The sequence below is a fragment of the Zootoca vivipara genome, chromosome 2 (assembly GCF_965207765.1).
Source record: "Zootoca vivipara chromosome 2, rZooViv2.hap1.1, whole genome shotgun sequence".
Taxonomy (NCBI): domain Eukaryota; kingdom Metazoa; phylum Chordata; class Lepidosauria; order Squamata; family Lacertidae; genus Zootoca; species Zootoca vivipara.
Window position 1 is genome coordinate 32,866,669 of NC_142584.1, and position 106,885 is coordinate 32,973,553.

Below are 106,885 nucleotides of genomic sequence, written 5' to 3' on the forward strand. Positions count from 1 at the left end.
TTCTCAACTTAATTGCATTGTAGTGAACATTTGGCTGCTTTGACTTCTGTGTGGAGCCTCTACAGTATATCCGGCTGCATTCAAGTTTATCTCGGTTGTCGGCATTATTGCTTTGGAAGAAGTGGGTTTTTTAAAAAAAAAATAGAAGTTTTTGAGTAGGCTCTGGCCAGAACAAAAACACATTGAAGTGGGTGTTGAGGCATCTTTTTCCATTGTGTGTGTGTGTGTGTGTGTGTGCAAACACACACACACACACACACACACACACTGTTGTGTCACTAAAAGCTGGTGTTACACACTTCCTCTCTGCCATCCTTCCCCTCACTACATGGAGAAGTGAACAGAGGGGCCACACATTGATTTGAATGCAAGATCTGGATATTGAACCCATTTCCTACCAGGATTAGGGCCAGGCCAACACCCAGAAAAACACAAGATCCCTCAGTTCCAGTTTCATGCAAGCAGTGTGAAACTGTCTTGTCTCTCGGGCACACAGAGGTAGGTATGCGCATGTATATAAAGGTGTGGATTTAAGTCCAAATTGTGGTGGATATTTGAATGTGCATTTGTTTGTTTTTACTATGGGGGGTGTCTTCAGCAGCTCAATATATAATGGAAGGTGGGTGGAAAATTATGGGCAAGGAAAGTAGAGTTTAACATCACCTGAGGGATAATTATTAAATATGAGTCGGGGGTTCATCTCTACATTGTGGAATCTTGTCACTACCATTATTGCTTTCAGTTGGGATAGTGTAACCCAAAAGAGCACTGCTATGGATATTTCTGAAGAGAGAGGGAAAGCCTGCTGTCATAAAAAAAGAAGTCTGGGAGACCTTGTTTGCAATGAGAAGAACTTGGTGAAGGAGATCCATTTTGCTTCTCAGTCCCATCTTTTCTTCTACAGCCCAGATTAAAGTCTGCTGTAAGCCCTTCCTTCACACTATTGGCTTTGTTAATAAGTGTACTTTATAAGTGTGAATTTTAACACTTGCTCAAATCTTTCCCCCCTCCCTTTTGTCAACTTGGTGTAAGAACAAAAGTGGGGCTGTCAGCAACACTTCATTGCTAAAGATTTTCCTGCAGGCAGAGGTGTGCTACTGCCACTGTTCTTTAGGCCAGCTTTGCACTATTGGACCACATTGGTGTTGGTGAATTCATTTTAGGCCCTCTTGCACGACTGCCTTCTATTCAGCCAAATAATGTCTGTCATTCTAGTGATCTACCAATGGACCATTTAAAAAAAATCTTCCTTATATTCATTACAGGTAGGTAGCTGTGTTGGTCTGACGCAGTCAAAATAAAAATAAAAAATCCTTCCAGTAGCACCTTAGAGACCAACTAAGTTTGTCATAGGTATGAGCTTACGTGTGCATGCACACCTCTTCAGACAAACTTAGTTGGCCTCTAAGGTGCTACTGGAAGGTTCCTTATATTCAGTGCAGCAGCACCTGTGCCCCTCACGTACCTGATCAGGTATATTAGCAGCCGCTGAGCTCATTCCAAACCAGTAGTCCTCAACTTTTTCTGACCCAGAAGCCCCACCGTCAACCCAAATATACATTGTTGGGCAGGACCTGCTTTGCATATATTTGTAAAGAGTGGTAGTACTGTGTTCGCAACCAGCCTTACACATTTGAGGGACAAAGCCTATAGGCTGAGTTGAGTCAACCATCCTTACCAAGATTGGAGACTGTTTGTTCCATCTTTTCATCTCAGTATTAGGTAAACAAAAATACTCTTTAGTGAGTAAAATACACCATTCTGTTACAGTCGGTAATAGCTGAGCTTTGTTTCTAATAGCATGAGGGCATGGCAGAAGCAGCCTAGAATTCTAACCCCCCCCCCCCAACATGTAGACTATCAAAACAGATAACAGCATACATAGAAAGGAAGTAAAATTCTGGGTAGAAGACTCCTGAATTATGCATACCTTTAAGAGGCTCACTAGCAGGAGGAAGAGGAGTGCGGGGGGGGGGGGAGCGCACCACCCCCTGCAGTGCAATTCCGGTGGGGGGCCATCGTGGCTGCCCCCCCTGCCCGCACTGGGCACCACGCCCACGCAGGCGGCGCAAAATGCCCCTGGGACGTGCACCAGATCTGCCCCCGTCTGCTCTTTGCCCCCCCCCCCGTGCTGGAGCATGAAGCTCTGCCACTGAAGAGGCTATAGGCTTAACATATTATCCAGGCTTTTGTTGGGGGTTGAGCATGCTACTTCTGTCCCTACTTTTTCAGGTTTCTGCATGATGCTGTCCTCTCCCAATTTGTAGCAGGTGATGAGATTCAGGGGGTAGAGGTAGTGCACCTGGCCCCACACTGTCTTCTCCCCTCCCCCTTCCCCAAGCTTGCCCATGTGCTGCTGTATCCGACTTCCTAAATGCCTCTGGGTTGCTTCTCTGTTTAAAAAAACTTCTAGAGGTGCCACTTCTCATGTCCTTGTTGCCATGGAGAATTACAATCTCCCTCTCTGGTTTTAGCCCTTGTGTGGAAATGGCTCTTGATGCTCTTGAATACCTTCTCCAAGAACCCCTCTTTGAGAAATTAGATCCTTACTTTTTCATATGCAGCATAGTTAAGCTACAATTCTTTTGACTCCCTGCGTCCACAAGCACCAAGCTGGTGTTATTTTGGGCTTCTTTGAAGTACACTGGATGGGCTGGATTCTAAAGAACTTGCTTTGTGTGTGTTTGTTTTCAAGCCCCCTAGCTCCGCCTCAAATTTAATGTTGCTACTGGACTTATGCCGATGGCATTGCATTTTCCACAAGCAATGAAAATTGTGGGAGTAGGTGCAGAGTTCTGCAGCTCATCATTCTCAGGGTTTGTTCATACAATTTCTTACATACTGACTTCACAGCAATGAACTCTACAACTAAGAAAAAATCAAACACATCCATAGAATCATAGAGTTGGAAGACACCACAAGGGCCATCCAGTCCAACCCCCTGCCAAGCAGGAAACACCATCAAAGCGTTCCTGACAGATGGCTGTCAAGCCTCCGCTTAAAGACCTCCAAAGAAGGAGACTCCACCACACTCCTTGGCAGCAAATTCCACTGTCGAACAGCTCTTACTGTCAGGAAGTTCTTCCTAATGTTTAGGTGGAATCTTCTTTCTTGTAGCTTGAATCCATTGCTCCGTGTCCGCTTCTCTGGAGCAGCAGAAAACAACCTTTCACCCTCTTGTTCAACCTTCCACAATCTATCCATTTCAAATGAAACGTAACAGTGTAAAGTCAGCAAAAGAGGTGGACCCCATAAAACAAAATACTCTAGCTGCCAAAGTTGGGGCAGGGGAGAGGTGTGTCTTCAGCATATGGGGAAAGCTATACAATGAAGATGCAAGACACACCTATGTGATCAGGGAGTTTTACATCTAAGGGTTGGCACAGAGAGAGCCCTTTCTCAGCCCAAAAATCCCTGCGCTTTTGGAGGCAAGTGGAACTGTCAAGAGAAGGTCAGGAAGGGATGGAGAGGGTCTTTCAGATATTTGGAGCCTAAGTTGTTGAAGGCTTTTTAAACACAAATGTGTGAAAACACCCTGAGCTGGGCCCGGAAAAGAACTGTCAGCCAGTGCAACTGTTTGAAAAAGGGGTTGCATAAATTCTAAATGGAACCCCAGCCAGTAATCTGGCTGCTGCATTTTGAACCAATCGGAAGTTTCTGAGAGATGTCTTTTTCTACTATTGCCTGTGATGAGTTCCCACCAACAACCCGAGCTTGAAATGGGAGGCGAGGGGAGCTGAAAGTTACAGCCTGGCTGGCTTCTGAAAATGTCTTTGCAGCATCTGCTGTCTGTGTGCTTCAAGTGATGTGAGCTTTGGCAGAGAGAAATTTGGTATAACACATGAGGATTTCTTCCTCTGTTTTTCGGTTTTCATCACTACTGTTGTTTTTTAAAAAGCATGTTCGAAGTCTGGCTTGTAGCGAAGCTGCTGTGTGTGCCACATGCCTAGCGTGGCATATAAAATCTGGAATCTGGCTTTAGGCTACAGGGGAAACCATAGCATCATTTCTCTTACTTTAAATGGTCGTGTGTGTAGTCCTCATTGTCAGTATCATTGACCCAAAGGCTTGAATGTTGCAAAGACCCAAAATTGCTATTAGAATGAATTGAGTCAAAAGTAAATTTATAAAAGAGTGGCTTAGATATTGTGTGTGCATAATATGGGTGTGACAGCTGTTGCCTTAGGGGCATTGACACTCATGCAGTAGTTCTGCCAATAGATCAGAATGCTTTGGCCACTGATGGTCTCATTTCTTCAAAGAAGTCCTCTCCCTCCTGTGCTTTAGTCAGGCTGACTCACACTGTGTCCACGTTCAGCTGAGAAATTATAGTGGAGCATTACATATAAAAGAGGTTAAACTCCAGGCAGCTGCTGCTGATGCACTACTTAACTGTTTCCTGAAAGCAGCAAATGAGCAACTTGGCAGCTGTGGGGGAAATTGTTTCAGGAGGGGAATGGAGTCTGCTCTTCTGTTTTGGGAAGTCTTCTGGCCTTTGCCGTTCATCAGACTGCTTTTGTTTAACTCTGGGGTGGGAGTGGGAGAACAGCTTCAATCGAGTCTTAGGTTGCAAAAATGTGGGCAACTAGAGTTATGTATTTTTAAAATTTTTAATAGGGGCATTACAAACGGTGTAGCTACACTTGAAGCTTTGTAAACATAAGAAATATAGAAAACACGGGGCCTACAATGAAATATTGCAGTGTGAAATGCTCCTGCCCCATAATACAAGCCGGCCATTCCCTTTTCCGGGACGCTTCGCTTCATTTCAACATGCTAAAGTCTTCATTGGTTTGTTCTGGGGTTCTCCTTTTAGGTTTTTCCTAACCCTTGTTTTTCATACTTTTGCAAACCTGTCAGGAGAGTTCTTTCCTACTAGGCATGGATGGAGTCCTTTCTAGCTTCCGAAGGAGCCACACTTAAGAGAATGAGTTCGCTATTGACGTATAGGATTTGCTGCGTCAACTTACTGCTGCTACTACACGTGTGCTTCAGTTGCTGTGTGCGAGAGAGAGATCAGGTACAGTGTAGTATAAATATACAGGGAATACTCTTATTAGTCACAGTAATGATCATAGAGAAAGATTTGCTCCGTTTGTTGGAAGCACACCTTGAAACTCTTAAACCATGCCTCTTCAGAAGTATTGGGCTGTTATAAGTCACATTGCTTTTAATGAGACTTATTTCCGGTTAAGTTTATGTTCAATATATGTGAACTCCTACACTGATCTACCACTGAGAGTGTCAAAGGAGCTGGTGTTGTAAAATAGAAGATTGACACGGAACCTGGTGGCTGCCGCTTGATGGTTATATATATTGCCTATATGTAACAAGAGGGAATAAGTTGCCTAGGTAACCGCAGACCTGTTAGTTTAATTTCAGAGGGAAACAAGGCCCGGACCAAACTGTAAAAGCAAGAATTCTAAAGGTGATGGAGTAGATTTTATGTGAGTGTTAGAATGCTTTTGGTAGGTAACGCAATGTAGAATGGATCGGTGCACCCTAATCTGATATATTTTTAAAATTGCTGCTGATTTTCCTTAATTAGGGAAATGTGGACCCAACCACATTCTCTGGATTTCAGTAAATCAAAATTCGGGTTCAGCAATGCGAACATCAGTAGTTGGTCAAATAAAACCTATGTCTCTCTAGTTCAGCAAACCATTGATACGATAAGGGACAGAAAGCTCATATTATCCCCCTTTAACTTAATGTTTTGTGCTGGTATCATGCAGTGGGTAAGGAATTCGTGGCGAGAACAAAGCACTTCCATGCTAGAGATAAGTACCAAGTGGCATTCCTCAAGGGTTAGTCATGGGACCCATGTTAGGAAATACTTTGGGTAGTAACCTGGGTAATGGCAGTAGGAGGGTTTTTAATTAAGTTTGCTGATGGCGCCACAGTCGCAGGCATTGTCAATACAGATAAGGATCAGGCACGTTATGCAGCTTGACCTGGCTGACGTTATAGACTGGCAGGGATAAAGTGTGCAGACATAGTGCTTTGGGTGCCCTAATCAGGATTGATTCTGTATGTTAATTTGAAGTAAAAGTTGTTGGCATCTAGATCTTGCAACACACCAAAAAAGTGCTTCTAGACTTTTAGATTTGTTGACTCATGCTGTAGGAGGAGCACTGTTCGGGCACAGAGAAACGTAGTCCAAAGCTAAGAGGTGGTGCCATGTAGCGGTTAAGCAACTGAGCAGCGAGCCAGGAAGTTCTCTACTCAAATCTATCTGACCCGACCTCAGTAGGTGCCTTGTTGTGCAAGGATGGTGGTGCTATTGACTCACCTTTTTCAAGATTCTTATATAGGGGATTCTGAGAAAATAAGAGAAGTGTTTCTACTTCTAAAGTGCTACAAAGCACACATGTGTTTCGATTGTTGCTTTCATCGTCTGGGACTGGGACAGACCACCAATTTGTGTGGGTTTTTTTGCATGCCACAACTGTGAAAGGGTTGCTTCAGAAGTAGGCTATCGGGGGTTTCCCCCCAGAATGCCTGGCCGTAGTCGCAATTAGCTTGATAGCTTTGTGGTTTGGAGAAAAGCTTGCTGTTTTTCTCCCAGTAGTAACTGAAGCTGCCTTGAATGCTGTAATGCTGTTAAAAAACCTTGGCTGTGTCACACTTACTATAACTCTTGCACAAAGGCAGAGAGAGAAGCTGAACAATAACAAGCCAGTGTCTTGGCTGTGCTTTGGGAACAAATCCGAAAATAGCCTTGCAGAATGTCAACCAATGGGAAGTTGGAGAAGGGTGAAGCAACCAGTGACTTAAGTGATGGAGCTAGTGACACCGTTGACCCTTGTCACCAAAGGACCTCAGAAACCCAGTCCTAGTTGGCTGGGGTAGCTTAGGGATCTAGTGTCATCCCTGCTTGAGAGTTGCTTGGCAGGTGCTGCTGTCTGTGGCCTTTTATGAGTGAGAGTTGCCCTCTTGCGTAAGCCTCCCCACCGGGTTGTGTCTACTCTTCTCTTCTTGCAACACGTGGCAGATTCCTGGAAATCGCATGAATTCGCTTCCTTGCACCAGGCAAAAGGGTTCAGTGCTTCGAGTGTATATCTTATCCTCTATCAGAGATTTAAAGTCAGTAACAATGCTGATTAAAAAAGAGCATTTTAAAAAATCCACACCCATCCCTAATTACATCAAAAATGTCTTATCGATGTACTGTATAGTGTTTCCTTTCTGCAGAAAGATGCTCTAGTGAAGCTCCAGGAGGAACAAACCTCCATGAAGTGGCTTTTAAAAGCTGGGGATTAGACAAATGCAGGAAGGAACCCATAAGAATCAGCCATGGTAACTACCGGTAAATGAAAACTCTGACCAGAGGCAGTATACTAGGGGGAAAGCAAAAGAGGAAGATTCCATGCCCTGTTTGTGAACTCCCCAGGGGCATCTAACTACTAGAAACAAAACGTTGGACTAAACAGACAGTCTTGTCAGGCACGTTTACTGTGCTTTTTAAGTTTGCTGCTACCAGTATCATTAATGCTTTGACTGTACATGCCTGTTTTGCGTTAGTTTGCCTGCTGCTTCTAGTTACGAACATGGACAAAAAGACTATGCTGTGCACAGAATCTTACCCTCCCTGAGCATTGCAAAAGGATTCAGTCTTCCTGCCTGTTTTGTTGTTTTCTTCGCAGTTGTAAGGGCAACCTGTGGCTCTCCAGATGTTGCTGGACTCCAACTCCCATCAGCCCCGGTTAACATGGCCCCAACAAGTTCCCCATTCCTATGTTAGATAGGTGCCGGTTCTTCTAAATCAGGCATCCCCAAACTTCGGCCCCCCAGATGTTTTGGGCTACAATTCCCATCATCCCTGACCACTGGTCCTGTGTATTTTGCACAGTGTGACTCTGAAGGTTTAGAATGCCCAAAGCTCTAAACAATGGTTGTTCCCCTCTGTCTACATTTATGGGAACTACTCATTAGGCTCTAAGCTACAATTGTTGCTTCTTCTCCCTGCCCACCCCCTTGACCCTCCAATCAAATATCTCTCATTAGTATTGGTTCACACGTGCAAGTTTGAAACTTGGCATCTTGCAGGTGTTGAATGAGGCATTTGAAACTAAACACTACAGAGCCTGATTCTCCTCAAACACGATGCCGGGCAATGAAATCCATATACATTCAGCTGCGAGTTATCAGTGAATCAAGTGTACATCTTTCCTTTGATTAACTGAAATCTGAACAAAAAAATTCCTTCAGTAGCACCTTAAATCTGAACAGGCAGATTATCTGAGTACTGAGCTAGATGAACCATGGGTCTAAACTGATATAAGGCCTCTTCCTATGTTCCGCTGTGTACTTTGCATTAGTCAAAACTTGCCATAGTCGGACACACACACACACACACGCACACACACACACACACACCACCTCCAGTTTCATGCAATGGCAGCAGCAAAGCTTTTTGCTCCTTAAATGTCTTAGCATTCTGGCAGTTGGCATGTAAATTGTGCAATAATCCAGTCGCCTGGTATTCTGTTCTGGATTCCCACTTGTAAAATTTCAGGCACACCAGCTATTACTGTAGCAAACTGGGATACATAATGGATGGGACTTGCAACTAACACATGAATCTGAGCAAGCACAAGGGACTGCTCTGTAGAATGTGGTTAAGAATCACGGCCCCATTTATGGGAGGCCCTGTGTCATCTCCAGTACTAACCGCTTTCTTCCTCTTTATGTGCGTGACATAAAGGGTGGTGGTCAACTGTTTTATTCATTAGACCCATTGAAATTAATGGGCCTAACTTAGTCATGATCTCTAATTTCAGTGTGATTGCTGTGAGTAAAGCTTGGATGAATACCACCCCAAGTTGTTGTTTTTTCCTACTGTAGAAGCAGGGTTACATGCATTGGCCCTGGTTCTTACGTCACATTAAACCTAAGTTTTGAAACAAACTATGGTTTAAAGCAGGCACCCCCAAACTGCAGCCCTCCAGATGTTTTGGCCTACAACTCCCATGATCCCTAGCTAACAGGACCAGTGGTTGGAGAGGATGGGAATTGTAGTCCAAAACATCTGGAGGGCTGAAGTTTGGGGATGCCTGGTTTAAAGTGAATTTGCAGCAAGTTCTTGCTCCCCACCCAGAAGCTCTGCTCTTGATATTGTCGCACCACTGGGAAACTAGGTAGAGCCTGGCTTATTGTGGTATCTGTACTCAGGCTTGTGGTTCATTGTTCTTCAAATCAACCACAAGCAGTAACCATGCTTTATTCTTGACTTGCTGCTTGTTGCATGTTTAGCGGAAACAAACCCACAAGCCCGGATTCGAACATCACAACAAAGTAGGCGCCAGCTTGTTTTGTTGACAGCGTAGAAGCAACAGGAGTAGGAGCACACTGCTTGTTCACATTCAACCACATTTCAAAACAAACTCTAGTTTAATACGGCATGCGGACTAGGCCATTCTCTGTACCCACTGGAGCCTGGAAGGACTCCTATTCCTAAGTAGCAACCCCCTTTCCCCATGCATCGACACCTTGCCATCTCACAAACTTTTGCTTTTTTAAGTTTGTGTTTCAGTCTTTTCAAAAGCTGTACTATTTGCCCGCCCACCCTTCCGAAATAGGTTCTCATCTTTCAATAGAGGAGGTCTATTGCATGAATGCTGGAATTTCTTTGGGCGGCGCATGTATTCACTGGTACTTTGGATACGCCCCCAGAATAAACCTAAGATCCTTGGACATGCAGCAGCAGCAGTAGCGTGGATGAACTGCGGCCATTCATCCACATTGCTAAGAAATTATTTTTACAAACGCGCGTATGGAAAGCATTTGCTGCTCTCATCCTAGCAGGGAGGCCCAACAGCTCCAGGCTGCTTGGTTGGCCTTTCATTGGCTAGCATTTGTTTTGACTCCACCAGGCCTATTCTTTTCTCTCGCTTCAGGACTGAATGTGCTCATGTATTTAATGTACCGACACTGTGGGAAATATGGAGAGCTGCAATGAATAGGCTAGTTCACAGGGCTCCTTTGCCCCCTTTCCACCCGCAACATACTGAATGCTTGCTCTGTTCGGGGAGCAATGGAGGCTGACAGCAGGAAGGGCCAGAGCGCTGTGCTCATTCATAAGCGCTGTGTGTGTTGACAACAGATTAACCCATATGCAGTCGACTCCACACCACTCCTCCGCAACGGCCATTTTATTGGGCCTGTCTTGTTCATAGCATTAAGGGGCCTTAGAGCAGGAATGAGGCGTATCTTCGGCCTTGCTGTGCAGTGCAGGTCTTCTTGGATATAAAAGCTGTCTGGGGTGGGTAGCGAAGCTGTACCCCTTTATATTCAATTAGGGTTGATTTATATCACCATTTTTTAGTTGTCCTGTGCAGACCTTTTAGCTAGACTGAGGCTCTCGTGCGACTGCCAACGGGAAATGGCAGTACTTTATATAGACCGAGTTATGTCACTAAAACAAAACGCACACCCCTAGGACTTTTATTCCTTGCTTTCTCTTTAGAGGCTAGTTAGGTCAAATATCATAGGCAGCTACCTATGGTTTGCAACAGGCCCGGCCCTACGTGCAGGCTGGGTGGCGCAGGGCACCATGGCGCCGGCCCACCAGGAGGGCGCCGCGAGCTGCGCCCACCCACTGGCCGCTGGGAAACGGGGTGGGAGGGCGCCGGAACGGGGCGGGAGGGCGCTGAAGGGATCCGGTGGGCACCGGAGGATCCAGCACACCACGGCGCCGGGAGCGCTTAAGACGGCGCTGGTTTGCAATCATACTCCTGAATTAAAGGGAGTTGAAATGGTAATACCTGTAAGAAGCCAAGAATGCCTTCTCTCAGACCACCAGAGGGGGCAGTAGGGTTTACACAGTAATGTAAATTAAAGTACCGGAAAGCTGAATAAAAGGTGTTGCAAAGGGAAGATTGTGCCCACCTCTGGTCTCTCAAAAGAGTCCTGGTACAGTTTATTAAAGATGAATGCATTTTTTTTAATGACTCAAAACTTTCATAGTCTAGAGGCTATCAGATTCATGAAGGGTTACCTTAGTTGGCAGGTATATTAGGTCAGTCAAGCAACTTCTACATTTCATGGCTCTGATGAAGTGAACTCTAGACCACAAAAGCTTATGCTATAATAAATTAGTTTAAGCGGTCCTTAAACGGCAACCAGCTGTTCAGCAGTGGAACAGACTCCCACAAGAGGTGGTGGACTCTCCTTCCTTAGAGGTTTTTAAGCAGAGGTTGGATGGCCACCTGTCATGGATGCTATGAGCTGAGATTCCTGCATGGCAGGGGGTTGGACTAGATGACCCTTGGGTCCCTTTCAAATTTACGATTCTATTTATGAGTTAACTGTCCATTAATAACCCTGCAGTATTCTTTCAGGGTGGTTAAACTGGATCTCCCTGCCTCCACCACGCACACCCTGGCAGTTTTTTGTGCTTCCTCATGGATGACAGGAATTCTGAATTAGTTTTTTTAAGTCTGCTGATATTTCAATCACAAAACCAGGGTGTGCATTAAAGCTGGCTGCGGGGCAAATTGTCTGATTGCTCTGTCAGAGGGCCAGCTCTAAAGCCTTAAGTGAGTTGTATGAGGAAAAGTTCCTCATGACAAATTGAAAATCAATCTAGTCCTGGACGCTGTGGCTCCCTGAACCTGAGGAACACCTGACTTCTCAACTGGTTCAAGCTGCATTTTTGGCATTGCGACCAAGGAAAACGCAGCAAACACCGCAAACTCAACAACACAAAATACTTCAGGGACTCCAAATGCAGGTTTCTCAAGTGCTTCTTCATGTTGTGCATAGGAGCTGTATTTCTCCCCCCCCCCCCTGTCCCCCAATATGCAAGAAAAGCTGTACTTCTTTCCTGTGTGTTCCGGCAGCCAGCCAGGAGCTTTATCTCATATGTTTTTGAACACTGCCTCTTTTATATTGTTGTTGTTGTTGTTAAATTTATTAGCCATCTTTCACAGTGTGGTCCCAGGGTGGGTTTAAACCATTAGAAACAATTTAAAACAACCCACAACCATAAAAAGAAGGCACTTTTAGCTAGGGTTGCCATATTTCAAAAAGTGAAAATCCAGACACAAAAGTTATGTTTTTGGCCAAAGTTGTTGAGCTGCAAAAAAGTTTTTTTTTACCAGCACCTTTTCTTCCTAGAAGAAAAGCACTGGTAGCATTTCACAGTTCTGCGTCCTTTCCCTTCCACCCCTTACAGGTGAAACAGGAGACTGGGTTCCTCGATTAATTCATGGCAAACCAAGGCTGCAAAACAGAGGCTAAAGACTGGTTTTGTTACTGATAACTGTACCCGCTGGCTGCTCAAAACAATTCCTGTTCTAGGAGTGCAAGCGTATTCAGGACTTCCCTTAAAGGCCCCCTATGTATGTATACAAAATCATTCTTTTGCAATCAAAGTGCAAGTACGGTATTGTTCTAAGCAAAAATCTGCTCTTATTCCCTTATGGGGTACACAAGAGCCTTATTGGGTTCTCCATCGGTCGGAGAATATATAACAGAGGCCAACCAGAGAAGTTTGAGAAGCAAAGCCTTTATTTGCTGTTGCAACAGGGTCCTTCCCCTCACGCAGGAGAACAAGGAAGGAACCCAGAACAAAAGAGAACCTCCACTTTTATCAGTTTTCCCATCACCAAGAAACGCCCCCAATACATCATTCCTACATCACAGCTATGTAATCAATACCTCACAAAAAAGGAGGGTTCAAGGTAGAAATCTGAGCACTTTTGACACCTCTCCTAGTCCTCCTATCACCCCTCCCAGGTGTGAATTCCTAAACACAAAGAGAAATTAACATTTTTATAAGAGTTGATCACTGTCTTTTGTTCAGAGGAGTCTTCCATTGTGAATGAGATACCACTGACAGGGAATTATGGCTCCCAAGTTGCTAGTCATGTGGAAATGTGCGCATATGCTGATCCTTAAGCCTTCCTTAAGGCAGGGTTGAGTCCAAGTGGGAGGGGTGAGGGTCTCTGGAGTGGAGCAGAGGCAAAGAAGGTGGTGTTGAGAGAGATTCTGGGTAACTGCAGCTGTCAGGTTCGGTCACCCCTCTCTGTTCATTAGTAATGGTGTTCTGCAACCCCCTTATAATTTTCTATAACAGTATATAAATAGGTACCGCTCCGGCGGGAAGGTAAAAGGTATTTTTTGTGCATTGCTCTGGTTCGCCAGAAGTGGCTTAGTCATGCTGGCCACATGACTCATTCGGCCTATAGAGCGAGATAAGCGCCACAACCCCAGAGTCGTCCGCAACTGGACCTAATGGTCAGTACCTTTACCTTTACAACAGTGAGCTGGCCAGTTGTGATCAAGTTGTGTTTTTAAAAGGTTTCTGAAACATTTCTTTGCCGCGGTAACACCAACTTTACAGTGTGCACAACCGTCCTGCAAACCTTCCTTGAGAGTCTGTGTGGATCATATGTGAAGTGCAAATGACTTTTTTTTGCAATATTATATCAGTTACATTTATGTGCTGATTGTTTTATTGGGCTAGTTTGCTAGCAAAGCGCAACCACATACCTGGGAAATCAGCCTCAAAAACTTTGGGGTTTGTCTAAAAAAGGCTCAACAACTTCCAGGGTGTCCTGGTTTTTACTATTTGAAATATGGCAACCCCAACATGTTGAGCCCACCAAAAGAATTCTAAAAGGTTGGAGAATCAGGACTTGGCAGAAGTCCTTATGACACTTCCTCAGCAAGGCTTGGTCTTCTTAATTCTGGCTTTTATTATGCTTTCCAACATCTTCACTGCATTGTGTTTCTTGACATCGTTTTGCTTGTCTTATCAGCTTATATTTATTTTGTCAGTATCTGCGCTCTTTCATGTTTTATCTCGTTTGGGCAGGACTTCCACTTTTTAAAGGAAGTTGTCTCGTGGTGTTTCCTTTTATAGTTTCTTTGACTCAACTCGTCTACCACGGTGGTGCCTTCTTTGGATTTTGTTGTAACTTTCCAATTTTAAGATAATCTTTCTACTTTCGAGTTCCTGATATAACGGTTTTAACTAACCTTTGAGCATCTTCAATATATCTGACCGTTTTTGAATCTACCTTTGACTCGACAGCAAGTAATCTTATATTACAGAGTTCATTTTTCATTGTTGAATGTATTGAATTTTGGGAACATCTTACCACCCATATAAATGTCTCCCTTACCATTGTACACATTGTCACGGAGGGAGTCGCTGTCCCGAGTCTTCCGTCCAAACTACTAATCAATACTTGCTCACAGGATCACTACTTCATGACACACATTAATAGGTATCTGTGAGTATAAGGGGAAGCAAAACCTTGCCACTGGCACTGCGATTGTTGTTGCATGACCCCCTGGCCTGACAACCACACCCTGCGTGTAGATATTAGGGGCTTGAAAGGCGGAGGCACACAAGGGTGCACCCCTGCTCCACCTTCTCATAAAGTCCTCTTTGTGCACATGACGCGGGTGGCGCAAGGGACACGGGTGGCGCTGTGGGTTAAACCACAGAGCCTAGGACTTACTGATCAGAAGGTCGGCGGTTCAAATCCCTGTGACGGGGTGAGCTCCCGTTGCTTGGTCCCTGCTCCTGCCCACCTAGCAGTTTGAAAGCAAGTCAGAGTGCAAGTAGATAAATAGGTACCGCTACAGCGGGAAGGTAAACGGCATTTCGGTGCGCTGCTCTGGTTCGCCAGAAGCGGCTTTGTCATGCTGGCCACATGACCTGGAAGCTGTACGCCGGCTCCCTCGGCCAATAACGCGAGATGAGCGCCGCAACCCCAGAGTCGGTCACGACTGGCCCTAATGGTCAGGGGTCCTTTTACCTTTACCTTTACCACGTAAAGGAGCAAATAACATGCCCCAGATCTGAGCACCTTCATGATTAAGTCAGGGGTTGCCTCCCCTCTAGTTAGCTTCTCTGGGTCACAGTAATTTATCACATCGGTAAATTTTGTATCCTCAACATGAACACTCAAGTCGATGTGAGAGTAGCTAAAATCGCTTATTGAAACATTTTCTCTTTAGAATGCCGCCTTGATGTCTCTTTCCACCGAAACGTTATCCTCAGAGTGCTAAGTGCAGGAGGGAATAGTGTGCACTCAGTTATTCATCTTTTTCTTAGGCTTAGGGTTTTATACAAACTGGATCAGAGCAGAAAATGGACCAGGTCCCTTTCAATCCAATCTACAGTCTTTTTTAAAGCTACTTTTTTATGCAAGTAGCTCACTACATGCTAGGAAGCTCTTTTGTGTGCGGTATGCAGTACAGTAAGCCCACAACTTACATACATTTAACTTGTGCACATTCAACTTTATGTGCTTTGCAAAAAAAAAAAAAAGATGTAAAAAAATTTAAGGGGCAGAAAGTCCAGGGGGAAAAAATCTGGGCACCATTGCACCCAGTGTGTATGGACTATATGTGGTTTTAGGTGTGATCTCCGGAACGTAACCTCCATTGTAAGCTGGGGGCTTACTGTACAAGGGTACGTGGCTTTTCTTTAGTCCAACGTTAGAAGGTACAGCTGAAGCATCTTCACTGGCTTTCTGTTTTGTGGGAGGCTGGGCAGTTGGCTGGACAGAGAACTGCCGTCACCATGTTCCTCAAACTCGTGTTGCGCATTACACGATGTGATGAAAGATGACGCATCACATGCATTATTATATTGTGTAGTGTAGTTGACCCAGGGAGACCTAGGTTCAAATCCTTGTTGAGCCATGAAGTTCACTGGGGTTGGCCTTAGGTCATTCTCTCTCGAGTCTAGCCTAACTTCCATTCAGAGCTATATTGTGAGGATAGTGAGATAAACCCATGTAGCTTTTCCCTTCTATCTTACATTTTCCATGCAGACACAAGAGCAGGCACCATTTGCACTTTATATTATGGCTCTTTACGCGACAAGACAAAACAACATAATTGAAAACAAGTCCCATTTCCATTTGTAGCCCATATTTATGTATGTTGGCCTGAAGTCCTTGAAAGAAAGATGTATTTCCTAACAACACGGAAAGGGGGAATTTATGGGTCTCTCCCCCCCCAGTTCCAGATGTGGGCCTAGCCTAGGCATCCCCAAACCTCGGCCCTCCAGATGTTTTGGACTACAATTCCCATCTTCCCCGACCACTGGTCCTGTTAGCTAGGGCTCATGGGAGTTGTAGGCCAAAACATCTGGAGGGCCGCAGTTTGGGGATGCCTGGCTCTAGGCCCCTACGCCTCTCTGTGCAGGGTGGTGCAAACATGGGAGTTTCCCCCTTCACAATGTCTAAAAGAAAGCACAAGCTGCTGTTGCAACTTCCTTTTTAATGTGCAAAAAAGAAAAAAGAAAGGTCTCTGTGGTTTCCCCTCAGTGACACGGTGTTCCAGTCTTGAGTGTTGCAACAGCTCCTCAAGAGTTCTTTTGCAATGAGTGGAAGGGGCCGTTGGTGAATGGGAGGCAGCTTGTGAGGGCAAATAAGAGGCGAGGAGGAGGGTATATGGAAGTGAAAGTGTCTCCAGCTCTTGCTGTTCTATCTCCAGTCCCAGAGAACAGACCAAGGAAGGGGTTATGAATGATGCTTCTGCTTCCGGAGACAGAATACCGTATTGTGAAAGGCAGATGACTTTGTAGGCCACATGCCCACAGCTCTGGTCATTCTGAGAAGATAGATAACCCGCTTTTGAAACCAAAGGAGCTTCTGCTTAGAGATGCCACAGTAAGGAGGGAGGAGGATGAGAGAGCTTGTAATTTCTGGCTCCTTAACATGCTGGGCTGGCCCTACTGTTAGACAGGGCGGAGGTGACTGCCTCAGGCAGTAGCTGCTGGGTGGGGGTAACCATTCCTCTCTGTTGGAAGGCAGAGCTCTGTATGCCATACTACTTGTGCGGGATCCCCTAAACCAGGCATGTCAAACCTGCGGCCCTCCAGATGTTTTGGCCTACAACTCCCATGATCCCTAGCTAGCAGGACCAGTGGTTGGGGAAGATGGGAATTGTAGTCCAAAACATCTGGAGGGCCGCAGGTTTGACATGCCTGCCCTAAACTATCATATTACCTCTGGTATGATGGTGGACACTAACACCTCTTCCTTGTCACAGTATTCGTCGTCACACTTTGACCACAATCCTGTACACACCTGGGAGTGGGCCCCACTAAATTCACTGGAAGTGCCTTTTGAGGAGCCAAGCGCAGTAGGAAGTGGTGAAGAAATGCATTTTCCTCCTCCACTTTCATCACATGGAATAAAATAAATAAATGTGGTTATCCACAGCTTGGCTGTTACCTCACTTCGACGATCCAAGCGTGCAAACTACTGGCTTAGGTTCTGCCCACAGTACAAAGAAATGGAGATAGGGTTGCAGTGGGGACATGTTCTGAGTGTAAAGGGTGTGATCCTGGGGTGTGAATAGTGCCCTGGGCATTCTGCCTCACTTGTTGCATTTCTGTCGGACCAGGGTGTAGTTTTAAGCTAGACTGTGCTATGCTAGAAGGGGGTGGATCCCTTTCGTTTGGATGTGGGCATCTGTTCTGTTTGACTTGCGATATGATGGAGCCCAAACTGTGGAGGGAGAATAGAGGGTCCTCATGCCCACCCTTGTGAGAACAGCACATTAAGAAAGAACCATTTGAGAGAGTATAGAGAAAGCAGGCAGGATGCAGCATTGGAGGGAAAGGAAGCCTTATGGTTTTGGTTTGGGGGGGGTGTAGGGAGAAGTGCAGGAGGCATTTTGGGGGGGATGTAGAGATGAGGGGATGTGTGTGCTGCCCGAATGCATGTTAAGGATGGAGAAAGTGCTACAAATAAAAAGGAGCACGCATAAAATACAATAGCCCATGTTTGCTTCTGGGGGGAAATGCATAGTAGACTTTCTCCAGTGAATTTTGAAGGCTATCTTGACCAAATACTAAATCTAGTCTCATACTTGAAGGATCACGTATACCTACAGTTTTTGGATCTCTGACTACTTGATACAAATGGTATTGGCAGGAGCAGTTGAAGTGGGCAGAGTTCTTTGGGCCCAGGAATGTGTCTGGGGAGTAGCAGCATGTTTTTCACCAAATGTAAAAGTTTTCCTGAATCACAAGCACAATAGGATGGACTGCAGCAAAAAAGCTTGAGGACTATTATGTCAAACATTTCTTGGTGTGCATCTCCTACATGCTTCCTGTACATACATGGAAGAAACTTTATTGATACTTTACATAATGTAAACTGTTTAGAGATTTTTCTACAGTCAAGCCACGTATAAATTTTATTAAATAAAATTAAAATAAACTGGCAATGTTTTTGAGACTTTTGTCAAAAGCCTGACCGTTCTGGTTTGGGGAGGATGTACGATGATGGAGCCAAGTACAGGCACTGTGCAGGTCTTGTTGCTTGAACACTAAACCCCTCCCAAGTATGCTGTATGTTAGATGGATTGCTTTGAAACAGCTTGACATTGAGGAATGTTTGTCTCACACTCCTTTCTTTGGTTCGTTGACCGCATCATGGTATTTTAAGTCAGATTCATCCACAGCTTCAGGTGTAGCCTATATTTGACGAGTCCTAATTTCAGCCCTATGGGTGGTTCTTGTGCAAACTAATGTAATTTTGTCACATTTATTCACAAATTCTTAAGTTAAACACCCCCCCCCCACATGATGGTGGGAAAAAGCAGGGGGTAGTAACCATGAGGTTACTAGACTCGAATTATCCTTAGTCAGCATAGCATAGCAAGTGGCCAGGGAAGAAGGGAATTGTATTCCAGCAACATCTGGAGGGTCACAAGTTCCCCACCTCTGGATTAATGATTCTCCCCTCTGTAAGGATTCTACTTCTATTATATTCTGCCCATTTTGAGGGAGCTGGCACATGGGCTGATAACCTACCTGCCATGGTCACCAAGAGTTCCAAGGTGTGACTCTCACAAGCACTCAGCCCCTATGAAGCATTTCCCAGTAATTTACGGGGGGGGGGGGAGACACCTGTGATCTACAGTGGGCAGAAAATATGGTGACATTGCAGGCCTTGGTGTGACTTAAGAGATCAATCCTATCTCCTCCGGGTCCTTCAGGTAACTCTGGAGCAAGGGTAGGTAAAGCCTCTTGCTTTGTGTGGTGTGTTTAGGCAGGAGAGTGGTGGGAAGTTTTTTCTCTCTCACTGCTACTTAAGCTTCTTGAGTGTCCTGCATAAAATAAAAGACAGCAAGAGCATTGATGTAGTGGCTCTGCTACTGTTCTCTCAGCCCTTGCAAATGCCTGACACTTTCATTCTCTGGTGCCAGCCGTGCCGTCAGGGGAAGACTGAATAGGTGCACAGAACTGTTGCTAAAACACAGTTCTTGGTAACTTACCCATGCTGACCTCCAAGAACAATTCGGCCAATATCCCTCTCATTCTACTGTGTGATAGCACCTCCGCGTGAACAGTTCGATATCGCCCTTCTGTTGTCTTAAGAGACAGCCTGTGATATTTTCCCAGTCTGCTTGCATTCTGCATGATGTAACTAGGCACTGAAAGATCCGCAGCCATACTGGGGAACCAAATGTTATGTTTTCCACCCAACGCTTATTTGGCTTGGAAAGCTTTTGGAATTCCAAAGTGATGATTTAAGATTTGCAAGGGGGTGAAAGTTTTGGCCACACAGAAGTGGAATTTAGTTTGCAGCTTGCTCAACTCACTGATCAGTTCAAACCCATACTTGAGACGAGGAAAATAAATGTTCACCTTGTGAAACCCACGTGTATTTCCCCACAGTTCCTCTGCTATTTTTGGGTTGTATGAGGTTTCTATTTTACTTGCCCAGTCATATCACAGGACTAAGATGACCACGGCATGCCAGCCAACAACATAAACCCATTTAAATGTTACATTGGTTGCCAAATAACTGAACACATATCATCTTTTCACACTGCATACATTCCAATGAGCATGGCCTGATTGGTTTAAGAGGTAGACATTTTAGCAGGAACCTGCTGAGCATGTTCAATCCCTAATGAGAACTAGTTTTTTGCTTACAGGTATCCTTACTGGTGTGCATTTCATCAAAACAAACATAAATGGCCATCTAAATTTTGAACAGTAAATAGTTCCACTCTGGAAACAGATCTGAATTACTGACTCTGGTGAAAGCTATGAATTCCATATTTATTAATGAACGTAGGAGTGATAAATTTTGTCATGAGTTAAACGTGCCGAACCCAAAAGCAACTCTATTAACTTCCTAAGATAAAACTGCAACAACTATAAAGAATACATAGCCCGACATGCAGTGCTCCACTCAGCCACTGCAGTCTTGTATCTCCCCCCCCCCACCTTCCCTAAAGTCAACAGGGGCAGCAATTTGCTGGACCCTAAACCGGATTTCTCTTTATGTCACAGCAACCTTTTTTATTTCAGTGGCCAATGTGTGCCTGGCTCTGGAATAAGAAACAACAAGAGGAAAAGGAGGACGTTGAAGATGTTGAGACTTTAAATCAGCTGTCTCTTTTAACTGGTTTGAACAGAATAATTTGTCTTGACGAACCAATTTCCTTGGACAAATAAAATGAATGGCCGCAGACCCAGCAAAACTGGTTTCTACAGAAGGAAATGTTGCTACCCCCCTCCAAACACATTTGGTCCCAAGCCCAGCCCAGCCCAGCCCTTCCCTTGGGAACATCACTGTATGGAAGAACCAAGAGAGACTGCACCTGCTGTAGGCAAAGCACAGCAAGAAGGCTGTGTTCCTGTGGCAGCAGTATGTCTGCATGATCTTCTTCATATTTTGTTCACTCTTTATTGTCTTGCTTTCATCTGTAAGAACCATGCTTTCATTGGGGCACAAGGCTGGTGGGTCTGTGCTTATGTTGACTGCTCATCCGAGTGTCTTGAGGGAACCGTCATTCGTACCTCAATGGTTTCTCTGTCCTGCAATCCGGGCTCTTCTGTGATCCGCAAATGGGTTGTGGATTTGTCCCCTGTAGACTTAGCTGCAACATAGAACAGCAGCAATAGACAGAATCATAGAATTGTAGAACTGGATTGGACTACGAGCCCAGACCTAATTATTATGAGTGTAAGAAACTGATTAGCCAATATTTTATCCATTGGACTACAGCAGGCATAGGCAAACTTGGCCCTCCAGACATTTTTGGGACTACAACTCCCATCATCCCTAGCTAACAGGACCAGTGGTCAGGGATGATGGGAAATGTAGTCTCAAAACATCAGGAGGGCCAGGTTTGCCTATGCCTGGACTACAGCTACCATCCGCCCCAGCTAACATCATCGAGGATAATGATGTTTGTATTCCAACAACGTCTAGCAGGCACCAGGTTCACAATTCCTTACATTTATGGTTGTGCCAGCTTATTTTATAATGTGGGAAGTAGCCTTGAGAGCTTACAATCACCTTGTTAAGAATGGAAGAAGAGGTTGTTGGATCAGGCCAATAGCCTATCTCATCCAGCATCCTGCTCTCACAGTAACCAACCAGATACCTGTGGGAAGCCCAAAAGTAGGAGCTGAGTGCAGCAGCACTCTCCCACTTGTTGTCTTGCACAGCAACAGGGCAGGAGGATAAGAGGTCTGCCCAGCACTATGACCTTGAAGGCAAATTTATTAGTTTTTTAGATGGCTTTGGTTCTGCTAGAAAAGTAAAGATGTAGGTCCCATGCAGAAAGCCTGATGCTTCACCTAGCCAGACTTGGACTGCTAGAGGCATGAATTTTCACCAACAGAAGGCTCAAGACCCATGCCTCCTTACATGGAGTTTGAAGGCTTCCAATTTTATTTCTAAAAATTATTTTGCAAGTGAAAAGTGATGCACAAAATTGGCATATTATGTGCACTGGCCCATTTACTGTGACAAACATTTTAGACTCGGGGGGGGGGGGTTGTGACGACTGATCTAGGTTTTTAAAAGGAAGCAGCATCTCAGTCAGTAGCTGAATGGAGGCAGGGTTAATTTGGCTGAAGCATTTAACCCCAGGATTTGTTTTCAGTGCTAGAAATCACTATGGAAAATGAAGTATTGCATTTGCAATTCTATATCTCCTGCTAAAGAGAAGAGGAATGATCGTCCAGATCCTGTTGGCAACTTTTCTACTGTTATGCACAGAACAGAATATACCTGCTGCATCATATGTACTCCACCCAAGGAAACACATCACCCCCCCATCTCTCACCCACCCCTAACACCTTTAAGGCCTTTATTGGTCCAGTCTTCTCACAATGTATACTTGTTTTCCCACATTCAGTTTTAAAAAGTATATTTGCCTTTCATGTGTTACAGAATACTTCACGGGTACACTTAGTGTACTGCCAATTTTGTAACATGTAAAGCAGCCCTCAAGCCGAGGTGTAATGGGGTTGAGCATCAAAAGCCCTTCTTGTCATTCCTATATGCAAAATGACTGCCGGCTTTGAGCAGAGAGATAATTTTATCCTGGTGGTTAGAATTTCTCCCGCAGCCACTGGCTCTTTACTTTCCCTTTCACCCTCAACCTTGCTCCTTCCACTCTTCCCCCACATTCGCCGCACAGGGCAGGCAAAGTTCACCGACAGGTTCTGTACATTTCCACAGGTTAGGTGCGCTGCTGCTAAGTAAACAGTGCTCTTGGGCTATGCTAAGCAGCCCCATGATTTCCTGCAGTGCTCTTCAATCAGTCTGGCACACAGTCCAATTGTTCTAACTGACTGTGTTTGCAATTACATCTCAGATGTGAGCGTTCAGCACCACGGTGCTACCAGAAGGAAGCTCTCTATAATGGACAGATGGATTGGCAGGCGCGGAGATTGCAAGCAGACCTAGAACCAGTGAACCAGTGATAGTCCTCACTAGGAGCATTTGCTGGCCCCCTTTTTTTTAAAAAAAAAATAATAATAATTAAAGAACCTGCATGATTCTGACTTGAAGCTACTTCCCCGAGCACAAAATCTGCAAAGATGTACAATGGAACTGGCCTATAGACTGTACAGAGGAAATACCCACTCTAAAGCCTTAAAACTGGCTTAACTGAAATCTCCCCTGCTCAAGGGATTATGGGAAACATAGTTCAGTGAAGAGTGTGCACAAACTACAGCTCTCTTAACAAGATTCCCTCTATAAACTACAATTCCAGGGTTATTTGGGGAAAGCCACAACAGTTTTAAGGCCGACCAGACTAGTGGGTGTTTATTTTTTTTTGCAGGTGTATTCTGCAACATGTCATTGATGCAATTAACAATGCATTAGTAGTGGATTTAAATTTGATCATCCATCACCACCCCAAACATTATGGGCATGAAAAGTTACCAGATTTCAGCAGGACATTATAGGACATGCAACGTTTGGAAACAAAACTGCATGTCCAATGTAGACACCAATGATAACAGAAATCACATATAACAGTGCTAATGTCACCATTCGCACAAATAATCATGAATGCATAAAAAGGATGTCTGCAGGGGCCCTAGGTATAGTATAAAACCAATATAAAAACAGAGTTTGTCTCACAGACTCTCCATTTGTGTGGACTGTCCTATATTAATCCCAGAGTGAGTCTATAAATTGAAGAAACCTCACTATCTTATCCGAGTGGGTCTCATCTCATCTTTTCTGGATCCTGACCTGGTTCGGAACTTACCTGACATGCTGCGCAAAGACACTTTGGCAGTGTGGGGACGAATTGGGAGATTGGCAATGTCACTGAGCGTGGGATGATGCCTTTGTGAGGACGACCGAATGAGCTTGTTTCTCGGTCTTAAAGTACCTGGTGGGAGAAGCACAGAGGGTGGAAGGACACTTCAGTATTTCTGCTACACACATATAAATAGTGATGCAGTGATTTAAAGAAGCCAAACAAGAGTCATCCTTTTACATGCATCGGGTCTCTTACAGATGTGCTTATTCAGTAAACCAGGGGCGAGGATCCTGCGATCTGATCTGCCAAGATGTTGCTCGACTGCAACTCCCATCAACCAAAGTCAGCCTGCCAATGATCAGAGGTGATAGAGATGGTAGTCCAGTAACATCTGAAGGGCCACAGGTTCCCCATCCCTGCAGTAAACCATTTGGCAATTGCTGTACATCTCCCAGCTCTGAGACTGGAGTAAGGGTCAATCAAGAGATGAACTAGAGCTCTCTCTTTTTTTTTCTCTTAATCACCCCTAGCCATAGAAACCAACAGCGGGGTGCTGGTTTTGCATTCTGCAACCCAAGGCAAATGTTTCACATTGTTCCATGCAAGGTAAAGCCAGCTCTGCATATTAACACTTAGTAACTTGAACAGTGTTCATGAAAGGGTTAACAAAATCTACCCAAAGTGTCCGCACATGGACTGTAACACTTACCGTCCTTTCCAGTTATTGATGGGAGCTGCGCGTCCATCCGTCCTTTGTAGATATGACCATCAAGACCCAGTATATCTACCTCTTCATGCTAAGAATCAATGCAAGCACAGGGCAGATTTCAATTTCGCCCCAAGGGCAGACATTAAAAAATCGATTACAAACCAGTCCTGCAGTTTCACTCCACCAGTCTCAATGGTGAAAAGCTTTCTCATTTTGACAGTAGGGTGGGCCAGGCTGGAACCTAGTGATCCCTGCTTTGCCTTTTACATTCCCTGATCCTGTGACAACTTCCCTGCCCATCTCTGCCTTAATCCTGTTGTCCAGTCACACCTGTTTGCATGTTACCGCCAACCTCCAGATTTTGTCAGACTACAACTCCCATCATCCCTAACCACTGGCCATTCTGACTGCAGCTGATGGGAGATGGGAGTCCAAAAACATCTGGAGGGCATACATTGTTGCAGGAGGCTGCCCTACGCTACCAAGGAGTTTACAAAGGTAGAAACTTCATCTCTAGGTTGCAATCTGTTGGTGGTTCCATTGACTGAGAAAGTGTGGGAAACGTTGGAATCCCTGCTCTGCAGTGAACAGATACAGACTGTCAATGATGTAACAGGCAAGTTGGATTTTAAGCTGAATTTGTCCCAACCCTTTATCACATTTGGTTTCCATCTACTGGTTTAAAACTCTGACATCAGAAGTACCATAGTTTCCCAGTGCATATATTTGTAAGATTTCAGCCCAAGTGGAAGATAAGCTCTCATCTTCTAGACTGGCAGCTTTCATGTAAATCCAACATGCCATGGTTGTCAACTTAAAAATGCAACAATATAATAATGTCTTAAAAACCTCAATAATTAGAAAAGTTAATGAAAGAGCCCAGTTCCAGCCACTGGTGAGGAAATCTATACTTTGCCCCCAGAAAAGGGAGAAGAACAGGAACTAATGGCCTGTAATCCACAACTGTACTGGGCTCTGTACCATGATAAGGCCAGACCAAGAGAGCTATATGTTTACATTTTTCTAAGCAGAGAGAATAAAAGATGAACAAGTATGTCTTAAATTAAAAGCAGGTCCATCATGCAGGTTTGGATTACAGGCAGGACGACTACTTCAATATTGCTCATGTGTGACATTTAAATTTCCAACCAGTAGGAGGAGCTTGAGCAATTTTGGGTGGGGGTGGGGGTGGGAGATAATTGAAAGCTGGAGAAGGGAGAATTCTGCTGTTCCAATATTTTTACTTTCTAGTTGTTTTAATTTCTTGTGGTTAACTATCTTGAGTGCCATTCATGGGAGAGAGGTGGGATGCATGTTTAATGTCAGGGAAATATGGAAGGTAAGGAAAGGAGGCCAAGGCTGTGGAGATCAAGATAGAGGCTGCACTATGGATGGTGGGCATCTCATTGGGTATCTGGGGGAGAAGAACATTTGAGATAAAAAAAAGGAACTAAACAAATACATGGCCTTTTGAGCCCCCACAATCAGGACATGTATCCTGGTGCACAAGAAGCCTCCAAACCTTTTAGTCATTGTATTTCTTGCATGGCTGCAACAAGCACTATGAGAGTAGGAATACTGGCCTAGAACTAGCACTGGTTTGAGCTAGTAAGGATGAACAAAACATTTTGCAATCTAAATTAACTTTTTGCTAACAAAAGATAATAAAAAAAGAAATCGGGAGAGTGTGGTCAAAAGGAAATTTGTTTTTCAGTTATCTTTATGTTACATAATTCAGAGAGAGATAAGCTGGTGGCAGGTGAAATGTGTATCACAGGAACAATACCAAGCCATTAGTCCTGCCATTAAGAGAAAATTGTAATGTCAGCTAGAAAGGAGTCTTTTCTACACACGGTGATCTTGTTCTCATTCTCATTTAGATAATACATTATTCCCTTTTTGCAGGGTCTGAAATAAGCCTAGGCGGCAACTTCCTCAAGGTCAACAAGTGTGTCCAGTCCAATAATTGTGTTGCCCTCCATCTAATGTTGCCGTTCCAGTACTCAGCCTTTACACAGCACTCGGAATTGTGGGCTTGGGTTTTATAACATTTGCATTTCTGAAAATGTGTGTCCCCCACCCACATGCAAGAGTAGAAAAGCCTTGAAATGGGAACCTAAAATAGCCCCATTTCAGTTTCTACTAAAAAAAAATAGCAGAAGATACTGTAGTAGCAAAGAGCCTATGTGAACAAGTGCAAATTTATGAAGGAAAGGAAAGGAAAGTCTCTAATACTGAAAGAAGAGTTAGATCATGGTCAGGAAAAAGAAAGTACCCGTATATTCCAGTGTATAAGGTGACTGGGCGTATAAGACGACCCCCAACTTTTCCAGTTAAAATATAGAGTTTGTGATATACTCACTGTATAAAAAATACGACCCAGCGTATAAGACGACCCCCGACATTTGAGAAGATTTTCCTGGGTTAAAAAGTAGTCTGATACGCAGGAATATACAGTATGTGGTTTCTCTTAAGACCAAGAGCAGTAAAATTTGTTCCTCTTCAATCTCCCATATAAACCTGCCTGACTATTAAGTTCAGTAGGGAAGCTCATATAAGCCCCCCCCCTGTTAAAAAGGACAAGGGAATGGGGTTGTGGGGCCCTTTCCATTGACAACCACCACAGCCATGTCTGCTGCTGACAGCACGCAGGAAGGAAATGCTCCCTCGCCCTCTAGTCACACATTCAGACACTGTCTAGTCACACATTCAGACACTGGCTCTCCACAGGCACTGAAGCATGCAGGTACTGTGTGCGCAGGTGGCAACCTCCTTATTGGCTGAGGCAAAAGGATCTTTCCAAACGGGGTAGGTAGGCAGCAAAATGGGAAGGGGAAGCTCAGTGTACATACATTGGGGCAAAAGTAAAGTTTGATCAGCCTGAACTGGTGGTGACACGGAAGAGGTCTCTGGATCTTGGTGGAAAAAAACTCAAGGTCAACCCAGTATGTGGCAGCTGTGAAGGAGGCAAATCCCTTACCAGGGATTAATAGGGAAGAGACTGAAAACAAACCTGCAGATATCACAGGGCCTTCATATCAAATTTGGTTGGAATGCTGTGTAGAATTATGGCTGCCACATCTCCAAAAGGATATTGCAGAGGTGGAAAAGGTGCAGGAAGCCAAGGGGCTGCAGCACTTCCCTTGAGACAAAAGAAAGCACTGGAGCTTTTGGGGTGGGGGGTGGGGAGCAGACCAGGACAAACATGCCTGAGGTTTATAAAATTAAGCGTAGCATTGCCAAAACTGATTGAGGGAAGTTTTTCTCTGTGTTATTTAAAAAAAAATCAAATAAATTTGATGAGGTTCAAAGTTACATGTGAAGAAAGCAAATGGACAGAGGATGAGCAAATACCCGGTGCAATCCAGACTGTATTTCTCCCTCTTATGTGAAGTGGATCATGCAAAGCAAGTGCAGGCCTGTGTATCCCTTGTAGGCTCCAAAACCTACAGGTCAGCTATGAGTCCAGCCCGACTTCCACGCCCCACCTTCCGTCTTCCTCCCCACCCCCAGTTCTTATTACCTTCATCACCGCCAACATGGCGTTTTCTTCCGGTTGGACTGGCGCCATAGGCTGTGCAAACTGCTGCAGCCGTCCGTAACGCCGGTATGGGTAAGTGAGGGTGTGGCTGCCTCCGCAGTGCCGAGGAACGCTTATGTAGCTGAAGTCTGACATATCGGCAAGCCTGTCGCTGTTAGGAATCAAGGGTCAACAGGTCAAACTGGGAGAACCCAGTGTGTAAGGGGCCCGAATGCAAAAGAGCAGGCTCTTGAACCTTGAATGGTTTGTAGAAGGTGGGGCTTCAGCAAGTATAGCTTGTGACACAAACTGCAGCATCTTTTACACAACTGTCAAAGGCACGGGTGCTCTGTCTTCTTGCTCCCCTGGCTCCCCACTACCAGTGAGTCTGAAACCGAACTGACTACACTAACCTGGTTTCTGGAGGACAACACCCCAAACCATACATAGGTACCTGAGGGATCGTGACAAAAATCTGTATACTCATCCAACTGCTAGTGCTGGCTTTGCTTCTCCATGCTGCACCAATTCTTTAACAGACCAGCTGTACCAACACACAGCCACAACTCCTCCTGCCTTATTCTTTATTTTCTCACTTCACTACAGTCGCCAGGTGAAAAGGGGGGACCAGGGTGGGCTACCACATCTTTAAACTGTGCAGAAGATGAGAATCTCAGCCGGTAAGCCTTGCATGTGGAAATCCCGTCTTCTAAGCAGCTTATAAAAGTACAGCACCCACCCACCCAGTCCTCTTACCCAACTGGGAATCCCACCCATCAGTCACATTCACGGCTTACTAGCTAGACCAGTGATAACCAACATGATGCTGTTGGACTGCAGCTCCATTAAAGACCGTTGGCCATGTTGGCTGGGGCTGAAGGGAGCTGGAGTCCAGCTTCTTCTGGAGGCTACCCTTGAGCTAGACCAGGCAGGACTTTCCTTTTGGATGCTATAACTGGGGAGAAGGTGGTCAAGAGGGGAACAGGAAATGAGCAAGGTGGAAGGACTGCGGCACCACCTTCTGTTGTGGCTGCAGAGAGGTTAAAAGGAACAGGTGCAATAGTAATTTGGTTTTGGTGCCGAATGTTAAAAAAAAATTAGGTTGCAATCCTATACTTGCTTACTTCACAGTAAGCCCCATTGAACTCAGTGGGGCTTGCTTTGAGTGTACATGTGTAATATGGCACAGTAATGCTGTGCTTGATTTTTCATGGTACACTTTAGCAGCTACCTTGAGTCTCCTTTTGGAGTGAGAACGGTGGGAACAGACAGGTAAATAAGATAATTATGAGAGAGCAAGCCAAATGCCACTGCCAAGCTGTCTAGGGTCAAGCCCTGCCCAAGGATATTTTGAAATGCTAACTTCAGAAAGCACTTTTTTGGGGGGAGGGGGTGGGAATTTACATTTCTTTGTCACAATTTAGCACCGCTGTCCTTAATTGTCCCACAAAACTCCACTCGCAATAACACTCAACATTCTCAGAATGTCAAAACTTGGCATGTCTGATTCATTTCCCAAATAAAGCAGAAAACACTGAGCCGCTCCAGAGAGGTCCTGATGAAAGGTAAAACTGAAATATATGGGGTATACTCAGTGCACAACAACAACCTGCTCCTGGCTGTCTCCCTGGCCTGCACTTCATCAGGCAGCAACACACACACACACACACCCCACAGACTGAAAGAGTCAATCTTGTCACAAGTCAGCATGTAGACAAGGAGGAAGCTTCCTAGACAGAAAATAGAATTTCAGGCATGGAAGCAATAGGTGGAGCAGCAACTAGCAGCAGCAGCAAGCTAACAATGAAGCAGAAATAAAAAATGCAAGCTACATTGCCAGTTTTGACGGGAGGGGTTTCTGAAGTCTTGGTTGAACTTTGCTGTTGGGAACACAGGTGGCATACCTGACCTGCAGTACAAGGTTAATGTTTGTTTGCATGTTACCTCTTTGGTTCTGCAGGTACAGGAGTCGGCCTGCAGACATCAGTAAATACATTGTGAAGCTGTAACAGTCAGGTCTGACTTGTTCAACAGATATCTCAAGCTGAGTTTGCTTTGGAATTCCAGATTTTATTATCGTGCAGCAGCAGCAGCAAGTCTGACCACTAAATATGTGCATTCTTTCCATTCACAGAGCTATATGTATGCTAAGGAGAAGCACCTTAAGGGGTTGCTTTCAGGCATGATGAAATCCCTACACTGAAGTCGGTTCTGCATAAGAATCTGCATCAATCCTGCATGCCAGTTATCCAGTGTGATAAGAGTTTGTGGCTTCTTACCACATAGAAACTTCTTCCAAAAGGTGGCTTCTGTGTATAGGAATTTTCACCCATGTGTGAAACAAAGTGAAGAAGTTCCACATTGGTAAGTGAGAAGGCTCAGCAAATAGTTAGCTGCTCCTGCTCTTCTCACGGCTGATTTCTTGCAAAGCTGATATTGTTCACACCCTATTTGGAATATCCACCTGGTTAAAAAGAGTTAACTAGGAGCTTGACCTAGAGATTTAGCTAAGTATTAATGACTGTTTCATAAATCTGACTTTCAGGGATTTCTGAACAGGTGGTGGAATTCTGTTGTGTCCATGCCTTGAAATCCCTAGGATGGCTGCGAAATGAAGCATTACTTCAAGCCCAGCATCAGCACCTGAAATGATGGGGTGAATGTCTGGGCACAGAACCCCCAGAAAGCCCACTGGAGCTGACCCTGTTGCCCTTCCTTTTCTTTTCCTTTTTAAAATGTAGCTTGCCCAACTCCATACTCATCCAAGAAGCACTGAGCAAAGTGGCTACCAACATCATTTATTCCTCCAGACTCATTCTGGGATAATAAAATGGAGGCTGATGCAGCAACCACCCAGAGCTGGCTCACCCATGATGCAGGGAACAGAGCCTGCCTCAGGTGGCGAAAGTGCAAGAGGCAGCCCTCTGCCCTCCACCACTTCTGCCACTGAGGAGGAGGCATTCCAGCATGCAGCATTGCTGCTGCTCGTCTTCCCTGTCTCTAGGTGGAGAAGCCAAGCGAGCGGCAACATTTGGGGGAGTGCCCTGGCTCCTACCAAATTTGGCAAGAGACAGGGTGTTCCTGTGTGGCTGGCTAGCTGCTGCTTGGTTTTCCCCTGGGGGAGCAACACTCAGAGGAGCACCATGGCTTGCACCAGGTTCGGCAAGAACTGGGGCGTGGCGGGAGAAGTGGGGTATGGTGGGTGAGGCCAGGAAGTGGCAATTCCCATTTTGCACAAGGGCATGAAACTCTTGCTGCAGGTGGGGCGTGGAGGTTGATCTGTCCTGGATGCCTTCAAACTGAGTGCTAGTGCTACTTTGCTTCTCATTTCTTTGGAGCTATGAACTGCTCGAGACCTTTTCTCCTACCGTTTGCCATACGGGGTTGAGCCAAGACACTGGGCCTGCAGCATCTCCCTGATCATCTGAGCGTTGACCTTCGCTGCTCCACCACTGTAATGGCTCTGCACCTTCTGTATATCCATGAGCATCTTGGAATGGATGCGGCGCAGCTTATTGAGACTCGCACTCTTCTCCAGTGCATCATAACGAACACCAGGTCCTAACTTCAGACTAGAGTGGGGTACAATAGGATGGGAAGGGGAAAGGTGGGGTGCAGCAGCACAAGCCAGAGAGCAAGGAGACGGCAAACAGCCACAGAAAGAGAACGGAAAAGAGAAATCATACTATTAAGGAGGGCTGTTGCTTCCAGCCTGCCTAGCTCGCATTTTTCACTCCTTTTGTGAGAAAGCAGGAACATTTACATGGAGCTATGCTACCCAGGAAGACCTAACCAGGTTCACTCAAACTGACAACTATGAAGAATCTAAAAAGCAAAGGACACATGTTCAACAGGACACATTTTCTGCAGAAGATCCTCTGGGTGTAACAAATGGAGGGGCTGCTGAGGACTACTGCCCCATCCAGCGACACTTCTATCTAAGGATGTGTTGAGAGATTGCCCAAAGGAAACTTTCAGCCAATTTTTGAGAGGGATGGTTGGAGGAAAGGGAGGGATTCACCCCCACCCACCCCATTACGTCACCCCCCTTCCACCACCAGTTTCCTAACTATGGCACTGGGGCTCTTCCTTCTAGCCTCCGGTTAACAGATGCCACTGTAATTTTTTGCTACACGGTGACAGAATATTGTTTGCAAGAGAACTGTAGGAAACAAACAATGGCATCCACTAGCTGCCAGGAAAAGCCTCGCCACACCAACAGAGACTAATTCCCTGCCCTGCTCCCCTACCTGCCAATTTGCTGAAACGATTGCCCCATTCTCGTCACATGCAAATGGGGCAGAGGAGCTGGGGGAGCTGGGGCAATGCTGGTCAGAGCTCCCTCTGTCCAACCTGTCAGTGAAAAATCTTGTTTTGCTAGGCAGGAGTAATTGGGCTGCAAGCTATTTTCCTAGCACTCCTGCCCTCCCCCAACAGAATGATAGCAATATCACCAAGGCCAGAGGCACTTTGCATCTGCTTTCTTCTCAGTTTCATTCTCCCCAGCAGACCCCCTATTTCCAAATCTGTGCCCCGTCCAATTCCCACCTGACCTGCCTCTTAAAATACACACAAGCTAGGAACCAGAAAACAAAACCCCAGAAGTCCCTTGTCCTCTGTGTACCTGCGGTTCAGCTGCCTGATTTGTTCCAATTCATAAACCATGTATGGCCGGAGGGATTGGTGAGGAGGTAAACCTGGCACAGCAGGGAGTGTTGTGATGTGTCTGCCAAGACAAAAAGCAGGCAGGTTAAGCAAAGGGAGGGGTGGGAGAACAAAACAGCTGCAGGACAAGGAAGTCGTCCCTGGTTCAGCTGCTAACATCTGCTTGTCACGGAAGGGCAGGCCATGCATGGGATGTGTTTTCCCAAGCTACCAGTCGGAGGCTGTGGCTTGCCCATCATGGCTGAGCGAGGAGGACTCAAATCCAAATTGCCCGGCTTCCAAGTCCTGTACTGCACCTATTTTTAAACTACCACATACCCCTATAATTATTTATTGTTAATTTTCTATCCTTCCTCCCAAAGGAGCCCAGGACAGCAACATAAGCACACAAGCACCACAAGTGTTCCACACATAGACTTACGGGCCAGGAACCACCATTTCCAAAGGTCGGTCGCAAGAGATGCAGTGGAAATGGGCCAGGAGTCTCCTGTTTGGGTAGAAAAAGAGATGCTTAGGCCAAATGAAGGAATTACAGCAACGGGAGTACAGAGCAGTTGGTTTGGGGGGGGCGGGGAGGTGAGATACAGGATATGCAAAAGTTTGCCTGAACGGTCCGTGCGAAGGAGAGTAAAATGATAGTTTGTACACATGTTTTCATGAACGGGGAAGATGTCCTGAAGTTGAATGGTTTGTGGGCTCACAACAGCAGAGGAAGAAGCAACACAAGTTGTGTCTAGGGAGCTCCTTACATGCTTGGCAACACTAGGCACTCACAGATCTCTCTGTGGATGAGGAGGAGATGCAGAAGGCACTTTTCGCACATTGCAGCACAAGCAGGCCAAGCACATTCACTTGCTGCCTTTTTGCCCTGTTCCTATGTAGTTTCTGACTGCCTGGGTAGCAACATAGCAGTGTGGAATTAACTTGGGCATCCTAACACTCAGCAATAGGGTGCCTCCTATTTAAAACTGACCACCTGGGGAGCTGCCAGAGAGCAACAGGAGATCATTCTCGATATTTTAGAACAACACGTTTTTAAAATCTAAATGTCAAATTGCATGTGAAAACAACGTTGGGGAGTTGTTTTTTTAAAAAAGAACGTCAACAAGCTGCTTTAGAAAACAAGCACCCCCTTCCTCAAAACTGCATGTCTCGTACTGTACTTCTATTCCCTACCCCCCCCCCTTTTCCTTCTTCGAGGGAAGCAGATTCCTCCAGTTGAGATCAGGTAGCTATGGAGATCCTTCCCTCCCAAACATGACACACCTTTACCTAATCCCAACTGACTGACGTTAAGGAAGCAGAGGTGAGCGGGGTTATGAGTCAGGAATTGGCACCACCAGCTACTGCTAGGAAAGAGTACTTGGTGCATGGGGCAGGATTTGAGCAGCTGCAAGCCTCTCTGTTCCTTGAAGATCGCCCTGGAGGAAGAGCTGGAATTAACTGCGGACATGCAACTTTGCCTGGGGATACCATGCTTCTTGTCGGAAAGCATTTTCTTGAACCTTATTTCTCCACTCTTTGAAGTACCGTCACTGTTAATTAATAAAAATATCCTTTCCCAAAAGGGCAGAATTATACCTATTAGGAATTTTATACAATGATATTCCTAGTGACAAAATTAACATATTTCTATATGCATCCACAGCAGCGAGAGTATTAATCGCAAAAAACTGGAAAGGGAATAATATACCAACAAAAGGGGAGTGGCTAGATAAGATTTGCAAATATTTAGGATTGGCAAAATTAACAGATTTAATTCGGCAAAAACCGAAGGATAAGATCAAAAAACAATGGGAATGCCTGACTGAATACCTAAGGAAATCAGGTCTGGGAGCAAAAACATGGTTATGTTTGGACTAACTCTGCAGGAAATATATAGAGTGGAAATTCTCCAGGTTATTGTTTACTGTTTATAAATCATAAATTAGTGACTTTTTAAGAGACAGATTAAAGATATAAAATAATATGAATGCTGTGTGGAAAGCGGCGGAAGTGCGCTATGCATTAAAATATTAATGTAAAGTATTGAAATGCAAGATATATTGTTTGTATGTTTTTTGTATTGTTTTTGCTTACTAGCTTTTGTCTACTTATTTGTTTTCTTTTTTTATTGTATTTTATGCGATTTACTAATAAAGTTTTTTAAAATCTCAAAAAAGAGAGAAAAAGAAGTAAAGTCACTGTTTCGTTCCGTCAAAGGATGTGGAGGGAAGCAACGAGCAAGGCCTGGGAGGCGGCCTGCCTGGCTGTTGGACCCAGTCTCTATCTTCTAACATGACGTATGGGGGCTGCTCACTGTGCCAGCACCCTCCGCCCAGCAGAATGCATTCCTAATTGCCAGTTTCCATCACTGAGGCTATTCGCTCTCCCTTCGAGGTGAGTGAGCTGTGCCCCATGTCCCCACGCGTCGCAAGCACCACCACCCTCTGGTGGTGACGCATGGGTGATGCAGCTTGCAGCAGTGAAGGAAAGCACATCCATTGACGACAACGTGGAGGGATGAGAGAGTGGCAGCTACCGGGCCACTCCTTCCAAAAGACTTAAAACAAAAAACACAGCTATGCAGCAGAGTGTGATTGAGATTCCTATAGGCAGGGGAACACCCAAGATTCAGAGCCCCATCTAGTAGGGATGAACAAAATAATGAGTTTTGGTTTCTCACTTTTCCAGTCTTAAAAGTTCAGTTTGGCCTTTTTCCACGTTAGTTTGCATTAAAAAAGGGGGAAGGGGTAAAGGTCCAGGCAAAAAATTGTTTGCAATTTTGTGTACATTTCTCTGTGCATGTTATATGTAATTTTACCTAACACACATATTTCTGCCGGCAATTTTCCATAACAATGCATTTAACATACACAATTTTGTGTGTATTTTTTTAAATGGAGAAAAAGGATCAGCAGACTTGGGGGGGGGGGTGCTGAATCGTAGAACTGTAGTGTAGGAAGGGATCTTGAGTATTATTTAGTCCAGGGGTCAGCAAACTTTTTCAGCAGGGGGCCAGTCCACTGTCCCTCAGACCTTGTGGGGAGCCAGACTATATTTTTTGGGGTGGGTGGGGAATGAACGAATTCCTATGCCCCACAAATAACCCAGAGATGCATTTTAAATAAAAGCACACATTCTACTAATGTAAAAACATGCTGATTCCCGGAACATCCGTGGGCCGGATTTAGAAGGCAATTGGGCCGGATCCAGCCCCTGGGCCTTAGTTTGCCTCCCCATGATTTAGTCCAATCCCCTGCAATGCAGGAATATGCCACTGTCCCATAGGGGGATCGAACCTGCAACCTTGGTGTTATCAGCACCATACTCTAACCAACTGAGCTATCAATTCCACCACTCCCTGGGACCAGGGAGAAGAGAGAGTGTAATCTGGGGAGAGTACAGAGAGTAAGACAGAAAGGCTTGGAGGCCTACACTTGACCCCAGGCCTACTTTAATCATACTGCAACAGTAAGCGTGAAAGGAAAAATGGCTTCCAGTCTTCCAAAGCAGTTTTTTTTAACAACACCCCCCCCCTCTCCCCAATCATAACTTCCACTCTTTGAAAGCAGAGGTTTCTAGGCAACCTAATGGCATGGGAGAATAGATATATAGGCAGGTGGGCAAGGTGTACTCCTTCAAGCCAAGAGTGTATTGTTTAACAAACTGCTAACTATGCCTAGAAGCAGCAAACACTTCTGAAAAGAGCTTCAGCAGAGAGAACTAAGAAAAGCCAAGGATGGTGTAGTAGAGAAAGCATCTTCGGCAAGGCTTTTGGTGTTGGAACAGGGCTCATTGTTCCCAGCCTAAGCGTCAAAAACAAATACCTGGAGCCCAGAGAGTGCAGTAGAGAAGTAGGACGTATGGACCCCGGCTTGCTGGAGAATAACCATTCTCTTCAAAGTGCTAGGTTAGGGTGCAAGCTACTCCAAAGGCCTTTCTTTCAGGAACTCATACTAGATATACAAAGTGCACTGAGGTCAGGCCAGGCCAAAGGGCCATAGTCCACCCAACACATCTTATCCTGGCAGACAGTGTCTCAGCATTCTGCTCCTCCTACTTAAGACCCTCCAACTATAAAACCAGCACACGGTTCCAAGAAGCATGTTGTAGGCAGTGTGCATTGGCATGCTGAAGGCTTTCGTTTTCACACCACACCGCAAACGTGAGATACATGTGGCAACGTGCATCAGATTTGGCTTGACATCTGGCCGCTGTTATCATACATCTACCGGAAGATAAGAGCTGTCTGTCTTCAGACCTTCTTACCTCCTGATCCCAGCAGCTTCGTCTCCTATTTCCTGTGGCATCCTCTCCTTCAGCTGTTTCCGGATATCCTTCCAGCGCTCCTCCAGCTGCTGTCGGAAGGGGTCCAGTTCCAAGCGGTCCAGCTGCACAGAAAGGGAAAGAGCGGTTCTGAAGAGAGCTGCATGTTCAAGGCACTGGCGCGGTAGGGTAGAGCTGCAACGCTACCATCCTGGAAGCGGCACCGCTGGGAAGCTAGCACTGACGCTCCGCCCCATTGAGTTACTGCCATTCAAAATACTGTTCAGCCCACCTTTCTGGTGCTCAAGGCAGCTTACAGCAGAAAAGTCATGCATCCATTTAAGCACAAGCTGGGAAAATGGCAGCCATTAATCAGTGCCTAAGTGGTAAAGAGGGACACGGGTGGTGCTGTGGGCCTAGGCAAGGGCTTGCCGATCCGAAGGTCGGCGGTTTGAATCCCCGCGACGGGGTGAGCTCCCATTGCTCGGTCCCTGCTCCTGCCAACCTAGCAGTTGGAAAGCACATCAAAGTGCAAGTAGATAAATAGGTAACGCTCCGGCGGGAAGGTAAATAGCGTTTCCGTGCGCTGCTCTGGTTCGCCAGAAGCGGCTTTGTCATGCTGGCCACATGACCTGGAAGCTGCATGCTGGCTCCCTCGGCCAATAAAGTGAGATGAGCGCCGCAATCCCAGAGTCGGTCACAACTGGACCTAATGGTCAGGGGTCCCTTTACCTTTAAGTGGTAAAGGCTTAGATATGAAGGCGATACCCCGGTGGAGCGTTTCAAAAGGTGAGGTGCCACCACAGGGTAGACCCTGTGATGGGCATTGGGGGGGGGGGAGACAGAGAGAACAACAAATTGAAATATTTTGTTCCCCCTTTACCAATTAAATGAAGCAAAGATTTAACTGAGGGCTATTTAATGCTTTCTCCCTGCCGAAATGAGATACCTTGAAAACAATATGAAAGACCATGAAAGCTATATTAAATAATTAATGGCTGGATGGCGATATTAGCATACAAATACGCATATTAACTTACACAGTATTGTTTTAGAGAGGGAGTGAGTTAGAACATTTCAGATAATTGTATGGTGTGTAAAAAAATGGAAATATTGATACGTTTTGTATGTTTAAATTAAAAGAAACTTAAAAGGAAAAGAAGGTAAAGGTGCAGGTTCTGAAGGCAGGTTAGCAGAGAAGAGCCTCAGATGACAATTGGTATGAACAGGCAGGTTTCTATAGGAGAAGGCCTGCCTTCGGCCTAGGGATGGCCAACTATTTCATTTGGCCTTTCATTTTCAAGTGACCTGGTCTGATGTGCATTCCTGGACAGCAGATTAGAACACAATTATCCTCCACTTTTTGCACCCTTATTATTTTTGCAATATAGTTCTCAGGTAAAAGAGAATAAAAATACTAAAATGCATTAAAAATGTGTATTTAAGGACAAAGTTCATACCCAAATATGTATTTTATCTGATCAAACACATTAAACAGGGGGAAAACATTTTAAAAAATATGCATTAAAAAGATTGATGCAGAAATGGGATAGAATGGGACCCACAAGGAAACACATGTAAAACACACATTGGTTGGCAATTAGACTGGCCTGTCCATCCCTACTTCAGACATCCTGTTCATAGAGATTTACTGGTAGAAGCTGGCATTTCAAATTGTGTCCAGAAACAAACTGGAAGCCAGTATTTAAAGGCAGGAATCATGTGTATTCCTACCCTTCAGCCTACCCTGGCTCACCTGATTGGCAGGGACTAGCATGAGCAATGAGACATGCATGGCTGGCTCACCAGCATGAGCACTTACAGTAAGTGTTGGGAACAGGGCAGAAAGGGATGTGCTTCTGCATGAGTCACTGGATACTCCCAGCCACATTCCACAGCACTGAACCGCAAACATGGGAAGCTCTCGTCAATTAGGGATGCCCTCATTGGCCTGGCTGTGAGTCATGGGCAAGGTGAGAGCCTTGCTTACCTTGGAGTCCATTTCAATCAAGAGTTTGTCAAGCATCTTCTGCCAATCTTGTTCTTGCCCAGCCATCTTGTTCAACAGCTCCTGCATCATCTTATGCAACTGCTCCGTGGTGGCATCGAACTGGCTACGGCTGACCTTCGCAGCAAGGGCAGCCTTATCTGCTTTCTGGAAAAGTCGGGGGAAAGATGGGAGCATATCTTTGGTCGGATCTGTATCGCAAAGAACACCCCCGCCCTTCCCGTCAGTAGTTCTGAGTGTGAATGTCCAGAGAGCATCTCCCACCAATCTATAAGGATGGCAAGCGCCAGAATCCACGTTGAACTCGAGAAAGAGGATGCAAACTGCTAATGACTGCACTGCAGGTTGGCTGCAGAGCTGGGAGCAGAATCCAGGCCCCCAGCTACTTCACATCCTAGCTCCCTCTGCAAGCAGAGCTTATGTAGGAGCACCCAACCATGGCTTGATGCACATGGGAGAACCCATGTGGTGTGTTATCAAGTACAACTCCTCACCACATCGATTTCCATCGCTAGGTTGTCTTTGTCCGCTTTTACGTTTTCTAGTCTCTCCAGGGACTTGAACAACATCTGCAAAGAGCACAAAGCAAAATAATCAAATGTGGTTACCCCAGAGACTCGCATTCCCACTCAGCAGGGCAGAGGAATCTGGTGCCCTTCAGATGTTTCCAACTTCATCTCCCATCAGTCCCAGGCAGCTTCGCCTATGATCAGGGATGAAGGGAGTTGTTTGTCCAACATCATCTGGAAAGCTAGAGAGTTCTTCATTCCCACTACACTTTTATTTAAAATTTTTTATATATATTCATTTACTAGCACATGTTCTGCAAGATCTCATTGCGTCCAAATACTGCAAATCACCCAACTCTCATTCCAGAGTGAGGCATCTTGTGCTTCTACCTCATGAGTGATACTGATAACAGAAGTGTGCATGCACATGAAAGTTCATACCAATGACAAACTTAGTTGGTCTCTAAGGTGCTACTGGAAGGAATTTTTTTATTTTGTTTTGATAACAGACTGTAAGCTAGTGTATTGACAAAGCATGCTTTAGGTCAACTAGCTCAACATTTTGGGAATCGATACTGGGGGCAGAGCGGGGGTGGGAGGATGCCAACTTGCTAAGGAGGGCAACAGGGTGATTTTATGGGGCCCCTGGCAACCCTACCAAAGTTTAGTGAAGATCAGGAAGAAGAAGAAGAAGAAGAAGAAGAAGAAGAAGAAGAAGAAGAAGAAGAAGAAGAAGAAGAAGAAGAAGAAGAAGAAGAAGAAGAAGAAGAAGAAGAAGAAGAAGAAGAAGAAGAAGAAGAAGAAGAAGAAGAAGAAGAAGAAGAAGAAGAAGAAGAAGAAGAGGAGGAGGTGGTGGTGGTTGGATTTGATATCCCGCTTTATCACTACCCGAACGAATCTCAAAGTGGCTAACATTCTCCTTTCCCTTCCTCCCCTACAACAAACACTCTGTGAGGTGAGTGGGGCTGAGAGACTTCAGAGAAGTGTGACTAGCCCAAGGTCACCCAGCAGCTGCATGTGGAGGAGCGGAGACGTGAACCCAGTTCCCCAGATTATGAGTCTACCGCTCTTAACCACTACACCACACTGGCTCTCCAGTTTTTTCTTACAAGTGGGTAAGAACTTTTACCCACTTGTATGAACAAACGAAGTTGTTTTCAACAGCAGCAAGGAGCCAATATAATGCACTTCTTAGCATCACAGTTCTCCTTTGGACAATCTGGCTGGCAGCTACTTGGTGGTTTATTATACAGCTTGTTCTCCCATGAGGGGTCTGGGTGGCAGGGAACATGATGGTCCCTGGAGAACAGGCTGCCCCCCCCCCCCAGTACCAAATGTTGGCACATTTGCTGTAAATGGTGATTTGCTGGTAATGATTGATTTGTAGCTGCTTGGACAAAATGCCAACAAACCCAGCTGGATATCCAGTACTGCTGCCACCGCTATAGTCTCATGGCCTCAGCAACAACATTGGGAATGTCCCATGTCATTTGACCCTCTAACCTGGCGTCAAGATCACCTACACTGATCTCCTTCTGCTTCTGGCGATGATCTTCTACAAGAGTGCCTGCGGTGGCGTTCAGCTTCTCACAGTCATCCTGAACTTGCAGGATGGTGCTTTGGATCTGGTTGAGCATCTCTTCATCCTGGTTGCAAAGGCAACAAAGTAATGAAAGCCAACATTGACATGGGTCTCCTTAGTTAAATCCCTCCCCAAGTGTGTTAATTCCCTTTTGTTTTGGTGCAATGCATATTTTATCTACATTGAATCAGAACTACAGCCTGAAGATGACCGTACATCATCAAGCAATAACTTTGTATTTAGGAGCAGACGCCTGAGGATTCTGCCTTTGCATGTGTCTCCTCTCTGGATGGAAACATGTGTGTTGTTCTCACCCCTGTCCCTAGTTATCATTGATGTTGCACTATACTTCCAGTCTGCCCCTAGGTGCTGATATTAATGCACTTTTAGCATACAAAAGGAAGCACAAATCCTGGCACTTTGTTACAGAGCACAAAGAACAAAAAGATGCCATATGAGGAAAACAGAATCACAAAAAGCCATGTACATAACCATTATCTATGGTAGGGTGGCCTGTTCAATCTTTCTTAATTCCTTGCTTATGTTACCTAGGACAAGAATCTATCCCCCTTTGGAGGATGGGAGAGGGATTCAGTGATCCGGTCTCTAGGGATGGGCAGGATAATAAATGATGCACACATAATGCTATCTGAGGACAGCAGGTTGAATCATGAATTTGGAGAGCTCTTCTATGATCCCATAGCTTCTGCTTCTAAGCCTCAGTGTCCCGCAGCTTCCCACCATGTAACTCCTAAAATGAGCCTTCTTCAGGCCTTGCCACGAAGTCTCAGATCAGGCCTCAGCATCCACACAGAGCCCCCTGAAGTCCTCCCTCTGCCCTCCTCCTAGAAACTTGAGGTCACGTTGTTGCGCTGGCCTTACCTGGCGGTGCTTGGGTTTCTTGGCTAGTTTGCCATCTGCCTGCCTTAACATGAAGTTGTTAATCAAGTCCTGCAGCTGCTCATAGCGCTTGAACAGCTGGCTAACCTTCTCACTGACATCTAAGCTGCAAGCTGCACATGTGCTCTGGACCTGAGCCCCCCCAGGCTCCGGGGTAGGTGGCATGCTCATGGACAGCAGAGTGGACGAGGAAGCCATCATGTTCTCTATGACACCTCTAAGCTTGTCTAACTGTGGGCAAGGGAGAGAAGGAGGAGTCCAGCTTTAGACAAGGGAGTCAGACGACAAAATGTTTCTTATCTTCCACAGAACTGGAGTCAAGTGCAAGTGGCGGCTGCTATATCATGCTGCCCTAATTGGCACAATCCATTGTCTCTCAAGACAGATGGACACCAACAACAATTTATTACATTATTTTCAGGCAGAGGCAAGAGGAGCAAGCAGGGTCTGGCAACACAACCATAATGCCAAGAATTCCAGTGGCTACTTAAGAGATAAAGTTTCTAGAGCTCCTGACTAGAGATGGAGTGGAAGTTTTAGAAAGCATGGTCTGCTAAATTCTCAAAGTTTCCATTCACTCCGGAAGGGAAGCTTTCATTGGTGCCAGTGGGAGCTCCTCCACACACAGAGCTAAAGCAAGATTTGTGAAAATGATTTTTGTTAGGACTATGGGAGTTTGTAAGAGTTAAACCAGTCTTCTGCACGGTCTGCAGTCCAATGAAAATTGGTCCTGGCCCCCTTGCAATTTGAACCAATGCATTTAGCGCAGGCACCCCCAAACTTCGGCCCTCCAGATGTTTTGGACTACAATTCCCATCTTCCCCGACCACTGGTCTTGTTAGCTAGGGATCATGGGAGTTGTAGGCCAAAACATCTGGAGGGCCGCAGTTTGGGGATGCCTGAATTAGCGCAATCTCTGGTTTAGCTCTCAGGTTGCCAAGGGGGGCGGGGATGGAGGTTTCATTGAGCAGAAGCGGCCAAAGCTTGAGTCAGCCTCCCTTATCTGGAGGATTAGGAAGGGAGCTTTTCATTAAAAATAAAAACAGGCAGCTGTCCATGTACCAACTGTGGGGGTCCTGCAGGGACATATATCCTAAACCAGCACAGAGAACTCTCAGCTACCTATCTACTTGTAAAAGTGGAATTAGTCCTCCCAAATCAGATCAAAACTGTTCCTAGGGTTGTGGGCTTCCCAACATCACAGCAGGGCATGCTTATTAAATCAAGGACAGCATCATTGCAAACTCCTGATTAGCAAACCCAATGACACAGCTGAACCCGATGGTACAAGAAAGTTACAATTTTAGGAGTGTACTTCTTCAGGGCAACCTGAAGAAGCCTGTCTGGCAAACTGATCACTGGGCAGGGATTCTTACTCCCTCTTTACTGTTACTCCTCCTGGCTAACTACAAGGTGGCTGTCAGCTTAAGGCGTCAGCAGAAGAACTTGGACCAATCTTCTTTCCTAGAATTTCCAAGCCCTGTCCGACTCCTGCCTTAGAAAGCTAAGTCTTGTGCTTTTCTTCTCACTGTGAAAAAGCCACCTCTACAGAGCCCTTGCAAAGCGCAGAGGTTTCAAGAGGAGATCTGACAGGCAAGGGACCTGAAACCAAACTAATGGCCAGGGGAAACCATGTGACTGATTCTTGGCAGCCAGGAAGAAAGACCTCACATTTCACTCGCTGACCTGTTCTTGCAGGTAGATGGCAGTGTCGGTCACTGACTGCTCCAGCTTGGCTTTCCCCGTATCCTGCTTGTCTCTGAGCTCCTTTAGCTCTTTCTCTATATCCTGCACTGTTGCTCTGTACCGCAAAGCCAACAACAATAAAGAGGAGTTACTCACCAAACAGGAAAAAGTAAGTCTTGGAGTGTGTGTCTCTAGGAAATCAGAAACACTCACAACACAGTTCTGGGGTAAACTGAAACTAGACCAAGATCAACTCGCTAAATGCTCCTCCTTGGCCAGCTTTCCAGGGTAGGGGTTTGCTTTGGCATATTTATTTGTAAACAAGTCACATTGCACTGCAAAATGCTCCAGCAATGTGTGAAATCATCCTGGCAATTCAACTTATAGCTACGTTTTCCCAGAAATGTAGAATCAATTTGAGGAAGACAGACCACTTGCAGGGGCCTTCACGGCTGTGAATTAGAGAACTTTAAGTTTGGGGGTGTGGAGCTTAAAATATCTCTATCTAAGGTTTACAAATGACAACTGTCTCCTAGGAATGCCAGGTGTTTCTTATGGCAATTGTCCCTTAGAAAACTGCGAGTTCACTCTCCATATTCTACTTGTTCTGTTTGTAGTTTTCGTAGTTGCTATCTTATTGCAGTGAAAAACTTTTAATATTTTTTAAAATTAACATGAAAAAACTGTGAGTACAATAAAACATAAAGGATGTTCCATATTTCAGAACGCGGCGAATCCACCATTTATAAGACTCACAATATATCTACACAGTGTTCCTTCTTTCAGAGATTCTGATCCATGAGTGCTGGGCTCCTCAGCACATTCACACTTACAACTAGAGGCATGGGAGCCATTTCCCACACAATTGTAATTAAGCCCCTGGCCAGAGGAACAATATGGACCAAGTCCATCATTTGAGTCCTTCCTATCTGGCACCCAAGGGATAGATGCAGACACTGCCAAACCATAACTGAGTCATCCTAGTTACATGTGGGGGCAGAGTGAAGTGAGGTGATCATTCTTCCTGCCCTCAGAAGGTGCCAGTCAATAAAGCAAAGGAAGCCCCGAAAACAATGAAATCATATCACACTTCCTCACACCCAGAGACATATTACTGGAGGGACTGCATGCCAGTAGCATCCGTGATCTTCTCACAAGCACTCATATACTGGTCTCTGGCGTTTATTAAGAGAGTGCTGGAACTGTGGCTGTGTGAGGGGTACCGGTATGCTCAAAACTCACAGCACTCTTTGCAAACTACAACTCCCATGATACCTTGGGAGAAGCCTGCCACGATGGTTAAAGTGGTATACTGGTGCTTTAAATGTATGGTGCGGCTTTTACAGGAGGAATGCCAGAACTGGAAAAGGGGCTCCCATGCTGACCTCTGCCAAGCCTCCGGTCCAGTCTTAATCAGCTGCTTAGACCTCCCTATCTCCCCACACATGATTTATTTGGGGGATACAAGACCTTTCTATGGTGTACTGACACCTTTTAAGAGTTTGGCTTTGTCACAATACCTCTCAAAACTCATTTCTGCACACTCACATTTTATAGTTGTTTTGCTGTTGCCTATGCTGCTTTGAGAATACTGATATATAATGGCAGCATAAAAATGTTTTAAGTAATTTCTAACTATGTTACAAATTAACGGGTTTGGGTGGTTGTGTTTGAAATCTATTCTGTGTGTACATTGGTGCTATAAAGCGAAGGAGCCACTTTGCCAACCTTCTGCTTTCCAGATGTTGCTGGACTACGACTCCCATTGTTGGGAGTTGATCATTGGCCATTTTAGCTGGGGCTAGTGGAAGTTATAGTCCAAAACATCTGGAGGGCACCAGGTCAGAGAAAGCTGCTCCACAGAGAGAGTTTTCTATTTAATCTGCCTGGGGGAAAGGAGTACCGATGACATTCCAAAATATGATTGAAAAAAAGTCAATTGAATTCTTTTTTTTAAAAAAAGTGGGTATATGCTAGAAAGCGTATTTTCACTGAGCAATTCTTTTCACTGGACAATTCTTTGTGGCATCTTATCTCAGCTGCACTCTTGAGAAAGAGCCCTCAACTTCCATGGAACTATTAACTGGTAAAGATCCCATTTTGGCTTTCCACTGTACAGCAAACAATTACGTAACTCCACAATTAAGTTGGTTGTGACCAAACCTGACATGCCAATGTTTTAGCTGATAAGACTGAGACTGGACTCGCCTACCGTACTAGGTGGCTTCCTGCAGTCTAGTGGCTACTTATTTACCTCAGAAAACCTATCTGCATGTTGATCTGACCAGCTCCTTCCAGTTTGTCATCTGTTTCTGCCAGCTCTCCTTCAAGTACATTCTGGATCTTGTTTAACTAGAATCACAATTGGGGTAGGGGGATCAAAAGCCTTGAAGAACTTTGGTCATGAAACACTAATTTTCTTTTATGGAAAGTCCCTAGGATAAAGGGGCACATCCTCACCTCCCCATGTTGTAAACAATAGATAGTTTACATCCACATATACCAGAGCTAAGGTTCAAGTCTAGAGATTAAGAAAGTGCTTCCTATGAGGAATGTTAAACTGATTCATTGGTAACTGGAGCATCATCATGATTCACCATGTTGGGGGCATAGCTGCCAAGTTATCCCTTTTTTTAAGGGATTTTCCCTTATGCTGAATAGGCTTCCTCGCGAGAAAAGGGAAAACTTGGCAGCTATGGTTGGGGGTTCTACTGGCTGAGTTTCAAGTTTAGAGTCACAAAATCAGGCTGAAGATTAACCACCACCCATAGCATCTCAAATAAAACAGCAAGCACGTCTTTTAAAGATCCTTAAAGACACCTCAACAACAGCAACAAAAAGTAAACTATATGACTACATTGTGAAGATACTGAAAAGGTTATACGTTTGTTAAATGGAAATCATGAGCAATATTAACGTAAAGGGAAAATAGTAGAGCGATGAATGCCCCTGTTAAAGGAACTAAGAATTACAAAAAAAGATAGAAAGCTTGAGCTTGACATTGGGAGTACTGTCATCATATTCAGAAAAAAAGGAGGGGAGCAATTATAATTAAATAACAATCCCCTTTAACGATCCTGAAGACAGATTTATTTTCAGCACATGTTTACTGCTACAGCCAAACAAAACTAGACCCTGAGCAATTAACCAAGGGTCAGCAGGAGACTCAAGGAAATGACAACAGCAGGATGCAGGATCAAACTAAGCCTGGTGAAGTTAGGTGGTCACTGTGACCCAGACAGACAGGGGAACTACACTTGGACCACCCAAATACTCCACTGAGCTTCAAGCAGCTAGTGCACATTCTATTTTAAATTGCACAGTTTGCAGAAGCACAGAAAAATAACAACTAAAGTGAGTCTCACTGATCTCATCCATGGTAGGAATTGTGAGCACCAGATACCTCCTGTAGCTAACAAATATCACTGTAATTCAGAAATGATGAATTGCAGGAAATCAGAAATATAAAATCATTTCTACAAGTTCTGCCATTAAAATAGCATGCGGACCAGCTTACAGTTCTCAAAATCTCAGCTTTCAATTTAAGTGGCTTGGATTTCTGAGAAGTTTGTTTCAAGTAGGAGGGCAGGCATCCCCAAACTTGGCCCTCCAGATGTTTTGGGACTACAATTCCCATCAACTCTGACCACTGGTCCTGTTAGCTAGGGATGATAGGAGTTGTAGTCCCAAAACATCTGGAGGGCCGAGTTTGGGGATGCCTGTAGTAGGGTCTTGTCAATGGTGGCCAATTGACTGTGCAACTTCAAGAAAGTCCCCCAGCCCCCACCTTGGTGTTTAAGAAGGTGGTCAAAATATATTCCATTCATAACGTTTTAAAGGTTGAGTGCTGATACAATGAACTTTATGTTTTGAATATGTTTTGATAGCTTCTAAGAACAGGATGCTTCTTGGGACTGGGCAAATTACCTCTTATATGAAAAACCTGATTGAAAACATTATTGCTGCAAATAAGGCAGCATATTCTCTTCCTGACACTCCCCTACCTTCTCTTTCTCGGTTTTCATGTCTTCTTCCATGGACTGGAGTGCAGCAAGCTTTTCAGGAAGATCAGGTGGGATGAGAGCAAGGTTCCGATAAACTATCCAGCAAAAACACAGTAGAATTATAAATATGTACAAGTGAGCCATCAAGTGACAAAACACTGTAGTGCCCAAATCAGGGCTCCAGCCAACCAGCCATGCCCTCTGTAGGGATAGTCCATCCCATTCCCCCCGCTTCTTTAGGGATGGTCCATTCCAAGTGCACTGAACATTATGAGTGCACACTGTTTTGGTGTTTTGGTGGGTTTTCTTTGTTGTTGTTTTTTGCAAACTTTGGAGGGCACCCCTCTCCCCACAAACAAGCCTACAGCTCCCTCTTCTGGGTGGATGATGCCAGTTTAGTTAAATAAGATTCAGCACTCACAGAATGAAAGTTCGCTGTTAGTACATACAGTTGTAGCTTGGTTCTCGAATGCCTTGGTACTCATCCGTTTTGGCTCCCAAACACTGCAAACCCAGAAGTGTTCCAGTTTGCGAACGTTTTTTGGAAGCCGAACATCTTGGTTTTCTAACATTTTTGGAAGTTGAATGGACTTCTGGAATGGATTACATTCGAGAACCAAGGTATGACTGTATACAAGTAGGAATTAAAACATGGAAGGCTCCTATTCCAGCCAAGCTACCTTCCAGGATACTCAATGCTTCTCCATTTAGCTTCCCCTGCAGTATGCCCACTGAGCATGCTCATTCCTCCAGACATTATGCCCATCATCACTGGCCATACTGCCCAAGAAATGCTGCCAGGAAACGTCCAACAGGTTGCATGCTCCTGGTTAGCTTTTACCCCCCCAAATCAACCCTCCAAACATTCGGGTGGGCTTACATTTTTAGATTTCCCTTCCCAGAAAAAAATAGTAGCCCAACCTGTTGGAAATTTGCAGAAGCAGGTTCCAGAGATTTGCCATTTAAAACAGAAACCCAGAAAACCGGTACACACGTGATACATACGTGCATCTGTGAGGAAGTCTTGCAGCCTGCGGAGATCGGCGTAGCCACACTTGAATTGATCTAGGAGACCGATCTGGTCTCGCAGAGCATAGTACATGTCCGTCAGTTGAGCGAGAGAGCGGAGGGCATCCACAGTATCGGAGTAGCGGGCTGGGGCCAAAGTAGAGCCAGACTCGGACAGTGGCATCGGGGTTGGGGCAGAGAGCAGCGGAGATGCAGGAGGTGTAGCTCCAAGGACAGGCCCCGGGGGCAATACAAGCTGCATTCCAGGCTGCACACCAGCCGCCTCACCAAGAGGACTGGGCCAGAGAATCCCAGGCTGACCAGGGTATCCACCTTGGGCATCAGGAGAACCAGGATAGAATGGAGGGGGGTATCCAGCTTGTATCCATGGAATGACGGGGCCTCCAGTGAAGGCTTCTTGAACTCCAGGAACACCAGGCTGGGCGCCAAGGACTCCAGGATAGGCTCCAGCATAGGGCGCCAGGCCTCCAGGATAGGCCGTTTCATCTCCAGGCGCGCCAGGCTGGGCCCCAGGTGCTCCAGGTTGAGCCCCAGGTGCCCCAGGATAGGCTGCTTGGCCTCCAGGTGCGCCTGGCTGGGCCCCAGGTGCCCCAGGCTGGGCCCCAGGTGCCCCAGGCTGGGCTCCAGGAGCCCCAGGCTGGGCTCCAGGTGCCCCAGGCTGGGCTCCAGGTGCCCCAGGCTGGGCTCCAGGTGCCCCAGGATAAGCCCCAGGAGCCCCAGGATAAGCCCCAGGAGCTCCAGGATAGGGTGCTTGGGCTCCAGGTGCACCAGGATAGGCCCCAGGTGCTCCGGGATAGGCCCCGGGTGCTCCAGGATAGGGAGCTAGGCCTCCAGGATAAGCCCCAGGTGCTCCAGGATAGGCCCCAGGTGCTCCGGGATAGGGTGCTTGGGCTCCAGGGGCTCCGGGATAGGCCCCGGGTGCCCCAGGGTAGGGTGCTTGGGCTCCAGGGGCTCCAGGATAGGCCCCGGGTGCCCCAGGGTAGGGTGCTTGGGCTCCAGGGGCTCCAGGATAGGCCCCGGGTGCCCCAGGGTAGGGTGCTTGGGCTCCAGGTGCTCCGGGATAGGCCCCGGGTGCCCCAGGGTAGGGTGCTTGGGCTCCAGGGGCTCCGGGATAGGCTCCGGGTGCCCCAGGGTAGGGTACTTGGGCTCCAGGTGCTCCGGGATAAGCCCCGGGTGCCCCGGGATAGGGTCCCTGGGCCCCAGGAGCTCCTGGCTGGGCCCCTGGAGCGCCAGCAACACCAGGCTGCCCTGGCTGAGCCCCAGGAATGCCTGCTTGAGCACTTCTTGGAGCCCCTGGTGCACCAGCCGGTGTTCCATCTCTTCTGTGAGAGCCAGGCAAAGTTCCTGGAGATCCAGGAGTGACTCTGCTTTCTGGAGAGGTGGTAGAATCAGTTGGAGAGTGTTGGACTGGACTTGTCACCTAGAAACAGATAGGGAGGAGTGACAAAAGCAGGGGTGGCTTCAGCTCGGGGCATTATTGCAGGCATCTCACATCTTGCAGTTGACTTCACAATAACTCATCCCCACTGTGCATCAGGAACACTACCACCACCTTCAACTTCAGGGCTGCGCCAGAGCAAATCCAAAATGGCGGCCAGCACTCATGCCACAACCCCTCAGCAAATCTAAGGGTGTTGGCACTTTGGAAGCAGGTCAACTGGTTTTGGATCATCCTTAATTCAAACTAACAATACATGCTGCACAATTTGAGGTGTTGACTGGATTGCCCTTGGTTGGGTAAGGCCACAAGAAATGGTACGGCTTTTGAAGTTTCCTAAATGTCCAAGGACAGTGTGGTGCAACAGGTAAGATTACTGGATTTAGATCTAGGAGGCCTTTGATATGAAATGACATTCTAAGTGTCACAAGGCACTGCTGAAATTCGAATGATCCAAGTCCGCCCCTGGTGTCACTACTGGAAAGCTCATAAACCCTCCTTTGTTCAGGAGCAGCAGCTGGGCAATTTCATTCATAAGCTTCAGTGCTTCTCTTTTGCCCACAATGGGAGTTATTTGTGGTTAACTCAGTGATGAGAGGAAGACAATCTGCATGTGCTCAGAGGCAACCTTTCATTACTATTACTTGCCATGTCCAAGGGGTCTAGGCTGGTATTGAAAATAAGGACCAGAATTGAGTGGCATAAACCAGTAAAATACTCCTTTTCCCTCAAATACTTGAATCTCTGGCCTGTATCCTCTGGTTCTGTAGTCTTTAGCTTATGCTACCTATGTCCAATATTTACAGGGAAATTATGCAGGAATGCATAATAACCATCGTACACTCAGTCAGAACTACTTTTTGTTCCTGAAATATTATTGCTGTTCAGATCAAAAAGCAGAAACTGACACCTGATCCTGCACTTAATAAGAAAAAGGGGAAAAAAACAGGAGCCCATGGTTTACAGCTAATTCTCCATCATGAAGACCAGCTTGCTTTTAGACATAGAAACAGCCTGAAAAGTAACACTCTGCTTCACTCAATTATACCAAGTTGACTGAGAGACTGGAAAGACTCACTCATGGAATCAGAGTACATAGAAACCAAGAGGGAATATTTCACTGCAGTGATTTCCTTCTATTGAGATTCTGATGTAGAACAAAGAATTACACTGGCCAGAAACAATTTCTTTGCACATTTCAGAATAGACCAACAAGTGCTGAGTTTCCCAAATGGTAAGATAGCAAGTAGCTCAGTAGATTTTCTAGAATTACTGCCATTGCACCTTTGCCAGGAATCCTAAATATTTCATTTTGCTGTTCACTGAATTCTTTTAAGTCTGGAGGTCAGAAACGGCTGAGTCCAGAGCCCAAAGCCTGGCCTCAAACCAATCATTAAGCCATGGAAAGATGCTACAGTGAAGTGGTATCTTTTTTAGATCTGTACTTTGCACATGCACAGATAATCTACAGTGATGAATCTATCATACCACTTTACAACAGTTCATTATTTTGTGGAAACTGGCTATATATCCAAATGAAGGCATTTAACATGTATGCAAGTTTTGCCCTAACTAGCCTTATGGGACACTAGCTGCTCTGTGACTCTATGGAAATGTGAAATTAATGATGCTTATGACAATTCTAAATGGGTGCTTTGGAGCTGCACTGTTTTAAATGTTCTTCAGTGGCCTATACAATTGCCCTGATGTGTTCTCACATTATTGTTTAGGGGCTAAATTGCTTTTTCTTCTCTCAAACTCCTGCATGCCTTTGCTCTCAAGTGAAAGAAATACAAACTCGCATAGTCTTTATAACACTGCAACACGATTATGCTCAGGACACAGATTTTTCTTCAAGATACCCATCCAGGAAATGCAGTATGCACAGGAGAATCAAGTGCAAATCAAAACAACAAAGAGCCTTGTGACACCTTAATAACTAACAAATATATTATGGCACAAGCTTTTACGGACTAGAGTTCGCTTCATCAGACTCTTCATGGGGCAAGACGACCTAAGCATTTAACACCAATTAGTGCATGACTACACTAGCTACCAATTAGTTTCTGGGCTCAACTCTGATTTTGCCGAGTGTTGATTTTGGCCTATGAAGCCTTATGCAGCTAAGGACTCCAATACTTCCTGAACTGCCTCTTTGCACATGAACCTACCCGGACACAGCAATCATCAGAAAAACTTTGTTGTGTGCCTTCAACAAGAGAGGTGCAGAGGGTCAGGCGGCAACATGAGAATGGGCCTCATGAGAATGGTGGCTCCCCATTTGAGAAAAGCTCTCCCCACACCTGGTACCATCACTGTTTGCTCCAGGTTACAGGCTAAAAACATACAAAAGACAAATACTGACCTTGACTAGTGGGGGAAAGCATTGTTTGTTGTTCTGCCTCAGGCAGAAAAATGTCTGGAGATGAACTTGTGCAAACAGCTTTGTGCTTCTAACATAGGACCCTTTCTAAACACTTACCCTTCCTTTGGTGACAGTGGGAGAATAAAGCACTCCTCTTAGTCACACATTCATGTCAGCCATGGGATGCAGTCAAAGGGGAGGGGATAGAACTAGCATTGTTCAAGGAGATGATTTGGTTTCTGAGGTTTTAGAAGTATAGGAGGCATGTGCTCAAGCACTGGAGAGTACAAGCAAAGTCAACCTCCTACGAAGAAAACAGAACAGAGATACCCTCCACCTCCCACACTGTCCCCCCCAAAGTAAGTAAAAACTGAGAGGCAATTTAAAACCATGTGCATACAGGCTTCATCATGATGCACCAGAAAACGATGACATGGCCACCTTCCAATAGGCAATTACCAACTTCACAGAAAATACCCATATTGGGGTATAATATCTGCCATTTTTTCAGCAAGTGCGATTAGCTTTCTGAATGCTGGGCAAATGTATGGACAAACAGGCTGCCTGGCTGAGATGATGTCACCAGGATGGATTAGTGATGCCTGTCAGGAAAACAGGTAATGTCCAGAAAGACCAAACTTTGAACATTTGTAGCTAGATTACCTTGTGATTTCCATCCTCATGAGAGCACTCTGTATCTGCCCATTTTTATGCTTAAAAAGTGGCATTTTTATGTCATGCATTTAGTGCTTCGTTTCTTTTTTTAAAAGAGGCTCAAGTTGGGGCTCAAGTCTGTTTGGAAACATCACTTTCTGTTCTGAAAGCTTTCCTTGCACCCTGCCCAACAATATTCCTGATGTGTGAAAATACTCTGCAGTTATTCAGTAGCAAGGGAAATGCATTCTGCATCTGGCTTAAGGGCACTTTCATTTAGCTTTACTTTTTGTATTCCGGGCTTGAAACTGCAGCTGAGCTGCTGGCAGATGCTGTGGCTGAGTCCTGGCAGTACAAATAAAGCCCTGTAGTATCTTCATCCAGCATCTGCCAAGATAGTGACCAGACAGATGGCAAGCACTGGAGGTCAATGGAACGGTCCAGAACAATCTATGTGAGCCATACACTAGCTTGTCATCAACTTTGTTGCATGCTTATTAAATACAAAAGGCAGAAAACGAAGTCCCATATTGGGCTGATCAGAAGCAACTGAAAATTAGCACAAAATAAATGTTACCCCCAGAAGTGCAAGCTGGATTTCGAAGGGGCAGAGGAACTAGAGACCAAATTGCAAACATGTGCTGGATTATGGAGAAAGCTAGAGAGTTCCAGAAAACATCTACTTCTCGTTCATTGACTATGCAAAAGCATTTGACTGTGTCGACCACAGCAAACTATGGCAGGCTCTTAAAGAAATGGGAGTGCCTGATCACCTCACCGGTCTCCTGAGAAATCTCTATGTGGGACAAGAAGCTACAGTTAGAACTGGATATGGAATAACTGATTGGTTCAAAATTGGGAAAGGAGTACGACAAGGCTGTATATTGTCTCCCTGCTTATTTAACTTATATGCAGAATTAATCATGTGAAAGGCTGGACTGGATGAATCCCAAGCCGGAATTAAGATTGCCGGAAGAAATATCAACAACCTCAGATATGCTGATGACACAACCTTGATGGCAGAAAGTGAGGAGGAATTAAAGAACCTTTTAATGAGGGTGAAAGAGGAGAGCGCAAAATACGGTCTGAAGCTCAACATCAAAAAAACTAAGATCATGGCCACTGCTCCCATCACCTCCAGGCAAATAGAAGGGGAAGAAATGGAGGCAGTGAGAGATTTTACTTTCTTGGGTTCCATGATCACAGCCGATGGTGACAGCAGTCACGAAATTAAAAGACGCCTGCTTCTTGAGAGAAAAGCAATGACAAACCTAGACAACATCTTAAAAAGCAGAGGCCATCACCTTGCCAACAAAGGTCCATATAGTTAAAGCTATGGTTTTCCCAGTAGTGATGTATGGAAGTGAGAGCTGGACCATAAAGAAGGCTGATCGCCGAAGAATTGATGCTTTTGAATTATGGTGCTGGAGGAGACTCAAGAGTCCCATGGACTGCAAGAAGATCAACCTATCCATTCTTAAGGAAATCAGCCCTGAGTGCTCACTGGAAGGACAGATTGTGAAGCTGAGGCTCCAATATTTTGGCTACCTCATGAGAAGAGAAGACTTCCTGGAAAAGACCCTGATGTTGGGAAAGATGGAGGGCACAAGGAGAAGGGGACGACAGAGGACGAGATGGTTGGACAGTGTTCTCGAAGCTACCAACATGAGTCTGACCAAACTGCGGGAGGCAGTGCAAGACAGGAGTGCCTGGCGTGCTATGGTCCATGGGGTCACGAAGAGTTGGACACGACTAAACAACAGCAAATGTTACCCCCACCCCTGGAACTGGCCATAAGATGATGAAGAAATGTGCTTTGTGGTGCACAAATTGTACGTAGAAAACACAATAATATAGGTCTTAGTGAAGGGGATTAATAGGACACGAGATTCAACATATAAAGCATTGTCTTGGTATTTTTCATGAAGAAAACATTCATGTGCAAACCTTTTATCCTCCAATCTCCATTTTGCCTGACAAATCATACTCACGGGAGATGGGCTCCTCTTCCCTTTCACAAGGACGTCCTCTAGAACATCCCACCGCACCATCTCCTCTGGGGAAGGATACAGGCTCAGCCTCTTCTCTAAGTCTTTCTACAGACAAACAAAAACATTAAAGAGGTCACACTTTATTCCCCATGAATAGCATGGAAGAGGCCATTGCACCCACCTTCATTTATTCTTCATTAGGAACCCTGGCTGTGGAGAGGTATCAGATGACTAGGATACATACCAGCGAAGAGCTAGTGGGTACATCAAACTATGGGACAACCCTTTTTGGAGAAGTGTCAACAGGGCGAGGATGGGAAGGTACTGAATGTTGCAAGACACACACACATGGGGATTAGCAGGTGCTGCTTGAACTAACCAGTGAGGACACATCTTCAAGGCAGCTTCTGATGCTATGAATCTGATGCATTAGCACAAAGCTGGGAGTACAGAAAATGAACAAATCATATGCCAGTGAGTGGCTGGGTCCCCCCTCTATGGACAAATTGAATACTGTATGCTGGTTTGACACTGCAGATGTGCTGGAACAGGCAGGGTGGGGAAGTGGGCTTGGGACCAGTGTGGGCGGAATTTGCCGATGCATATTGACCATGGGAATCAGATAGGACACTGAATTTACATCTGATCCCCTGCAAAACTAGCACACAGCAGGAAGAGATTGCTATCTGCATAGAGACTGGTGTTCTGTAGAGGAGCTGTGTGGGAACATACCACTTCGTGATCCAAACTCATCTGATCGCTTAAGCAACTATTTAGCCGATCGTCAAATACACGGGGGTCCAACTGTGAAATGAAGGAAAAGATAATTTAGGATTTCCCCAGGCTGCTCAGGAATAATGTATGAGTGCAAACACATTCTAATATTGTAAAAGAAGCACTGCAAAAGCGAACTTGTTTCCCCCACACTTTTAGAATACACGAGGTGAGCACCTGGGGAAAAGCCTTGCAGGGGAAATAAAACACAAGCACCTTTATGCTTGCCCAGTACACATCAAATGCATAGCTCAGGGGGCAATTTTTCCTCCCAACAAGCCTTTGGGGACAGGAGCAAACATCACGTTTCCAAGAGAGCAAAGAAACAACAGCACAGCCCAGAAACCTGAATTGCTCTCATGGGATAGCCTCTAGGGATGCATTTGGATATTCAATATTGCTCAAAAATACACAATAGTAAGTAAAGCATCCCAGTGCCTGTTGTGAACATGCCAGGTTGAGTTTTGGATTGCCAAGGCTGAGAACAGCTTCTTCCAACATTTCCAGACCTATGGCTAGGCCTGGGGCAAATAATACACAATGACAATCAGCCCATTTCTTTAACAGTCGGTCTCCCCAATCATATATAAAAATGGGAGGGAAGCTCCACTTTGACAAACACATTGAACATGTGGGTCAGACTGCTGAACCTCTCATCCTCTCAGTGTTGCTTTCCTCCTGCCCTCTCTCCCCAGAGGTAATTTTCCTACCAGCTAAATTCTGATACTGGAAGTAAGACTCACTGGGAGAAAAATCAAGAGTCATGGCATCCATTCACACCCTTCTCATTTTAAATTAGACATAATCACATCCTTCTTTATATGTGGCAGACCCGCAGTTATTGAACACTTGGTCAAAAATATACAAGAAAATACAATTCATTCTTCTCTTATAGAAACAAATAGGTATAATGTGTGTGTGATTCAAGCTTTCTTTCTTTCATATCAGTATGAACTCTGAGGGGTTAGGTGGACCCAACAGGAAAAGTAGTTAAATAGAAGGAAATGAGGCATGGACTAGTTTACCAATGCTAAGTGATCCTTGATTTTTTGTACTTCATCCTCTAAATTGGCTGTGGCTTCCTTCATTTTGCCAGCCTCATCTATTACATCCTGCAACAAAGACATGGCCTAGAATACAAAAAGAGATACAATATCAGTGACGGGAATGAATGTATGGACTCCTCTAAATATCAGCCTAAATATAATTTCCAAATGACAAGAAGCTACCATGTGTTTCCTAATGTCTCTGACTGCCAAAGACAGAAGACATGCCGTAGGAAACCTATTTTCAGGTCTTACAGAGCCCCCTCCCACTTTACTCTAAGCAGCCTATGCTGAAGAGGAGCTGTTTCCCTGGATAAACTACTTCCAAAAGAGGAAAAGAGGGATCAGCATCAATATAGCCCCCCCCAAAAGCGCACCACCTACTGCAAGGTGGTAGGATAGAATATATTGAGCAAGGGCAAGGGGGAACCTCCAACAATTTTTGATGCCCAATATGTTTTAACCATTCGCTTTTCTGCAGAGGCAACAATCTTTTCTAAACTTCAGTATAAGAAAATCAACTACAGTATCTTCAAGCAGATATCAACTCTTTATCTTAAAATTTAGATATTATTGCCTTTGAAAGAGTGCTGATGCACAGGAGCACCTTAGGCATCTAAAATAGGGCTGCCATACATCTGGGATTTAAAAGGCGGAATTGACGTCCAGGGGGATTTCTGAAAGGCGGCGCTTTGCTCTGGCAAGTCATTAAAAAAAGATAATAATAATTTATTATTTATACCCCGCCCATCTGGCTGGGTTTCCCCAGGCACTCTGGGCGGCTTCTAACAGAAGAATAAAATCATCGATTAAAGATTAAAAGCCTCCCTAAACAGGGCTGCCTTCAGATGTCTTCTAAAAATCTGGTAGCTGTTTTTTTTCTTTGACATCTGATGGGAGGGCGTTCCACAGGGCGGGCGCCACTACCGAGAAGACCCTCTGCCTGGTTCCCTGCAACTTGGCTTCTCGCAACAAGGGAACCGCCAGAAGATTGTGTTACTTTGGCGTTTTTGTAGAAAAACAACTTTCAGAGGGACCTGATTCTCACTTTTTGAAATATGGCAACCCTATCTATAACACTTATCCTATCCCAGAACCTTCAGATTTGCACACAAACACCCCGACTAGATCTGTACTCCAGGATTAACACAGAGGATTAGCATCAGACATCTGACTATACTCAGGAGCCTTCTGGTCCTGACTACTACTGCCCATTCAGCCTTGCTCTCCAAGTGAGTAAAGCAAGGAGAAGGAGCAGTAACTTCCACAAGCTTTCTCTTGTGGTGCAGATTAGGTCCAGAGGAAGAGACAAGTGAATGGGCAGCGGTAAGCAGGAAGTGGGTGCCGTCAGAGATCTTGCTCAAGCCCTTCCAGAAATAAAACCTAGAACCAGGACAGCTTTCCAGCAGGACTGCTACACTTTCCCCTAAACAGCTTATTAGCCTCATGGAGATGAAGTGGTGGTTGGGGAATAAAGATACTGGTTTTCTTCAACCCTAAATAGTTTACCTGCCTCCAATTGTATGTGCCTCTTGATTCTGGTGTTATGAAGAGTCACATTTAGCTATTTCCTATGCACTTCCATGTAAGCCTTAAAGCCATGCATAAGGAAAACAGCATAGCTTTCAGTTGCACCACAGGAGATGCATGGTGATTCTTAGAAAGTTGATTTGGAGCCAGAAGAAAACCCAACAGAGCAGTTTTAAGATTCCAGTAGGATTATGTGAATGGTGGGGGGGGGGGAATTAGTCAGCTAGCTTGCTCACCAGGACATGAACAGAATAAAGGCAACATTATCAAAGTAATAATAATAATAAAAATAATAATATATTATTTATACCCCGCCCATCTGGCTGGGTTTCCCCAGCCACTCTGGGCAGCTTCCAACAGAAAAATGAAATAAAAAAATCTATTAAACATTAAAAGCCTCCCTAAACAGGGCTGCCTTCAGATGTCTTCTAAAAATCTGGTAGCTGTTTTTCTCTTTGACATCTGATGGGAGGGCGTTCCACTGGACGGGTGCCACCACCGAGAAGGCCCTCTGCCTGGTTCCCTGCAACTTGACTTCTCGCAACAAGGGAACCGCCAGAAGGCCCTCGGTACTGGACCTCAGTGTCCGGGCAGAATGATGGGGGTGGAGACTGGACCGAGGCCATTTAGGGCTTTAAAGGTCAGCACCAACACTTTGAACTGTGCTCGGAAACATACTGGGAGCCAAGTAAGTTTCTAGTTCTCCTGTTGGCTACGAAAACAAACCAACCATAAAATATGCCTGCAATATGTGCTGTCATTAATGTCCCTCAAGTTCATTCACACACATGTCCATGGCGAGGTACTTTTATGTCTTGGTATTGGTTGTCTTGATAAAGCCTAGGCAATGAATCATTTACTAAAGGAAATAATCAAGTCTCTGTCTTGCTCTGTTGTGGAAGCCTCCCCAAATAGGAAACCAGGAAATAGAAGTTCAAATTCACTAAATGATTACATTTCCTATCACCCTCTTCAATGCACTAGACACCAGGAGGCTAGTTGAAAATCAGAACAGCAGCTATCTCACTAAGAATTCAAGTATAGACTTGTCCCAGGCCTTTGCCAGATGGGACTGGACATAACAATTTGCTGCTCATTAACTCATAGGCAGTTTCACAAAGAGCTTGCTCTGTCATCACTATCCACTCCAAATCTGGAATACTTATGAGCATGTACTTATTGCTATAGCTCCCCTCATAGACTAGTAGGGGCATGTTGTCTGGGGGGACTCTATACTGCAAAAATGTTCCTGTTCCTCTTATCTAATGACACATAGACACCTGATAAATATTATATACACTGATTAATTCAATTTAATATACCACTTTTCAGGTGACTCCCACAAAGCAGTTTACATCAAAATCTTAAAAGAGGCAGCAAATAAATCTATAGAATAAGCCAGCCAAGATAATCTACAAGAGGGGTATTTTTTTAAAGCTACATCTCCCCTTCCCACAGGTCAAGAGGTTATTTGAGTAGCCCTGGGGTGGCGGTTGAGGGAGGGAGAGGTCACCTCAACTCCAATACTGTACTGGGAACGAGGTTGTAGGCAGCTCTCCATGCCAGTTTGTCTTTAGTCTCTCCTCCCTTCAGGGCAAGATGGTCCTCAGAAGGCCCCATAGTGGTGGATGGTAGAGATGGAAACCACTTCACTCACTCTCAAATGTCTGTATGTGAGTGTATGTCTGTGTCTCGAAGGACTGGAATTCAGTCCCAAATGGCAAAAACAGAAAGTGGAGCCTTCAGTGCTCTCTCTCTCTCTCTCTCACACACACACACACCACCTCTCCTACCAAAACGGCATTCATATTAATTTGTTATCAACACTATAAAGACGATAACCAGACCTAACTAACTGGAAGGCTGCCTGATTTAAGACATTCTGGTGTGCATCAAGAAATGGCTAGAACTAACAGGCCAAAGCCAGGCCAAGTCATTTTGTTGCCTGACGTGAAGGAGAAGATGGTGCTCCCCTTTTTCACATACAAAAGGCCATTCAACTGGCAGCTGAAACTTACTCCAGTGCTGGTTGACAGAGACAGCGGCAGCATCCTGAGAGCAGCAGGTTAGCTTAGGGGGCACTGGGCAGACTGCATGGCAGGACTGGGGGGGGGTGCTGTTACTGCCTCCAACAGCTCCCTCACTCTGCCACAGAGGTGGAAAAGCTCAGGCTCAGGGACCAAATGTGGCCTTCTAGAATTCACTGTCTGGTCCTCAGGACTCTCTCCATGCCACACCCTAGGCCACAACCCTCCCTGTCCCTGCTGTGCTCCTTCCTTGACTGTTTTTGCCTTGCTGGTCTGTGTCCTTGAACTCTGATAATGCCTCTTGCTTGTCTGGATAGCGAGGATAGAGAAGAGTGTGGGAGCATGTGTAGAAACTAGTCTACTGTACAAAGGTAAGATTTACATTTATTGCTCCACCAACATTTTGTTCTGGACTGGCCCCGCCCACTAGTGGCATGTGGCCCCTGCCTGGAATGCCTAGATAGGAATGTGGCCCTCGGGCTGAAAAACATTCCATGTCTCTGCTGTATTTAATGTTATTCCTATATACGGAATGCAGGGAACGTTCTCCTGCCCACCCAGCTGGGGTCTCAGCACAAGCCAGAATAAGCCAACTTCTAAATAGCAAGAGATGAGTCTCTACATGTCCAGCTCACTGGAGCATCTAGAAATAATGGAAACTTAAGGAATGCAAGATATTTCAACTGCTCCTGCAGTTGCCTGTTGCAAAGCTTAGCTCTGCTGGGAGCCATTCTTGGCATAGCATACCTCACAGTTTACAAACTGAGCTGCCTTTGGTTCACCAATTCTAATGCAGGGAAAGATGTTAAGGGCAGAGGGTGGCGGCACACAGTGTTATTGGCATCCATCCAGCTTTCCACTTTAGCCAGTCCAAGGGATCCTTTAACAGGTAAATCAATGCCTGTCTGGTCTAACTTAGCAAATCCTCTGTATTTCTCAGAACTTTAGCAAAACAATGATTTCTCTGTTGCCAATGACTTTACGAAGCACTACAAGTAATGAAAGCTTTGGCATGCACTGTTTTTGAAATGTGTGAAGCAACATTTGAATAATCAGGTGATTGAAAGAGTATTCAAACTCCTAAGTCAAAAACGTAAAACAGGAATTAATACTAATTCTGGAAATTTGGAGGTGAAGCTTGTATTGACAACGTACCTAGATGTAAATACCAAAGTGCATATCTGATGCATTTTCTTAAGGGCTACTAAGTGATTCCATGGGGAAACATTTATTTATGCTTCTGTTCATTATTCCAGGAGGTATCACCTCCAAGGAGGAATACGAGTGAAGCTTCAGGTACTGCCGAGATCTACACAACAGATCTAGAATTACGGTGCAGCAGATTATGGTGTTTGCCAACACAACATAACAATTCATAATAGTTCTCTTTGTCTCTTCACTCCAACACAAGTTGACAGTTAAACATCTTTGGGGGCAGGGATGGAACTTTCAGAAAGGAATGTACTGTATCCCTGCAGCGAGCTAGGCCTTTAAAGGAAACAAAACAGTCCACATGCCCATCATGCCTCCTTCAAAAACTAGTCTAAAATTAATATTGTTCGCAATCACTATAAAGGGCACTCTTAACTCATTTTCGCTGTAACCTTTGCATGCCCCTGAAATTCCAACAATCCAGGTGGTTTTTTTATTACTGTTCACATACCTTGTTGATGCCCTCTTCGTTGCCTTCAACTTTCTTCTGCAACTGCATCGCTTGCCATAGATCGGCCACAGAGCCACTCCTGGTTTTATCCATCAAGTCGGTACCAGAAGGCAGCTTCTCTAGGCCAGACATTTGATTTTCAAACCCTTTGAGCCGCTTTCCCATCCCCTGCACTTTCCCCTGGACTCCCTGTACTTGATCTTGCATTCCTTGGACCTGATCTTCCACCCCTTGCACCTGATTTGCCATCCCTTGGAGGTTAGCCTGCAGCACGGACATTTTCCTTTCCAAGTTGTTAAGGCGAGATTCTATGTCTTTGTCTGAAACCTCCTTTTCCTTCATGGGCCTGCCTTCCTTGCCTTCTTTGCCTTCCTTGCCTTCCTTGCCTTCTTTGCCTTCCTTGCCTCCCTTGCCATCCTTGCCTCCCTTCCCTTCTTTGCCTCCCTTGCCTTCAATGCCTTCCTTGCCTTCCTTGCCCTCCAGACCTTCCAGGCCCTCCAGACCCTCCAGACCTTCCAGGCCTTCCTTTCCTTCCTTCCCTTCCCTACCTTCCCGGCCTGCCTTGCCTGTCCTACCATCCTTGCCTGCCCTACCATCCTTCAGTAACTCTTCATCGGACAGTATTTCCCCAACCCCCTTCTCAATAGCCTCCGCCATGTCTGGCTTTGGTGGCGGCCCCCGATCCATCTTGACCTCCGTCATGGTATCCTGAATTTTGAGGTACCTGAGGATGGCATGGAGGAGGGTGTGGAGGGCATTGAAATTGACATGGCCAACCTCCGGAGTCCCTATGGAGATGTCCGCCAACTCGTACAATGTGACTTTCAGAGACATGTCTGCACCCCTTTCGACCCACCCTTCGCTTTGCGACAACTGCCAGCTGCCTTATTTAGAAAAAATAAAATAAAATCTTCTTTTACGAAATAACAAAAAAACCACCTGTCCTAATCTTTTATTAACCCCTAGGAAAATATAACGCTGGGATGGAAGGCAGTTCAATAAATAAAAGCTCTTTCCCCCCCCCTTTTTTACAAGGAATATCTGTTTGGGGTTGTTGTTGTTTTAAGCCCAATTTATTGTAAACCCATTCCTAAAAGTGAGCAGGCTCGCGCCATAAACGGGCGAGCAGCGCCTCTATCTCGCTTTATCTTTTTGCTCTATTTGCCTATCCTTCTCTCCACCCCACCCCCACCCCCCAAACGACCACCCCTATTTAAAGGGCTAAGCAGCACCCGCCCCCAGCGCAGCTCGCAGCTCGGGCGAGCGACCGACTGACGAGCAGCTCCCCGCCGAAGCTCGGAACAGAAGCCGCCTCTGCCGCGGACAATCCGGCCCCGTTCGAATCCTTGCGTTCCATTGGTTGCCTCACAAACCTTCTCGTTCCGGGATTGGCTTCGAGAGCTGCTCATGTGCTTTTGTTTACTTCGCCGGCTGCCGGCTGATTGCGAGCCGGCGTTTGTGGTTGCTACGCGACGGGGGTGACCGCCCTCCGCCGTTCCGGGACTCGCGGCGCCGCGCGAATTATGACTCCGCGCGCTCCCCCCGCCCTTGCTAAACAGAGAGGAATGGGCGGGAACCAAAGGAATAGGGGAGGTTTGTTAGCCAGTTTAATATATTTCCAGTTTAATTGCTCTATTTCTTTCCCAAGAGTTTCCGAGCAGCAGATTCCAAAAGTATAAAATAAAATTTAGACGCCACACACACACATTTTTAAAGAGGGGGCTGCCCCCCTATATCTGTTGGTGGCATTCGTAGATCTGTTTACATTAAACATTTAAATTGCCCCGTAGGTTTTCCAGGAAAAAAGGGAAAAGTGCTGAAATACTGCCCAGAACCACGTAAGTGTGATTTAGCCCTAAGGTCATCTGGTCCAACCGTTTGCCAGAAGCAAGACTCCTGAAAAAGCTCTCCTTGCAACCTAAGGCCTTGGATGGTGGAAAGCGACCTGTCTCAGGCACGGCTTAGTTTGTACCAGCGTTGCTTTCAGTGTTCAAGATACTGGGAACAGATGAACTGTGGACAGCGGCAAGTAGGGGAAATTGCTCAGTGGTGAGAAAAACAGGCTCTGCGTATCATAGAATCGTAGAGTTGGAAGGGATCCCGAGGTTCATCTTGCTATACTCCATGCACTCTATTTAACGGTTAGTTTTGCATTGATTTGTGAAATCGAATTATTATTATTATTAATTAAATTTCTATAGTCATTCTATTTTTTAAAAAAATCTATAGATACAGATATGAAAACCTTTGCACATTTCATGCAGATTTATGTCCAATGGGCTTGTGGCCCAGGTCTTTTAAATATGTAGGGATGCTCTCTACTCCAAAGCATGTTTCCTCCAACAACTACAAAGTTCCTATGCGACAGCGAGTACAGCAGGCAGGAGGACTTTGTGGCCTTCCAAGTGCAGTTGGACTCCCATCAGTGCCAAGCCAGCACAGGAAGAGAGTTGCAGTCCAACACCATCGGGAAGACCACAGGGTCCTCATCCCTGGAGCAGAGGTAGGATTTCCATATTGGAAGGTTTTATTTACAGACAGATGTGAGCCCGCCCTGCTCTCTCTTTTGCTCTCTCCCAAATCTCAAACTTTCACCTACACATTGACTTCCAACAAGCAGCAGCTGTCTGCTCAACTGAAATATCCCAATGCTTTGCCTCTCTCTCAGTTTACGGTAATTGCAGTTTGAGTTCCTTTGCTCCTGTCTTCTCACAGTAGCACAAAAGAGCAACTGGTCCTTGCTTTCCCATAACTGGGATGGAGTGAAAAAAGGGGCAAAAGTGAAACAGATGTAGGGCCGGGATGGGGAACTCTGGCTCTCATTAGTCCCAGGCAGCTTGGCTGAGGGCCAGAAATGATGAATTTCTATATTCTTAACAGTGTTAGCAATTTCCCTCTCAATAGAGCCAAAATTTCTGTGGCAGACCCTTGGGAGTAAACCACCACAGAAGGTAGTTGGATGTATCTCTGAGTGAAATGCATAGGATCAGCCTACTCATGCCAGCTACTCTAGAACAATGTGAATTGACTTTGCAGGACCTAATCATGTTTTCACAGTATGCTGACTAGTGAACAAATACCTTCATACAGTAGTTTTTGACTATGGTTATATTTGTAACTATGCATTTTTTTTTCATGTGTAAGCCACTTGAGCATGGATTTAGCTATGGAAAGGTGGCATACAAATAAAATGATGTATGTATGTGTGTGTGTAAAATCACTTCAGAACAGCTTTCTGTGTGTACTGAAAAGACAACTTCTCCATTTATAGAGTGCAGTCTATATTACCATGAGGACTAGCACCTTGAATCTGGGAAACAAATAGCAGATTCTTTGCAGAGTCTCTTATCTATGATTAGATGCCCTGATCATGTGATGAGAGCTGGTGGCTGTGCTCAGTTCCTCTCATCCAAGCCAATTGTATTTACAGATGAGAAAATGCCCTTAAGGACCTACTGTAGAGCAGGGGTCGCCAACACATTAGTGACCACAGCTCCAGTTCTAGCTTTGGACCTGATGGCTGGGGGTGATGGGCACAACAAAACATCGGAAAGGCACCCACATTGGCTACCCCTGCTTTACCGTCTGCACAGCAAATGCACATTAAGGGCAGCAGTTCCCGCAGGTCTTAAGCATATGAAATTAATGCTCAACATTTGATTCATAAGTGTAAGGAATCCTGGCTGAATTCTAATACAGATAACCATGGAATTACTGTTTTAAGGTTTTGCATGGGGTTGTTTTTTTTATCGCTGTTTTAATTGTGTCTTTACAAATTGCAACCCATCCTAAGACTGGCTGTTGAAGGCCAAGTAAGAAATATGTAGCAGCAACAGCAACAAAGACCATAGCTGCCAAGTTCTCCCTTTTTAAAGGGAATTCCCTTATGCTCAATAGGCTTCCTCACGAGAAAAGGGAAAACTTGGCAGCTATGACAAAGACAGCTTCTCTAAAACCATGATCAAGAATATATCTTTGCAGTATTTTCTGCTTCTCCTAAGTGTTGGGCTAGATAGCAGTGTTCTACTTCTGGCCTGACTGCATTGCAGTGGAGGTGAAATGATATTCTATATATAGTTTGTAATATACTCAGGGACCACTTTTAAAGGTGCACTGCACAGATGGGCACTGTAATACTCTCAGATCTGAGATGCAAACAGAACATGAAACATATGGTTAAGGGAGTGTGTGTCCATGTTGGTTGTGTGTGTGTGTGTGAGTGAGAGAGAGGAGGGAGGGAGGGAGGTGTTCTGGATAGTGCCCAAGTGGTTTGTCCCCTTCTCTAAACAAAGTAGAAAATTTCAAGACCAACCTACTGTGCAATGAAACCAGGGTACATTAGATATGGTAGGATGCTGCAGCTATATTGTTTTGTATATGTGAGTGAAGCAAGACAGAAAAATCAGGATTAATTTTGGTCCATATGTGAACCCCAGTAGGTAAAACCAAATCCAGGACAAGAATCACAGACTCACGACTGTAAATGAAACAAACTAACTGGTTTGTTGAACAATAATAGCAGTAAATGTTGTAAGTCCAAATAACTGCACAAATACTTAGTTCCTTGAACTATACAAGCTGTTCCGTGTAATTGACAAGCCAATGCAACTACTTATAATGTACGATCATTTAAACAGTAATTTATCCTCAAATCCTAGTCTGCATCTCCCTGCCTAAACCTCCTCCAGTCCATCTAGTTTATGGGCCACAGCTCAGTGGTGTTTTACATGCAGAAGGTCCCAGGTTCAATGGCCAATGTCTCTAGGTAGAGCTGGGAATGTCCCCTGCCTTAAACCCTGGAGCACCACTGCAGTATAAGGCAGCATCTTACCGTCTTACGTCTCCAAGCTGTTCTTGGCATTTTCACATGGAATTCATAGCTATCGATCCATTCTAGTGCATCCCCAGTTTCCCATAGGCTGGGAATAGTGAAAGAACGAAGGAGGGGGGGGGACAATAGGCAGCCTAGCAAGAACAGCAGGAGGATCCTATATGTGTCTACTCTGATGTAAGTTCCACAGAGTTCAATAAGATTTCTCTACCCTTCTGACATGCACTGGCTTCACCTGCAAGCTAATGTTGACATTCCATGAAGCAACTACCAAGCCGCACGAGTCTCTGGCCGTACCCTGACCCTTAAATACAGTATACAACCAATAATAAGACAGATGTGTGCAAGCATCCTGCAGGTGGCAGCATATCACATGAAATAGGACATAGGCAGCTATTGACAAAGCCTTGTACTGTATTGAGAAAGGATTCCGTTTACACACTGCACACTTGCTGTGTTGTGGATGTGACCCATATCACAGTCTTCAAGTACGCCTATATCACCCAGATCAGATAAGCACCAGAAAGCAGTACACATGACTCTTTTGCTTTTCTTTTGACCACAAGCAAATCTGGTCTAACTAAAGAATCACAAATTAAATTTGAGTTTTGTCCAGAAACATCCTTCACATTTTCCCCTCATATTTTATTCTATTTTGTTAAGAATAATATTTATAACCCACCCTTCACTTCAATGCATCCCAGGGGTGATTTAACTCCTTGATAGGTTATGCCTCACCCTTGCACCCTCCGCCTATGAGAGAAGTTCTCTTCGCATTTCAGCTGTTCAATATCCACTCCCCAACTGTGCCAGTCTTGATGCCTTGCACAAAAGGGGCATTGCAAAAAAGTCTGCAAAGGTGGAAGGTACCTGCTTATCAGATGTCCTGTGATCAAAATACCAGCCTCAGGGAAGTGAGGCTATTGAGTGTTGAGCAAGCACAGCTAATTGGAACCAGTACGTTCAGAGGCATTCCCACTTGCCTTTGGTGACCAGATGCTGGGGACAAACAGGGAGGTGACCATTCCCAGCATGACTTGCTCTGCTCATAAGCTTCTAGAGCAGGCATCCCCAAACTGCGGCCCTCCAGATGTTTTGGCCTACAACTCCCATGATCCCTAGCTAACAGGACCAGTGGTCGGGGAAGATGGGAACTGTAGTCCAAAACATCTGGAGGGCCAAAGTTTTGGGATGCCTGTTCTAGAGGCTCCTGGTTGGCTGCAAGTCAGAATGCTAGACTAGATGCACCTTGGCCTCATTCAGAAAAGCAATTCTCGCAGTTTTCATTTTAGTCAGTGCATAAATACTCACACTAGAAACTCTTAAGAGATATAGCTGTGGATTTAAAATAATGTGCTTATAAGCTTCCACGAGCACTTACTCGGATGCAGACAATTCTTGGCATATATTTGGAAGAAGCACAACTGTCTTACTTACTAGTTACAGGTAGGTAGCCATGTTGGTCTGCCGTAGTGAAAACAAAATAAAAGAATTCATTCCAGTAGCACCTTAGAGACCAACTAAGTTTGTCATTGGTATGAGGTTTCATGTGAAGTGTGCATGCACTTTACTGTTGTAAGTGGAGCCACCTGATAACAGCTTCAAAGCTGTGGGTTACAGTACAGCATCCTGTGTTTAATTCAGCCATGGCATCCTTTTTGTGTTCCTTAACTCTTATCAGGAAAGCGGGTGGTCAGCTTTGCTTACACTGGAGATCTCTGCTCACTAATGATGTATATAACAAGTCAGAGGGCCGCAGCTGATGTGTGTGCACTGTTTATACATAATCTGCAATTGACTCCTCATAATTGCTGGCACAACTTAATTGCTGTTTCCAGTTTAGAGATAAGTACCAGCAGCTCTTTGGATATTTTGAAGACAACAGCTGGACAGGGAATCTGTGAACATTTTTTCTGATCTCATTGTTACAACAAGCCTTCATTCATAACTCCAATCACAGTTTGCCCCATTGGTTGTATAAACAATTCCAGGTATGTAGGGGAAGAAATGTCACATTCTCTTTCAGTTGCTGGCATTCAAAGCTCTATTAAGCCCTGGCATTGCTAAATCCAAATACTGAGTTATTAAACAAGGACCTTCAAATTACAAGAATTAAAGATTCTCTGGAATGATATTTTGATTTGCTTTTGGTTTTATCAGAATGATTAACCCACTGCATCCTTCACAAGGTAGCAGCATCAATTCTATCATAAGCATGGATCTGAAACTCCGCAACAGATTTTCTGCCTGTAAAATAGTGGATCATGTGGAATTCTCCATGTCTTGTTGAAGCTGTTACTGATGTTCAAGCCTAGTTCAGTTATTTTCTATCACTACAAAACGCAGGTATCCCTTCTAAACCTTATATTTATATTCTAAAATAAAAAAATTCCTTCAGTAGCACCTTAAAGACCAACTAAGTTTTTATTTTGGTATGAGCTTTCGTGTGCATGCACACTTCTTCAGATACTTCTTCAGGTATCTGAAGAAGTGTGCATGCACACGAAAGCTCATACCAAAATAAAAACTTAGTTGGTCTTTAAGGTGCTACTGAAGGAATTTTTTTATTTTACTTCGACCCAGACCAACACGGCTACCTACCTGTAACCATTTATATTCTATAAAACCTCAGGCATTTCTACATCTACATTTCAGGAGCAAAATTAAAATCTCACGAGTCCTGCTGATCATATGACATATTCAAAAACATCTCATGTCCCAGGAGAAATTTATGCAGGGAAATGTGTAATATTGCACCTTTTAGGCCTTTTAGGCCTTTAACCCCCTTTAAGCCTTCTGTTATGGGAAATTATTCCCAGGGCATGTTTATCATTTGATTGGCATTGTTCATACACTGAAAAGGAACCTTGGTCTCTTAAGGCTCATCTAGATTTCCTTTTGAGCTATGCTTTCCAGACACGGGCACACACTTTAAAGCTCTGTGTCTGAGTATTGTGGGCTTTGTTTTGTTTTGTTTTTGGTCCCAGCACTTTCCTCAGGGAAACGCATGTTTTATTGCTGAATCTGAGCAAATCTGCAGAGAATCCAATTGCCATTTTCTCCGATTCAGCAGTAAAACACGGATTTCCCTGGGGAAAATGCTTTGGCAAAAAAACAACACTTGGACACAGAGCTTTAAAGCCCCGACCCGGGTCTAGAAACACAGCACAAAAGGCAGTCTGGATGAGCCCTTGGTGTGGAAGAGCTTTCCAGGTTATCATAAAAATACATGCAAGTGGAAGGCTGTGTCCTGTGAGATACCCAAAGGCAAGGGCATGTACGTATATTTTCCTCTAGGCTTTGCCTGCGGTTTTGCTCATGACAAAGCAAAAAAGATTAAAAATCAATTGTGGGTTCCCAAACAGAAAGGAAAACAGAAAAGAAAAACAAGGTGCAAAGCACACTGTTGTCAAGAAGTGACAGTCACTGCAAGATTAATTTAAGGTGTTACTGTGGCTGCCAACCCACAAAGCTCCATCATGGTAAGTTCCTTTCTCAGGTTAGTATGGAAGTCAAGAAATAGAGGTTTAAAGATAACAAAGTTCCCATTCCAATGGTTGAAAAGGATTTTTGTTTGGGATTCCTAGCAGCAATCATAGCAGTTGAGAACAGGCTCTAGCAAGCAGGCTTGACAAAAAGTAGATGCTTAGACACACCCCCTTTCACCCTGAATTGGAAGACTAAAAACAACTGACTGCATGTGCATGACAACAGGCTTTTCATACTACCCAATGCACCATCAGTAGCTCTGAGAAATGCACGAAGGCTTCATAGCTTCATAGATGTTAAACACTACAGGAATATTCTGAATAAATCACCTCTTCTTTGGACACATTATAAAATTTCTGCTTAAGAATGCAATCTTCACAGCTTGCACAAAGGAATAGTACACCTAGAATGTTCAAAACAGAGGCCAGAGATGCTACCATGGTGTGCAGGCTAAGGTGTTTCTTTTTTGCATATAAGCCTTGATCAAACAAGGAAGAGACCAGGATCTATTAGGCAGTGCATCAGATCAGAACCAGTTTCAGCCCTGTTTCTTCTTTCTTCTTCTTCTTCTTCTTCTTCTTCTTCTTCTTCTTCTTCTTCTTCTTCTTCTTCTTCTTCTTCTTCTTCTTCTTCTTCTTCTTCTTTTTATACCCCGCCCATCTGGCTGGGTTTCCCCAGCCACTCTGGGCGGCTTCCAACAGAACATTAAAATACAATAATCTATTAAACATTAAACACTTCCCTTCAGATGTCTCCTAAGAGTCTGGTGGTTGTTTTTCTCTTTGACATCTGGTGGGAGGGCGTTCCACAGGGCAGGTGCCACTACCAAGAAGGCCCTCTGTCTGGTTCCCTGTAACTTGGCTTCTTGAAGCGAGGGAACCGCCAGAAGGCCCTCGGCACTGGACCTCAGTGTCCAGGCAGAATGATGGGGGTGGAGGTGCTCCTTCAGGTATACTGGACCGAAGTACACCAAGGTTCTTTCTGAAGTATCTAGGGTTTCTTTTTGTTTTGCATCAGAGATGCAGTCCACAGCAAGTGGCAAAATTCTACTCTTATTTTGACAGCTCTGAACCGCACTTAAAATAACTTGCACTGACTTGCTTTGTATAATTGACACATCTTCCCTGTGTTGGAGACTATGTGCTAAACTATACACCGATTCTGTTGTGTGGTTGTTGTTTCAAGGGAAACAGAGCGACAATCACAGCATATTTATCCTCTAAACAGGTTAAGATAAGACTCTTCATGGTTGTAAACATAATCAAATTTGAAATAGATAAAATGCAATGGAAGCATGTTTTTTCTGATCACGCAAGAAGGCTACCAGACATTTGCCCATTTCTCAGTTGTGTGTGGCCCCATGGTTTGCCTCCTCTGTGAAATTTGGATCATGTTCTGTGTGCTGTTTTGTGACCAATTGCATGGTATGGCATGACAGAACTTCTTTTGTCTTAGAATTTCAGAAAGCTGAGGTATAAATTATACCCCCTTCTCCAATAGCTTCAGCTTGAGGAGGCGGGCAATTCACTTGAGATGGAGGTTGCAACTGTCTTCACTAGTAAGTGGGTTTGTTGCATCACCCTGTCACCCTAATTAAAAAGAAGCATGAAAAAAAGCAAAACAGAGCAAAATGAGAATGAGGGGGATAAATGTTGAAATGTCAAAGCAGTTAAAAAACCTAAGTAATGCATATGGAAAAAATATTCTAAATATCTGAAAAAGAAGTGATTTCCCATTAAAAACCAAAAGCCGGCTCCCTCCAAAAGCTCTAACTTAATTAGCAAAAATAACCTCTTCAAGTCTTCCCCAGGAGCTGGAGGTGATGGAACAGGAGAGGTTATGGGCTTTCTTTCTAAAACCTACAAGACTAAAAGGAAAATGCTACAACAACTGGAATATGTAAAGAAAAACCTCTAGGATTAGTGTGGACAGAAACAAAATTCAAATGCCACGTGTAACACTTTTACATCACTTTAATCCTCATCCACCATCCCTCTTGTTGCAGTCCAGGGTCTTGACATATCGATTGTCTCTGCCAAATTGCTTAGAACATTAAGGACCAATATAGTGTTCAAACAAAGCAGTATGATAATGCACAGATGAACATTTTAACCCTCCAACATGAATATAGGTGGTTTTCATCGTTGTAAAACTGGTAACAGAAATCCATCATGAATATTTGAACCGCTTGAGAGCAAAGGAGACCTCATGATGTTTGGGACTTTACCCACAACTTTACACAATGCTGCTAATACTTTAAAACTATGTTCTGTTAACATTAGAAGTTTCTCAGACAATTTTGAATCCAAGTTCATAAAAATCACAGCAATGGACGATAGTAACTTTGCTCTAATGCTCAGCATTCATAGTAAGCCTATCCCAAGGTATTGCTTATGTTTAAAGCCATCTGGGAGGGCTTTTAAAAGACAGCATCTCAACAAGATGTACATACCTAGGTAGTAAGGTAGTTGTGTGCATTTTTGCATACATAAGTGGAGGAAACATTACTTGCTGAACAGTTAAAAGCCTGTCTTGGACTTGCAGTCTTCTTGTCTGTAATTTAATATGGGATGATATACATTTTAAAATGTGCTTGAGTTGGAGGGAAAATATGTCGGGGAAAGGTGAAGGACAACACCCCCCCCCAAAGATAAGTAGAGAAGACACTCTGCATGGTACTTTTGAAAGCCTCGCCTGTGTTTTTGATAACTCAGGCTATTAAGGGAGAGTTTCAACATTACAAGTTGTTTCCATTTTTATCAGTCTGGAAGATACTGTATGCTTGGGCTCTGTTCTTACAACCTCTAGTGTGGATTAGAATTGCCATTTCACCCTTAAGGCACTTAAACCGTGCCTGGGTGTGCCAGAATATCTGCTTGTATGTTTGGTGAAATGTTTCTGTTTTAGCATCCTGCTGCCATGGCTATTGGGACCGTTTATGGTTTGGCGCAACAACTCTTAGAATTGTAACTCTTAGAATGTAGCTGTTGATAATTAGTTAACAAATGGATTGTTTAGTCCATAGCAGGTTTTTGTTTTCTCATCTTTCAATGCAAGTATTTGACCACACTCTCAAGATATTATAATCCAGGTGTAGCCAACGGGATACACTCAATAAGTTGCTGGACACCAACCCCCACCCATTGCAGCTATTCTAGCAACATCTGTTGGCTGCTCCTGTATAATCTATATTGTAATGCAGTAAACAAATAAAAACATACTCCATGGTAGTAAAACCTCTGACAGCAATTGGCTGAGCTGCTATGACACCATGGAGTGTTAATTTGTGTTCTAACTGCTGAGGTAATGAAAGCTGACTTATTGAAAGCAAGCCCAATGCGCAGGCCAGGCAACAGCTTGAGACATGAAATTTCCAGAACAGAACATAGTATATAGTATCTGTCTTCGGTTTGACTGGGAAAAGGTCCTATGCAAGAGGCTGAGATAAGAAGAGCTGTTATGAGCCAAGGACCTAGGTGGTTTGGCTGCTACAAAGCGTACTAAAAGGATGAGTCGCACATCCTCTTTCTAAGCTTCTGGTGCCTCATGTCCACAGTGGCAGTGAGTATCTGGAATTCACACACCTCCACTGCTTTAGTCATTACACTGTAGAAGGAGCCTGTAATGGTTAGAGCCACTCTCAGTAGGAAGCTGAGGGGCAGTGAGCCGAGAGGAAGGTTTACTACAGGTTCAATCGTAGAATAAAGCAAAGAGCTGGTGGAGTTGATAAAGTGGGACTTGGGGAAAACCCCTCACATGGTGATTTGAGTTGTTAAAATAACAAGGTGGCTGGGGAGGGTGGGAGGGTTGGAAGCTGAGAAGAACAATGGCCAGAGGTGTAGTTTCTTAGACCTTCAATCCCTTTAAGTCCACTCTCAGGAATAAATATTTCACCAGGTGCAGTTTTTCTCCTGTTACATTACCACCCGTGATAAGGAAAAAGCTACCTTGATCTAAATCTTCCTTCAGCTGAGCTGTTAAAAAAATTTGGGTCTGGTCCTAGAAAATGTAAGGGAACAACTGGGCCCAAAGCAGGGAAGTAGGGCTAGATGGATTGGATCAGTCAGAGCCACTGCAAAGGTCTGGGTCATGTTCCAGGGGCTCCCTCAAAGGGAACTGCCAGATCAGTACAGCATCAGGCTTGCTTCCCTTTTCTCCATCTCTATGATAGCTAGTAACACTGAGTGGGCTTTTGAGTAGCAACCACCAGGCAGGCAAGCAGTGACTCCGGCTTGCACCTAGTCATCTCTCACCCCAATTGCCCAGTCAGAGTGGAACGACAGCCTCCAGTAGTTGGCAAATGCAACATTCCTGCTTTTAATCAGTTATCGGAGTAAATACCATTAACACTAGCTGATTTTGTGAACTGTCTTGAAGGGAGAGTTTTGTTACTTGGCAGACCTTAAAGAGGTTGTTAATTTGTCATATAAGTATGCTATTCATTCTTACTAATGACCAAGAGTTTTATTGCTTAGATCAGGAATGGGGAACTTATGGCCCTCCAGATGTTTCTGGACTACAGCTTCATCAGCCCCAACCAGCATGGCTCAATGATCAGGGAGGCTGGGAGTCATTGGACCTCAACAACTGAAAGGTACAAAGTTAGAAAAGGTTATGCTAGACAGTTGCAGGAGTCTTACAGATCAAACACTAGCGCCCTAGAACAACACAGCACAAGGGGTAGGCAATTTCACTGTTAGCTGGAGGCTGCCATATAATGGGACTGTCTCAAACAGATTTGAATTTGCATACCTTCTCAGTAAAATGTTTTAAGAAACACTGCACTGGGCAGCAGGCAGAATCATCCTATATGTTAATAGATAGCTATGTTATTGCTGATCAAATTACCTAGACTGCAATAAAATGTATCTATGTGTAGATGATTTCACAAGAGGAAGCTCTGCTGCATCCATGATATTAAGAATGACTCCAAAGGCAGTAAGAGGGCATTGCACATTCCAGCAGTGCAAGAAGAATCATACCTCCTTCCAAACAGCTTGAAGACATGCATGACTAGAGAATTTATGAAGTCAAATCTCTGTAAGCAATTGCCCTCTTTGAATACACAAGATTTGCTGAACAAGAACAGAAGGCCACCACTAGTATCAGTTTTTTAAACAGACTGCAATGCCTATTTGCACCCTGATCTAGCTGGCTCTGAGGACTGTTGGCCAGTGAAATTCAAATACCTGGGTCACATGGCACCAGTCCCTTGACACCCAGACCCATAATAATGCCCCCCCCCAAATAGCATCAACTTTATGGCACTGCCGTTTCATGCATATTTCCTTTTCTCCCTTCTATTTAAGGAATGAAGATGTGGGAATGATAAAGAGAAATCTAATCATCCATGGTAATGTTGCGGAAGAGGTAAGCCATGGATTCCCCATTGTGGATTCGGCGGATGGCTTCAGAGAGGATCAAACTGATATCCACAGTCTTTATCTTGGGACACTGCAGTTTCTGCACTTCATGAGGAACTGTATTGGTTACCACCACCTAGCAGTGCACAGGGAAGTAAAAAGATTAAATTTAGAAATGTGTCTGAAACATAATTCACAGAATCTAACTTTTAAAAAATAAAATCAAACCAGAAGTTCCTTGATGGGTCACCAAACACACACAGTGTGCATTTGCATTTAGATTCCTTAATGGAAATAGAGGTTGCAGCCAAAGTTTTGAGATTGTGTAAGGTATTTGCATTTGATGTCCCACAATAGTTGGAGGTGCCATTAATATAATTATTGCAAGAACCACAAAGAAAACTATAAAGCTGCAAGAGAAAGAGGGCAGCTGGTAGTAAGGAGCACAGGAGAGGCGGCTGAAAGCAACACCTGGCACCTCTGCTCCTCAGAAGCAGCTGCTGCTGCCTGAAATGCTTGAGATAAACAGATGGGCCGGAGAAAGGAGTGAGTTGTGACTGAGCAAGCAAGCTGAACCACTAGTCCTAGTATGAAGTGTCAAGTAATAAGCTCAGCAGCACCCACTCACTGAAAAAGCAACACTTCACCTGGACCAAAGGTGGCTGGGGCATTCAATGCTTGTCTGCCTAAGGGGTCAGCAAACTTTTTCAGCAGGGGGTCGGTCCACTGCCCCTCAGACCTTGTGGGGGGCCCAGACTAGATTTTTTTGGGGGAAATGAACAAATTCCTATGCCTCACAAATAACCCAGAGATGCATTTTAAATAAAATCACATATTCTACTCATGTAAAAACACCAAACAGGCCCCACAAATAACCCAGAGATGCATTTTACAAGGACACATTCTTCTCATGTAAAAACACACTGATTCCTGGACCATCTGCGGGCCAGATTTAGAAGGCGATTGGGCCGGATCCGGCCCCTGGGCCTTAGTTTGCCTACCCATGGACTTAGGATTTAAGACAAATCTAGCAGTACAGCTGCAGTTTTATTTAAATAGTGCTAAAATCCTATAAAGACACTTAGACCTACAATTTCCCATGATATCTGATCATGGGGAAAGCATCTTGAGTGGTGTTCAACTAAGTTTTACTCAGAGTAGACCCACTGAAATGAGTGGCTAAGTTAGGTCCATTAATTTCAGTAGGTGTAATCTGAGTACAACTTAACTATGTTTTGCATAGATGGGCACTGTGTTAATGGCTCTCGACTGTAAACCTCTAGGCCAGAAGACAAAATGCACAAGCATTGCCACTGTAGCAATCTGCTGCATTTTGCTGCTTGGAAAAATGCAGCCACATCGTTGCAGCTTCAAGTTTCCACAATGCTTCATCCTTTCTTAAGCGATAAGACAAGGAGGCACTACAGCACAGCATTCCTCATGGTGGGAAAAATGTTTCGGTCTGAAGTATGAGATTACTGAGACAGGCAGCACAGCTCTGTGTTTCCGTAGTCAGAAAACTTTTAAGTGCTGAACTATAGCAGTGGGAGAATGGGAATCCCTGTTTATGAGGTTCTTGTTTAAGCCAGCCATTCTTTTTCCTGGAGTAATGAACCAGTAGCATTTGGTCTCAATCTCAGCAAAACTCTAACTCAAGTTAGTTTACCATACCATCTGCTAAAAAAAATATGCTGCAGCAGGGCAGTGGGGTAACCTGTGGTCCTCAAGATGTTGTTGTACTACAATTCCTGTCATTCCTGAAAATGGATCATTCTGCGTGGGGCTGATGGGAATCCTAGTCCAGCAACAGCTAGATTCAAGCAGAAGCCAACTAATGTTGTGTGTTTATATATTCAATGTGTGCAACACTCTTCTACTCTGTATACAAATCTGTCAACTTATTGATCAAGCTAAATCCATCATTTGCTATTTAAAACAACACTAATACACAAATAAGAGGGGATCTTGCCCATAGAGCAATATACCAAGACTTGCCTCATCAATTGATGACTCTTCAATTAGACGTGGAGCATCAGCAGACAAAAGCCCATGAGTTGCCATGATGAAGATCTTATAAGCACCACGCTCTTTCAGGATTTCTGCAGCTGCCACGAAGCTTTCCACATCATCAATGATGTCATCCTGAGAAGCAAAACAAATCCCAGTTAAAATCTGGAGGTTATTAGCAAGCACACACTGCTCCACAGTCCCACAAGCCGTACATAACCACTTTGGCAAATCTGGAATAATTTGAAGATGCTTCAGTGTCTAACCTAAAGTTACATATGAACTTTTGGTACATTGTCAATAAGTATTTCAGTAGCAGGTATTTATACCAGCATGGAATGAGTCTGCTTCCTGGACAGGGCTGAGTTCCTATGATGAGCACATGCCAGGCACAAACTTTCCAAAGATTTATGAAGGAGTGCTGTTTTGAAAATATACATGAAAAATGCTTCTTTTGGCAAAGATATATTTGAAAATATAAAAATGGCTTTAGTTAGCTCTCTCTCAGAATGCAGCTGTCCATGCTGCTCGTTACAAACTCAAGAAGTGTCTTGTGAAAAGGCAGGCACTAGGAAGCTAGTCACACAGACTACACAAAATGTACTGGTTTGGCACAATTTGTTGACTGTTTGAGAAATCAGAATAGGGACCTTTGGGTAGGAGGTTCCGAAAAGCTTGTTCATATGGGGTTCTATGACACAGTGGCAACATGCACACTATGCAAGCTTGGATATTCAGGATGTCTAGTCTTGCATCTTAAAACAATCATCCCTCCAAATGGAAAGGCTACTGTACCCAGACTTTTGTCCAGGAGGTTAGCAATGAACCCGAAAGCTTCGCGCAGCGAGATGTCACTGTCTATCAGAGTTGGATTTTCTTTCCAGATAGAAAACTAACAGGAATCTATACCACAGCCTCATAAGGGCATTTAATATTGGAGGACAGCATCCTCATTTAATTAGGTAGAAAAAAGTGAAACTAGACAATACAATGTGACTGTTTAGTGTTCCTGCATCCATGCATAAATATTTGAGATGTAATGAAACCTAGGAAAAAATCCCATTCGTCTTCATGGCCTTTTAGTTCCTTACCACAATGATGGCGATTCTACCTCCAACATCTCCAACTACTGTTATTGGTGGTTTCTCTTTGGCCATCATAACTAAGGAATAAAAAACCCAACATCAGAATCACAGCTTCATTGTAATATGCATATTCCTCTTTCATGCTTTGTAAATCTGATACTGCAGAGACCTCATACTGGACATTTTGTTTCACTTAAATGAAAGACAGTTCAAATAGCAGCTGTTATTATTATTGAACACAAACATACCTTGTCACATTTAAGCAATTCTGAATGAACTGTGTTGATGCACAAAAATTATGTCTCACAGCACTGATTTCAGCCACCCTTTAAAGGATCATCTTTAGATACCCCTCAAATTATTTGCAAGTGTCAGCATATATGTCAGTAGGTATCTTTGTATTTAAAATCTAAAATGTGTTCAACACAAGCTAACCTGGTTGTCTAAAAATGAAGAGAAACTATTGTAATGATAGGGGGGAAATTCAGGGAGGGGAATAAAATACATAGACTAAGGCATTTAGGAGTAGGTGCCAAATAGTATGAAGAAGTTGACCAAAGTAATCCTGGCATTTGGTAAATGAACCGATTTTGTAATGTCCAACAATTCAGCATTGCATACTATCATACCCTGTATTTTTGCAGTAATGTAATCTTGATGGTAGTCCTTCAATGGCAGTCCTTAACATTACACTGAGGTGTTAAGGAAATGGCTTTCCTATGTTGAAGGCAGGAGGAAAAGAATAATCGTATTTGCTGTGTCAAGTACAGTAAGTGTTCACTGGGACTTACTCAGTGTTTTTATTTTTTCAAAAACTAACTCTGTTTAAGAATTAAGCATTTTAATTTTAGTGCAAATTTAGAATTAATTTTGTTCAGGTAATAATAAAAGTCTCTTGGTAGAAAAACTATGCTAATACTCAAAGGGTTATTTGTGGCTTCCAGCTTAAATCGACATCTAAGAATAGAGATTTGGTTACATGAAGGGAACCAGGCAGATATTGCCACTCAGGAGGACACTGAGCTAAGCTAAATAGAAATTCAGCACTATTTACTGATAAATGCCATTTCACAACAGTATCAGATTATCAGGTGAACAGAAAGAAGCATTTGCAATTTATTTCAGCTCTTTATTGTAATGGAAGTCATGAGACCAGTAATGGTAGCAGTTCACCCATTTCTTCTGAAGTATTAAACTGTGCACTTTGTTTTAAATTAATGGAACAGTAGTCAAGCGTGCAGACAGTTTTGAGAAATATTCTCTTTTACTTGACAATTATCTCTGAAGGAGAAAAAACAGGCCTTTGTTCACCTAATGTTTAAGGCGGTGGTGGGGCTCACATTGCTCTAATAGGAGGTAGGATAAATCCCAGAATCAACATGGCTACTTTCCTTTCCCCTGGCTTGTCTCAAAATAGTAAGTAAATATTTTTGTTGAATGTAGAAATCGACTGACTTTAGTTTAAAAGCCCAGCCATGCTGGCTTCATATGAATGGAGTGAACTCAACATTGCTGTTTTTTAAAAATGCCAGGGTTCCGAGTGAAAAGATTGCAACCACTGGTATAAAGAAAGCTCTTTGTAGCTTTTTCAAAATGCAAACAGCAGGTCTACAGTAGTAAGAGCTCATTCAAATACATCATGTGATGCAACCAATGAAATTCTGCCTCTATTGCCAAGGTGTTGCCATTTTTCTTTGATCAAGCAACAATGTGCTAGTTATTAAAGAAAAGTCAGGAAAAGCTTGATAGGGGCTGCCTTGATGAAGTATTGGGGGGGCATAATTGTAGGTGGGAGAAGCATCTAGTATGAACGTTGGGCACAAGGATTCAGAACTTTGCTTGGCCAGAAAGTGTTGCAGGTGACTGAGCGCAGGCTGCAAGAGGGTTGTTCAAATGCCCCCCTCCATGCATACATCCAATAGAGGCGAGAGGCAAGGTTGTACCTAACAATACACAGCCCATGGGCTCTGTCCCAGATGCCCATACATTTACATATCTACTTTTTAAAAAAATAATTTTTATTTAAGATTTTCTTGGTTTACAAAAGTAGGTGCATTGTCTCTTTTTTCAGGTTGTAAAGTCTTTTCTACAGATCAGTTACATGTTATATGAGACATTAGTCTTGTATTCAGTATAAGGTTGGGGAAGAAGAGGGGAGGAGGAGGGGTGGTGGTGAAACTTATTAAGGGTTTCACTTTTTGAAATATGGCAACCCTATTTGAGCACATGCTCAGCCCAGGTTTTCAGGACCAGTCCTTTCACACACAAATCACAAATCACCCAGTTTTCATTTTAGAATGCTTTTTTTTTTTAAGGGGGGAGACTTCTGGTGTTGCCGTTAAAAATCTGATTGCAGATTATTCCTGAATGTGTGCATGACCTCTGATTTAAAAACAACTTAATTTTGCTTGGTTCCTTATCTCCCTTTAGATAGCTACAATTTATTATGTGTGCAGAGTTTGTTTCCTCAGCAGAGAACTCAGATGGCTCTTACATTGAAATGCCTTGCACATCAAAACAAAGAAAAATAAAAGTAAAGAAAAATGCAACAACATACAGGGTAGCTCCAGACCAGTGTGCAGAGTAGTATTTTTTACTGTTGGAGGAGAGTGGCGTCCATCATCCATGTCTTGCTCTGTGCACTGAGCCTCCCCATGGATGACCGCTAGTCCTAGCCGTAGTCGCTCCGCATAAGACTGGGCCCTACATAAAAGCAACAAGATTTTAGTGGGGTGAAATACATTAACCTTTGAAAAGTCCCCTGCTTTAGCTCACTTCCATGTGCTTCATTTAAACAGGATTCAGCCTGGAAAAGGAGTTTGCTTTTTCAACTAACTATACGTAGTTTATGCTTAAGAATGTTGCTTTTCACTATTGTTTTTCAATTTCCTTTTAACAAAATAGACTTCATGCACAACCATCTTCTGCCACTTTAATATGAAAAGCAGATGCTATTTATTTTGGAAGTGTGTCAAACACTTCCAAAACATGATGCTCCTCTCCTCTGTCTCTGTAATAACTTCAAATGTTGAACTGAAGATATAACCTAGGTCTGGATTAATCTAAATAGTTGTGCTGGCGGAAGCCAGGGCAACAAGTACAGTACCGCTAACATAATGAGGGTCGCCCCCCCCCCCCCCGATCAGCCCTGGAAGGTTGGAAAATCCCTCCAGAACAGCATGCAGGAGGAGAGGGGAGACCATTCCATCTGGAAAGCAGAAATTCTTGTGGTGATGGGAGTGATCTCCTTAGCATTACTTTGCATTCCACTCAAAAGGGAAAAGAGGAAAATGTCTCAAAGTGATTAACTGTTCAAAAGAATTTCAAAAACAGTGTCTCCAAAGGTTCAAAAATATTTGTATTGGTATTCACTGGAAGCTGATGTAATTGAACAAGAATCAGTACACACAAACTGTTTTTTCTATTGGCATGGATGGACTGATCCGAAGCCTTAAAAAAAAAGTTAAGAAAAACCCCTAAGCAGTTCGCATACATTCTTGATTTCCTTCAGATGGTCTATAGGGCCACACCAGAATTCTGATTCTGATAGAGTAATACAGCTAAGTTATCAAATGGTAAACAAATATGGGAAGGGGTGAAGACTGTGCATGGACCAGGTCCAAACAGGTTGAAGATGCTGCAGTTGCATCAACTGTCACTCCTTTCGGATTTTTATAAAGAGAGAATTACCACTTCAATTCAGGAAAACCAAGGGAGACATGTCAGTTGCTCTTGAGCTAGACACTGAATAAAGCTCTCCATATATAGGTGGTGGACCAGAAATGCATTGGGCTATGCATCTTTTAAACACTGTATCTGCCACATTGATGCAGTTTTCCAGTGGCCATCCTATTATTAAAAAATTGTCCCAGGTTCATGCCTATTAAATTGTATTCAGAAGATCTCTTCCCACACCACCCTTCCACAGATGAACGTTTCACAGCACAGAGGTGGATGAATTTATCATATATATTTAAAATCTATTTTAGGGTTTCTTGCTGGTGTTTTAAGGTGTGCAGTAGAAGAATATGAAGATGAGCATTTCAGCATCTCCCAAAAGTTCTTGGTGCATCTCCTTGCTATACTTCTGATAAAAAGAAACTGTTTCTTAGCAGAGCCTGTCACTTTCTCCAGCAAGAGAGAAAACAAAAACCAATCACCTTTTGATTCTCTTTTCCCAATTCCTCACATATCAACCACTTAATCTCTAGCACTAAGGCATCCTGAAACATTGCCTGTACAAGCTGATTTTGTAGGGTTTATTCACGTCAAAATTAAACTGTATTTACCTCTTAGCAGCATCAGGACTCTTTGCTACAATTACTGCATTTCTGTAATCAGGAATCTGGAGCACATTGAAACCATGGTGAGACTTTAAAGCAGTTAAGCTCTGACACAGAATGAATTAGGTTTTTTAAAATAAATAAAATTGCTCTTTTGTTACATAGGGTGACAGCTGAGAGCAATGCTATCATCATTCTCAAAACACTGGGAGACATTCAACTAAAATTGGCTTTTAAATAGTTCTACACAGTTTTTACTTTCATTGCTGCAGGATGTTTAAGTAACTAGACCCCATCCATATATATTTTTGACTAGCCTTAGCTCAGAGGCACACTAAAACATGAAGCCATGGATTCATTAACAACCACCACAAGCAGAGGCAAAGTCAGAAGAAAATCTATGAAGAAAATTACCTCCAGCATTAACCAAGCTATCAGCAAACGCTTCCCAACATGCCAAGCAACTTGCACTTTTAGCAAGGAGGCTGCTAAGATACATTAGTGGGATCCCCTTTAACAGCAAAGATTATATAATAATAAATAATAATAATTTTTATTTATACCCCGCCCTTCCCAGTCAAGACCGGGCTCAGGGCGGCTAACAACAAATAATATCAACACAAATATAAAAGAAACAATTCAGTTAAAACAACAGAATAATACAATGTTAAAATTCAATTTTAAAATTAAAAATCTACGAATAAGATAAAACCATTATAAATAAAACCTTAGGGGAGGGTAACCGTGGGGTCAGACTGCGTCAGTCCGAAGGCCAAACGAAACAGCTCTGTCTTGCAGGCCCTACGAAAAGATGACAAATCCCGCAGGGCCCTAGTCTCCTGGGACAGAGCGTTCCACCAGGTCGGGGCCAGTACTGAGAAGGCCCTGGTCCTGGTCGAGGCCAGCCTAGCCACCTTGTGACTCGGGATCTCCAATATGTTATTATTTGTGGACCGTAATGTCCTCTGTGGGTCATACCGGGAGAGGCGGTCCCGTAGGTACGATTAGTTGCCTATAGCAAGCATAAGCAATATACAAGTCTAAAAATGACCAATACTAAACAGAGTTCTAATCAAGCTGAGATTATAACTATTGATGGATCAAAATAACTTCACCTCTTCTTGTATATACTGAAGCAAGAAAGGGGAAGCCCTCAGGTTATCAACAGGAAAGCTAAAAAATCCCTGGATTTCTTTTTGATGAAGATCCATAGTGATGATGTGTGTTAAGCCTAGAAAAAAGAAAGAACATATATTACACCAGTGTGCTAACTGCCAGCCTAGGGGCCTGATGCACACCCACCCACCCTAGCAAGACCTCACTAAATCTGATAGCAATAGCTGATGGGGGAAAGAAAATAAAGCGGACATGGTGCTGAGGTGGGTGAAATGGTGTAAACTTCTTTCCTTCCCCACCCCACTGCCCAGTGGCCTAATGCAGATGAATGGATCAGCTGAAGAGAGGGAACATGTGCAATGTCTGTGTGTATGCGAGGTAACCAGCTCCCTTTTGGCCACTTCCACCCTGGGGTTTAGCAAAGGTTGAATGTGACCCACAGGCACACACAAAAAAGGTTAGTCCATTAAACTCACTGAAGAAATGTGGTAAGGTATCAGTCACATTGAAGTACCAGGTAGCATGGAGGTAGTCTGCAGACCAGTGCTGCCTCACTAGTCATTGGCTGCCAGTCCATGGTGGCTCCATCACAGCCAAGGTTGGGCAGGATGCTTCAGGAACTAAATATGGCACCAGTCCCTGGCACATGGTGAGGAGGACAGGGCTTGCCAGTCCACCACATCACATAATTTGACAAACACTGGTTTAAAGAATCTCATTCACAAATTTTACTCCTAACAGGTAACTGATCTCTTGGGTTTGGGTAACCCATCATGATGATTGCTGCACACGTTTCTGCATTATAGGTTACAGCGACCATTGAACCTTAGATGTACCGGATGTTGACTCACAATAGACTTTGGCACTGGAACAGTAGTAACACGTAGAGCAAATACAAGACTAAAAAACCACAGCTTTATGCCAACGTTTTTGTGCAATATTTAGAACAAGGCATTAAAAAAAGAGAGCCAGACAGGGTTTCATCCAAGGTTCAGTAGGCCCCAGACAAGAGTCCTCCTGTGAACTTTGTTACTTTAGTAGTCACCTTTGCTGCTCCAGCCTTTGCAAACTTATGTCTCTCAGAGGTCTGGTTTCCTATCCACAGTGAGCAAAGCCAGGAATTTTAAGGATACCATTTCTATTTCACCCTTCGTCTAAGAAAAAACACACACATATATGTTTTTACCCTCTATTTTATCCTAACAAATACCCTGTGAGAAAGGTGTGGTGAAATTCAACCACTGTTTCAAGGGCACCAAATGAGTTTCTTGTTCTATTATATAGTTCTATTATATAAAATCAAACTACTAGTTTGAGGGTAGCTATTTCTACTTTCTTCTGAATAGAAATCACTCTTAGTACAGTGGAACCTCGGTTTACGAACACAATTGGTTCCAGAAGTCTGTTCATAAACCGAAGTGTTCGTAAACCGAAGTGAACTTTCCCATTGAAAGTAATGGGAAGTTGATTAATCCGTTCTAGACGAGGAAAAACACCCCCTAGAACGGATTAACCGCTTTGCTCCGATGCCTTCGCGGAGGCTGGGGAGCGTTTCCGCGACTGGGCTGCAGCCGCGAAAGCGGTCCCCGGCCTCCGCAAAGATATCGGAGCAAAGCCCCAGCCTCCGGAAGGCATCGGAGCTGGGACTTCGCTCCGATGCCTTTGCGGAGGCGGTCCCCGGCCTCCGCAAAGGCATCGGAGCGAAGTCCCGGCTCCGATGCCTTCCGGAGGCCGGGGAGCGTTTCTGCGACTGGGCTGTGCAGCCGCGAAAGCAGTCCCCAGCTACCGGAAGCCGGGGCCGCTTTCGCGGCTGCACAGCCCAGTCGCGGAAACGCTCCCCGGCCTCTGGAAGGCATCGGAGCGAAGTCCCGGCTCAGATGCCTTCCGGAGGCTGGGGAGCGTCGCGAAAGTGCTCCCCGGCCTCCGCAAAGACATCGGAGCGAAGTCGCTCCGATGCCTTTGCGGAGGCCGGGGAGCACTTTCGCGACTGGGCTGTGCAGCTGCGAAAGCGGTCCCTGGCTTCCGGTTGCCGGGGACCGCTTTCGCGGCTGTACAGCCCAGTCGCGGAAACGCTCCCCGGCCTCCGGAAGGCATCGGAGCCGGGACTTCGCTCCGATGCCTTTGCGGAGGCCGGGGAGAGTCGCGAAAGTGCTCCCCGGCCTCCGCAGAGGCATCGTAGCGAAGCCGCTCCGATGCCTTCCGGAGGCCGGGGAGCCACGAAAGCGGTCACCGGCCTCTGCAAAGGCATCGGAGCGAAGTCCCGGCTCCAATGCCTTCCGGAGGCTGGGGCTTTGCTCTGATGCCTTTGCGGAGGCCGGGGACCGCTTTCGCGGCTGCAGCCCAGTCGCGGAAACGCTCTCCGGCCTCCGCAGAGGCATCGGAGCGAAGCCCAGCCTCCCCGAAGGTATCCGACGCTCCGATGCCTTTGGGGAGGTTTGGCCTTCGCTCCGATGCCTTCGGGGAGGCCGGGCCTTCGCTGCGGGCCTCCAGGAGGCATCGGAGCGAAGGCCCGGCCTCCCCGAAGGCATCGGACGCTCAGTAGACCTCCGGCACCTCGGTTTACTAACTTCCGGGTTAGGATAGTTCGTAAACCGAAAGTTCGTAAACCGAGGTGTTCGTAAACCGAGGTACCACTGTATTACAAATGCTATCCCAAATATGTGGCTTGTTTTAGGATTATTTTTGGCTGTTCTTTCTGCAAAAAAGAAATGTATTCTTATAGCAGGAAGGTCTCTCTGCAAAAACAGCCACTCACTTCTTCAGGATCAGATCTACTGTGGGAGGTAAAATCTTGCTGCTTCTGGTCAGCTCACTCACCTGCTTTGGCCAACATGGAAGCAAGGAGTTTGCAGACTATAGAGCCTCTCTTCCTCATCTTGCTTTGTTTGCTGTAGGGGAAGTAGGGAATTACCCCAATGATATTTTTGGCACAGGATGTCCTCAGTGCATAAGCCATGATTAATAGTTCCATCACCGCAGTGTTCACATCTCTGAAATTGTTCAAAAATATTAATTAGTAATCCATCTGCCAATCAAATTCTAGAAACAGCTTCTTCTAAGAAGAAAACCGTGTCAGCCAAAATAATGTGACCAGATTTTTAAAAATCATTTCTTAGACCACAGCAAACAAATTCATTTTTTTAACCTAACCTAAAAGTTTTCAAAGTAGTATTCACAGAATCTCTGGGGTTTTGCAGAAACTTGCCAGGGGTTTCTGAATGCAAATATCAGAAATGGCGGAGACACTGCCCAGTCAACAGCTTGTGCACCGTTACTAATCTTATTTCTTTATTCCATAAAATACAGCTTGAATTTCTTTGCAAACAACCTCAGAGCAGTTTACAAAAATGACATGATCCATAAAAACTCAGTTAAACGCAACTATTTTAACATTTAACCAAATAATTAAAATCAATGATAAACTGAAAGTCAGATTAAAATGCATGTCTCCTGCAGAGCCTGTAGCCAGGGTTGCTGCAACAAACAGCTGTGGAAGCCTTTGTAAGGCAAAGGTGTGAGAGGGCATCAGAGGAGGGAGCTGACCATCATTCAAGGCACCCCAGGGTGTCACGGCACACTGGTTGAAAACCACTGCACTAAAAGATCAGTTCCTTCCAAATACAGGGTATTGTGGCATCTGTGGCAGTGTTAATGTTCACCCATGTCAACATGTATCAAAAGTTCTTTTGCACGAGCTATACCTTTTTCCTTTATACATAGTGCCTGACAGACCCATTGATCACCAATTTCAAAAAGAATGTGTTTGTGTGTGGGGGTGTGGGGGTGTTAGCAATAGCCTTTTGCAACAGGGAGCTAAACAGTATTGGCAGAAGGTGAAAAGGCCTAAACATGCCTAATCACTTGCTGAAGGTATTAGGGACCTGGACCTGGAAGCACTCTAGAAGCACACGCTGTGAAGCACAGTGAACATTCAAACTGCAACCCTTCTTTCATCTGCACTTGGCGTTCCACCAGATTTGGACCACAGTCTTTCCTGATCATCTGTGATGATACCCTTAGGAGTCTTTTGGCTCTCCAAGACATGTGAGTGATTAAGTCTGTGTTTTAGCCAGCTGCTCTCATTTCTTCCACTGTAAGCTTTCCCTTGGAAAATTAAACCCCCATTTATCTTCACACATTTGCCAACGTTCTCCAAATTGGTTTGTTCTGCCTCCTATCTCCACCAAACTGCACTGTTTATATACACAAAAAAAGCTTTGTTCACCATCAAGGAAGTAGCCAAGAATTACATAAAACCACTCCATCCCCCAAGCAATTAAGACAAAAAGTTAACAGTGCACAATTTCCCCCTTCTGTGGCTTAAGGTGGCAGAGGCTAAGGAAGGACAGTCATTGTTTACTAGGACTATGCATTTCACAAGCTATCAACCTATGCTTATGATTTTGAACTAAGATTCATAATGACCAAGTATGAAAACAACAGCCCCAATGCTTCAGGCACATTTACATGTTAAGGAAATAGGTCTAGGTTAAAATTGTTCAGAAGTCTCAAGGCAGAAAAAATGGGGAGCGGGAGAGAGAAAGAACACAAGGTCTTTCCTGCATCATAGATATACTGTACTTACACGAATCTAATGCACCACTGAATCTAAAGCGTGACTCGATTTTCAAAACTTTGAAATAAAAACAGTATTTGCTGGGGAATGTAAATCTGCCATCAAATCTAATGAGCACCCTAATTTTTGTGATGTAATTTGGCCAAAAAAAGGTGCCCATTATGTTTGAGTAAATATGGTACATGGTAGGATACCAACTATGTTACTCCTATCTATTCTTTCTCACCATTCACATCTACTGCAGTGCTGGTTCAAGAGCCATCATCCCAGCCCCATAACTCGCCTCATCATCTGGGGCATTAAGCTCTTACCAGACAGAGAAGTTTGTGCGAACTAGAACAGAATGGTTCTTTTTTTAATTCTTTAAGGCTATTTCTGCACCCCAAGCTACTAACCTAGATATGTGCAGGCAAGCAAGCTACACCATATTTGGGAGGCAGGAAGAAGGAAAACTGCTTTTATAAACTGATTTGAAAGGGTGCCTTATACATATACATCAGAACTGTTGAGTCGCAGCTTTGCTGCAATTCAGACCTTCCCAACACCACAAACTTAAACAGCACCGATGAACTGCCCTTGCTGCTCCTTGGATATTATTATTGATTAAATTTCTATCCTGCCCTTTCTCCCAAAGTTGACCAGGGCAGGTTGTCTGCACGGCAGATAAAGAGTGGCAGCTGATGCACTCCACATGGGGAAAGGATAAAACTAAATCCCAGGCAACATAGGAATCATTTTTTGAAGCTAAAGCACACAGCCAGAAAGGCAGGGAGCTCCTGGGCAGATACGTTGTAACTAAACAGCACTAAAGGGATATGATAATCGATATGGGTGGCATGCTATCTAATTCGTTAGAAGTTGAAGGTCCACAGGGGTTTCCTGAATCATCTAATAAAGAAATCATTATATAAGATCTGGATAAAATATAAAGAAATATTGGAACCAAAAATACCTCTGTGGACCTCGCCGACAGAAGCTATGGCAGTTAAGAAAAAGAACATGGAGGGGGTATGGGCCACATACCGAGTAATACTAGAAGAAAAACAGGAAGAGACAACCCTAAAAATAATATGAAGAAATTAAGGAATATCTGACAGACTGGCTGCAATATTTCCAAGTAAATCAAAGATTAATTTAATAGGTACAGTATTGCAAAAGAAACAGATAACATACAATGAGAATGTTTGGAAGTCTTTTTTAAAAACCTCAGCTACATTTTCTCCCCCCTTTCTTTCTTTCTTTCTTTCTCCCCCCCCAATAAATTGTAGTGTCATGTGTATTGTGAGGTATACAAAGTATCTTTGCTTCAGTTGCCATCATTTTCCTTTTTGTTACAAACAAAAACAGAGTGTTGTATAAAATGTTATATAAATGTATATTTTTAAAAATAATAAAGATTGAATTGTGAAAGTTAAAAATAAAAAATAAAAATAAACAGCACTAAAGGCTATTAAGCAGGCACATTACTGGCAAGAGGCATTTTATAATAGAGTTCTGCTATAAAGATTAATCTAGTTAAAGGAGCCTTAAAAAAAATAGAGCCTTAAAAAATAGAGAACAGCATCCCAAAATTGCAAGGAAATAGAAGAGTAACTAATACAGTCTTCAGGACAGCTTTGCAGACTGAGGAATTGAATCGGGTTTCATTTACTGTCACTTTTAAGTGCCACATTAAGGTGTCGGATTTAAAGTCCACAAGGTTGGTGTAAAAGATTAACTAGCGTTAATAACATCATAGGCTCTCTTGTTAATGATGGTGAATGGGTAGTAGGGATGGCAGGAGTATATTTACACATATAAATAGAGAGGAAAGACTCCAGAACAAATCCACTCAACCAGAGTTCCCACATATCCAAGGATGTGGGTTTATAAAATTCAGAATACAATCCACACAAAGGCACACACACAAAACCCCCACAAACCCTTACCTGGGTATTGTCTGAATAATGAACACATCCTGACCTCGAACGGATTCTTTTATTTCAACCCTTGTTTCTGTAAAGGAAGCACAGATATTTGAAAATAATCCTAGCAAATTAGCCTGGTAATACCTACGTATAAGCAGCATGGCTGGAATGGGGAGGGTGGGTTTAAAGACTTAACAACAACTTTATTACAGTTGTAGACCAGTATAAAGACTTCACAAAATTAAAGTATTAAAATGTTTTCCAAGTGTGTATTTGAGATAATGGATCTTTAGAGATGGTCTGATAGCTTGAGCCTGCCCGATGTATTACGGTGTTTTTAAACTTTCTTTTTTTCTTTTAGCCTTTCTAGGGTTCATGTTGCATTCTAACGCAGTTCACAATTTAAAGCTGGCTGGAGGAAGATCCGTGTTGTGATCAGTGGACAGGGACATGCGGTTTAGATGTGGTGAGCGAGGGAAGGGATTACTTGTGCATCCAAAGAGGTGGGAGGACTGCAAGTCCTACTCTGCCAAGCCATCCCCACCACCGTCCATCAGCGTCACTTGTCCAAAACTCTTCCAAACCATTCCACCTAAGCTCTGCCAATGGATGCCCCTCCTCATCAGCTGAAAGAACAAAGTTAATCATCCATGTTGAAAGGCAGTATATCTTTTTGAAAAGCAGGTGCTGGGGGCAAACAGGGAAACACTGTTGTCCTCATGCCCTGCTCATTAGCCTCCCAGAGACATTTGGTTGGCCAAAGCTGAAAACACGGTAATAGGCAAGATAGGGGCAAGGGACTTGGCCAAGGTCACAAAACTAGGTACAAGTGGTGGAATCTGAACCCAATTATCACTCCACAGCAGTACAAATGTAATTCCAGGAATGCTAAAATGTGTTGTGGGGGGTAATTTTTGCCACCTAGAGCTCCTTAGAGGAAAGGTGGGGTATAAACTATAATTAAAAAAAACAGTTGTTTTTGCAAGGGTAAACAAAAGCACATTAAGTCTTTAATACCCATATTGAATAGGTTTGTCAGAGACTCACTCAGTCATTGACAAACAAGTCTTAGCAATTTTATTTAAGTGTTGTGGAAACAGCTAGAAAATCAAAGGGCTCATCTCTGGGTTCTGAAAATAGGAGAATAGTCATTGGGAAAATGGCCTTGAGACATAAAAAATTGATAATTTTCCCCATGGGATTTTTTCCCCAATTTTGGAATATCTATAGTCTGTTCTTCAGTAGATGCTCTAGTCTAGAAGAAAAGCTTGACTTGCCTCCATTGGTTTCCTGATATACCACAGCTTTTCCGAGCTCAGCACCAAGTCGCCTAGAAAGAGACACATAGAGATTCAAGATTTAGATTCTCAACAATAGCTTACTAACATAGGATTTCTCACTATGCAATTCCAGAACAGCAAATCTAAACTCAGCACTAAAAGACAGGGCTTACTGGCAAACTGCCTGTCACAATAAAATTTCAACCCTGCTTGTTGATCAGAACAAGACTCCTGAAGCAACTTTCATTATAGCAAGAGCAAACACCCACACATATCCAAGTGGCTTAGGATATCTACCCCGAGTTTTACCGTAAAGCTAGTTTAAGTAGAATTTTAAAACTAAAGCCAGGGCTGAAGGGTTCCTAAAGCAAATTTCCCATTAAAAAGAAGGGGCTGAAAAGCATTTCAGTCTGCATAACCTGGTCTAACTCTTCCTAGGATATTGGATCTTACATAATTCTGGCATTAGAAATTTAATTGGGGGAAACTGGTGGCTAAAAAATTCTAGGAACAAAGAGAGATACTAAGGTATACAGCTAAAAAATGTATTAGATATCTTCTCGCTGTCCCACCAGCGGGGGAAGTTCATCAGATGGTGACAAGGGATAAGATCTTATTGGTGGTGCTATCCCAATTATGGAATGCTTTCCTTCTAGAAGTACAGTCATACCTCGGTTTAAGTACGCCTCGGTTTGAGTATTTTCAGTTTAAGTACTCCGCGGACCCGTCTGGAACGGATTAATCCACTTTCCATTACTTTCAATGGGAAAGTTTGCTTCAGGTTAAGTACGCTTCAGGTTAAGTACAGACTTCCGGAACCAATTGTGTTTGTAAACCGAGGTACCACTGTACTATTAATGCCAACATTGCTGACAAGGGCAGAACCAGGTTATAATCCATCTGTTTGCTTGGGCATTTATGGGATGTTCTGTTGCTGCTATTGGTGTGCTGGAATTTTTATTCCTACTTTTTATTTTGTTATGTTGTAACTCTCCCTAGGATCAAGAGATGAAGGACAACTTACTGGTATATATGTCTTAATTTTTTTTTAAAGAAGCAGCTATTAATTAGAAGCCATCACTAAGCAAATATTTTAGCAAACGTGTATGCATTATTTACAAGATAAGCAGTTACTCAATATAGCACATTTCAACTTCACAGGCTCTTTCAAGTTACACTGAAAAGCTATTTATGCTTCAAGATATTATAATCAGAGATTTGTTGAAACATGAACATCAAACCAAAAGCCAGTTTTCTTATTTGTTTTTGATATTTTACACAACACATTAGAAGGCTACCCCTTTAATCAGCTTTATGGTTTCTTTTTCATAGCCTTTGTGGGACATATTGATCCTAAACCTTTGTGAGATGGGGAAAAGCATGAGCACACATTTCTGAGCCTTGGACAAATCCAAAATAGAAGGTTAAGGTTCATAAGCTTTCCAGGTTGTCAGTTTTTCAGTTTCAAAAAGTATACAGTAAAGAGATTATTATTATAAATATAGAATAAGAGGCTAACTCAATTATGCGTTACTGCTGTTTAAAAGGTTACCGATATGGAGCACAGTTATCCTGAAAGTAACAACAGCAACACAGAATGAATGTCTCTTTTTTCACTAGAAGTACCCTTGAGATGGTAACTGGACTAACCAAAGGGGTTTGCCCAACTTCTTTGGGAGATCTCCAATGTTGTGCCAGTGAATGTAACGGAATTCCTTTTCCTCACCTCCCTGTCACACCCATCTTAGCAGGTGTCCACCTGCTCCACAGGGTTCCCCAACCACCCAGAGCAGATTTGGGAGGATTGGGGGGGGGAGGAGAGAGAAGGGGAAGTTCCACCACACAAGCAGATTTCAGCTGTGCAAATGGGTTGCCACAGCAGGATACCATCTTTTGGATTGAACTAATGCTTGTTTGGCAGAAACGGGACCACAAATGCTTTCACCAGTAATGGGTATATTTCTTATTCTGGCATTTGTGATGCCCAACAAATATTTGTTTCCCAATTTGTGCATGGCTTCAGAAGCAGAGGCTTGCCCCTGTAGTCACAATGACTACTTTGCCTCCACAGTCAGAGGCAATCTGCTTCTGAATACCAGTTGCTGGAAACCACAGAAGGGGAGAGTGTTGTTGTGCTCATGTTCTTCTTATGGGCTTCTAGTTGGCCACTGTGATAAGAGGATGCTGAACTAGATGGGCCACAGGCCTGTTCCAGTAAATCTATTATGTTAATACTGTATTGCTAAACGTAAGAAGCACTCCAAAGCAGAGACCCTCCTTACTCCTTCCAACTGTCAGCAAAATTCAGACCAACATCAGACACAAGGCAACACCCCTCTCCCAAGTCAGGGAGACAGGGTTGATGCAAGAACAGATTTTGGCAGTCCACCAATACCAGACAAATGTTGCAGACCCACGAACAAAAGGGTAATTATTATTTTGTTTCAGTTTTAGATTCTCCAACCTATAGGAGATAAGGTAGTTCTAAGTGTTCTAAGAAGAAAAGCTGTCAAGATTCCCAAATAAAATATGGATATACCACATAAAACAGTTGAAAACTACAAACTCTCTTTAATAAAGCAACAAATGGAATCAACAAATGTGCACACATTGTTTATAATACACCATGAATGCTTACTTTACAAAAGGCTCAGTAAAACTCAATTTAAAATATTTAAACCTGATTCAATTGTCGCTTAAAGCCCCAATGTTTTAAAATGAAAAGAAAGTAATGCTAAGCACTTGGGTGGGTCATGCATTCTTGAAGTAGGCTGAAGTGAAATACGGTATGTAAACTCAGGCATGTGGCAAAAAGCCTATTTTAGGAAAGATGGCTTACTTTCCAGTTCATATACTGTTTAATTGCAACTCATGAATATAGGAGAACAAGATGCATAAAAACGTGAGACACTCACTCAGTGATTTTCTTCGCCAGCTCTGTGCAGGCTGCTGTGGAGTTTGCCGAGAAGACCCGGTAGCCACTTCTGGCTGCGTTCATTGCCAAGGAACCATGCAAACCCCTTGGAGCTCGAGGGTGAGAAAACACAGATCTATAAGGTAACAGCAATTTCCTTGGCATCCTCCTCTTCAGCCTCAAACTACCAGATCAGGTTGGGGTGGGGTGGGGGAAGAAAGCAGTTTACAAGCAAGATCTTCCCCAACCCAATTATTATAACCAGAAAAGGAGTATTTCAAAGAAGTTAAGAAGCCCAAAAAGTCAGATCAGTGTTACTGGTCTTTACACGTCCCCTTAAAATACTACATATAGAAATGGAGATACTATTTGCATAAGCAGGTCAAGCCCCTAAAAACTAGCATGCAGAAAGCTTAGTGTGAGGGTTGAAATTTAAAAGCAAAGTAAGTATGCAATGCAGAAAATGAGAGGAAGGGCAACAAGGAGTACAAGCAACGAAACTTGTTTACATACAAGAAGAAAGGTGGGGTAGGCAGACTCGGGAAAGAGGGTTTCTCAAGACAACAGGAGTAGTGGCGGAGAGGGCTTGGCCACACACGCGGCCAACACCAGAGAAAAGTTGCACTGGAAGTAGGCAGGGCAACGTCTTCCTGCGAGATATGGGGCAGAGGAAGCAGGGAACACCACTGCTTAAAGAACACCTTACAATGATATTATCAATTAAAAAAAGGTGGAGGAATGAAAGGGAATCAGAGGCGTGGAGCTGCGAGACGGAATAAGGAGAAGCGGATTTTGAAAGGGGGTGGGGGTCGGTTGGGTGGAATATGGAAAACGATGAAGTCTGGGTGCAGAAGGATCAGACCCTCTCAGGCCACCCAGAGGAGACTAGGCTGGGGTGGGCAGCTGGAAGGACCGGGGGGAAGCAGGGCGGGGGGAGGTTGGGGGTCTAAAAATGAGGGGAGTGGGGCTGTGAGGGATGAGGCGGGGAATGGAGTAACGAGGAGAATGGGTGGGGGAGTGAGAGGAGGGCGGATTTAGCAGAACTGCGAGGCAGTTAAAGATGCAGGAGGAGGGCAGTTCCAGGCACCGCTGCGGCTTAGGCGCCCACACGGTCGTCTCTCTTGCAGCTACTGGTCCCTTCCTCGTCGGGACTCTTTCGGGCCCGCTCGCTCTCCAGCCCCCCAACCCAAGCGAAGAGTCAACTCCATGCCCGGTCATAGAGACGCCGCCCTAGAGCGCCACCTTCTGCTCTCGGCGGCCATTTTCCGCAAGCAAGGCCTCTTCCCCCCTCCCTCTCTCCCTCTCTCCCGCCCGCCCGGCTGTTGAGGAAAAGATTTGCAGTCCTCGCCGGTGTCACGCAGACATGTTGAGTGAGGGCAGGAGGGAAGAGCGTGCTCAATATACTCACCACTTACCCTTCAGTTCCCTCCGCTGCTTACGCGGGGATGTTTCGGTTGACTGTCTTAAAAGGGGGGGGGAGAAAAAGAAAAGAAATCCCAGTGCCACTTAGCTGGGAAGCGTTTCACCTCTTCCTTAAGACCGTGAAGAGTTTTCCCGAAACAAAGATGGCTGCTTCGTGGAGGGAGGGGGAGTGTCCGAAAAACGGCCGAGTGGGAAGTTCTAGAATAAGTCTCCTCTCGCCTTCAAAGGAAGTGGGCGGAGCCATTGTCGAGTAGGGCCGGAGAGGTCGCGAGCAGAAAGCGACAGAGGAGGAGGAGTGCAGAGAAAAGGATGCTTTGGTCGGTCGTTTACGCTTCAGCCTCTGAGGCTGCAGTCCTGCGCTTACTTACGTAGGAATAAGAAGACCCATGTGGAACTTGAACTCAGTGGAATTTACGCCAGAGAATACTGTACATGCATAGATTGCAATATAAGATTTCAAGAGATAGCGAGGGAATTACTTGATACAAAACCTGGAGGCGAGAGGGAGTTGTTCGTTTAAACTGGCAAAGAGTATACTGTAGAAGGGAAGGGTCTGCTATTCCGGCTAAGCTGCCTTGAGTCCCATCAAATGAAAAAGTCTGGGGTATAAATCAATATATAATAGGAATACTTGGAGGAAGAAGTCCAGGGCCCCAGTTAACAGAATCGGCAGGGCTGGCTCACCACATACTGAACTTCTGTATGTATGTATGATTTTTCTGGGGGTGGTCTTGCACTCCAGGGCGGGCAATTTAAAATGCCTATACAGTATAAGGGCTTGTGCGCATGGCTCTGGGTCTTTCTCCTGCTTGTGGGGGAGCACCCTGTTGCAACAGTTAAAGATCAGGCTTACTAGCTGCTTTGCTTCTCAATATTCTCTGGTTGTTCTGTTGTTTTCTCCTACTGACGGAACCTACAAAAGGACTATAGGGGCTCTTGGGTACCCCATAAGGGAAAAAGAGCAGGTTTTTCCCCTTATAACAGAACAATCTAGCACTGTTTCTGCTTTAACTTATTTCTCTTCCTCCAAAACCTGCTTCTGGCACAACGGAACACCATGACGGAAGCCAGAGTGCATGGAAACGCCATTTACCTTCCCACCGCAGCGGTACCTATTTGTCTACTTGCCTTGCTTTGCTTTCGAACAGCTAGGTTGGCAGAAGCTTGGAACAGCAATGGGAGCTCACTCTGTCACGTGGATTTGAACTGCCAAGCTTCCCTGATCAGCAAGCCCAGGAGGCTCAGTGGTGTAGACCACAGTGCCACCCACGTTCCTGTAGAAGGGCCCCTCAGGGCCCTCACCATAACAACTGTTCAATAAAAGACCCGAACAGCAACTCTTAATCTATTCTTTTCAGAAGGAGACTACATTGACCTTAGTCAGCTCTTAACTAATCCATGGTTGGGTGTCTCAACATAATGTAACCATCATAATAAACTGCTGCTCCAGCTTTCAGTGCATTCCCAGCAATAGGATGTAACTTGAAATGGCATTAATGATTGGTAGACAAAACCAGGCAGTTTTAGTTCAGAGGCCGTTATTCTGAATTGCAAAGGTAGGGTATTGTGTGTCCTGTATATTATTTCAGTACAGTGCCTAGTGCATATTTGATGCATTCTAAATAATATATGATTATGAGTATGTGCCCTAAATCAGTAATTCTATAAAGGGGCAATACAATTCAGCCAAAAGTTACCGTAGATAAGATTACTGCTACTTTAATCGAGATGCTGCTTCCTTCTAGACAAAAAATACAAGTAAGGTCATTAATGGGTGTAGTTTTAGTATAATGGGATCTTTGTAATATTGTTTTGCAATTTAAACATAAGTCTCTGAGATTTGTCAGCATGTAATCATAATTTATACATGGGACATTTTAACATTTATTTACACCTTAAGTAGCATTCCATTATCTAACACTTTAAAGAGCTAGCAAACAAAGAATACCCAAAGGGTCAGCCATAAACCCAAAAACCTAATGTAAGAGCACAGGGATAGTGGAAACTGGCTTGAAAGCCACCAGATTTATTTTCCCCTTCCCAAAATTAGACAACAAGATCTCACTTAGTGAGAACAATGTTTGACTGCTACATGATAGGCAGGACAGAGGTCATCCTAAAATCTTAGGTTTTACCATTGTTTCAAGCAAAAGTGATTACATATCAAACCTGATATATTTCCACTTAACCCCAAATAAAAAGCATTTAAAAATCAAACACTATACTGTAATGTCTATTGTTGTAAATGTCTGATGCATCTGGGAAATCAAGTACAAACTATTCATTTCATTTCATTGCCTGCTTGCTACTTGTTTACTGATTGCACATGTCCTGAAATTTAGCCCATGGAATTTTTCGATGCATGCTCTGTTTCTTGGTGTGTAAAATAACCCAGAGTTATCAAGATAATGTCTCCTTAATCTGTCTTCCTGGGCATGTTGGAATTGAGGACCATGAGTTGGCTAGCCAGGACAGCAATCCACTTTAGTGTTAGGCACACAGGAATCCTATTTATCTATTTTCTCCCATCTTCAAATCTCAACAGGGGTAAATGGCAAGAGCTGTTGGAAATCCTATGTAATACAGTTTTCTGTTCATCGTCAAATGCATCCATGAAGACCTGCAGGTAGGAAATTGTCCTGGCTCAGCCAAGAATTTGATCCAGAGTCAATAACCAGCATCTTCTGTAGGAAAGGCCTCACCAGTATGTATATCTTGGGTTACCATTACTTTGCAGCATGCTGTGCAAGTCCATTAAATGCTTGCCAGATGCTTCAGCAAGCTTCATTTCTAGTGGAAAGTATCGCCTGTATTTTCCCTCTGCTTTTATGAGGCTGGGCTTAACCTGGCAACAGTTTTATCGAATAACACTGAGAACTTGGATGTAGCCAACATTTAAATTTCTCACTACCCTTGGCCTACCCTGTGTGTTGTATACTGTATTACCATGCTGTTCACCATCCTGGGCTCATTTTGAAGGAAGGGTGGTATATCAACATAATAAATAAATGTCAGGATTGTGGGAAATGTACCGTAAATGGTAGATAGACCCACTAGCTTGGGGCAGTTGAATGCTGGGCCTTTAAAAAAAAAAAGGGATAGTTCAGCTATTCCAGGTGCTGACACTGGCCCTGTTTCTGAACAAATAAAGTGTATACATTAACTGAATGGAAACCTAGAGATAGCTGTATGAAACATATCTAACAACCGTTGCACCATTTTCCTACCATGCTCTATTACAGTTATATGTTCTGTTGAAGTTTACTTCTTTGCTGCCTTTTGGCCAAAAAAGGCCTCCAAAGGATAATACAAAGGATAATTCAAGCCAAAAAAATTACAGCTAACAAAAATGTACAACAAATCTTAACATTTCAAAATAATCTAAAACACATTCATGTTTGTGCCAGAAGGCAAAGATGCCAGAGCAGGAACAGTTCTTCCTTCTAAGGGTCAGGGGTCAGGGAGGTGAGGCAGGGCTTGCCTCTCGGTGGTTCCAGCAAAGTTGCTCTCCATGAGCAAAGCAATCTGTCATTAGATAACTAAAAACACTAACGGACTGCTAGAATTCTTCTTATTTTTTCAAATTCTAAGAAAATGTGCTGTCCTGGGGGTTCTCCCGACCCCACAGAACCAATTTGAGGGGCACAAGGGAGGACTTGTGCTGGCTCCTGCTAGCACAACTACAGTACATCCCATTATTATTAAATGTCTTTAAACCTTTTAACAAACAGAGCCAGGAAACATCCCCCCCTTTGTTTTAAAGACATTAAATATTCATTTCTGGAAAATTAAAAGGACACCACAAAAGAGTCCAAAAGAGAATGAGAACATACCTTTTATCCAAATTGTGGGGAATCAACTCTTTATCTCTTGCAAAGCCACTTCTGGTCACAACTTAAGAAAGCTAAGAAATGCCATTAATATGTAGCCTAAATCTGTGACAAAAATCATAGATACCGGTTGAGTCACTGCATACTTAACGATTCTTGCTTTGTAAAAGCGCAAAGAGGAAAATGTGGGCCAGTAAATTAGAAAAGGAATGCATAGCTGTGAAACTTTATTGCCTGGAAATGCTATACATTGAAAATTCGGAGTTACATTTTGTTTTAAAGCATATTTTGTGGCCTGATTTTAGAAAAAGGACATAAAGTTGTCAGATCTTTTGAACAAGTAGATACAGACCCCCTTAGTTTTTTATTTGATCCTCATTGCACTGTCTTACAGAGTTACCCTAATGCTCACAACTGAGGCTTCTTTATAGGTCCAACATCTATGAATACTTGTATGGACTTGTTTGATGTTCTGATTCTTCTGACCTGAAAATGATTTTTAAGCCATAATAAGATTACATGGTGAAACTAGAGCAAAAAAAAATATTGGCATCAGATCTGAGGTGAGGCATCACTGAGAAACAATAGTCAGTCAAAAAAGTAGAAAAGCCTCCTTAATGCCAATTAATAAGCTGAGTGAGGGAGAAACTACTACAGAAGTAAATTATGAAGTCAGAATTCTCCAGCACATACACTTAATTAAAGTTACTTTGGGGGAAAAGAAAGAAGTGTATAGTTAAACTAGGAAACTCCCTTCCACAGGAGGCAGTGATAGCCACCAACTTGGATGGCTTTAAAAGAGGGTTAGGCAAATCCTTGGAGGAGAGAGCGCTATTGATGGTTACTAAACATAATGCGGATGCTTTGCCTCCACAGTTGGAGGCAACAATGCTTTTGAATATCAGTTGGTGAGAGCCACTTGTGCTCCCTGCTGGTTTCTCCCTGTTCAGCCCCTGTGAGAATAGGATGCAGAACTAGATGGGCCATTGACCTGATCTAGCATGCTCCTGTTATGTTCTTATGAAGGGATGTTATCTTAGCTTTCAAATATGGAGTTTCAGAAGGACTCACTGCTGCAGGGCCATAGATACAGAACCTCCTGCTCTCTTAAGTACAGTGGTACCTCGGTTACAGACGCTTCAGGTTACGCTTCAGACTCTGCTAACCCAGAAATAGTACCTCAGGTTAAGAACTTTGCTTCAGGATGAGAACAGAAATTGTGTGGCGGTGGCGGCAGTGGGAGGCCCCATTAGCTGAAGTGGTACCTCAGGTTAAGAACAGTTTCAGGTTAAGAGCTGACCTCCAGAACGAATTAAGAACGAATTACCCATGCAGGTGGTGCTGTGGGTTAAACCACAGAGCCTAGGGCTTGCCGATCAGAAGGTTGGCGGTTCGAATCCCTGTGACGGGGTGAGCTCCTGTTGCTCGGTCCCAGCTCCTGCCAACCTAGCAGTTCAAAAGCACATCAAAGTGCAGGTAGATAAATAGGTGCCACTACAGCGGGAAGGTAAATGGCGTTTCCGTGCGCTGCTCTGGTTCACCAGAAGCGGCTTTGTCATGCTGGCCACATGACCCGGAAGCTGTACGCCGGCTCCCTCGGCCAGTAAACCGTGATGAGCGCTGCAACCCCAGAGTCAGTCATGACTAGACCTGATGGTCAGGGGTCCCTTTACCTAAGTTCTTACAATTTATCTGAGGTGGTGTACGTGTTCTCTCCATTTAGTCCTCACAAAAGCCTTGCTAAGTAGAACAGGCTAAGCAATAGTGACTGGCCCCAAGCCACCTAGTGACCTGATGTCTAGGTCTCCTGGTTTAAGGAATTGTCCACACTTCCACTTGCCCTGTGCTGAGAAACCATCTCAGTTGTCTGGGAAAGCCAAAGTACTGTGGCAAAAGTTTGTTTCCATTACAGGAAAGTGTGATCAGATGCCTGGTGATTGTGTTGCCTTTCTTTTAATGATGCCACCTGCTGGACTCCAAGTATAAACGCTGCTTCGCTGAGAAGTGTTTTAAGCTCTAATTTACATCCTTTTAAGAAGACAGTTGTGTCGAGCAGTTTTATGAAGCCCTGCCTCTCGTTTTAAAAATACTTTAAAAGGAAATGTTATGGCAGCTGGCAAATCAACCATGCTGATCCCTCACAGGGGCATCTAAAGTCTTGTGTAGGGACAGATTGTCGCAGGGAAAGGGACCAAATATAGCACAGAATAGCAGAGGCAGGAAACTACTACCAAAGGGGGCCCTAAAGACAGTTTTGTAGCATCAAGTGGCTGGTATTGGATTTTATGAATATTCTAAAAGGAATTCTATATATTCTAAATGCATTATAAGCTTACAAAATGTTAAGGTTATATGACTGAGTCATTAATGTGATCTGATGCATATCGTGCAAATCCAGTCATTGGTAATAGCCAAAGATACGGGTCTGAGCGATTTTCTAGGCATGGATCTGAGCAGTTTTGCCTTTGCACTTTCCTCTGGAAAACCCGCTCTTTAGTGCTAAATTGGAACAAACAGCAATCTGCAGAAAACCGAATTGCTGTTTGTTCCAATTCAGCATTAAACTGTAGGTTTCCCTGTGCTAAGCAATGGGACAAGCAGAAGTGTGGATAAGCCCTAAAAATTATTATGACTTTGTGGGGTCTGAGATACCCTAAATTCCTGGGTCCAATAAAAGTTAGAATTAACCAAGGTTTGGGGAGTTAAACTGTGCCAAGCACCGAACCCCCAGATTCAGGGCTTTTGCTTAAAAATACAAGCCAGGCTACCCTGGTGATCGCTGAGCATGAGTCGTTAGGAAAACAAAGTCTGAGAATGGCTGAGTAGTTACGCAAGCAAAGAGGCAGGAAGATGGGCAATTAACAAAGTAGCTACTCTGTGCTGGACAGCTGAGGGGTGTGAGCCCCTCCTTCCTGTAGAGAGGTAGGTAGCATGAGATAAAAGGCCAGAGTATTTAGGATGGTGGTTGGCAGTGATGTGCTGGCAAGAAAAGTGTGGCAAGCTGCAAAAAGGAGACAGAGAGCATGACTGATTTCTGTTTTAGATCCAAGGCTGCTACACCCATGGGAGAAGCAAGAGACCCCCTTGGAGTGTAATACTGGGAATGTCTCCATTGTAGGCTGAAGTTGTATACAGTATATGTGTAAATAAACCATATATCATAAAGACACCACAGTCTCCACTGTGCCAATACTTCTTATGAGAAGATGCTGCTAATTCACTTCCATGGGAGCAATAGAACACAATATGGCATTTAATGCAGAATCTAGCTGATCTAAGAGGGAGCTTGCAATCTAGGATTTTGTATGGTTCTGTCCTCCAAGAATTCTGAGGGCAGGGGGAATATGAAGACATGTTGGTAGGTCTTGAATGGAAGCAGAGAGAATTCTAAGATCAAGGGACTGGACTGAAACAATTTTCAGACCCTCATGCTAGAAGCAGGTCAACTAGGTGAATTTATACAAATGTTAAATTTGCATAATCTCCAATCACAGAGTGGGGATTTTGCAATTACAGGGTTTAGACTTGAGTGGATTTTCAGCAAAGAATTCCAGAGCCTCTCCTCTTAGGTTGGGTCACATGGCTTACTTAAAAGAAATGCCCCTTTTCATCCTTTCCCCCATATTTTTGGGAGGTGTTACATTCATGCATGAACTGCCTGATCTGAGGGATTCATTCCATCCCTGTTATTTCTTCGTGTGTTTATTTATTCCACATGAAAATCTCAACTTCTTGTAGCTGCTGATCTGTTTCAGAGGGTTTTTTAAGTATATAAAAAAGCCATATATCATTAAAAAAAAAAGCTGATGGGATCAGCTGCCCAGATTTGCCAGCTGCCTTGAAGGAGGAAACCACATGTTTAATAACTTGTTCTAATGCAGCCAGGCATCCCACACTGATTGGAGCTTTAGGGCAACAAGCAATGATAACCCTTGTAGCCAGCACGAATTGCTGCACTCTCAGCTTGTCAGCTCACAGCAGTTGCCTTCGCTTCTAGATCCTTCAGCATTTTGAACAGAGAAGCTTCTGTGCCCACATGCTACAATAGCTGCAAATGCTCTCATTAAAATACCCTAGTGTTATTTCACCATGTACCAGAGCCCTCTCCTCTTGCTTTCCTTGTTCGTAAGATGCTGTAATTAAAGAATCCTTGTAACTTGTAATTTCTGATCTTCCAATAAAATATGAGAGAGAAAGTTATTTATAGGACCACAAATAAGAAACAAGACTAGAAAGATTTTAGGCATAGCCTCTTTTGAACATCTGCCTTCTTTCAGATGCGCACAAGATCACATCCTGTTGAAAGATGCAACAGCCTCATATTTTTTCAGTTCCATTAAGCTCTGTTCTTTATCAGCACTGCAGGCAATTTCATTCTCACGTCACATCTTAATGCCCAGCTAGCTACCTCAACTTGCAGGCATCTTCCTCAAGGGGGTAGCATCTCTCTCCAAAACAAGGCTGTGTATATGTTGCCAGCATAAAATGCAGGAAGGTCGTTCTTAATTTGGATGGAAGCTAATTTGGGGGGGGGATGACACACACATAAAAATGCAATATTTATTAAGAAACAACAGGATAGATACAGATTCTGGCTTATGTCATGTGTACACTGCTTCCCAAACAAGTGGTGGGAACACACTCGATGCAGAGTAAATGTGAGTGTGTAAACAGCTGGAGTACTTGGTAAGGCTAAATCAAGATGGGAATTGCTATTTTGGGGGAGTGACTCAAGTGCATACCGGAATTTTAGGTTTGCAAAGTTAAAGTGGGTGAAACTCTTAATCACCTTAGTGTTTTAAAAATGCACGTTAAAAATGCACTTTCCGTGCTTAGGGAAGTGACGGTTGTGCACTGAAAAGTGTGTTATGCAAGCAAATCAGGATGGATGCTCAATAAGATTATGTTGTTGTATAACCTCCCTACAAACAAATCAGAATGATTGCTCAATAAAGATGAGATATAATCTAACCTCTGCATAAGCTTTGGGCAAGCAAATCAGGTCGAGCACTGAATAAACAGGTAATCTAGAGGAGCCATCTAGAGGAGCCCTTTGATAATTTATAAAAGACAGCTAGTTGGGAAGAAGTGATATTTCCTTAATGGTAGGGACGTAAGGTAAAAAGGCATAGATAATGAGCTTGTAGTTTGAATGGCCACAACTGCAGGGTGGAGTGTCAGTCAGTGCATCACGAAACTACTGCTGCCTTTTTGCTCTTGGTCTTGATGGTTTGCAGAAGGAACAGCTCCCTCCACTATCTTATTCCTTCCTGCATGAAAGATCACCAGAAACCATGTGGAGAATAGCCCTCTGCTATTTAGGAGATCGACCTAGTGTGCTGCCCCTCCAGAACCAGAGAATACCTCACATGCTCCCCTCTTGCAATCTGGCTCCTTTTGCTATAATGAGAGTAGCACTGGCTATGGGAATCTGGGTCAAAAACAAATGCCGTGTGACATGATCATTCGTGACTATGTTCCACTTCCACTGTTGGGGGAATCAGAAGTGCTGCTGAACTCTTGCCCAGCATGTGGGCTTCCCACAGCCCTGGTCTCCAAAATTATACTTTAAAGAAAAGGGGAAAGAAAGAAATGTAATCAAATTGTAAAATGCTCAGTGCGTTTTGCTGAGCACCTTATTCAGGGGCAGAAAGCAGTTTTCCTAGTAAGGCCATATCAAGAGAGACCTTGTGTTCTTATGTGCGGCAGGTCTTCACTGACAACTGTTGTACTTTGTATTATTCGGTTGGATTTCATATGAATTTGCCCCAATTCCATTTCTTTGTGTTGGGGGATGCCTCCACATTTCTCTCTCCTTGTCAGCCCCACCTTGCTAGAGGGCTTCTCTTAGAGGTGGCATGCAGAGAAGAGTCTCAGAGAGCGATCTCAGAGTACACGTAGGTTTATAGCGGAAGGGGGAATACAGTCCTTTAGATGTAAGTGTCCCTAGCTGTATAAGGCTTTTGGGGTCAAAACCAGCACTTGGAATTGGGCCCATAAAGCAAACTGGCAGTCAGAGGGAGAGAGAAGAGGTGAGAGAGAGAGAGAGAGAGAGAGAAAGAGAGAGAAGAAAGAAAGAAAGAAAGAAAGAAAGAAAGAAAGAAAGAAAGAAAGAAAGAAAGAAAGAAAGAACCCACTAATAACCTCTTCTGGCTCAGCCCAAGGAACATTCCCTGACCCTACCCAGTCTGTGCTAGGTAAGTGTGCCAGGTACAACATGCTTGCAAGCATGTCTGCCATCCCAACCAGAAAATGGGAGTTAACACATACTCCTGGTCACACTATACATGTCGAAACACACATGTAAACACGTGCTATTAACGGAAGTGTGTTTCCTAAGCTCTTACACATGCAGCCACACCATTCCACAAAGAACTTGCTTTATGCACTTATACCAGTGGGAAATCAGCAGCAGGCAAAACAGAGAGGGGTTGATAAGTATTCATAGTATGCACAAAAATAGACATGGAGGCTATACAGATCCAATGTGACAACTCACTTGATTAGTTTTGTAGAGAAGGAAGTCGGGCAGAGAAACAGACAGAGGCAACGGGAGGGGATTGTTTGTTGCCAAATAAGAAGATGGGAGCATGCTAAGGGTGTGGTAAGTTCTAAGGGAGGCCTAGATCCCATGAGGCAAACTTGGAATGTAAATGACACGAGGTTTTGACCATGTGCAGGCTAAGACATAACGTCCAAAGGAGCACCTTGTGGTTTCCAGCAACTGGTCTTCAGAGGCAAACCACTTCCAACAATGTAGAATATAGGCATCATGGCCACTGATAGCCTTACACTCCACAAATGTGTCCAATCCCCTTTTAAAGTCATCTCAGTTAGTGTCCATCCTTACCTCTTGTGGGAACAAATTCCACAGTTTAACTATGTGCTATGTGAAGAAGTACTTTCTTTTGTCTGTGCACGGC

The 106,885-nt window shown here is 44.2% G+C and overlaps 2 protein-coding genes across 9 annotated transcripts; both read right to left on the reverse strand.

Annotated features, from left to right (window-relative positions):
• Positions 1 to 20,032: 20,032 nt before the first annotated feature.
• On the reverse strand, positions 20,033 to 62,827 carry QRICH2 (glutamine rich 2). 4 transcript variants are annotated; one of them, XM_035099114.3, is made up of 20 exons: positions 61,860 to 62,827; positions 56,619 to 56,723; positions 55,552 to 55,623; positions 54,820 to 54,924; positions 48,348 to 49,791; positions 47,343 to 47,437; positions 45,593 to 45,690; positions 43,339 to 43,453; positions 41,635 to 41,883; positions 40,694 to 40,816; positions 39,156 to 39,230; positions 38,644 to 38,808; positions 36,657 to 36,778; positions 32,827 to 32,892; positions 32,365 to 32,466; positions 31,109 to 31,312; positions 27,744 to 27,912; positions 24,221 to 24,308; positions 23,515 to 23,640; positions 20,033 to 20,877 (listed from the first exon to the last, which is right to left on the reverse strand). In XM_035099114.3, the coding sequence occupies exons 1-20, from the start codon at positions 62,691 to 62,693 to the stop codon at positions 20,750 to 20,752; spliced, it is 4,485 nt and encodes a 1,494-aa protein (XP_034955005.3). In that variant the 5' UTR covers positions 62,694 to 62,827; the 3' UTR covers positions 20,033 to 20,749. The 4 variants fall into 4 exon arrangements, with proteins under 4 accessions (XP_034955005.3, XP_088517715.1, XP_088517714.1 ...); XM_088661589.1 differs by lacking the exon at positions 41,635 to 41,883; XM_088661588.1 differs by lacking the exon at positions 31,109 to 31,312.
• A 9,307-nt stretch (positions 62,828 to 72,134) lies between these two features.
• Positions 72,135 to 96,307, reverse strand: PRPSAP1 (phosphoribosyl pyrophosphate synthetase associated protein 1). Of its 5 annotated transcripts, none has more exons than XM_035104542.3 (11): positions 96,119 to 96,307; positions 94,712 to 94,823; positions 91,794 to 91,846; positions 90,538 to 90,604; positions 86,851 to 87,023; positions 84,033 to 84,148; positions 82,924 to 82,979; positions 81,192 to 81,337; positions 78,641 to 78,711; positions 77,538 to 77,684; positions 72,135 to 75,678 (listed from the first exon to the last, which is right to left on the reverse strand). In XM_035104542.3, the coding sequence occupies exons 2-11, from the start codon at positions 94,792 to 94,794 to the stop codon at positions 75,520 to 75,522; spliced, it is 1,071 nt and encodes a 356-aa protein (XP_034960433.1). In that variant the 5' UTR covers positions 94,795 to 94,823; positions 96,119 to 96,307; the 3' UTR covers positions 72,135 to 75,519. The 5 variants fall into 5 exon arrangements, with proteins under 5 accessions (XP_034960433.1, XP_088517718.1, XP_088517719.1 ...); XM_088661592.1 differs by having other exon boundaries at positions 96,126 to 96,286; XM_088661593.1 differs by lacking the exon at positions 96,119 to 96,307 and adding an exon at positions 95,953 to 95,993.
• Positions 96,308 to 106,885: the final 10,578 nt, after the last annotated feature.

Coding starts and splice junctions, on each gene's coding strand:
- PRPSAP1 (XM_035104541.3), bottom strand. CDS start 94,875: ATGCCAAGGAAATTGCTGTTACCTTATAGATCTGTGTTTTCTCACCCT. Junction 91,847..94,711: donor CTGGCGAAGAAAATCACTGA/GTGAGTGTCTCA, acceptor GTCTCTTTCTAG/GCGACTTGGTGCTGAGCTCG. Junction 90,605..91,793: donor ATATCAGGAAACCAATGGAG/GCAAGTCAAGCT, acceptor CTTCCTTTACAG/AAACAAGGGTTGAAATAAAA.
- QRICH2 (XM_035099114.3), bottom strand. CDS start 62,693: ATGTCTCTGAAAGTCACATTGTACGAGTTGGCGGACATCTCCATAGGG. Junction 32,467..32,826: donor GAAATGGTGGTTCCTGGCCC/GTAAGTCTATGT, acceptor TTGTCTTGGCAG/ACACATCACAACACTCCCTG. Junction 31,313..32,364: donor ATCAGGCAGCTGAACCGCAG/GTACACAGAGGA, acceptor ACCCCACTCTAG/TCTGAAGTTAGGACCTGGTG.